General features: G+C 30.5%; 4 protein-coding genes across 4 annotated transcripts; all 4 read left to right on the top strand.

Annotated features, from left to right (window-relative positions):
* The first annotated feature begins 16,584 nt into the window (after nucleotides 1-16,584).
* LOC113374899 (titin) lies at nucleotides 16,585-57,168 on the top strand. The gene is given in 16 exon segments (XM_026614857.1): nucleotides 16,585-19,066; nucleotides 27,317-27,486; nucleotides 29,009-29,388; nucleotides 29,458-30,450; nucleotides 30,538-30,740; nucleotides 30,825-31,871; nucleotides 31,965-32,393; nucleotides 32,478-32,741; nucleotides 32,826-33,353; nucleotides 33,444-33,862; nucleotides 33,944-35,022; nucleotides 35,183-35,929; nucleotides 36,365-37,871; nucleotides 37,944-38,399; nucleotides 38,453-42,760; nucleotides 57,151-57,168. Coding segments are annotated over 15 exon segments (14,760 nt in total). The 5' UTR covers nucleotides 16,585-16,735; the 3' UTR covers nucleotides 42,660-42,760; nucleotides 57,151-57,168.
* On the top strand, nucleotides 49,552-83,731 carry LOC113376454 (CREB-regulated transcription coactivator 1-like). The gene is made up of 10 exons (XM_026616371.1): nucleotides 49,552-49,996; nucleotides 52,821-52,989; nucleotides 53,522-53,734; nucleotides 57,314-57,398; nucleotides 62,135-62,288; nucleotides 65,337-65,384; nucleotides 66,760-66,918; nucleotides 69,914-70,159; nucleotides 81,434-81,614; nucleotides 83,181-83,731. The coding sequence occupies exons 1-10, from the start codon at nucleotides 49,883-49,885 to the stop codon at nucleotides 83,393-83,395; spliced, it is 1,584 nt and encodes a 527-aa protein (XP_026472156.1). The 5' UTR covers nucleotides 49,552-49,882; the 3' UTR covers nucleotides 83,396-83,731.
* A 6,022-nt stretch (nucleotides 83,732-89,753) lies between these two features.
* LOC113374898 (ephrin-B2a-like) lies at nucleotides 89,754-90,416 on the top strand. The gene is given in 3 exon segments (XM_026614856.1): nucleotides 89,754-90,015; nucleotides 90,018-90,054; nucleotides 90,056-90,416. Coding segments are annotated over 3 exon segments (660 nt in total).
* Nucleotides 90,417-96,688: 6,272 nt separating this feature from the next.
* LOC113377883 (uncharacterized protein C1orf43 homolog) lies at nucleotides 96,689-101,190 on the top strand. The gene is made up of 4 exons (XM_026618330.1): nucleotides 96,689-96,957; nucleotides 97,031-97,187; nucleotides 99,933-100,152; nucleotides 100,884-101,190. The coding sequence occupies exons 1-4, from the start codon at nucleotides 96,799-96,801 to the stop codon at nucleotides 101,137-101,139; spliced, it is 792 nt and encodes a 263-aa protein (XP_026474115.1). The 5' UTR covers nucleotides 96,689-96,798; the 3' UTR covers nucleotides 101,140-101,190.
* The last annotated feature ends 36,879 nt before the right edge of the window (nucleotides 101,191-138,069 follow it).

Below are 138,069 nucleotides of genomic sequence, written 5' to 3'. Positions count from 1 at the left end.
TATAGGGATTAAAATTATGTATTAACCAAATCGTACTTTATAATTTGATGACAAATTTAATAAAAAAAATATTCAAGAATTTATTTTGTATGTATTTATATTATTGCAATATTTGTAGTTTTTGTTACACCATATTTATTGAAGCTATTTGTGTTTAAATTTGTAAATTCTATTTCATAGAAGCGTAATTTTTATGCTTATAAGTTTATTTTTAAGATGGTTTTATTATTAGCATGCAGACTTGAAGGTACCTCTGTGTGTTTGCATGTGCCGCCTTATCATGAGGTAAGTAGATTCTTTAGTTAATAATAAAAGATAAGGTTATATACATATAATTGCATAATAATAATAAATGGTAGTCTGCTCGAAGGCAGGCCCATGGTATGAGAGCACTACAAATCAATAATTCCCTTTCCCACCCTTATCTATTATTACCATTACCATTACTTTTTTTATTCACTCTTATGCATTTTTCTTACCTTCTGTAACTTCTACTTTTATGCTTTCTGGTCCTATGCTTTGGGTAACGTAGTGTAATATAATGTAACTCTGTATTTTCTTTTCTAGCGTAAGTCAACAATCATCTGCATTCTTCTTCTTCCCAATCCTATTTTATTTTTATTTTCGATGACGTCATGTAGAAGGTACTTTTTTGCAGTATGGGTTTCTAGTGTCCTTATCTATTAATGATCGTGCTCAGTAGAGTTCTTTCTTTGTTGACTCTTCTTTGTTAGAGTATTTTTTTCATTTTTTAGCTTACCTGTCCACTTTATTTTTCCCCATTCGTCTCCAGCACCACATTTCAAAACTCTCCCAATAGTTTTTGTCAGCTCTGGGGACGTCTGTTAATCACTTGATCGATGTTTAGGGATTTTTGGACCACCTAACATCACGTGTTTTTTTAGTACCTATGAAAACGTTATAAATTTTTGGAAATTTTTCCAAAAATTTGATCTTTTCTTTAAATTCAGGTAAAAAATAAATACACGCGTGATGCATTACTAGAACTACCCTCCTTACACGTGATATTTCGTGATTTTTTTTTTTTATCAAACCCCTCCCCTCTTTTAAGCCGCACGTGATCAATGGACTCGCTCTTTTTTTAGTCTTTAGACATAACACTTTATACATAACACTTTATACATACACGCACACACACACACACACACACACACACACACACATATATATATATATATATATATATATATATATATATATATATATATATATATATATATAGGGCCGGATTTAGAAATTTGGCGCCCCGGGGAACTGACAAAAATGCCGCCCCATCCCTGAAATTTTGCGAACTTTTGAACTTTTTTGAAGCAATCGCGCTGCTTCACCTGCGTATGGACAAAATACAGAAGCGCGTAAGCGCCGCGTCGCAGTCTAAAGGATAAACAATGTTGCTGAACGCATATAAATGTAAACGAAATTTATACTTATTATTATAATATCTTTAAAATGTCTGATAATTTAACGTCTTATGATCACTTTTGTCCGCCAAATATTTCTTTTTCAATTTTTTTTATTGGATCATCGAAACCGCTAAACCTGCCCTCCACAAATTTAAGCAATTATTTCTTCTGTAAATTTTTTTGAATGATATTGGACGCTTTTTTTCTCAAAAACTGAATTATCATTTTTGGCATTTTGGCCCGTATCTTCAAAACAGTTGGACCTGCCTTGGCCAATTACTAATCAGCACTTGAATTGAATCATTTAAATCGGTTTATCCGTGTTCTTAAAATCGACTTGAGTAATTAAAAAATATTAGATTTGTATTGAAGGGGAGACGTGCTGATTAGCTTTTAGCACAGGCAATTACGAAAAATGGTAATTTTCGTAATTATTGATATTTCTTTTCTGACACAGCTACGCAGCGCGATTGCTTTGCAAAAATTCCTGGATATATGATTTATGCGAGAGTTAAATTAAATACACAAAACGTATATTATGTGATACGTTATGATAAAACCGTATAGAATTTATGCAACCGTTTATAATTTCCTGATTTCGCTACTAAAGTGATAATGATAATGTAATATATCTGAATCGATGTTTTAATGGAAATCTCTCTCACAGATTTGGATCGCCTCGACCACGACTTTTGTTTGGTTCCCGGTCCATATGCGCAACAATTCTCGTGTCGCATTCGAATAAGATACGCCTACGGGCGTCTCCGCTAAAGACGGCGGCTCGGCCAACGCTCGAATTCCTCTTGATCCTGCGGACTACTTGCGCTTGCGATGCGTCACCGGGCGTCGGAGAGGTGAACGGGTCCAATGCAGAGCGCGTGATGTCATTACCAGACGCAAATAAGAAATGCACTACCATATTAGGCATTCAATCTGAAAGTGACTCTGCTCAAAACGGCAAGTTTTATTCATATATATATAAATATATACATCCGCGCGCACCCCCGCAATAAAAGTGACACGATTCAAAATTTCTCAGATGTGACTTTAAGTGCGCATTATATTCCAATTAGATTAATCTAGAACTCTGAAAATTATCATAAGCTAACTTTCCGTAGGGTTATTATAATCGTCCAAAAATTGAAAATGATAATTTTTGCATATCTTTACGTTTCAGTGATTTATGGATATTTTGGCATACCTTACAAAAAATAGATGTATGTGTGTGCATGTATGTGTGGATACAATTTTTCGTTGACGATTTCGGGCGTACGAATAAAACCGATATAAATGGTTCAAAAAGCAATCGATTCCTATTGATAGGGAGACGTGCTGATTAGTTTTTGGGAAACGTCGATTCAACCGTTTTGGAAAATTAAATAGTTTTTGAGGGAACAAAGCATCCAATTTGAATGCTTAAAAAAACATTCTATTCGCGATGATGCGGAGAAGTTATTTTGTTTACATTTATATCTTGATAGTTAATCTGAAGACGGAAAACCATCTAAAATGAACAAATTGTAGGAGAAGGCTTTTCTATATTCACTAGTAATGCCGTAGTTTCCAACCTGGTCGCGTTTACTCAGGAGGGCGAGAGGCTTTTACAGGGGGAGGAATAATACTATTTTCGAATATAAACAAAAAAAATGAAACGACGTAAAAAATGAACGAGAAAATAATTATATTTTATTCATTTGGACAGAAGGCTTGCGTGGAAAAATCATATAATGAAAAAACGTTTCCAGCTTGAAGTGAATTTTAAAAAACTTTACTGGCTGTTGGGTCCGAAGTCCAAACTATCCACCTACAACAAGCTTCTTGTATACAAAGTCGTCTTAAAACCAATCTGGACTTACGGCATTTCACTCTGGGGTAGTGCCAGTAGATCTAATATAAACATCTTACAGAGAGCTCAAAACAAGATCCTTAAAAAAATACTGGAGGCTCCCAGGTATTACCTAATTGGCTCGTTCATCAGGACTGCAATATACAAACAATAGCGGAAGAAATTAGCAGATTTGCTGCGAAATATAAGTCAAGATTGGAGAACCATCCAAATGAACTAGCAAAGGACCTACTTTCTGCGAACACTGTCAAGGGACTAAGAAGATTAGATCCACTAGACTTAGCATAGTTATATATTTAGTATAGTGCTTGTAATTATTCTCACATATTTATATTTATTATCTGCTTGCAACTATTGTCACATATTTATATTTATTATACTAACTTGAAATACTACCAATGGGTAGTATTTTAAAAACTTATTTAATAACTAATCACAACAATTACTGAATGCCTTCTCAGGCAGTTGTAATTTAGATGGAAATAATAATAAAAAAAAAATATTTTATTCATATTGTTACATAATAATGCATATTAATTTGAAGTCTGATAATATCAGTTGTGTATTTAATTTATGAAATAAAATTGTTGAAATTAAGAGAGGCGCAACATTTTTTTTTATTATGACGGAGGGTCATATACAGGGCCGGTCCTGCCTTGCATGCGATGCATGCAAAAAATGCGGGCGCACGCCTTAGGGGGCGCCAAAACGAGATTCGGAAATAGAATTTATAATATAAATATTCACATTTTTTTTAATATAAAATTTAGAATACTTAATAGATTATAATAAACAATCTAACTTAATGGATACGTAGACACAAAAAGCATATTCAGTTTGCAATGTGATATCAGTAGAAACAATTCATAACTCTGCAAATTAGTAAATTATTGTTCTGCTTATTAAATTGTTAAATTATTGTTTTATGTACTTATTAAATTCTTCTCGTTTGAAGTTAATGTGGACTCAAAAAAGAAATTATCTAGTGATCAAACTCGTAAGCACAAACCTACGAAAGTTTAAATTATTGGGCATTATTGACGAAAAACTACGAGCTGATTTAGTTTGAACGAAACTTGTTAAAAAAAATAGATACAAATTATAATATAAAAACATGGAAAATTGGAAGTCAGTGCCATAGAAAATGGCTTATTAAATTAAGGGCGAGAAACTGAATAGTAACTTTTGTTTTTGTTGAAAATGTTTCGCATCTGATGAAATTGGACGTTGAAGACATACGTGGTTAGATTTATGGAAATGGAGCAAATATGAAAAATGGAAGCAAAATGTACTAGAAACAAAAATCTTGAGCTTTTTTTATACCAATTGGTGTCCATACTAATTTTAATTATTAACTAAGCAGAAATAATACACATACAAATATAATTGTGTTTTGTTTTCAATATAGTTAAGGAAATATGTAATTTCTTTGCATCTTTTAATAAAATATGTTAAAAATTTAACTTCAAAACAACAATCTGATATTCTGAATCAGACGGGAAAGTAAATATAAATACAATTCGGTCCTTACGATAACAATAAGGAGAAGTTTACGGTGCAATTTTGGATATTGTAAATAATGAAAAAAAAAAATAATAAAATTTAAAAAATCCAACATGAAAAACAGTGTTCTGTTTAAAAATAAAATAAGTAAATTGTTTCAAAATCCAAATATTAATATTACACATATGTTAAAAATACTTGAAAATGTAAACTATTTGATTATGGTCGACCAGCAAATCGCTTCGATTTTCTAAAAAAAATTAGAATCAATGTATTTTATAAGCTTTTAGATTATATTTAATTTTTTGTGTACTAAATCCAGAATGATTAACCCCTTCGACTCGATAATAAATGTTAGAACAGTTAAAATTATTGGGGGGGGGGGGGGGGCGCTAGAACAAATCTTGCATGCGGGCGCTGAGGACCCCAGGACCGGCCCTGGTCATATATATACATACATATATATATATATATATATATATATATATATAATATATATATATATATATATATATATATATATATATATATTGAATGGTAGAGTCTTGGATTTGTGTATATTTTGTAGAGTTTCGAACAAGAATCCAAAAATAATACAAAATAAAAAACAAGAAAAGTTTTTAAAAAAACAATTTCTTTATTTAATTATTTGTTTATTGTCGACGTTTCGGAACTAGGTACGTTCCATCTTCAGGACATCTGTCAAGAAACATGATCTTGATGAGATTTTAGCAAACAATATGTTTAGGAAAAGAAAATAGATTTTTCTTAAATAATAAATTAAATTGTAAAAAATATAATAATGTACAGAAATATGATAATATGTTCAAAATAAAAATGATAAAAATAAATGAGTGGATTATCAGAACAGGATATTAAACATAATAGAAATTTTTTTTGAAAGTTATGGAAATTTTTTAAGAAAAGGTTAATGACAAAGTTGAATTAATTACCTGTATGTTTGAATATTTGTTAGCACTTTTTCACTAAACAAGCTTTTTTAACAAAAATGATTTTGTGAGTTAATTTTCCGCCGAATAATTAATTCAACTTTGTCATTAACCTTTTCTTAAAAAATTTCCATAACTTTCAAAAAAATTTTCTATTATGTTTAATATCCTGTTCTGATAATCCACTCATTTATTTTTATCATTTTTATTTTGAACATATTATCATATTTCTGTACATTATTATATTTTTTACAATTTAATTCATTATTTAAGAAAAATCTATTTTCTTTTCCTAAACATATTTGTTTGCTAAAATCTCATCAAGATCATGTTTCTTGACAGATGTCCTGAAGATGGAACGTACCTAGTTCCGAAACGTCGACAATAAACAAATAATTAAATAAAGAAATTGTTTTTTTAAAAACTTTTCTTGTTTTTTATTTTGTATTATTTTTGGATTCTTGTTCGAAACTCTACAAAATATATATATATATATATATATATATATATATATACATCCAGTAAATCACAAAAGTTAAATTTTCGCAGCACTTGCGTAGAAAAACAGCTCCTCAGTCAACGTCCAGAAATATTGAGGATAATAAAGACGCTATATTCAATTACAGTTATTTAATTTTGCGGTTTGAATTAATTTTATTTCTGCATATAATCTTATAGTATTTGTGTAGTTTATAAAAAAACAAGCCCACGTTATCATACGAGTACGTAAATGTACATCTGTCGCCATACTCTCGCAATATGACCAATTTGTTGGAAAACGAATGGGTCACGTATGATGATTGACTGACGAATTGATTATTATTGTTATTTGACATATACTATTCAAGCAATTTTAACCTTGGTTTTTATAACAGTTGTAATGTGTCATACTTCAATTTCAGCAAGTCTTCCTTGTAGAGCATTAGAACTTACAACTGAACGAATTTTCATGCGGTATTGTAATAACATTTTGTATAGTAAAAACAAAATGCATATTACTTTTATTATCCATACATATCATTATAAAATTCATATTAGTACATGAGTTGCATCAACTGCTTTATTTTGTAATCTCTAATCGTTAATTGTATTTATTTTTGGAATATTGTACTTATTGCATTTGTTCAATTTAATAAGATATTCATATGCATCATACATCGGCTCAAAGTCGTTATTATTTTGCTTCGACATAGATATTATTCATTTAATTCTTTATTTTGTGATTATTTATAAAAACCTTTTCTGGATTTGATTAATGATTATTAATAAATAATATTTGTGTAGAACTTTTGTAAAATACATCTTACATTTTTGCTGCAAATTTACGGTAATTTTTGCAACCACGCGTTGCTGTGACAAGTTTCTTTTTTTTACGAACAAATATGGAAACAAGTTGCTTTTATACATTGTGCGTGGGTTTGATGTTTCTTTTTTTAAAAAAAATTATTCTTTCTTCCGAGGAAGAGTCAAACTGAGGCTCAGGACGTATGGACATCCATTAAATTCCTTTAGAAAGATAATTTAGTTTTTATTTCTAATATTTATATGTATGCTTTTGAAAAAGCTATTTTATTAATAACAAAGTATTTCATTATATTAAATAATTTAAATTATTTTACCAAATATTAAAATTTCTGCATGAATTTATTACTTATAATTATTATTAATGAAATATTTTATTTTTATATATAAATAAATAATATTCATTAAGCTTATTTCATTAATAATAAATAAATAAATATATATATATATATATATATATATATACAGGGCCGGTCCTGCCTTGCATGCGATGCATGCAAAAAATGCGGGCGCAAGCCTTAGGGGGCGCCAAAACGAGTTTCGGGAATTAAATTTATAATATAATATTTATATTTTTTTATATAAAATCTAGAATTATTTATATAAAATCTAGAATACTTAATAAATTATAATAAACAATCTAACTTAACTAGGGATACAGAGACACAAAAAGCATATTTATTTTGCAATGTGATATCAGTAGAAACAATTGACCAATTAATAACTCTGCAAATTAGTAAATAACAGCTCTGTTTATTGCTTAATCTACTTATTCAATTTTTTCTTCGTTTAAAGTTACCGTGGAATCGAAAAAGAAATTATCTAGTACTAGTGTTCAATTAGATGCGCTCAAACCTGCGAAAGATTAAATTAATTATTGGGCATTATTGATGAAAAATTGTGAGCTGATTTAGTTGAAACTTGTTAAAAAATATAAACAAATTATGATCGGAAAAATAAAAAATGGGGAGTCGCTGTTTAAAAAATGGCATGTTTATTCCGAGAAATTGAATTGTGACTTTTGTTTTTGTTGCAAATGTTTCGCACCTGATGAACTGAATTGAATGTTTCAGACATTCGTGGTTAGGGTTATGGAAATGGAACAAATATGAAAAATGAAAGCAAAATTTACATTGGATAGAAAATCTTAAGGCTTTTTTATACCTAGCGGTATCCATACTCTAAATTTAATAATTATCAACTATGCAGAAATAACACATATCAAATATAATTAGTTTTTTCAATATAGTTCAAGAAATGTGTAATTTCTTTGCATTTTTTACTGATTTTCGGACAATACTTCTAAAATACGTTAACAATTGATCACAATCACAATTGAAACAATCTGATACTCTGAATATGACGGGAAAGCAAGGATAAATACAATTCGGCTCTTACGGTATCAATAAGTAGAAGTTTACGACGCATTTTAGATTATATCTGATTTTTTGTGAACTAAATCCAGAATAATTAAAAATTAATTTAAAAAAAATGTAATTTTTATCTAATTTTAATAATAAACTGTTAAAACAGTTAAAATTAATAGGGTGGGCGCTAGAAAAAAAAGTTGCATGCGGGCGCTAAAGACCCCAGGACCGGGCCTGTATATATATATATATATATATATTAGGGTGGTCCTTAATATGAATATTTTCGAATTTTCTTGCTCGCAGGGGCTTAAATGCTTCCAAATTCTTAAAAAAAATCTCTGAAAGTTTTAGCTCCTAATATTAACTTTGGGATAGTTCGCACTTCAAACAATGAAGTATCTTGGTTCTTCTTCCTAAATAAATACTTATTTTATAAAATATATCAAATTTTTGTTATATTTTTTATTTATGATTAGAATAAGCAAATACATTGTTATTCTAAAAATTTTTATTCACTTATCGCTAAGTTACAAAATTCTAAACGACAAGTGCGGACTATCTTAAAGTTAATATTAGAAGCTAAAACTTTTAAAGAATTTTTTTTTAGAATTGGGAAGCATTTGAGCATCCATATTAAAGAGTCTTTAATTTAATAAAGACCACCCTAATGTAAATCATATATTAGTTTTTTTATTTACGTTTTATATTACGGGTTGGAGTTTTTACCCTTCTCTAAGAAATTTCTAAAAACACTGCATTTTAAAACAAAGGAAGTATTTTTTTTTAATAAAAACTAAAACTTCGTCTAAATTAATGAATTCTAAAGTATATTATTTTTATTCTTATATGATTGTTAACTTCCCGTAGGGTAAGTTATAGTAATCGCAAAAAAATCGAAAATGAAAATTTTTGCATTTCTCGACGTTTCAAAGGTTTCTGAATATTTTGGCATACCTTAGAAAAAATGGATGTATGTGTGTGTGTGTGTGTGTGTGTGTGTGTATGTATGTATGTATGTATGTATGTATGTATGTATGTATGTATGTATGTGTGTGTATGTATGTGCGGATACAAATTTTCGTCGACGATTTCGGGAACACCGATCAACCGATTTGAATAATTCAAAAAACATTCGATTCGTATTGATAAGGAGACGTGCTGATTAGTTTTTGGCGAAGGCAGGTCCAACCGTTCCGAAGATACGGGGCAAAAAGTGCCGAAGACGGTAACTCAGTTTTTAGGAGAACGGAGCGTCCGATTTTAATAATTCAAAAAACATTTTACTTGTATTGACAAGGTGAAGAACCGATCAAATTTTCATAAAGGCAGGTCTAGCGGTTTCGGAGATCTAATGAAAAAAGTAAAAAAAAATGCCATTTGGCGGTCAAAAATGATCATTAGACATATGCACATCAAATTATCAGATATTTTTTAGAGATTTTAACAATAAGTATGAATTTGGTTTACATTCCTATGGGTTCCGTACCAATGTTTACGCGTTAGACGGCGACGCGGCGCTTACGCGCTTTGATATTTCGTCTTTATGCAGTTAAAGCAGTACGATTGCTTTGAAAAAAAGTTTAGATCTTCCAAAATATGTCAAAATAAAAAAAAAAAAAATTTCAAAAAAAAAATTTTTTTTTTCAAAAAAAAGTAATTTTTCGTCCAATTTATAGTTTCTCAAAAATCTTATTTTTTCGAAGTAAAATTTTTTCAAAAATGTTAACTGTTTTTAAAAAATAATAATTTTTGGTACGGGAAGTTTCAGCAATTTGCCTTAAGGCACGATGCCTTAATTGCCTTAAGACTGAATTCCACTTACAGCTAGTTTTTTAGTTGTGTGCACCTTCGATCAATGGCCTTGTGTGTAGGTCGCACCGGTAATTTGTTTCCAAAGTTTGTTTTCGGCACGTTATTTTTTTGTTTCGTTTTTTACATGTAATCAAATAAGATTCGTATCGCACTTTATATTTAAACGTAAATGTATTGTGTATTGTTTTATAAAATTTGTTTGAACAATTTATTAAAAAAACTAGTGGGGTGTATGGCATCGTGCCTTAAGGCAAATTGCTGGAACTTCCCGTACCGTAACGAAATGTTCGAGGAATACTGAATGTTTTCAAATAGATTATTATAAATATTGTAACATTGTCTAATATTTATAAGAATTATATAAACTAAATTACAAATTTAAAATTATTTGTTTAAGTTATATTAGAAATTTAGTCAGAATAAAAATAAAATTTGAATTATTTTCGATATACAAAAAAAAATACATTTTTTTTTCCAAAATCTATTGTTTTGTTAAAACAAGCAGAAAGTTCTTTGAATCATTTAAATCGGACGCTTAGTTCTCTCAAAAACTGCCATTTTTTACATATTTAGCTCCGTATCTTCAAAATGGCTGGGCCTGCCTTTGCCAAAAACTAATAAACACTTCTCCCAATCATTACTAATTGAATGTTTTTTAGATCATTCAAATCGGATACTCCGTTCTCTCAAAAAGTCGATTTCTATATTCTGCACTCTTCGCTCCGTATCTCCGAAACGGCTGGACCTGCCTTTGCCAAAAACTAATCAGCTCTTTTCCCTATCAATAGGAATCGAATGTTTTTTGAACCATTTAAATCGGTTGATCAGTGCGCCCGAAAACGTGACTGGAAATTTGTATCCATGCATACATACACACACACATCAATTTTTTTTGAGGTATGCCAAAACGTTCAGAAACCTTCAAAACGTCGAGAAATGTAAAAATTTTGAATTTCGATTTTCGGCCCATTACAATAACTTACCCTACGGGAAGTTAATTAATGGTGTACAGCATCGTGCCTTGAGGCAAATTGTTGGAACTTCCCGTACCGTAACGAAATGTTCGAGGAATATTAAATGTTTTCAAATAGATTATTATAAATATTGTAACATTGTCTAATATTTATAAGAATTATATAAACTGAATTGCAAAGTTGAAATTATTTGTTTAAAGTATATTAGAACTTTACGCAGAAATAAAATTAAATTTGAATTATTATCAATATACAACAAAAAAAAAATTAAAAAAAAAATTGAAACAATTTTTTTTCCAAAAGTAATTGTTTTGTTGAAACAAGCAGAAAGTCTTTGAATGATTCAAATAGGACGCTTAGTTCTCTCAAAAACTGCTATTTATTGCACATTTAGCTCTGTATTTTTGAAATGGCTCTCCCAATCATTACAAATTGAATGTTTTTTAGATTATTCAAATCAAACACTTCGTTCTCTCAAAACCTCGATTTGTACTTTCTGCACTCTTTGCTCCATATCTCCGTAACGTAACGGCTGGGCCTGCCTTTGCCAAAAACTAATCAGCACATCTCCCTATCAATAGGAATTGAATGTTTTTTGAACTATTCAAATCGGTTGATCCGTGCGCACGAAAACGTGAACGAAAAAATGCGGACACACATCCATTTCTTCTGAGGTATGCCAAAATGTTCAGAAACCTTCAAAACGTGGAGAAATGCAAAAATTTTCATTTTCGATTTTTGGCCCATTACTATAACTTACTCTATGGGAAGTTAATCATGAGAATCGTGTATTGTTTGCGGAATTCTTATTATAAGAATTTCTTCTAATAATAATTTTCTAAATTATCTTTCATAAATTTATTATATCTATTTTTTTGGAATAGTTGTTTTAAATAATTTTTAATTTTGATGAATATTCCAATTTTTCAAAACTATTAAAATTTTCACAATTACTTGAATATTAAAAAATTATAAAAAGCACTAAAATTTCTTAAAATACCAATCAAGTTATCAAAAAAAAAAAAAAAAAATTCCAAAAAAAACAAAAAATAAATTTTGCATGATTTCAAATAATTGCAAAAAATAAACTTTTATATGTACATGTGGCCCAATAATTGAAGAATTTTGAATTCTTGGCTAGTTTCAAATTTGAATTTATAAAAAGGTTAGAAACCACTGATGCAGGCATATTGTTAAAATCTCTGTAAAAACTGTTAATTGGGTGTTTCTATATTTGTATTCTATATATTATTGTATTCTATACAATATCGTTTTAACTATCTTTACTTTGCACCTTATTGTTGTTTGAGAAGCCAAATTAAGTAAAAAACCAACGCTTACTTTTTAAATTTCTCAATGAAATTTGAAAGTAATGAACGCATAGCCTAAATGTGTGATTTTAAAGTGAATCTCCTAAGCCTCTAAAGAGAATCTCATTAGCTTTTAATGTGAATCTTTTAATAAGGATTTTGAAGAATATATATTAAATGGAATTGAAATTATATTTATCGGTAAATTCAGTGAAAAATATATGCATGCTTTTAAAATCTTACTTAATTTATTTATATATAGTCCTTGTCTCACTTCTGAAGGACATTTTTGTACGTTTTCCTCTAACTCCAAAACGGCTGGAATGCTTTTACCGAAAACGTGCACATTGACTGTTTTTCTGAATAACTGAAATTGACTCATCCGTTTTCAATACGTGATATATATAGATATCTCATTGATTAAATCTAAAATACTTACAAGATCTTGAAATGTAAAGTTATCAGTTGAGAATCGTGCTGATTGTTTTTCGTTATCGTAATTAATTACAAACATTTTTTTGACGATTGTGATATAACTTCATATAATTATGATTCATGGAACATCCTAAAATATTAGATGCATACGAAAAGTGGTTTAGTTATAAACACTCATCAGAGTTTGAAATATTGGGCCGTAAAAAAAATTAAAAATTTTATTGTCACAATTTCAAAAGTGTCTAAATCTCAGTTATTAACTTCTCGTAGGGTAAGGTGGTGGCGACCATTAATCACGTAAGGTTTTTAGGGGAGGTGAATTTTAAAAAAAATTCAAACATTTCAAAAATGGTCCATTTTTTCTTGTAACTAAAAATACACAAGAAGTTTGGTGAGTGAGGAGGGGGGTATTTTTGAATATCACCAAGGTGGAGGGGGGGTCCAAAAATTCTTAAAAAATCGATCACGTGATTAATGGACGCCCCCTAAGTTATAGTAATCGAAAATGATTTTTTTTATATATCTTTACGTTTGAGAGGTTTCTGAACATTTTGGCATACCTTAGAAAAAATCGATGTATGTGTGTGTGTATGTGTGCTTGTGTGTGTGCGGATACAAATTTTCGTCGACAATTTTGCGAACACGGATCAAACGATTTAAATAATTCAAAAAACATTCGATTCCTACTGACCAGGAGAAGTTCTGAATAGTTTTTGGCAAAGGCAGGTGTGCCGTTTTGGAGATACCGGGCCAAAAGTGCCAAAAATGGTATTTCAGTTTTTGAGATAACAGAGAGTCCGATTTAAATAATTCAAACATTTTACTTGTATAGACGAAATGAACAACTGGTAAACTTTTTGTAAAGACAGGTCTAGCGTCTCCGGAGTTCCAATAAAAAAAGTAAAAAACAATGCCATTTGGCGGTCAAAAATGAACCTTAGACATATGTATGTACATCGTACTATCAGATATTTTATAAAGATTATAAAAACAAGTACAAATTTTGTGTTCATTTATATGGGTTCCGTACCAATATTTACAGGTTAGGCGACTTCGCGGCGCTCACGCGCTTTGATATTTCGACTTCAAATCAGCTATGCAGCGCGATTGCTTAAAAAAATGTTCAAAATTTAAAAAATCGAAATACTAAAGAAAACAAATTTTTCAAAAAAGTCAAATATTTTCAAAAATTTCAAAATTTCTAAAAAATCTAATTTTTCCATAGCTGTGCAAAGTTTTTTTTAATAATTTAATTTTCGGTACGAGAAGTTCCAGCAATTTACCTTAAGGCACGATGCCTTAGTTATTGATTAAATCGATTATTTACTCATTTGGAAGTTTGCAGATTACCTTAAGGCAAAATGCAACTTACATCTAGTTACTTATATTCTTTTATTATCCACTACTTATATCTAGTTATTGTTTCTTCATATCAGCCATATATTTCATCTCAATTAATTTTGTAGTTTATTAACTTTTTGATGCGCACTACTTTTTCAGATTGAGAGAATTGAGTCAGCTTTCACGCATATTTATAAGATTCCATATTCGGCCTTCTCTTTGCACATCCTCAATTTATTTCAAATTTTATATAATTGTACAATTATCATAAAAAGATCGGTCAAGCTTAGGGGCAAAGATTATTAATTACCAATTATGTAATATAAATTTAATATTTGTATGTACACAATACAAAATTCACAAATAAAATACGTGCATGTATATTTCTATATATATAGGGGAGCTAGGGGCTTATCGTAATAGGTGTAAGCGTGTAAGTAATAACCTTTTTCAATAGGATCTTAAACAATATTAAAATATTTCTTGGTTTCGATTGTACATGTAAAACATCCTGCACAATGCTGTTATAGATACTGTCACGCAGGCCGACGCAGTATACTAAAGTGTGAAGCCGCGTCATTTTTGACAAGCAATATAAAATTGTAATATCATTAAATTTCGATTTTCGATATTGTCATCAATTAATTGAAAATTTTATATCTTGTTTTGTTTCAAATTTATAAAGTTTTGATAATGTGAACAATTTTTATGATTGCTAACTTGTTTAAATAGTTATCTGGATCAATGCAAAAAAATCACACATGAGGTTAGTTGTAACAAAACCTTGAGGCTGGTCATAACTTGCAAAAAATATATTCACATTTAAGTGAAAAGATTGGGTGGAATGTATAGTTTGTAAGATATGGTCACATGCAAATAGTGGTACAGGAGGCACTATATATTTTATTTGTATTAATTAACTTCCCATAGGGTAAGTTATAGTAATCGCAAAAAAATCGAAAATAAAAATTTTTATATATCTTTACGTTTGAAAGGTTTCTGAATATTTTGGCATACCTTAGAAAAAATGACTGTAGGTGTGTGTGTGCGTTACAAATTTTCGTCGACGATTTCGGGAACACCGATCAACCGATCTGAATAATTCAAAAAACATTCGATTCGTATTGATAAAGAGACGTGCTGATTAGTTTTTGGCGAAAGCAGGTCTAGCCGTTCCGAAGATACGGGGCAAAAAGTGCCAAAAACGGTAACTCAGTTTTTAAGAGAACGGAGCGTCCGATTTTAATAATTTAAAAAAGATTTTACTTGTATTGACAAGATAAAGAACTGTTTAAATTTTTGGAAAGGCAGGTCCAGCGGTTATGGACTCTCAATAAAAATGAGTTAAAAAAAATGTCATTTTGTGGTCAAAAAAGTTTATTGGACATATGTACATCAAATTATCAGATATTTTATAGAAATTTTAATAATGCATACACATTTTGTGTAAATTTTTTTGGGTTTCCTACCAAGATTTTTAATTACGGTACGGAAAGTTCCAGCAATTTGTCTTAAGGCACGATACCATGCACCCCACTAGTTGTAGTTTACATTGATTTATGAAAAGAATTACTCAGCAACATGTCAATTTTCTTGAAAATAAGCAAAGATTATTTTTTTTTTTACGTTGCTACTTATCCCGGGAGATGTTACAACTAGCCTTGGAAATGGGTTAATTCGTAAAACCGAACTTTCTCTAGAATATGATTAATTGTAAAATTATTTTGTAGAAATAATATTTGTATTTTGTAGAAATGTAATCAGCGAAAAAAACTGTTACAACAAGCCCCTAGCTCCCCTATCTATGTGTGTGCGTATATATATACATATACATACATATATATTGAGTATATGATTAGTTTCATCAAGGCCACGCTTCAATTAAATATGAAAGACTTTTGGGGACATTGTAATGTGTACACGACTGGTCGCCTGGACATAGCAAAGCAAACGTTACAGCGTGTCATTATCAGTGGAATGATCTAAATTAAATAGATTGTTATATCGTGTGTATATGGTTGATTCAGTGTATATTAGATAATAATAATTGGCTTTATCGCCGAAACGGATTTGAGCCGCTAGTGCCTTAGACTGGCGAAGGTGACCGTTGCGCGTGAGAACGCCGGCCGTCGTTTGATCCATGATCAGCAGTCGGCGTTGGAAAGCTGGTGGGGCGAACAACTGTTGTGCGAATAAGTGGGGCTGGGGGGGACAGGCCGTCAGTGGGCCACACTTGTTCGCTTCGATTTGATTATCGGAGGCATCGCGATCACTTCAACTTTACTTCTTAATTCGTCACTAGTCGGTTTGTACGTGTTGCTATTGTTAATGCTGACGTAATCGTGTTATTGAATGTGCTATTTATTTACCTTTGTATTATTATTTATGTGATAGAAAATTATTTTGTTTTGTTTATTTCGATAGATAGTGTCAGTGTTTGTATTTCAAATTAATGTGATCTGTGCAAAATGACGAGTAAAGAAAAGATATCGACGATGGATAATATTACAACTCCGATTGTTGTTTTGGAAAATATTGAGGAAAATTCAAATAGAATAATACAATTTAATTCTTCGACAGAATTAGCCAGTAGTTCTGTATCTAACGAAACGAAGTATGTCGTTGAGAATTCTGCAGAAGTCAAAATACAACGTACTGAGAGTGGGAGCACAGGTGTCGTCATAACGGACGTTAGCGATCTCCGCTTGAGTTCTGCTTCTTTAGACGAGCCGATTATTCATTCAAATTTCATCATTACAGAACCAAGAAATGACGTAGAATCTTTCTCGAAAGAAGCTTTTGGAAGCCATGGTGTAATTAAATTGACGCAAACTAGTGATGGGAAAGCGTTAAATAGCAATTCTAGTTTTTATGAAAAGGTGCTTTCAACTAGCAGTTCAACTTCCGCCCAACAAACTGATCTTTCAAGTTCGTCAAAAAATATTGACGAAACATCAAATAAAACCTTTTATTTACAAATGCGTGATGATAAAAATTCAAAGGCTGGACTAAAAATGGGTACAAATTATAAGAAAGATACATTAGATTTTATTGCTCACGAATGCAAAGATTCTGAAGAACGTGTTCCAAAAAGATTGAGTGATATTACATCGCCCATCGGCATTGAAACTACTTCCACTTCAACAAAATTAGACGGTAAGCGACTTGACCTGAGTGATGTAAAAACAGACAAGAATTTATCTTCAATTCGGACTGAAAGGACCTACATAACAAACAAAAATACTGCGGACAATGTTATTTCTACAAGTGGAAAAAATGTCAGAAAAATTAAAGATTCAAGTAAAAAAGATGATAAATTTAAAATTATTGATAAATCAACAAGGACTGAAGATGACAACTCAGAATTGACCAATCAAGACCGTGCTATATTTCTATCAAAAAATGAAAATCTCCCATCAGACCTAGTCCAAACAATGTTCACTGATTCTAAAACTAAAAAAATGTATGCAATAGTAAAAGGAGAATTGCAGCACGTAAATGATGAAATATTTCAATCAGATGAACCGCATGCGTGGACAGAAACAACGTATACAACGTTGGATGCTCTGGGTAATATTGTCTCTGAAAGCTTTGAAAAAAAGGAGAATACTACGTTCGATTCAAAAACTCTGACAAACGTACGACAGGAGACAAATCAAATTGCAGATAAGCTAAAAACTTTCAAACCGAGTGCTATATTAGATAAGTCGAAAAATAGGATATTGTTAGAATCTAAAATCACAAATACAATTGGCGATGAAGATATAGTAGGGTTTACAGAAACTACATATATTACCACCGATGCCGCTGGTAATATTATTAATGAAATAGTTGAACGCGTTGCTAATAGCAGCGCGCAACCCATGAATGAAACTATGACGAGCACATCGACACCTAGCAAGCAGAAAGATCGACGTTCAGAAAGTATGTATGCCATTAAAGACTCATCTGGTGGCAATATTTTGTATACTAAAGATAGAACCGATGTAAGGGCTACAATTGACCAGTCTGAAGATAGTTCAATTGGTACTTTATCCACTCAAGTTACTGAACGACAAGATTACGAAATTAGCACCAAATCTGAAGAAACATTCAATAAATCAACATACCTTAGTGATATTTCAGAAAAACAATATTCTGCAGATAAAAATATAAAGCACCGCGAACTCACAAAAACGATAGACAATCAAAAAGATATCGAAAATATAAAAAATCCAAAAACTAAAGTTGTTATGATTGATGACCCAATAAGACCAGGAAAAATGATACGTAAGGTTGTACAATTGAAGCAAAAAGATGATTTAATTCATAATAAAACTGTGAAGGTGCATCAAGAAAACACCACGGATAAAAAGATTGAAATTAAGAATGAAATAACAGAACAAGTGAATACATCATTAATAAAATCTTGTGATAGTAGTAATACAGTAACCGACAATGAAGAATCTGTTCGCATATATAGCGGCGTAGGTAATAAGTTTCATGATATTCTTCCTCAAAATATAGTTAGTAATATTGAAAAAGATAATTATAAGGATGGTATCAAAAGCATGCACACAACAATAGAAGACGATAGTCATTCTGAAATAATAGCTAGCACGCAGATCAGTGCATATCATAAGATTTCGAATTTAACGACTTTTGACACGACCGATTCTCATGTTACGAGTTCGAATAATGAAAATTTAGTATTTGAAGGGTCTTCTTCAATTACTGATGTTAGTGTAAATGAGCTTTCATTCGTCGATAATAATGCAAGAAATCTTGACGTTTCATCACTAAAGAGCGATGAATACTCAGTAAGTTCATTTTTATATTTTCAAATATAACTAAATATATTCTAACAAAATAATATTATATATATATATATATATATATATATATATATATATATTTATATATAGTAAAAGGCGAACCATTGTGTTACCTTTTCAAAAGCTATTATAAAATAACAAACTAATTACTCAATGTCTTCCGATAGATTCCCAAATCCTCAAATTAAAATAGGTATAACTATAAAGAAAATTATGATAAATGCATGGGCATAACAATAACATTAAAGATTAATAATCCAGGTTGACCTAATTCTTAGCAACTTATTTTATTTTAATGTTTTTAGAGTTACTTTTTAATTTTCACTAACACGTTTGTTTCACTTAAATCCTAAATGGTTTGACTAAATAATTACAGAAACATTAACACCTAATGTAATTCTAACTCAAATTTTCTGTTTTTTTCGTTTGATTATTACGATAGAATTTTAAGCATCTAATAGAATATATCTTTATTTTAGCAATATATTGTAAAATGACTTGAATGGGCGCGAATGAATTATGAAATTATCAGATTTAATTATTTCAGATTTTTCAAAAAATTGAATATTTTGATAATTTTCGTCAATTTTTTGAGAATCGAATATTTTGAGAAAATAAAAAACTAGAAATCTTATTATTAAATAAAATTTGAAATTCTTTCTATAATAAGAATTTTGCAAATAGTTGTTTCTTGAGCAATGGGTATGGGCGCGTCGCAATAAGAAATCGGCCACACCCGATCGTAACCGTTTATACGTTTTTTGCTTTAAAAATATCCGAAATTGGTCAAAATATAGTGAATATTTGAAGTGGACTCAGTTTTCCAATTACCGTTTTCTCGAAATTGTAAAAGATATCAAAGAAAAATCTGCCTAATTTACAATACTTCTAATTTTTTAATTTTATTTTAATTCGGACTAAAGTTCTAATAATTAAACAACATATTTAAACAAATAATTTCAACTTTGCAATTCAGTTTATATAACTCTAATAAATATTAGACAATGTTACAATATTTATAATAATCTATTTGAAAATATTTAACCCTCCGTCGGTCGGCGTGGTCTGGCCAGGCTTTTTTCGACTTCAATTAATAAAAAAAAATACTTCTAGTAATTCTATCGACTTGAAATTTCTTGACTTTTCCTAAAATTTCATTAGCTGTCGATCAATGAAAAAATCAGGACGAAAAAATGTACAGAAGGATAATTATAAGGATATTAACTTTTTTATACTTCGAACGGTCGGAAAGGTCTGTCTAGACCACCCATACATTTTGTATGAAATATACGCTTTTTAATATGTAAACCAGTATTTTGTCTTTTTTCATGGTATTTTCTATTCAAACTGCTTTGTTTATATTCTTTGCTATGTGTTGTAACATGAATGTTAGTATTTTCATGACGAGAGTTCCTTGAGAACCTACCAAACTTATTGGTAATCGCAAACACTGAAAATCGGATGAGTAATGCACACATTCATTTCAAAGGCGCCGAAAAAGAATAAATATTGTTTTTCATTGATTTAAAACAGAAAAATTAACAAAAAAAACGATTTTTTTTTATATATCTTGATTTTTTTATATAATCGTTAATACATAAGACACCAAAAACTCATTTAACCCATATAGATGCATGTAAAATGAATGGTGGTCTAGCCAGACCTTTCCGACCGTTCGAAGGTGAAAAAATATCCGACCGATGGAGGGTTAATATTCCTCGAACATTTTGTTACGGTACGGGAAGTTTCAGCAATTTGCCTTAAGGCACGATGCCATGCACCCCACTAGTTTTTTTTAACAAAATTGCGTACCACATTGACTTAATTAACTAATAACTATAGCTAATCAACTTAATATTATTTAATTTATTAATTTATATTACACTGAGGATGAGACAAACTTGATCTACAAGCTGTCTTGCTTTTGTACATCTTAACCCAGCATTTTTATAGGCGATAAAAGTGGCGAACGCCGATTTTTACTTGATATTGTATTTGATTAATTACCTCAGTTTACAAATGCTTACTTATAAATATTCAAAAACAATTCATTTTAATGGAAGTGCATCAAGACGGTAGATTTTTTTTAAATTTCCCGACTTTATTATTTTTTATGCATCAAGCTTTGTATTATACGTATATGCAGGGTCGGATTTAAAAATTTGGCACCCTTTGGTACTGACGAAAAAATTTACTTAATTAAATTTTATATTTCATTTTTGTAAAATTAAAATAACTATTTGATTGCAAAAAAATTATTACGCATTACATAGTATAACTAGTGGTGCATGGCATCGTGCCCTAAGGCAAATTGCTGGAACTTTCCGTGTTCGATACGATATCAAAATAAAAAAAAAATTAAAATTCATTGGAATTCTTGAAACAAAGTTTTTGAAAACATTTGACTTTATTGAAAATTTTGTTTTTCTTATATTTTCAAATTTATGGTTTTGGAGATCGAATAAAAAAAATACAATTTGGCGATCAAAAATGATCATTAGACATATACACATCAAATTATCAGATATTTTATAAAGATTTTAATAATGAGTAAAAATTTTGTTCATATTTCTATGGGTTGCGACGCGGCGTCTATGCGCTTCGATGTTTCGTCCCTAGAACAGCTATGAAGCGCGATTGCTTTGAAAAAAGTTCATAATTTTTAAAAAAAATTAACATAAAATATATTTTTTTTTGAAAAAGCCATTTTTTTTCATTTTTCAACAAATTTTAAAACTTTTTTAAAAAATTTAATTATCGGTGCAGAAACTTTCGGCAATATTCCTTAAGGCACGATGCTTAGCTTTCTTTTTTTTCGGCGCAATAAGCTTGGAAGTGATCTGAAGAACATATTTTTCTTAAACTTTCAGCTCGTTTATGAATCTCTCTATTAGCCAAATTGCCAAATTGCCAAATTTGATAATAACTTATTAACCAATTTCATAATTTACGTTGGGAGAGGTAGAGAAGGGATAGAGCAGGGTCGACTCCGCGCTCATAATGAATTCAAATTAATGTCGAAAAATTTGAAATAAAACATAATAAATTTTGATAATCGGTTATTTGAACCGAAACTTTGCACTGTAATAGTATTATGTTTTGTTAATTATATTTCTTGAAATAAAAAATGTTATTAAAAAGAATTAGTTAATTAATTAAAATTTTTGCCGCCCTGGGCACTAGCTTCGACTGCCCTTGCTGTAAATCCAGCACTGCGTATATGTATACATATGAATATACATAAATGTACATGTACACATACTTATGCTTATGTATATATGCATATATTTACATATAATAACTAAGTTAACAATTATCATTTGGCTTCCGCAATGTAATATAGATTAAAACAAAAAATCAACGTTTTATATCGTGTAAGCATTTAGTTTAGGTACTACGGAAAATTAAATTACATATTACATAAATTTATTTATCTAAAATTAAAGTAACAGTCAACTTTCACAACGTGGTTGTTTATTTATCTTTAAAATATGTTTTTGTGGATGAAAATAAGTAAGAGTTATTTTTTATTGATAGATAGGAATTTATAAACTAGTTGCCGAACAGACTTCTTTGTCACACACACACACACACACACACACATATATATATATATATATATATATATATATATACACAATATTTATAATTTTGTCGACGTTGAAACATTTGAGATAATTTGCAGCTCATTCGTCGAAATAAAGAAGGTTAATATTGAAAAATTTCTTTATTATACGTTTTGATACTTGATGTGTGTCACCATTTAGCAGTCTAAATTACATTACAATGAATAACAAAAACATAAAAAATTATGAGAGAACAGGATTTTCAATTTTGCAATAACTAATAATTAAATAATAAATATTTTTTTTGGCTCCACTTTTATGCATGTTCAGTATGCCTCCGTTTTATAAAGTTTTGTAGAGCAGGGTATCATTTTGTCATTTTTTGCTTTAGTAGTTCGGAGCAATTCTTTTCTGTTTGATCGTATTGCTCGACCAAAAAAGTTGTGATGTCGCATAATTTTTTGCAAGTGATAAACTTGTTAAGAAATTATCTGGCGTGATATTTCGTCCACCTCCTGAATATGGCTCAGTCAGTTTACATATAACAAACTCGCCCAAGGAAACATTTGATCTACTGGCTTCATTTTTGCCCCAATAGGGAAAACCGTTTAGAAGATACTTGCTTCTAACATCAAACTAAAATTTGATTCTACCATTTCAACAGGATAGTTTGCAAGAAATACTTTTTATGAAAAGGATTATAAGTTACGTGTCTAAAACGTTGAGACAATTTGACAATTTGGCAAAATAGGTATAGCACATATGAATTATTGGATGTAAGGAAGTAGGGAGGAATATGCATTACTTTTTGTATACCTTTCATTGTTATATGAAAAACAAAAAAAAATGATTTAAAAAAATAATTACCTAAAATTGTTATGTATATCACATTAAAAGTGTAAATGAGTCAAATTGACTTGCTCTGTCAATCTAGTGATATGAATATTTATAAGTATGCCTACAAAAATTAATTAAGCTTAAAATTGCAATATAGATCAGGTCGTACGCTAAAGAGTACTCATTAATATAATTTTGATTATCACTTATATTGATTGATTGATTATGTAATCGCTGTTCAAATAATTTCAAAGTTAATTATTTCTATTATTGTATATTTTTTGTAATTATTTTAGATTTGCTAAATGATGACACACACACACACACACACACACATATATATATATATATATATATATATATATATATATATATATACATATACATATCAAGTGTCGAAACGCAAAAATAATGAATGGTCTACATTATTCATATATCTTATATATAAAATTCTTCTGTAATGATGTATGAATTGATACTTCTTCTACACGGTTATTACGATTTTAATAAATCTTTTTAGAGTTTGTCGAGAAATTTTCGAGTTGTGGGGAATTATAAAACAATAGTAATATTATAGAAATAAATGGAAAAAATGCAAAAACCACATATTATTGTTCGAAATTGAATACATTTCGACACATGAGAACTGTCTGCTAAAAATATCGATTTAATTGAAATTTGAATTTAGTTTAACCGAGCCTGGACAATATTAGAATATAATATCCATATTCATGATTATAACTTAAAAAAATGTAATATCTACAATATTATTTCCGGAAACCAGCTGAGATGTGCCAGAAATTAAAATAATATAAGATACAATATATGTTTGGCAGTAGAAAATATATAATTTAGTTTAATAAATAACACAATACGTCCAAAACTGCATATACATTATTTTTTAAAACTTATGCATGTTGTATTTTGCTTTACTTTACCTATTTAAATACAAAAGAATATTTCTACTTATTGAAAAAATTATTTAGAATTTTGTTTCATGTGTCAAAAATTCATTTGTTTGGCATTGGATATGGAATATTTAGCAAGTTCGTGATCTTAGATTGAACAGTGCCATTTGAACTAGATTTTACAAATTAATTCACCTAAGATTTTAACTAAAGTAATAATGTTTATTAACTTCCCGTAGGGCAAGTTATAGTAATCGCAAAAAAATCGAAAATGAAAATATTTATATATCTTTACGTTTCAGAGGTTTCTGAACATTTTGGCATACCTTAGAAAAAATGGATGTATGTGTGTGTGTGTGTGTGTGTGTATGTATGTATGTATGTATGTATGTATGTATGTATGTGTGTGTATGTATGTGCGGATACAAATTTTCGTCGACGATTTCGGGAACACGGATTAACCGATTTGAATAATTCAAAAAACATTCGATTCGTATTGATAAGGAGACGTGCTGATTAGTTTTTGGCAAGGGCAGGTCCAGCCGTTCCAAAGATACGGGGCAAAAAGTGCCAAAAACGGTACCTCCATTTTTAAGAGAACGGAGCGTCCGATTTGAATAATTCAAAAAACATTTTACTTGTATTGACAAGATGTAGAATTGATCAAATTTTCATGAAGGCAGGTCTAGCGGTTTCGGAGATCTAATGAAAAAAGTAAAAAAAAATGCCATTCGGCGGTTAAAAATGATCATTAGACATATGCACATCAAATTGTCAGATATTTTATAGAGATTTCAACAATAAGTATATTTTTTTTTTACATTTCTGTGGGTTCCGTACCAATGTTTACGCGTTAGACGGCGGCGCGGCACTAGCGAGCTTTGACATTTCGTCTCTATGCAGTTCAAGCAGTGCAGTGCAAGTGAAAAAAAGTTCAGAATTTTCAAAATATGTCAAAATGAAGAAAACATTTTTTTTCAAAATTTTTTTTTGTTTTCAAAAAAAAAATTTTTTCTCAAAAAAAAATTTTTCTTCAAATAATTTTTTTTTTTTTCAAAAAAAAGTATTTTTTTGTCAAATTTATAGTTTCTCAAAAATCTATTTTTTTCGAAGTAAAATTTTTTCAAAAATGTTAATCGGTTTTTAAAAAAAATAATAATTTTTGTACGGGAAGTTCCAGCAATTTGCCTTAAGGCACGATGCCCTAATTGCCTTAAGACAGAATTCCACTTACAGCTAGTTAAATTATTATTAAGAAAAATGTAATCTAGGAATTGTAATTGCCAAAAAGCAACTAATATAGGGTACGTGATATTGCTCTTTTACCGTAGATACTATATTTGTTCTTTATGAATTTCTTATACTGATAAAAAAAACTGCAGTTTCCTATACGTATATAGCTTATGCTAAGACCAAAAATGGAAGGACATTGAATACAATATTAACTAGTGGGGTGGGTGGCATCATGACTTAAGGCAAATTGCTGGAACTTCCCGTACCGGAACGAAATGTTCGAGGAATACTGAATGTTTTCAAATAGATTATTATAAATATTGAAACATTGTCTAATATTTATAAGAAGTATATAAACTGAATTGCAAATTTAAAATTATTTGTTTAAGTTATATTCGAACTTTAGTCAGAATAAAAATAAAATCTGAATTATTTTCGATATACAAGAAAAACTAAAAAAAAAAAAAAACAAAATCAATTATTTTGTTAAGACAAGCAGAAAGTTCTTTGAATCATTTAAATCGGACGCTTAGTTCTCTCAAAAACTGCCATTTTTTACATATTTAGCTCCGTATCTTCGAAATGGCTGGGCCTGCCTTTGCCAAAAACTAATAGACGTTTCTCCAAATCATTACTAATTGAATGTTTTTTAGATCATTCAAATCGGATACTCCGTTCTCTCAATTTTCTGCACTCTTTGCTCCGTATCTCCGAAACAGCTGGACCTGCCTTCGCCAAAAACTAATCAGCTCTTTTACCTATCAATAGGAATCGAATGTTTTTGGAACCATTCAAATCGGTTGATCCGTGCGCCCGAAAACGTGACTGAAACCTTCAAAACGTCGAGAAATGTAAAAATTTTCAATTCCGATTTTCGGTCCATTACAATAACTTACCCTACGGGAAGTTAAAAAGTATAGGATAGGATATTAAAAAAATTGCAACTTAAATTGGGGACGTGGGTATAGGACAACGTCTGTCGGGTCATCTGGCATATATATATATATATATATATATATATATATATATGATTTTTTTATCTTATAGAAAAGTTTGGAATTAAAAATTAATTTATAAATCTTTGTATTTTTAAGAATATATGTATATTTCTGTAGATGTATGTATGTATATGTATATGTATATATGCGTAGGTTTTATGTGTATATATGTACTTATATATTTATTCATATATTCTTTTTCTTTTTTTATCTATTTAATATCTAGTTTCTATTACCTTTCCTATCAGTTATAATTTGTTTGTTGTCAAGTGTTGCTGTTTTGTTAATTCTTTTCTTATATTTATAGTTTCTTTACCAATCCACATATATTATAATTATCTAGTTATACTAATTTTTTATACTGTTTTTAGATCCACTGATGATGACATTAAATTGAATGTCGAAACGTTTAGAATTAAAGATTAATTTATAAATCTTTGATTTTTATTTTTTTTATGTATCGCCCCACAAGAACTTACTCATATATCTCAACATCAAAATTAACAACTAAATCATATATACATATATTAAATCTTAATACACCAAAATTGCAACAGCAACAGCATCAAAATAATAATTTTTTCAACATAATGTTTTGAAAATTGCAAACAAAGAAACCAAACCTAAATACTATTAGGTATCTAGGATTTTAATATGCATGTCTAAAATAATTTTCAAATTATTTTTTGTCAGGAGGATGTTCGGGAAAAGACGTCAATTGTTTCTGGTGACCTATCGTCTCGGCAAGGAATGTTTGAAAAAAAATATATCAAGACAAAGAGCGATAGCAGTACATCGGCAAATGAAGGCACTAAATATAAAAAATACGAAGAACAATGTGTTTGTGAAATATGTACATGCGGGTAAGTTTAAAATATATTTATTGACGCTTGATTACGTACGACTATTTTATATGAGAAATGTGCACTGCAATTGACGTTAAAAAAATGGCGGTCAAAAATGATCATTAAACACATGCGACGTACAACTGAATTTACAACCCAGTTTAAAAATTTATATATTTCATACGCGTTATTCTACTCGTAAGAAATATATCCTCACTATCTAGTATTTTCTGGGGTTTGGTTTGATTATCAACTCTATCATCATGCAAAAATTCACCAAAATCCCAGAAAAATAAACCTGAGGGTTCCCTTGTCAGATAAATTCATTCGTCATCTCTTGTTAAAGTAAAGTGTTTTCTACGTCGCAATATAATATATATAGCGACGATAAAATATATATAGCGACGATAAAATATATAGTATTTATAATTATCTATTTGAAAGTATTCAAAACAATTGTTATCAATTATTGATCAATGTTTATTGATTCTGGCTTTTTTTTTCTCGAATATTTTATTTTGCCACGGGAAGTTCCAGCAATTTGCTTTAAGGTACGATGCCATGCACCACTAGTTCTTCATAAGTTTAAAAATAAGTTTTTTTTTTAATTTTAATTTTCGGTACGGAAAGTTCCAGCAATTTGCCTTATTTTACGATGCCATGCACCACTAGTTTTCTTGATAATATGGTGTTTATTTTCGGTGGAAATCCTTACTTTATATCTCATATCTTGGCTAAATGTCAAGTATGCTTTATTTATCAAGTACTAAATATTAATACCAAATTGAATAATTAGTAAGAAATGGATTATATAAAATAATAAATAGTATGAAATATAGAATGATAGGGTACACATAGAATAACATAGCACTTTTATTAAATTTATTAATTTATATTTTTGCCTGTGATTCAAATTTAAATATTGTTTTTTTAAAAAGTTATTTTAATGTTTTTGTTATTGTGCTTTGTAGTATCTCTTATTGCACTGAATATATTCTATAGACTGAATGGTATCTGCGTTTGTTAATTATTTTTATACTAGTTTAATTTTAAGGTTTAATTCTTTATAAACGAAGCTCTAACATTTTTTCTATGTATACATTAACATATATTACTTTCACATATTATACTTTCTTTTTTCCACCTTACATTGAGAGGAAAAATTTTATTTCTAATTTAAATAAACGCCGATCTTCCTTCACCTTCAGTCTAATAAGAAATGCCACACCAAAAATACAGCCACAAAGACTAACATTTAATAATACATATATTTAAATTGACGTTCATTTTTAAATAAATGAAAAACTGCTCTGAATTTCAGTGCCATTTGCAAATAAAATATTTGTTTGGGTCTTAAATAATATTGCAATTTTTACATTATGTTTATTTTAATACAATCCATTTATCATTTTTATATATATATATATATATATATATATATATATGCATTTTTTTTTCTTTATTTATCAAGACGTTCAACGATTTCTTGAATGATAAACGAAATTATTCATTTATAATTTTATTATACATTGATTTTTAGCCATCATCGATGTCCACATAACCCTGGTTATCAGTATACAGAATGGGATTCGGCTATAGAAGCAACCACTGCTTACCGCAATGATTATGATCAAAAGCACGTTGAAAAAGCAACTGCCATACGTTATTATGATAACTTACGCCTGGAGGGTTCTCTCGATATACCACAAAAGCCAAAATATGAATCTACTCCAAGGTCTAAGCCCTTCCGCCCTCAAGACAATCTTAAACCTGAAGGAGATTTTGAAAGACCTGCAAAAAGTACGTATAATAGTATTTCTGATACAGCCAAAATGTCTAAAGAACATTTGAAATACCATGGTGATCGCGCGGAAATAGTGAAAAGAATGGATAACTTACATATGGAAGGAGAGATTTTCGGTAAGTAAATAATTATACAAATAACTATATAAATATTTATACTCCAAAATGTAACATTTATAAACGTAGATGCAACAAAGACAAAAACGGACTATAGTGGCTTACAAACTCAAATGCTTCAACCCGTAAGACGTAACACGTGGACAAAATCAGAAGAAAATACAATGCAAGAAGAATATGTTAAACATGAGGAAAGTTTTAGCTTTAATCAAAGTTATTTAAAAGCCGAGGAAGAGGTTGATTACGTTAAACTAAATTGTGAGGACTCAGCACTCTCCGTTATAAGCGAGAAGCCTTCCCGAAGAAAAACATGGACTAAGGATGACATCCATAAATATTACTCTGCTTCTGAAACACATGACATCGATTCCCATGTAGAACGAACAAGTGCTGCAAAACAAGTAGATAAGAGAGTAATGCCTGTTAAACACTCTGATAACCTTCGACCTGAAGGCGATTTTGAGAGGCCCGAGCAACCGAAATATATGTCAACCGAGAGGCCTAAAGCAATGAAACCAAAGGATAACTTGCAACCTGAAGGTGATTTTGAGAGACCTGAGCAACATAAAGTTGTGCCGGCTGAAATTAGGACGCCGATTAAACACTTCGATAATCTACGACCTGAAGGCGATTTTGAGAGACCAGAACATCAAAAATATGAGCCGGTTGAAAGGCCGAAAGCGAAGAAACCAAAAGACAACTTGCACCCGGACGGCGATTTTGAAAGACCTGAGCAAAATAAAATTGTGCCGGCTGAAGTTAGGACGCCGATTAAATATTTCGACAATCTTCGACCTGAAGGCGATTTCGAAAGACCAGAACAACAGCGGTATGAGCCGGCTGAAAGGCCCAAAGCGAAAAAACCAAAGGATAACTTACACCCCGAAGGTGATTTTGAAAGACCTGAACAGGAGAAATTTAGGCCAACTGAGAGGCCAAAAGCAAAGAAACCAAAAGACAACTTGCAGCCGGAGGGCGATTTTGAAAGGCCTAAGCAAGAGAAATTTAGGCCAGCTGAGAGGCCCACAGCGAAGAAACCAAAAGACAACTTGCAGCCGGAGGGCGATTTTGAAAAGCCTGAGCAACTTAAAGTTATGCCGGCTGAAGTTAGGACGCCGATTAAACATTTCGACAATCTTCGACCTGAAGGTGATTTTGAAAGACCAGAACAACAGCAGTACGAACCGGCTGAAAGGCCAAAAGCAAAAAAACCAAAAGATAACTTGCATCCGGAAGGCGATTTTGAAAGGCCGGAGCAGGAGAAATTCAGGCCAGCTGAGAGGCCCAAAGCGAAAAAACCAAAAGACAACTTGCAGCCAGAGGGCGATTTTGAAAGGCCTGAGCAACTTAAAGTTATGCCGGCTGAAGTTAGGACGCCGATTAAACATTTCGACAATCTTCGACCTGAAGGTGATTTTGAAAGACCAGAACAACAGCGGTACGAGCCGGCTGAAAGGCCAAAAGCGAAAAAACCAAAAGATAACTTGCAGCCGGAAGGCGATTTTGAAAGGCCTGAGCAGGAGAAATTTAAGCCAGGTGAGAGGCCCAAAGCGAAGAAACCAAGAGACAACTTGCAGCCAGAGGGCGATTTTGAAAGGCCTGAGCAACTTAAAATTGTGCCGTCTGAAGTTAGGACACCGATTAAACATTTCGACAATCTTCGACCGGAGGGTAGTTTTGAGAGACCTGAACAAGAACAATATAGACCCGCAGAAAGGCGCAAAGCGGAAAAACCAACAGACAACCTGCAGCTAGAAGGCGAATTTGAACGATCTGAGTCGTTTAGGTATGAACAAGCAGAGCGAAGAACTCTGATCAAGCATTATGATAACCTTCGACCTGAAGGCGACTTTGAGAGACCGGAGCAGCTCAAATATGAGCCAACTGAAAGACCCAAAGCGAAGAAACCAAAAGACAACTTACAGCCGGAGGGAGATTTTGAAAGACCTGAGCCACCTAAAGTTGGGCCGGCTGAAGTTAGGACGCCGATTAGACATTTCGACAATCTTCGACCTGAAGGTAATTTCGAAAGACCAGAACAACAGCGGTACGAGCCGGCTGAAAGGCCAAAAGCGAAAAAACCAAAAGACAACTTGCAGCCGGAGGGCGATTTTGAAAGGCCAGAGCATCTTAAAGTTGTGCCGGCTGAAGTTCGGACGCCGATTAAACATTTCGACAATCTTCGACCGGAGGGTAGTTTTGAGAGACCTGAACAAGAACAATATAGACCCGCAGAAAGGCGCAAAGCGGAGAAACCAACAGACAACCTGCAGCTAGAAGGCGAATTTGAACGATCTGAGTCGTTTAGGTATGAACAAGCAGAGCGAAGAACTCTGATCAAGCATTATGATAACCTTCGACCTGAAGGCGACTTTGAGAGACCGGAGCAGCTCAAATATGAGCCAACTGAAAGACCCAAAGCGAAGAAACCAAAAGACAACTTACAGCCGGAGGGAGATTTTGAAAGACCTGAGCCACCTAAAGTTGGGCCGGCTGAAGTTAGGACGCCGATTAGACATTTCGACAATCTTCGACCTGAAGGTAATTTCGAAAGACCAGAACAACAGCGGTACGAGCCGGCTGAAAGGCCAAAAGCGAAAAAACCAAAAGACAACTTGCAGCCGGAGGGCGATTTTGAAAGGCCAGAGCATCTTAAAGTTGTGCCGGCTGAAGTTCGGACGCCGATTAAACATTTCGACAATCTTCGACCGGAGGGTAGTTTTGAGAGACCTGAACAAGAACAATATAGACCCGCAGAAAGGCGCAAAGCGGAGAAACCAACAGACAACCTGCAGCTAGAAGGCGAATTTGAACGATCTGAGTCGTTTAGGTATGAACAAGCAGAGCGAAGAACTCTGATCAAACATTATGATAACCTTCGACCTGAAGGCGACTTTGAGAGACCGGAGCAGCTCAAATATGAGCCAACTGAAAGACCCAAAGCGAAGAAACCAAAAGACAACTTACAGCCGGAGGGAGATTTTGAAAGACCTGAACAGCAAAATGTAGTGCCGGCTGAAGTTAGGACGCCGATTAAACATTTCGACAATCTTCGACCTGAGGGTGATTTTGAAAGACCAGAACAACAGCGGTATGAGCCGGCTGAAAGACCCAAAGCGAAAAAACCAAAGGATAACTTACAGCCCGAAGGTGATTTTGAAAGACCCGAACAGGAGAAATTTAAGCCAACTGAGAGGCCCCAAGCTAAGAAACCAAAAGACAACCTACAGCCGGAGGGCGATTTTGAAAGGCCTGAGCAGGAGAAATTTAGGCCAGCTGAGAGGCCCAAAGCAAAGAAACCAAAAGACAACTTGCAGCCTGAGGGCGATTTTGAAAGGCCTGAGCAACTTAAAGTTGTGCCGGCTGAAGTTAGGACGCCGATTAAACATTTCGACAATCTTCGACCTGAGGGTGATTTTGAAAGACCAGAACAACAGCGTTACGAGCCGGCTGAAAGGCCAAAAGCGAAAAAACCAAAAGATAACTTGCAGCCGGAAGGCGATTTTGAAAGGCCTGAGCAGGAGAAATTTAAGTCAGCTGAGAGGCCCAAAGCGAAGAAACCAAAAGACAACTTGCAGCCGGAGGGCGATTTTGAAAGGCCCGAGCAACTTAAAGTTGTGCCGGCTGAAATTAGGACGCCGATTAAACATTTCGACAATCTTCGACCGGAGGGTAGTTTTGAGAGACCTGAACAAGAACAATATAGACCCGCAGAAAGACGCAAAGCGGAGAAACCAACAGACAACCTGCAGCTAGAAGGCGAATTTGAACGATCTGAGTCGTTTAGGTATGAACAAGCAGAGCGAAGAACACTGATCAAACATTATGATAACCTTCGACCTGAAGGCGACTTTGAGAGACCGGAGCAACTCAAATATAAGCCAACTGAAAGACCCAAAGCGAAGAGACCAAAAGACAACTTACAGCCGGAGGGAGATTTTGAAAGACCTGAACAGCAAAAAGTTGTGTCGGCTGAAGTTAGGACGCCGATTAAACATTTTGACAATCTTCGACCTGAAGGTGATTTTGAAAGACCAGAACAACAGCGGTACGAGCCGGCTGAAAGACCCAAAGCGAAAAAACCAAAGGATAACTTACAGCCCGAAGGTGATTTTGAAAGACCCGAACAGGAGAAATTTAAGCCAACTGAGAGGCCCCAAGCTAAGAAACCAAAAGACAACCTACAGCCGGAGGGCGATTTTGAAAGGCCTGAGCAGGAGAAATTTAGGCCAGCTGAGAGGCCCAAAGCAAAGAAACCAAAAGACAACTTGCAGCCTGAGGGCGATTTTGAAAGGCCTGAGCAACGTAAAGTTGTGCCGGCTGAAGTTAGGACGCCGATTAAACATTTCGACAATCTTCGACCTGAGGGTGATTTTGAAAGACCAGAACAACAGCGTTACGAGCCGGCTGAAAGGCCAAAAGCGAAAAAACCAAAAGATAACTTGCAGCCGGAAGGCGATTTTGAAAGGCCTGAGCAGGAGAAATTTAAGTCAGCTGAGAGGCCCAAAGCGAAGAAACCAAAAGACAACTTGCAGCCGGAGGGCGATTTTGAAAGGCCCGAGCAACTTAAAGTTGTTCCGGCTGAAATTAGGACGCCGATTAAACATTTCGACAATCTTCGACCGGAGGGTAGTTTTGAGAGACCTGAACAAGAACAATATAGACCCGCAGAAAGACGCAAAGCGGAGAAACCAACAGACAACCTGCAGCTAGAAGGCGAATTTGAACGATCTGAGTCGTTTAGGTATGAACAAGCAGAGCGAAGAACACTGATCAAACATTATGATAACCTTCGACCTGAAGGCGACTTTGAGAGACCGGAGCAACTCAAATATAAGCCAACTGAAAGACCCAAAGCGAAGAGACCTAAAGACAATTTACAGCCGGAGGGAGATTTTGAAAGACCTGAACAGCAAAAAGTTGTGCCGGCTGAAGTTAGGACGCCGATTAAACATTTCGACAATCTTCGACCTGAGGGTGATTTTGAAAGACCAGAACAACAGCGGTATGAGCCGGCTGAAAGACCCAAAGCGAAAAAACCAAAAGATAACTTACAGCCCGAAGGTGATTTTGAAAGACCCGAACAGGAGAAATTTAAGCCAACTGAGAGGCCCCAAGCAAAGAAACCAAAAGACAACCTACAGCCGGAGGGCGATTTTGAAAGGCCTGAGCAGGAGAAATTTAGGCCAGCTGAGAGGCCCAAAGCGAAGAAACCAAAAGACAACTTGCAGCCTGAGGGCGATTTTGAAAGGCCTGAGCAACTTAAAGTTGTGCCGGCTGAAGTTAGGACGCCGATTAAACATTTCGACAATCTTCGACCTGAGGGTGATTTTGAAAGACCAGAACCACAGCGGTACGAGCCGGCTGAAAGGCCAAAAGCGAAAAAACCAAAAGATAACTTGCAGCCGGAAGGCGATTTTGAAAGGCCTGAGCAGGAGAAATTTAAGTCAGCTGAGAGGCCCAAAGCGAAGAAACCAAAAGACAACTTGCAGCCGGAGGGCGATTTTGAAAGGCCCGAGCAACTTAAAGTTGTTACGGCTGAAATTAGGACGCCGATTAAACATTTCGACAATCTTCGACCGGAGGGTAGTTTTGAGAGACCTGAACAAGAACAATATAGACCCGCAGAAAGACGCAAAGCGGAGAAACCAACAGACAACCTGCAGCTAGAAGGCGAATTTGAACGATCTGAGTCGTTTAGGTATGAACAAGCAGAGCGAAGAACACTGATCAAACATTATGATAACCTTCGACCTGAAGGCGACTTTGAGAGACCGAGCAACTCAAATATAAGCCAACTGAAAGACCCAAGCGAAGAGACCAAAAGACAACTTACAGCCGGAGGGAGATTTTGAAAGACCTGAACAGCAAAAAGTTGTGTCGGCTGAAGTTAGGACGCCGATTAAACATTTTGACAATCTTCGACCTGAAGGTGATTTTGAAAGACCAGAACAACAGCGGTACGAGCCGGCTGAAAGACCCAAAGCGAAAAAACCAAAGGATAACTTACAGCCCGAAGGTGATTTTGAAAGACCCGAACAGGAGAAATTTAAGCCAACTGAGAGGCCCCAAGCAAAGAAACCAAAAGACAACCTACAGCCGGAGGGCGATTTTGAAAGGCCTGAGCAGGAGAAATTTAGGCCAGCTGAGAGGCCCAAAGCGAAGAAACCAAAAGACAACTTGCACCCTGAGGGCGATTTTGAAAGGCCTGAGCAACTTAAAGTTGTGCCGGCTGAAGTTAGGACGCCGATTAAACATTTCGACAATCTTCGACCTGAGGGTGATTTTGAAAGACCAGAACAACAGCGGTACGAGCCGGCTGAAAGGCCAAAAGCGAAAAAACCAAAAGATAACTTGCAGCCGGAAGGCGAATTTGAAAGGCCTGAGCAGGAGAAATTTAAGTCAGCTGAGAGGCCCAAAGCGAAAAAACCAAAAGACAACTTGCAGCCGGAGGGTGATTTTGAAAGGCCCGAGCAACTTAAAGTTGTGCCGGCTGAAATTAGGACGCCGATTAAACATTTCGACAATCTTCGACCGGAGGGTAGTTTTGAGAGACCTGAACAAGAACAATATAGACCCGCAGAAAGACGCAAAGCGGAGAAACCAACAGACAACCTGCAGCTAGAAGGCGAATTTGAACGATCTGAGTCGTTTAGGTATGAACAAGCAGAGCGAAGAACACTGATCAAACATTATGATAACCTTCGACCTGAAGGCGACTTTGAGAGACCGGAGCAACTCAAATATAAGCCAACTGAAAGACCCAAAGCGAAGAGACCAAAAGACAACTTACAGCCGGAGGGAGACTTTGAAAGACCTGAACAGCGAAAAATTGTGCCGGCTGAAGTTAGGACGCCGATTAAACATTTCGACAATCTTCGACCTGAGGGTGATTTTGAAAGACCAGAACAACAGCGGTACGAGCCGGCTGAAAGGCCAAAAGCGAAAAAACCAAAAGATAACTTGCAGCCGGAAGGCGATTTTGAAAGGCCTCAGCAGGAGAAATTTAAGCCAACTAAGAGGCCCCAAGCAAAGAAACCTAAAGACAACCTACAGCCGGAGGGCGATTTTGAAAGGCCTGAGCAGGAGAAATTTAGGCCAGCTGAGAGGCCCAAAGCGAAGAGACCAAAAGATAACTTACAGCCGGAGGGAGATTTTGAAAGACCTGAACAGCAAAAAGTTGTGCCGGCTGAAGTTAGGACGCCAATCAAACATTTCGACAATCTTCGACCTGAAGGCGATTTTGAGAGGCCAGAGCAACAGCGGTATGAGCCGGCTGAAAGACCCAAAGCGAAAAAACCAAAGGATAACTTACAGCCAGAAGGTGATTTTGAAAGACCAGAACCGGAGAAATTTAAGCCAACTGAGAGGCCCCAAGCAAAGAAACCAAAAGACAACCTACAGCCGGAGGGCAATTTTGAAAGGCCTGAGCTGGAGAAATTTAGGCCAGCTGAGAGGCCCAAAGCGAAGAAACCAAAAGACAACTTGCAGCCTGAGGGCGATTTTGAAAGGCCTGAGCAACTTAAAGTTGTGCCGGCTGAAGTTAGGACGCCGATTAAACATTTCGACAATCTTCGACCTGAGGGTGATTTTGAAAGACCAGAACAACAGCGGTACGAGCCGACTGAAAGGCCGAAAGCGAAGAAACCAAAAGACAACTTGCAGCCGGAGGGCGATTTTGAAAGACCTGAACAGCAAAAAGTAGTGCCGGCTGAAGTTAGGACGCCAATCAAACATTTCGACAATCTTCGACCTGAAGGCGATTTCGAGAGGCCAGAGCAACAGCGGTATGAGCCGGCTGAAAGACCCAAAGCGAAAAAACCAAAGGATAACTTACAGCCCGAAGGTGATTTTGAAAGACCCGAACAGGAGAAATTTAAGCCAACTGAGAGGCCCCAAGCAAAGAAACCAAAAGACAACCTACAGCCGGAGGGCGATTTTGAAAGGCCTGAGCAGGAGAAATTTAAGCCAGCTGAGAGGCCTAAAGCAAAGAAACCAAAAGACAACTTGCAGCCGGAGGGCGAATTTGAAAGGCCTGAGCAACTTGAAGTTGTGCCGGCTGAAGTTAGAACGCCGATCAAACATTTCGACAATCTTCGGCCAGAAGGTAGTTTTGAAAGACCTGAACCAGAACAATATACCCCTGCAGAAAGACGAAAAGCAGAGAAACCATTAGACAACTTGCAATTAGAAGGAGAATTTGAAAGATCTGAGTCGTTTAGGTATGAGCAAGCTGAGCGAAGAACTCTGATCAAACATTATGATAACCTTCGACCTGAAGGCGACTTTGAGAGACCGGAGCAACTCAAATATAAGCCAACTGAAAGACCCAAAGCGAAGAGACCAAAAGACAACTTACAGCCGGATGGAGATTTTGAAATGCCTGAACAGCAAAAAGTTGTGCCGGCTGAAGTTAGGACGCCGATCAAACATTTCGACAATCTTCGACCTGAGGGCGAGTTCGAGAGGCCAGAACAACAGCGGTATGAGCCGGCTGAAAGGCCCAAAGCAAAGAAACCAAAAGACAACTTGCAGCCGGAGGGCAATTTTGAAAGGCCTGAGCAAGAGAAATTCAAGCCAGCTGAGAGGCCCATAGCGAAGAAACCAAAAGACAACTTGCTGCCGGAGGGCGATTTTGAAAGACCTGAGCAACTTAAAGTTGTCCCGGCTGAAGTTAGGACACCGATTAAACATTTTGACAATCTTCGACCTGAAGGTAACTTTGAAAGACCAGAACAACAGCGGTACGAGCCGGCTGAAAGGCCCAAAGCGAAAAAACCAAAAGATAACTTACAGCCCGAGGGTGATTTTGAAAGACCTGAACAGGAGAAATTCAAGCCAACTAAGAGGCCCCAAGCAAAGAAACCAAAAGACAACCTACAGCCGGAGGGCGATTTTGAAAGACCTGAGCAAGAGAAATTCAGGCCAGCTGAGAGGCCCACAGCGAGGAAACCAAAAGATAACTTGCAGCCGGAGGGCGATTTTGAAAGACCTGAACAGAAAGCAAAACAGCGAGGAAACCAAAAGATAACCAGCCGGAGGGCGATTTTGAAGACCTGAACAGCAAAACAGTGCCGGCTGAAGAACATTTCGACAATCTTCGACCTGAAGGCGATTTCGAGAGGCCAGAGCAACAGCGGTATGAGCCGGCTGAAAGACCCAAAGCGAAAAAACCAAAGGATAACTTACAGCCCGAAGGTGATTTTGAAAGACCCGAACAGGAGAAATTTAAGCCAACTGAGAGGCCCCAAGCAAAGAAACCAAAAGACAACCTGCATCCGGAGGGCGATTTTGAAAGGCCTGAGCAGGAGAAATTTAAGCCAGCTGATAGGCCCAAAGCTAAGAAACCAAAAGACAATTTGCAGCCGGAGGGCAATTTCGAAAGGCCTGAGCAGGAGAAATTTAAGCCAGCTGAGAGGCCCAAAGCAAAGAAACCAAAAGACAACTTGCAGCCGGAGGGCTATTTTGAAAGGCCTGAGCAAGAGAAATTCAGGCCAGCTGAGAGGCCCACAGCGAAGAAACCAAAAGACAACTTGCAGCCGGAGGGCAGTTTTGAAAGGCCTGAGCAACTTAAAGTTGTGCCGGCTGAAGTTAGAACGCCTATCAAACATTTCGACAATCTTCGACCAGAGGGTAGTTTTGAAAGACCTGAACCAGAACAATATACCCCTGCAGAAAGACGCAAAGCAGAGAAACCATCAGATAACTTGCAATTAGAAGGAGAATTCGAAAGATCTGAATCGTTTAGGTATGAACAAGCAGAGCGAAGAACTCTGATCAAACAATATGATAACCTTCGACCTGAAGGCGACTTTGAAAGGCCCGAGCAACCCAAATATAAACCAACTGAAAGACCCAAAGCAAAAATACCAAAAGACAACTTACGGCCGGAGGGCGATTTTGAAAGACCCGAACAACTTAAAGTTGTGCCGACTGAAGTTAGGAAGCCGATCAAACATTTCGATAATCTTCGACCTGAAGGCGATTTTGAAAGACCAGAACAACAGAGGTATGAACCGGTTGAAAGGCCCAAAGCGAAAAAACCAAAGGATAACTTACAGCCCGAAGGTGATTTTGAAAGGCCTGAACAAGAGAAATTTAAGCCAACTGAGAGGCCCCAAGCAAAGAAGCCAAAAGACAACCTGCAACTAGAAGGTGAGTTTGAAAGATCAGAGTCGTTTAGGTATGAACAAGCAGAGCGAAGAACTCTAATCAAACAATATGATAATCTTCGACCTGAAGGCGACTTTGAAAGGCCCGAGCAACCCAAATATAAACCAACTGAAAGACCCAAAGCAAAGATACCAAAAGACAATTTACAGCCAGAGGGTGATTTTGAAAGACCAGAACAACAGCGGTACGAGCCGGCTGAAAGGCCCAAAGCGAAAAAACCAAAAGATAACTTACAGCCCGAAGGTGATTTTGAAAGACCTGAACAGGAGAAATTTAAGCAAACTGAGAGGCCCAAAGCAAAGAAACCAAAAGATAACTTGCAGCCGGAAGGCGATTTTGAAAGGCCTGAGCAGGAGAAATTTAAGCCAGCTGAGAGGCCCAAAGCGAAGAAACCAAAAGACAACTTGCAGCCGGAGGGCGATTTTGAAAGGCCTGAGCAACTTAAAGTTGTGCCGGCTGAAGTTAGAACGCCGATCAAACATTTCGACAATCTTCGACCAGAGGGTAGTTTTGAAAGACCTGAACCAGAACAATATATCCCTGCAGAAAGACGCAAGGCAGAGAAACCATCAGATAACTTGCAATTAGAAGGCGAATTTGAAAGATCTGAGTCGTTTAGGTATGAACAAGCAGAGCGAAGAACTCTGATCAAACAATATGATAACCTTCGACCTGAAGGCGATTTTGAAAGGCCCGAGCAACCCAAATATAAACGAACTGAAAGACCCAAAGCGAAATTACCAAAAGACAACTTACAGCCGGAGGGCGATTTTGAAAGACCTGACCAACAGAGGTATGAACCGGTTGAAAGGCCAAAAGCGAAAAAACCAAAAGATAACTTACAGCCCGAAGGTGATTTTGAAAGACCTGAACAGAAGAATTTTAAGCCAGCTGAGAGGCCCGAAGCGAAGAAACCAAAGGACAACTTGCAGACGGAGGGCGATTTTGAAAGGCTTGAGCAACATAAAATTGTGCCTGCTGAAGTTAGGACGCCGATTAAACATTTCGACAATCTTCGACCAGAGGGTAGTTTTGAAAGGCCTGAACAAGAACAATATAGACCTGCTGAAAGACGTAAAATAGAGAAACCAACAGATAACTTACAACTTGAAGGCGAGTTTGAACGATCGCACTCAGTTAGGTTTGAACAGGCAGAGAGAAGAACTCTGATCAAACATTGTGATAACCTTCGACCTGAAGGTGATTTTGAACGACCCGAACAACCAAAATATGACGCAACCGAAAGACCTAGGGCTGAGAAACCAAGGGATAATCTTCATCCGGAGGGGGAATTTGTGAGACCAAAATCATATGAAAGTCTGCCTGCAGAGAAGAGAACTCCAATCAGACATCATGATAACCTTCGACCTGAGGGCGATTTTGAAAGGCCCGAGCAACCGAACTATATGCCAGCTGAAAGACCTAAGGCCAAGATACCAAAAGATAATATTCGGTTAGATGGAGAATTTAATGCAAAAAGTATACATAAAATTCAAATGACAGAGCAGAAGGCATTAGATCTGGGCAAACAAACAGTTAATATGAGTGAAGTAAGAAATGAACGTGAAGTATTTAATGGTGGTATAATGAGTAATAATAAACTTGAAACAATTAAGGGTAGAACGACAAATATTGTGAAAAGTGCTGATAATTCAAAAATAGTAGACAACATTGATATGAAGGATAATAGAAGTAAGTCGTCATATTCAGAATGCAGTGTTATGCAGAAAGTCGATGATTTGAAGTTGACAGATAATGACAAATATATTAGGGTAGATAATATTAATACAAATAAAATAACCAAATCGTTAGCTGAAAGGCGTAATATTATCAAACATACAGACAACTTAAAAATATCTGGTGAATTTGTGCGTCATGCTTCATCAGAATGGCAGCCTGCTGAAAAGGTTAAGATTAAGAAGCCTCTGGATAATTTACAATTGGTGGGTGAGATGTATGTCAATAATTCACAAAATTTAAAAAATACAATGGTTCGTGGTGAACGTTTTGCTATTAAGAAACATGAAAGCACGTTAAAAATTGGCACGGATACCATGGATTGCGTTACAACAAATAGCGTAGCTTATCAAAAAATATCTACAAAGAAAATAGTTCCTTCTAACGAAAACAAAACAATAGACAAAAGGTTACATATGAAATCAAGCATTGATTTAAGTGAACAAAATTTGGTAAGCAATAAAAATACTACAAAGCTTTCAAGCGAATCAAGAGTGGCTACAAAGATGCATTCCGATGAACAAGTAAATAGTAGTGTAGGTCACGAACATGACGCTAAAAGTGTGATAGCACGTATCGAAACTAATTTCGTTTCTGATAGAAATACAGCAAAATCAGATCAAAACCACTTTTCAGAAAATGCAATTGAAAGACATGTCGTAAAGCGAATGCCGGTGAGCAATGAGCAAATTATTCAACACGATTTTGCCAACAAAACAAATACTAATGCAAGTAGCAAATCCGGCTACCACAGACATAGTACAATTAGTAGTTCTGTTGGTGTAAGCAATTCTGTGCTATGTCGAAAAGGCTTATCAACTTCAACCGAAGCTTTGCATGCAATTAATCGTGCAGCCGCTTCTCAGAGGCGAAGCATTAGCAATTTGCATGGACAAAGTACACAGTACTCTTCCCACAGTGAGAGAAAAAGTTTAAGTTCTATTCATCGGTCGTCTAAGGAAACCACTCATCAGCAGATTGAAACTCAATCTAATGCACGAAATAAACACCAAGTATCATCATCTAACGCTACCTACGTTATTGAACGCCCGCAGAAAACCGTTCGACGCGATAATCTGTTAACTGGCGGTGAATTTTATGGTCAAAAAGATTCAAGGTATGGTAATTTTTCTAATTGTGAACAAAGTCTAAGAAGTACCAAAGTTGAACATACAAGGCGGTCTTCTAATATTTCTCATATTTCGTTTGGAGAAGGTTCTTTTATATCATCTACAACTTACAATAAGCATAGGGGCCCTTGCCCAGCTGCTTTATTGGAAACTAATAAAGCACCATTTAAATATACACGTCAAGTGAAGGCGCATAAATTTTATGTGCCTAAAGTTGTCACGGAAAAATAGGAAGCCTTTAAAATATCATTCAGAATTTATTTACTTATCAATGTCTTCCATTACTGTATATACTTATATATATATATATATATATATATATATATATATATATGATATTGATGTCAAAAATATTCGGGCATTAATGATAAGGCAATTGCATAATTGTCTTATTAACCATATATTTTGATTTTATAGAAGTTTATTTATTTTTGTTACAGTCTTATATGCTAATTCATCTTAATTCTATGAGAATTGAATACATCTTTCTAATACATACTAGAAATAAATTATTATTTATGTTACAATTTGTTTTATTTTTTAAGGTAAAACATTTGCAATATGTTGATTACGATTTAAACTGCGTATGATACATCATTTTAGCAAACGCATCTTCTTATTTTAGATATATTTTATTTCTTACGGTTTTTAAAATTCACTTCTGCTTCCTTTTTCTTGTTGCCTGGTTTATATTGTCTCTCTTCCGTCATTATATTATAATTAGAGTTTATATTGTTGACGATTTTGTACTTGATTTTATTTATTTATTTTTTTGTTTTATTTTACGTAGCAAACTATACAATATATACATGCAGCTACTTTTACAGATAATTTGATATGACAGCGTGTGAAGGATAGCTATCCTGCGATAGCAGCTTCTGTAAATACTTCATTTTATATTGTGCGAATTTGATATTTATAATTATATTCACCTGGACGGTTTTTTAACACGGATGTTTACTTATACCTTATATTAGCCGTTAACACCAGATTTGTTTTTATTATTATTATATATATGTATATATATATATATATATATATATATATATATATATATATATAGGGTGAAGTGGACAGACGTGGGCCACAGGTTGGAGTGGGCCAGCAGAATAACTCTAAGACTAGTGACATGTATGTCGAACCGCGCACATATTTATCACATTCTGATACTTGCTCAATTTCAAAAAGCACTTGGAGGTTACGCTCTTACGTAATATAATATGCAATATATTATGTAGACTTATAATCTTTGAAATGCAAAGTAATTTTTGCCGATTGTTTACATTGTGTTTTTGTGGGATGCATATGAAAAAAAAAGGCGTTTGTAGATAGAAGTGGGCCACTATTTTTAGACAGACATGGGCCACTTGCGCAATGCCGTTCTTTGCACAGTAAAATATTTTTATTAATTAATCGAACGTCTTATTTACTTATTTTTATATCTTCAGTCATAATGCCTCCTAAGAAAACAGAAAACTCCAAAAAAAGTGGTGATATGAACAGTTGATTATTGCTTTGAATGAAGTGAAAATAAATAAAATATCGGAGAGTGTTGCTTCAGCTGTTACCAACGTTAGCAGATTGTCTTTTCAACGACTCTATACATCCCCTAGAAACAGAAAGGTCGCGGTAGAAGCAGCACATGGTCAAAAATTGCAAGTACCAGCGAAAGTTTCTAAGAAGACCATAACTTCATAACCAGCTGAAAAAAAGGCAAAAAATGAAATTCTACGATTTCTTCAAGTGAAGACAACGATTTTGGCATGATTTGCAATAGATTGATGTTGGCATAGCTGTCAAAAAAAAAACTTCTTCGAGTGCGATAACTACGATAGACTTGAAGCGCGTGATAGACCCTTCCATATGACCAACTGCACCGACTTGACGTGCACCAATTACGCCTAGAATCTGTGATTGTTGCAAAATGGTTTTCTTCCAACCATTTTATCATTTATTACTTCTTTTCAGAATGTAAATTAAAATTTTTACTGAAGTCACTGTTTTTTCAATTTCTACCCTTCATTTCGAGTCAACGATTTTGAATTTTGTAAATTTGACAACAGATTTGTAATCAGCATATTTGAAAACTCTCAGAGTAAGAATTTGAAGCATATAGCAGCATTTTTTCAGATAAAAATTTGTATGGCCAACTTCTCCCTACATTTTCGAAAAACACGTTAAATACACTTTTTTGTCATTCAAAAAAAGGGATACTTTCAAACATAATTGCAAGCATCTGCTTTAATAAAAAGTTGCATTTTGGAGTCCCTTACAACTACAAAAAAAATTAAGAAAATATTTTCATTTTTAACCATTTTATAACCAAAAATAAAAACGTGGCCCACTTCTGTCCTTCTTATATATAATAACTTATATATAAGATATATAATAAATAATATAAAAATATACTTATATATAAGAATTCTGGTGTCAATGCTATTTACCTATAGGTAAGAAAAAGTATACTTTTCCGAAATATTTTTTTTTTCGTACCTCTAAGTGCCTAAGTGAAAAGAATTGTCTACCACTAACATTTATTTAACTTTTGGACTATTTTTGTTTGCGTCGTTCATTTACTTTAATAAAAATCCTAATGAAATACTAATTTAATTCTATATTCAAAATCGGCTTATTTTATTATTAAATGAGCTCGTTGCTGCCAATGCTGAACGATTCATGCCAGGTGCACCGGAAAGTCATTGCCGTTTGTTCGAAAAAATAAGCTATGCAACAAGATAGTTAAACTATGCAAGATCTGGAGAGTACAGCAGGTGCCATCGAAGTGCTTTCCTTGACCAGTTTTGCTTTATGAGATGGCTCGATATTATGTTGCAAAATCACTTTACCGTGCTTTGGGCCCATAACATGTTTTTCTTTATATAAAATAACAGGTTGTGAAGTGTTGAAGGTGTGGTTAAAATTGAACATATGTTCTGAAAGCATCGTTTTGAACTGATTTGGATTCCTTTAGTTATGTTGATTTACTCTCTTTAATATATGGTGGAAACTTTCCTCAATACAGCACATATTACAATCATTGCAGTGAAGCCTGTATAACGTATGTATATTTTTTTCATTATATATCATCACTCACTAATATTTGAATATTTGTATCATTGTAATAATGTATTTCAGATTCGCTGAAAGATGATACACATCAAATGCCGAAATGTATGGTTAACAATGCTTATTTTAGTCATTTATTTAATTCAACGAATGGGCTGCTAATTATTTTAAATGATATAATATAATTATATAGCATCAATTTATTTATTTTTTACAATATACATCTATATTTAGTACAAGTAAATGACAGTTAGGCTACATTATATGTACAAGTAAATGTTTCCTTATATGACGGCCAGTCTATACACCCAGGCCTCGCTATACGGCCGCTCCTTATACGGCCTTTCGCTATAACGGCCCTCTTTAATTAAGGTACGTTTTCGATATACGGCCTAAAATGTTTCGCTATAACGGCTTTTTTTCTCTATGTCGATATATTGCGCAATCTCGGTTTTGAAGATTTAAACGAATCTGATGTGCTGGATCTACTTGCAACTGATAGGGAACCCCTTTCATATGAGGAACTCATTCAGTTGCAAGCAGAGCCGGCAATTGATGAAGATACAGAACCTGTTGTATCCAAACAGCTAACATCAAAAATCATGTCGAGCGCTTTTTCATATTTTGAACAAGGTATAAACATCTTCCTTGAAAACGATCCTGACATCGAACGTAGCGCTTATGTGTATCGAGGAATTAACTCAGCCATTAACTGTTATAAATCACTAAAGGAAAAAATAGACAAGAAGGCAAAACAAACAAGACAAATTTTTCAACCCACCAGCGCAAAATGATGGTGACAGTGATCTGTAGGTTTTAGTTGTTTCATTTTTATTTGAAAATTATGTAATGTTTTTGAAGTTTTTTATTTTATGTAAAATTTATGTTCTTGTTAGATATGTTTATAATTTAAACAAAATAAAAAAATAAAATGCATTTTGAATGATAAACCATATTATATATTTATTAAATTTGGAACCGAATCCCATTGAATTTGTATGAATACGTATTAGAATAATTGATTCGTTATACGGCTTTTCGCTTTACGGCCAAGTTTTGCGGAACGTATCTAGGCCGTAAAGCGAGGCCCCAGTGTATTATTACATTCACAACTAAATATACAGCTCTGTGCTATATGAACAGCCATGGTAGTGAAAGCAACCCACTTCGAACAAATAAAGAATGCGTAAATACTACCATATTGCTTGAAGTATACATCTTAATTTGTCATGATAAAAAACTGAAAGTAACAGAAACCATCATAATAAAATGTTTTTTGAACTAAAACTTCTTTAGGCGCGACTAGGGCGTAAAGCAACGGAAATTGCTTTACGCCCGAACTGTACGTCATTCGCTCTCGATGAAATAGCCGTCGTGTCGTGTGAATAGAGATCTGCCGTTGTATGCGTACCGATATTAACAAGCAAATTGGCATAGATAAATAAACATTTTATGTTTGCATCATAGTACAAATCTTGATTTAAAAAAAAAAACTGAATCAAAAGAATATTTTACCCTGTTTCCCGATAATTATAATGAAAATAATAAAATAAATAAAACATTTGTGCCGTGTACTAAACGTAAGTTTATTGAAATAATTTCTATATTATTCACAGCTTCTATAAATCTTTGAAATTATTGAAATGGAAAATATTTTAGGCAAGACAGATTTTATAGCTGCTCCAAGAATGAGATTATATCGCCAGCGAAAAAGTAAAAAAAAAAGATACAACCAGTCAATGAATGTATGTTAATTTTAATTACATGAAGTTTTTCAAACACAATTATTACATGATGAGTGAAAACAATATTTCTTCAGGCGTTGTTTTACATAATCCACTGTGTGAACGAACATTATAGAATTTATTAATCAGCAATTACTTCATTTCTCTAAGGTTCAAGTTCTAAATGCTAATTACAATGACAAACCGATCATGTCATATTTGAAGTATGACTTTAATTACATTATTGTTTTCAAATATTATAAATATTTTTAATGCTATTATAAATATATAATTTATAATTTATAATTATGTGTATAATGGTTCACACTAACTAGTGGGGTGTATGGCATCGTGCCTTAAAGCAAATTGCTGGAACTTCCCGTACCGTAACGAAATGTTCAAGGAATACTGAATATTTTAAATAGATTATTATTAATACCGCAATATTGTATAATATCTATAAGAATTATGTAAACTAAATTGCAAAGTTGAAATTATTTGTTTAAAGTATATTAGAACTATAGTCAGAATTGAAAATAAAATCTGAATTATTTTCGATATACAAAAAAAAATTTAAAAAAAAATTTAAAAAAAAATTGAAAAAAAAAGTTGAAAATTTTTTTTTCCAAAATCAATTATTTTGTTAAAACAAGCAGAAAGTTCTTTGAATCATTCAAACCGGACTATTAGTTCTCTCAAAAACTGCCATTTTTTGCACATTTAGCTCCGTATCTTCGAAATGGCTGGGCCTGCCTTTGCCAAAAACTAATAAACACTTCTCCCAATCATTACTAATCGAATGTTTTTTTAGATCATTCACATCGGATACTCCGTTCTCTCAAAAACTCGATTTCTATTTTCTGCACTCTTTGCTCCATATCTCCGTAACGGCTGGACTTGCCTTTTCCAAAAACTAATCAGCTCTTTTCCCTATTAATATGAACCAAATGTTTTTTGAACTATTCAAATCGGTTGATCCGTGCGCCCGAAAACGTGAGTGAAAATTTGTATCCATACATACATACACACTCACTCACACACACACACATCCATTTTTTCTGAGGTATGCCAGAAAGTTCAGAAACCTTCAAAACGTCGAGAAATGTGAAAATTTTCAATTTCGATTTTCGGCCCATTACAATAACTTACCCTACGGGAAGTTAATAAATAGGTGCATCACAAGAGTTACCGTATTACTAATAAACATTATTCAAAATTATTATATTATGTATTTATTTACAATTGAAATGCCATCCTGTGATAACAAAAAAGTTTTACTTCAATCGCGTATGAACGCGCACTCTTTTTTGCTTATTCGTGAGTTTACCTTTGGCAATAAAAACATCTCCAAGTTAATAATTATAATATATATAAAAAAATATATTTTTAATTTAACTTATTTAAAACACTTGAGAGTACAAGAATTTGTTTTATTAGATTCTGTCTAAATTTCACCTTAAAATGAAATAAGCTACTGGTGTGCAAACCTACAAAGAAATATGATAAATTATATAGAAACTATATTGTTTTCCATATAAAGATTATCGGGATAATATTTTTCACCAGACAATGTTAATCATAAATACTTATTTAACTGCATCTATCAAACCAAAACCATTTTCTTTCCCACTTCTTATGAACTTTTCTGAATATCATTCAATTTATCACTCTTCTGTTTTTTCTTTTTAATGTTCGCATGAATTTACTACAAAAATGCGCCTCGTAATTATCAGAAATATTTCACAAACGATAAACTGCGATAATGAAAAAAGTTAACAGCAAAATTTATAAAATTAAATGAAATCAAATCAAAACTATCAATCTGCCAATTTCTAGATTTCAGTTGAGCAGTTTTTACTTTGTAATTTACTTTCAATCTCACATTTCGATATATTTAATCATTAACGCTTATAATAAATATATTCAAATTTATATTCAGTTATTAACATTAAATTGCGAATATGATGGCATTTGACAACTAAGGAATGTCAGAGATACAAACGATAACTACTAAATAGGCATCTAACTCTGATAGATATAAGTAATACATATTCGTAATTTTTCTTATAAATAAATCATTGAATTGCATTTTGTGAAAGTTTTTTGTGAAATGCGAAAATGCTTCAATGTGAATTTTATCAATTCATGTTTATTATGTCAATGTTTTCGTATGAATTTGTTTTCGTTCGCAAGCAAGTGTCGGATGAGGAAAACGATATCGTGTGCTAATAACCTAAACTATTGTGAGCCGTGAGCCATTATGCGAAGTTCGTCGCAGAAGTTTCTGCGACTCTCCTGTAGTCAATAAGCTTATTGACAAATTTGGGATAAATCACAGGGAGTTTTTAAAATGCAGTTTCGCTAAACATTACGACTAACTTTATAAATATATACTTATGCCGTGAGAAACGTCATTGGCCATTCCGGCGAGGCGATTGCTGCTGTCTGGACAATTATATAGCAATAGTCAAGTCAAGTATGCCGTTCTACTTACGTCGGCAAACCATTTTGTTGGTTGGTTCTAAGTTACTCAGCTCTCTGTATTTTGTTGTTTCGTTCTATGGCTAGTTCGCGCTCGATCTTCATGAAATATAGTCTTAGCAAGAAAAAAAAAACACTGTGAACAATAGTTTGTTTTAATAGTGTTGTTATTACTTTGCCATCATGGCGAATCCTAGAAAGTTTAGTGAAAAAATTGCTTTGCACAATCAAAAGCAGGCTGAAGAAACTGCAGCATTTGAGCAAATCATGAGAGAAGTGTCGGATGTAACTGCTAAGGTATTTATTTGTGGTCTTGTCCCTAACTTTAAAGTCAAGTTATCTTGCGCAATGTAAACACATCATAATTTGACACTATAAAATTGTCAATTTGTAAATAACAGAGGAACACTGCATTTTATTGTGGACTTACTTGTGCACTTAGAAGAAATACATAATAACTTAATGCAAATAATTTTATTTACTGTTTATTGTAATTATTGCAAACTAGACTTTTTACAGTTTTTCTGAGGCCTAATAAAACGTTGAATACTTATCATGATTTAAAATACATAAATTCTAACGTAGTGTGAATGTCTGCTTTGGCAAGGTTTTGGCTAATTAGGCATTTCAGGTGAACACAGCTGCACCAATAACAAGTAAATCTACTGCTAATCGAAAACAATCTATATGTGGGGATACACTGAGGATAACTCAAACATTAGGCTGTTTTCGGGGTGGGTCTCTTCCTAATGTATCAGGCGCACAGACTGTTGGAACAATAATCATAGACTTAAAGGTTCAAAATTCAGAATTGCATTGAATTCGAAACATAATTTTCTTTTATGCATCTTTCATCATTTTTTGCATAATTGTTTATTATGCATACAAATACTGATTGTTTATTAAATATGGCATACTTTTGATATGATATATTGTAGAAGAAGAACTATGTGTATTAGATTTGGTATTCTGACTATTTGTGTTAGTGCACCATGTGAGATAATGGTTTATTCTGTATTAGGCAGGAATAGGCAATGTTGTTGCACTATATTTATGTACATGCATTGTATTAAATCTTGTTAATATAGTGTTGAATATTTTTTAGAAAAAAAAAAAACTATTTACACCGTTGTATTGCCATTGTACATCAGCAGTGTTCAATTCAATTCAAATTTCTGTGTCTGTGAAAAATGTATTCAAAGATGGAAATGATTCAACGATACTGATTTAAAGATATGTGTGCTTTCGGCCATTTAATTTCAATGGATGAATACTAATATTTGTGGTAACTATGTATAAAAAATAAATTTTTTCGTGAAAATGTAATTTCAATCATAAATGCATTAAATTATTGGTATAAAATTTTGATAATATAGTCACGACTTCAATCAAAGATTTTTTGTTAGTCATTGCAATTCAACTTTGTATATTAAAATAATTGTTTTATATTGAAAAAGTATGCAGTAAATAACTGGTTCAGCAAATACGGGAGTTAGAGTAGTTCTTTTTAATATTCCAAATTTGTTTCCAAGTGAGATGTTATTATATATATATATGTTTTGTACATATGGATATGTGATATTTTTGAGTATGTACTGAAAGTTGATAAATATAACTATGCCATACAATAAGACTACCATTTACATATAAAATAGTGATTTTTAGCAATGTGAAATAATTTAGAAATGTACTAATGTGATTGCTTATTTTTTGTTATATGTTTAGCAATTAAAAATGTGTTTATTTTGTTATACCATGCATTGTGTTTATACTGACATAAAATTATATTTTAGTGACTAATCATGAAATATAATTAGGATAAAATAACTGAAATTTAGTATTAAAATTTTTAAATAAAAATTTAAAATCTAAAGTACTATTCTATTTGTTCATTGATTGACTAATTATGAATTCCGTAAGATTACTTGAAAATTTGAGAATTACACTCGAGAACACTGTACTGGGCTTCTGCAGAAGTTTTTTTTTTTCAAGTTTTTTTTTTTCAAAGTTTGATCACTGTCCGTCTTGCTCGACTTCGTAAATATGAAATTATTTGTGTCTTTAGTTTTGACAATTTCAATGTAATGTGTTCTTACATATTTTGTTATAACTATTTTGGTGTAATTAGGAGGAAATCAATATATTTGTGGGTGAAAATTTAATGTTTAAGCAATAAATGTAATACTTCAAATTATCTTATAACACATTTGAATCAAGTTAATGTTTATCATCATTTTTGTTTTTATAATATAGGAGCCTTTGATAATTATATTAGATATTAGTTTGTCGTGATAAATAAAATAATTCATTTGTTGAGATTTTTTATTTTATAACGGTCAGTAATTTTTTTTATGTGGCCGCAATGTTACTTAAGCTGCATTTGAAGTTGTTTATTATTCAATTCCGTGGCTAAATACGAGACTTCTGAATTAACAACTTAAATGAAAAATATTCGATTGGTCATTAAATATCCATGCTTATAAAATTACAAGTTGCTTATGCCTGATATTCAAATAAAATTATGCATGACATGACAAAACTTATTGAAAGTGATAAATGAATAACTTCATTTTGCAATACACTCCTAATGACGTGTAAAAGTTTCAATTCTACTTACAATTAAATGTATTAAACATTAATTTGGGAATTTATAATTAGCCAATGAGCAAAAATCCACCAAGTTTCTAGTTTATTTTTATCTGTAAAATTAAATTCATTATTATTGTAATTGACACTATATGTATTCAGTAGTAACATAAAATATGGATAACTCTTGGATGAAGAAAATATAAGTCAATGCTATTATTACTTGTAATAAGCATGTTCTACAGATTTTTATGCCTCATCGTATAACGCATTGTTGGATTCATCTGTTTGTTATAGGCAGTCTTTAAAATTATTACTGCATGTGCATGCACGTTTTCTTTTTCATTTAGAAATAAGAACATATTATTTTAAAATTTGTGAAATACCTAATGATTTGTATAAGATAATATATTAATTAATATTTCAATAGTATTTCTTGTAAAATATAATGAACAAACTTGTAAGATGTATCTATTTAAAGTAACTTTCGGGTAAAGAACCATAATTTGAGTATTGCATAATTTGTTTTCTGCAGCCCGAGGAATCAGCATACTCGCAGCCTGACGATATAACGCTGGCGCAGTTTGGTCTGGCATCGATACAAACTCATGAATGTCTTACTTCACCTTGCTCTCCGACTTCTACAAAGCATCCACTGCACCAAGCACAACAATATCATCAGCAAAGAGAATCTCGATCTAGAGGTAACACCGCATACATTCTGCTCATTAGCTTCATCTGATAAAATCTGTAATTAGAATCTTTTCCTGTATATTAGATTTAGTCATTATAGTTTTTGATTTTCGGATCTAATCAAAAATTCCATTGCCAGCTCTTAGTATAACTTTGAATGTTACGTTTTCAATGCAAAATAACTTGTAGTAAACTAATATATATTTTTTATTTTTTTTTATTATTTATATATATACATTATTTTCATATCTCAGTCAGGCAGAGTTGCCTGGTATGAGAGATTATGAAAACAGTTTTCATATAATATATACATTTCATTTGACTATAATATGTATTTCATTAATATAATATCTATATATAACTAAAAATATCTTTATATATAACTCTTCAGTCTTCTTTGTCTTCAATTTCCTTTCCAATATGTGTGTATATTTGAGTTTTTTATACATATGATTATTTTAATATTTGATCTATGTTAAAAATATTTACATTTGTGTAGCGTTTGTTTTAATCAGTAATAAAATATAGTTTGTTTTATAACAGGTAATATAGGACCCATGCGAGCACGACCTGCAGAGCGAAAGGTTGATACGTCACCATATGGTGGATCATATTTAAGCCCTCCGCCGGGAGATGGTGCCTGGCGAAGAGCTAGCTCCGATAGCGCCCTGCACCAAAGTGTTGTTCAAGCAGGTTCTCAGGAAAGTTTGGGCTTGCATCACTCTCTATTGACGAATTCTACACAACCCCGTCGTGGTCAGTTGTTATGTTTATTAATTATTACAATTTTTACAGAGAAATTATAAATTATTACACTTCTTTAGCATTTTCCTGAATCTGTCCTATAAATTGCTCTTTTCAATTGCGCTGAAAGGCTAATAGCTTATAATATAGGAGGCAGCAACGTTTTCAAAACAAGCATTTTAGTCAGGCTGATTTTTTGGTATGTGGTCCTTAGGGCTCTCTCGGTTAGGGTATGGGTTGTCTGGCAGCTGGGAGTGGTTGCGTTTATTAGTGCGCAGCCAATTTGTACAGTGCGATTTTGAAATTTTGAAACCATTTTCGTCAGTTCATTTTTCATTAATTTGATTTGGAATAGGTTCATTAGACTCACATTTTTTGTTGCCAGACATTTTGGGCGCTGCTAAATATGTGCCAGACGCCAATTTTTTTTTTTTTTTTTTTAAATTTCAAATTATTTTAGTCTGTCTGAATTTTTTTTAAAATTATGTTTGTTAAGGGTAAAGACACATAAAATAAATTTGCCAGACGTTTCTGCGGTTGTTAAACATGTCTGGCAATCAAAAATGTCTGGCAATATGATACTAGTTAATAGCATTTTAGTCAATCCAATTTTCATTAATTCGATTTCGAATAGGTTCACTAGACTCACATTTTTGTTGCCAGACATTTTGGGCGCTGCCAAATATGTGCCAGACGCCAATTTATTCATTAATTTTTTTTTTTAAATTCAAATCATTTTAGTCCCTCTGTAAATTTAATATTATGTTCATTAAGGGTCAAAAAATATAAAATTAATTTGCCAGACGTTTCTGTGGCTGTTGAGCATGTCTGGCAATGAAAAAAGTCTGGCAATATGATATTAGTATATAGAGTGAGACAATCGCCAAATACATTGGCGCGAATGAAACAAAAAACTATTATACTCGTGAGCACATTACGTGTACTAGCCAGGAAACCATAAGCAAAATCAAGTAACTATGTTAGACAGATGTGTTTATTATAAACTTCTCTGCAAAATTGCGTCTATATACCATTTTTCATTAGAATTGCCGTTCCTGACAATTGAAAAATTCAAATCATCGAAGGTGCATTATGAGTGGAAAATAAGAATCCATTGATTTGTGTTGGATAGATGAGTTCAATGAGTCTTTTGAAATATCACATTGTAGTGTCAGTCTTTAATTAGATTTTTCCCGGAGCAATACTTGTCAGATTTATTGTCCTGGTGTGGGAAGGTTGCATACTTGATTGTTTTGAAGAAATTAAACGAAATAATTATGTATAAATGAATGAGAGGCATGTTATAACCATCCAAAGTGTTTAAACATTTTTATCATATTGAATAAATGTGCCAGTTTCTAGTACCAACATATGAGAAGGAAGATAAACTGTAGCTACATTAGCATATTGTTGTATCATTAAGCCATAAGACAAATAAATATGTATAATAGACGTTTTGATCCGTTGTTAAAAAAAAAAACGATAATCCCAGTTATAATCTTGATTTAAAAGACTTAGGTCGAATAACAATCATTATATAGTGATACATATTGATCTAAAATGATTGCGATTTCCTTTGAATTGTTGAATTATTAAATACACTCCGATTTTTAAAAAAACATTGCTCATTTTACAGCTAAAAGCTGAAAGAAAAAAGAGCGGAGAATGTTTGCTGTACAATATATATTGTATGTATATACTAGAATTTTTAGACTCCATTCTAGGGGTAACTTGAACTGATAAGGTAGCAAAACTGGCATTATTAATATTGTGTAGGTATGAATTACAATTAGTTGCGGCTGAAGCGAAATACCATGTAAAGTGAAGTCATTCGATTCAGTTAACTTAGCGATAAAAAAAATTGCGTACAATAAAAATAATGATCATTGTCAGTTCTCATTGCAAAACGTAAAAGATATGATATTCTTAGGAAATTGACAATGTTACTTAACCCCCGTCGAGTCAAATTTTTAAAAACATTAACAGCAATATTTTAGAATCATTAACATATTTTTTAGATCTAGTAAAATTAAAAAATTGACTAATATGATGCAATTTTTATTCTCTCTTTTCTAATTAGGTCTTTTTTTAACTTTATTTTATTTGTTTTATGAAAATATTATTGAAATTGCACTAACTTTGAATAGTACACGTATTTGGCGATTGTCTCACTGTCTACTAGTATATTGCCAGACTTTTTTCATTGCCAGACGTGCTTAACAGCTACAGAAACGTCTGGCAAATTAATTTTATCTTTTTTGACCCTTAATGAACATAATATTAAAATTTCAGACAGACTAAACTGATTTGAAATTTAAAAAAAAATATATAAATAAATTGGCGTCTGGCACATATTTGGCAGCGCCCAAAATGTCTAGCAACAAAAAATGTGAATTTAGTGAATCTATTCGAAATCGAATTAATGAAAATTGGACTGACTAAAATGCTATTAACTAGTATCATATTGCCAGACATCTTTGATTGCCAGACATGTTTAACAACCGCAGAAACGTCTGGCAAATTTATTTTGTGTTTTTACCCTTAACGAACATAATATTAAAATTTCAGATAGGCTAAAATGATTTGAAATTTAAAAAAAATTAATAAATCAATTGGCGTCTGGCACTTATTTGGCAATGCTACTCCCAGCTGCCAGACGGCCCATACCCTAACCGACAGAGCCCCAAGGACCACATTCCAAAAAATCAGCCTGACTAAAATGCTTTCTCGAAAACGTTGCTAGCTCTTGGACCATTAAGTTTCCTGTTCTTTAAAGAAATTTAAAATGCAAGTTTTTTTTGGACACATTGCAATGAATGCTTTAATTTAGCATAGTAATGATTTTGTGTAGTAATGCTCTTTTCTATTCTTAAACATCACCATTAGATTGAATATATAAATGGTGGATATATAAATGTTCATATATAATGCGATATGATAATTTGAGTCAAAGGATTGAAATCGCCATTAATAATATGATTAGAAACTAATTTTATTCCATTTGAATCAACTTACATCAACTCTTCTATCTGTTTTATTCTTTTTATTATAAGTGTGCGTGTTGTTTTTATATATCAGGATGTAAATACTTAAATTATTGATTTTAAAATGGATGTCGATATTATAAAGTACAGGAACAGAAAAGTTGAATAGACAGACTTATAAAACTGAAAGGAAAGAATGTTTTTTTAATTATTTGCCAAAAAGTGTAAAAAATCTAAATAAGAATCATATAACAGTTTGTGATTTAATCTAAAGTTAACACTATTAGTGTATTTACATCCTGATATATAAATACAACACACACGCATACACACAGATTTTAAGTCAAGTGTTTCTCCTTTAAATACATTTGTTCAATAATCAGTTTGTTACCAAATACAAATATAATCAATCATACAGGTAATTAATTCTGTTTATATACATACATATATATATATATATATATATATATATATTTATATATATATATATATATATATATATATATATATATATTATTGATTATGATGCCTAGTGAATCTTGAATTGATCCATTTTATATGTTTGCTAGCCATTTTACATAGATAGACATTATTTTTTTCTTTTTAGATACCTATTTTGAGCACTCGGTTCAACCACCTATGGACGGCAGGCCTCGATCATCCTGTGAAGTTCCACGAGTTCCAGGAATTAGGTGAGATTTTATAATGTGTTGAAGCTGAGGGTTTGACTGTATATAAATCAAGATCAATAAATTATTTTTAGAAAGAACATTTACATGCTCAACCTGCATTCATGTATTTGCACAAACAAATACATTTTTATGCTAAATTTGCATTCATGTATATTGCCCAAACAAATATATATATATATATATATATATATATATATATATATATGAGTAAGTTCTTCAAGGGCAATACATCAAATAAAAGGCAAAGATTTAAAAGTTAAGCTTTAATTTTTGCCAAACGTTTCGACATAGGATTTTATGTCATCATCAGTGGATCTACAGAATGAACATTGAGAAATTAATATAAACTAGGAAAAAAATGACAGAAATTGGACAAAAAACTATCGATACAAGTATTATAATTATAACAACAATGACAATTATAACTAAACAGATAGACAACATAAGGAATGAAAAATAATAAAAAAATATACAAACATAAAAAAGCGTAATGCATATACATAAATATGCATATAAAATAGTACATATATATACAATATACATGTACAAACACGTATACATATATATATACACATATATAAACATATATATATATATATATATATATATATATATATATACATACACACATACATACACATATATATATATATATATATATATACACACATACACACATATATATATATATATACACACATATATACACACAATACGTATATATACATATATACATCTATATATATAAAAGAGGATCGCTTAAGTAGCAACACTTATAACTCACGAACGGCTGAACCGATTTAGATGAAAATTGGCAGGGAGGTAGTTTAGAGCCAGGAGAAACACATAGAATACTTTTTATCCCGTTTTTCATTCTAATTCATTATATATATATATATATATATATATATATACTAATGAAAATTCTAAATATACCAGCTAGCCCGGCCACGCGTTGCTGTGGCTCAGTAATCTTTTGGTGGCAGGGAGGTAGTTTAAAGCCAGGAGAAACATATGAAATACTTTTTATCCCGTTTTTTATTCTAATTCTGAATTATTTACTTATAAACTATCTATGTGGTTTATTCAATCTATGATACTATCAATGATTTCATCCATGACATTTACCTTCGATTGTCAACTGTCATTCGGTGTTTCTGTCATTGAAATTAACCTCTACTACCTCATGTTAAATATAGTGAATGAATATTAGTTCTTGGTTCTATATATATATATATATATATATATATATATATATATATATATATATATATATATATATATAGAATTTTATGATATGAGTGGAACGAATATTAATTGTTTAATATGAACAAAACAGCACTCAGATTTGTTTAACACAACTTTATTTTATGATTACAGACGTTTCGAGACTATGGTGTGTCTCATCTTCAGTGTAATTTCAAAAACAGTTACTTATATACTACACATTCTTTAATAACTTATTTAAATTTCATTTAATTTTTGATATACAAAAAACACCACCTATTCCTTGCAATGCTTGACACAGTACTGAGGAAACACATAACACTTACAGAAATATTCTAAACAAATTTGAAGTGTCTAGATGGAGACAGAATGGATATCATTATAATGTAAACATTTTATCGATTTTTTGTATGCGATAGCACTCCTTTTGTTTACATTATAATGATATCCATTCTGTCTCCATCTAGACACTTCAAATTTGTTTAGAATATTTCTGTAAGTGTTATGTGTTTCCTCAGTACTGTGTCAAGCATTGCAAGGAATAGGTGGTGTTTTTTGTATATCAAAAATTAAATGAAATTTAAATAAGTTATTAAAGAATGTGTAGTATATAAGTAACTGTTTTTGAAATTACACTGAAGATGAGACACACCATAGTCTCGAAACGTCTGTAATCATAAAATAAAGTTGTGTTAAACAAATCTGAGTGCTGTTTTGTTCATATTAAACAATTAATATATATATATATATATATATATATATATATATAAGGTGAAGTGAAGTTTAATTAATAATGCCGCGACCAAAACGATCGAATCTTTCCCAACAAAGCCATAATGCAAGAAAAATGCGAAATATTGCAAATGCAAGAACTGAAGAAGGGCATTACATACATTTACATTTACATGTACATTTTGTCGAATAACTTATTCCCAGTTATAATTTCCCAGAATTCATCAAAGAATGGTTAGTAATATATGAAGGTACGGGGTTAAAAGTTCTACGACCAAAGTGTCAAAAACCAGTAAAGCTAAAGCATTGTTTGACAACATTATTTGAAAGTGAAGGAAATAAGGTGTATAACCAGCTATAATCTTGATTCTTATGACTTTGATATTGGGAGATAAACGGTCATCTTTGAAAATCCATAGTAAAAGTAATTTCTTCTGTTGGTACTTTTTTAGCATTAGTTAAAAATGTAATTATTTTGTAAAATACCTTTAAAATTAAAATAAGACATCAAACCTGTTTGCCATCTGGCCGTTCCAAGTTACCCCGCCTATAGGGTAAAAAGGTCTAGATAACAAATATTTGAAAGACAGAAAAAAAGCACATTTTTACAATGATGAAGTAGCTGGTAGTTTTACTGAACGTAGTAAGATAATTGTCATTGAAATGTGTCATTTGTTGTGATAAAATTGATTTGATTTTCATAATAAAATTTATATTTGCTCAAACTCAAATTGGACCTTTGTGCCTTGCCCTGCTCTACGTATATACTATTTATTAAATTTACTTCAATTTAAGGTATGTTACTTGAAACTTTTTAAAAAGCAGGTCAAAGCAGTTATATCTAATTCATTTACTATCTCTCCTCGCAGAAATTTGAAAAATTTGTATAAGCTCAGTAGTATTATTTACAATTGTACACAAAATCCAGAATCCAGAAGAATCTGAAAAGCTTAAAACGTAATCAATAAGTTGAAATACCAAAAAAGACTTGGATTGGATTATACCATGATATCTATAGAAAGTGTATAAAGCTTCCAGTTTGATTGTATTGACAAAACATAGACAAACTAATGGGGTTCATTGTTTTGATAAAACCTCATTGTATATAGCATTCACACAACACATCCTTATACACATATAGTATTAATATTTTTGATTCTCTAGAAATTGTTTAGAATATACCTTACTTAGCAAAACAACGTTTGCCGGGTCAGCTAGTATACATATATAAACAAACACATACACATATATAAACAACAAAGGTAACTTACATAAATAAGGTCTTACATCAGTAACTAGCACATGGCACATAATTTTGCACTATCATATATACACTAACTTGTTTTTTTGTTTTTGTTGAACAGAGTATAATATAATATAAAATATTTGTGAAATATAATATATTTTGTACGGAGAAAGTAGTTTATGCGTACGTTTCCGAGGCAATAATGAAACATGTGTTTAAAAATTATTTGAAGAGACCGTTTGAAGGATAGTTGGCGGGTCTTTTTACAATCAGTGTTTCGAAGTATGGGTGAAGAGGTTAAGATTCAAAATTCGGGATCGGACCGCGTAAGGGTAGGTTTACAGGTTCGGAATTACGTTAGTTAAGAAGAAACAAATTTGGAAATATTATTGAGTATCACCTGATAATTTTCACAGAGTAAGGAGGCATTACACCTTTTATTAATGCAAGATTTATTAATACTGATTAGACAAGATTCAGCAAACCTCCTCTGAATAATGTTCCGTTTGTGATAAAGTATACTAGCGTTGTAAAAGTTAAAAGAATGTTTAAAATTTTTTATATGTTCTGTTATCATGGTTTGATTTTGTCGAGGAATTTTTTGAGTTATCATGTTGTTTTAGTCGTTTTATTAAATTATGTCCAGTTTCACCTATGTAAATGGAATCACAATCATTGCATTTTAATTTATAGACAATATTTGATGTGCGTTCTAAACTAGTGGGTGATTTGAGGTTTGAAAATGGGAAAGAGTTCTTTAATAAACGGGAGACAAACATTGCCAATAATGTTATCGTCTTTGGAGATTTTGGTTGAAGAAGAAGAGATATTAATGTTATTATCGAGAATTTTGAGTCTATTGTTCGTGACAGAGTTTATGAGATTAGAAGGATAAGAGTTATTAATATATAAACACTACACTATTACACTGTGATAAACCAGGCTATTAATAATTGGAACATTTAAACTAATTAATTTTTTTTATGGCAATTTTTTTAATAGCCTGGTTTATCACAGTGTAATAGTGTAGTGTTTTTTTGTATAATTAATTTCTGTAAGTACTTATATATATATATAAGTTCTATAACTTCATATTATTTTCCTCCTACACCATATAAAATCTTTTAGTTTTCTACTGAATGACGGTCTCGATGAAGACCGAAACGTATGGATAAATAAAGTATTTCAAAACTACTTTAGTTTTTTTTACTTGGTGTTACTGCCCGATTCTAAATAACTCATCAAAATATATATCAACACCAAACTCACATATTTCAATATATATATATATATATATATATATATATATATATATATATATTAGATATATATATATATATATATATATTTATAGATATATATATATATATATATATATATATATATATATATATATATATATATAGATATATATATATATATATATATATATATATATATATATATATACAAAATATGTATATGTACATATTTGTAACATGTTGTAATATGTCTTAAACATTTAATGATATTTCATTGGAATTATTTTCAGTATATATCCAACACATGATTCTGGCACACTTCAAATTCCCATTGGAAATAATACAGGTTCTTTACCTGATCTCACAAGTGTTCATTTTCCTTCGCCATTGCATACATCACATGACCAAGAAGAAGTGCAGCATAGTGGCTCTCCATATAATTCGGTAAATTCAAATATATATATATATATATATATATATATATATATATATATTTGTGTGTAAATAATTATATAATCATATACTGCCTTAGTGTTCAACAGAAACAGAATGAATGTAATTAGAAATTGTTTGAAAGTATAGTTTTATTGAAGGGGGATGATATGAATTACAATGATCTAACTTTGCAATTTTGTTAAGTGATGGGTTTATGTCACATTTTAAACTTAGGACACAAATCAGTTAAATGGTTACTGACAACTAGTCACACAACTAATTTATTTGTAATTATAATTGAATTTATTTTTAACACTTAATAAATTTTTGATTAACGAGCACAATTTTTGTAAAACATAAGAGCAATAAAAAAAAAATCAGTTATTGAAATTTGTCACATTTAATATTACAGCAACATGCAATATTTCCTAAAATTAATATTAATCAATGTGATACTTTCAGTTTAAAATATAGTATTGTTCATTTTAGAATACCCGCTTTTATTTTTTAGAAAATTTAATGTAGATGTAGAATTTAATTATGCAAATGTGCATTATTTTATCAATAAAAAGTATGGCAACGCAAACAGTATATTGAAAGTCGATTCAATAAAGATTTTTTTGAATAATTAGAAATAACGTTCACAATTCATCAAAATAAATTTTAATCTTTGTAGTTGAGCGTTATTTCGGACTGATTTATCTTAGACGATTGTTGATATATATATATATATATATATATATATATATATATATATATATACACCTAAGTCTGTTTTTACACGGAGATTGGTTCCAGAAGAATCCGTGTAAAAAAAAAACGTGTAAAAAAAGACATTGACCTTATACAAAAATGGGTGATTCGTTCCTAATCTCTAAAACCTATTAAAATTGGTGAAAAACAAGAATTTTTAAGAACAAGAATTAAATTAGTGCTATTCACATTTGCTTTGACCAGTAAAAATTGTTTGTACGCGCTAAAGGGGAATTCACTTAAATCTTTAAGCTAGTGTTTGCAAACTATCGATACTATCGATGGTTTCAGACTTTTTTCTTTCATAAATACATTTTTGTGAATGAACATACTTCGCAAAAATTTAATTTGACAAAAAAAATTTAGGTACATAAAATTTCAAGTCGTGCTAAATGGAATAAATTCGTGTAAAAAATTTAAAAATATTCAATTTTCAAACCGTGTTATATCAAAACCGTGTACAAAAAGACCGTGTAAAAACAGACTTAGGTGTATATGCAATATTTTTAGTACACATACTAGGAAGTTTGGTAATCGCATGAAGTTGTCTATGTCCTAGGTATTATATGTTGCAATTGAAATTATTTACCTAAAAGTATTTCTTAACCTTCAACGAGCGCATAATTAAAAACTATGCCCAGTAGGTCGACGAATTTTTAAGAAATTTAGGGCTTCTTTTACAAAGCTAGAGAAGTTGCACAATCAACATCGCTTTATTGGATTTGAAAAAGTCTATTCGTCTAATATTGCTTGTAGACCAATAATTAAATTTATTATATAACTTACAATGTCGCGAGTATGGCGGCACTCGTTCGTTAAGGTTTAATTTAAACCGAATTCAATAGCGGCAGCAAGGGAATACATCTCTTTGCTTACGTCCTTTAAGCACGGGTATACTAGCTCTTATCTTTTCTACTTAACAATGTTTCATTTGATTTAATTTGTAGGCAGTAACAAGTAAGAATAGAACTATGTTTATTTTTTAATTTATGTTCATTTTAATTACTGTTTGTAATTTGTAAAGAAAGTTTAAAGAAAGTGGTACACTCTCATGTTCTCAAGGATACTCAGCCACATAGGGTGAAACTTTTTATTTGGTATAATTTTTTAAATAGACCTTTAAAATTGCTTGAATCGTTTAAATACGTGGATGAAACCTATTTTGCATTGCGCCCAGATCCTTGGGTTTGTTTTAAATGGATGAAACATGTCGGTGCATGTTTATATTTTTTATTTTTTCAATCACATTTCTGTTGGCATACGTTCGGGATTGGGTTTGCATTTTCTCAGTCAGTAGTACTAAGAGCTTAGGTTTTACAAATTACAGGGTCTCAAATTTGGTACCCATCGGGGCCATTCTGGACAAGTAGTGATGCCCGTTTCCACTTGAAATAATATACATTTAAATATGTTTCCAAGCAAAAATACTTCTTTTCCGGCGTTGCTGCATGAAATCAACCCATTTCGGTTCTTTGTCCACTCTTAGCCACCATGGCAAGTTACTTACTTGAATTCGAATCGTGTTTTATAATTACAGCATACAGTGATTATAAAACACAACTTTTATTCAAAACCAATACTAGATGAGTGTATTAAATAAAAATGTATTTAAAGTTCACAAAAAAAATTGAATGGGCCGATTCTGCCGCACAACAGACCAATGTTATGACAAAGGCCATGTTACGCTTCAACTTCCATACACTATGCTACCGAATCATACTGAATACTGTCAACATGTCATATCATTCAGACTTTTTACACATAAATTGCAAAGTCACTATGCTATGAAACTGGGTCAGAAAGACCCTGTTATCTAATATAGTTTTTTTTTGACATTTATGCGGGTTCTAGGTTTTCTATCTGACAACTTGATAAAAACTCTTGCCTGTAAAGCAACAACATGACTTTCGTCAATATTTAGAACGAATTAATCTTGTTTACACATCCTAAACTTGCGTGTTGTGCTCATTCGGCGGAAAATAATTCCGAGTAGGGCAACGATACCTATCTCCAAATTAAATTCGACCGAATAGGGTTAAAGAATAAATCATTTGTTTTCGAGAAAATCCAAGAGAAATATATTGATAGGTCAACCATTTTGTTGCCTTAGGAATAATACGTTAAGTTAGTTTTATTTTCCATAATTGGGCAATATTCAATAGTTTCATGTTTGTATAGGTGACAAATAATTTATGTTATCATCCACATTGTTTTATTCCATTTTTATTTGTATTAAGTTCTTATTTTATTATTATTTTTATTTATTAATATTATCAATTTGTATGTAGTGTAAATATTTTTCAGAATCATTTGTCAGTCCCTGTTAACCATAGATACTCGCAACGCACCAAGGTTTGTTATTTATTTTTATTTGTTTTCAAGTTTTTTTTATTTATTACATTTGTTTGTAATTTTTTATATATGTAAGTTTTTCGTTTTATATATATAACAGAATGAGCCATGAATTTACATTCAAAAAGCTATAGAAGAATACAATTAGACTTGTTAGCATATTAGTTATATATTAGATAGTAAAATAGCTGGAATTTAAATTATAACTAGGTGTGAGGGGCTTTTAAAGAAAATTTGCATAAACTTCCCATGTAAATTATCAGCTTAATTAATGAGAAGTGAGATTTAGCTATTTAGATAAAATTTTCAACAGTGTTATTTCGAAAGTAAAGTTTTTCTCTGCACAAGGAACTAGTGAATGCGGTTTCTTATTGATATCCTATAATATCAAACAGAGTTATAATATTTGTAATTATAGTAGTGCACAAACACTCACTTGTAGGTCCTAAAGGGGTACGTGAGGTTTTTAGGGGGAGGGGTTCTTGACAAAAAATTACGAAATATCACGTGCGGGAGGAAGGGTATAGTAAGATATCACGTGTATTTATTTTTCACCTGAAATTTTTAATAAAATCCGAATATTTCGAAAAAATAAAGAATGTTACAATTTTTTCACGTAATTAAACAAACACGTCATGTTTGGTGGGGGAGGCGGGAATTTGAATATCACCAGGGGGAGGGGTGGTCTAAAAATCTTTCAGAATTCGATCTCGTGATTAATGGACGCACCAAAAGCCTATCATTCCAAACTTCAATCAATATTTATAATTCAACCATTTTTCAAATATCAGCTTACATACATACATCCACATACTTTTGGGTCTCAAACGAATCAATATAAACTAAGCAAGTCGGATTTTCTGGCTTTTCTCCTAGTTAAAAATAATGCCGCCTAAATAATTATAGCTGCCATGGTTACTGCTTCCTTGTGAACGAACGCGTAATTTTTCTTTCACATTATTTTTTAACATTTTTTGCATTGTAGGGTAGATATTACTTGCGTTTGTGACTTTATCGTTTATAACGAAGAAATACTTGTTAAGTGTGGCAAGTGGATTCGTATCGCTGGAACCGCTTATTACGACTATAATATGTAATATCATTAATAAATTATCTCTTAATTGATTAAGTAATTACTCCAACCAATTCATAGCACATTCTGTTTATATATAGTTTTTATCATCATCAAATTATTTTTCTAACGGATAGAGAAATTGTCCAAATATTAATATTCTAATTCAATAAATATTTATTGTATAGAGATATGATTACTTGATAGCTTTTGTATTTCCAAACATAACGCATAGCGATACATACAAACTAAGTTTAGCATAGAAATATTATTTTTTGTAGAAATATTATAAATTATTTACAGGCTTCGCACGAGAATTCATTTCAAAGTTGTTCAAGTCCTAATGATATAAACTCAGGGAGACGGCATAATCTTTTTTGCGGGCAAACGAGTCCTAGAAATACATCTCACGTTTTATATGGATCTCATGGGAACTTAAATATGTCGCAACAATCACCAAAGGTATATAATTATAAAATTACTAGATGTATAAAAATTCGGCATAAAAATTATTTTGTTGAATGTTGATTTTTTACATTACGGTCATATACAAGCTTCAAGATCTCCATATGAGGCAAACATTCAAGAATTTTTTAAAATTTTATTGTATATATACTGCGCTTGGCATATTGATATGTCATTATCAAAATCAAGCAAAATTTAAGGACGAAAATATAGAAAATATATAGTAATTTATACAGAAGACGTATTTGTATATTAATAATCTTATTATTAGATACATTATAGCAAACTTCCCATGTAACTAATATTATCAATATCGTATATATCTATCGAAAATTTTACTTTTCGCGTAATGAGGAAGTCGTACAGAATTTTGCGTATTTGTATTTGTATAAACATACATTGATCAGCTTCAGCTATGTGCTGATATACTGACTTTACTGAGATGTTAGTGAAGATTATTTCTGTATACCCGTATACATACATATATATATATATATATATATATATATATATATATATATATCATCCACTCAGAATACATTTGTTATATATATATATATATATATATATATATATATATATATATGGGTCTATAAACAAGACTCTCTGAACATTTCAAGTGAATCGGTCGACTAAAACTCGAGAAATCGTGTCAACAGTACTGAAAAAGTCTGTTCTGAGAAAAACGCTTTTAAAGTTTTGCGTGAAGCCAAATCAGTATGGAGACCGAGTCAGTAAAATGCTTATATCTCCGAAAATAATTCAAATTTTCGAAAACCTTCTCGTATCCATATTCTTAGATAGTTAAACTTTGAAAATATGAAATAAAAATAAAATCGATTTTTTTTAATTTTTACATCAGAATACCCCTTTAAGGCATTTATGCCAGTCAGAAACTTTGTTAACCTAACTTCTGGGTAGTTTTAGTAAATTTGAAAACGAAAGTTTACAATAATTAGTGAAGGGCTATTTGAACCCTAAGAATTTTTGCATTCCTCAACATTATCTTTCATAATGTTTAGTTTTATATAAGCAGTTTATCGCATATATCCTTTTCAGATTATGATGGGTAGTTGTAATTTTATTATAAAGTAACGAGGAGAATTCAAATTCAAGCTAAACTTTTTGAAAAGTCAAGTCAACCCGGACGAAACAACATAACTCCGGCACCAGTTAAGCAACGTTAAAAACTATGACTGTCCTGACCAAACCGGGACACCTTAGCTAGATCTAATAAGCATTTTTTGTTAAATGTTTTATTGATACTATACTTCATTACATTCAAATCACATTTATTTCCAAATAACCCGCCGGTGGGGCGTGCGCCTCACGTTGGGAATTGCTGCTTTACGACAATATAAATTGGCGGCTTCAAAATTTCTTTGTTCTGAAAATCTTTTTGCAACATCAGGTTTTTCACCGAAATAAAAAAAAATGAACTAAAATTAATATATCTCTTCTGCTAGCTATCTTTTCTCGACTAGTTAATAATTTATATTTTACTGCATTCCGTTTCACATAAAGGAAATAAAGATAGATTTTAATAATTAGTATATACTAGTGAATAAATAAAAAATAACACTAATCGTTTGAGAAATCTAGTTTATTAAGAGTTTGATTGTGATTTAACATACATAGAACGCCATTGTCTACATAGAAACAATTCTAAACGTAACTAATAATTTTACTTATTTTTAACTTCCCGTGGGTAGTTATAGCAATGGGCCGAAAATCGAAAATGAAAATTTTTGTATATCTTTACGTTTCAGAGGTTTCTGAACATTTTGGCATACCTTAGAAAAAATGGATGTATGTGTGTGTGTGTGTGTGTGTATGTGTGTGTATGTATGTACGTGTGTGTATGTATGTGCGGATACAAATTTTCGTCGACGATTTCGGGAACACGGATCAACCGATTTGAATAATTCAAAAAACATTCGATTCGTATTGATAAGGAGACGTGCTGATTAGTTTTTGGCGAAGGGAGGTCAAGCCGTTCCGAAGATATGGGGCAAAAAGTGCCGAAAACGGTTACTCAGTTTTTAAGAGAACGGAGCGTCCGATTTGAATAATTCAGAAAACATTTCACTTGTATTGACAAGATGAAAAATCGATAAAATTTTCATGAAGGTAGGTTTAGCGGTTTCGGAGATATGGAGGAAAAAGTAAAAAAATGAGCCATTTGGCGGTCAAAAATGATCATTAGACAAATGCACATCAAATTATCAGATATTTTATAGAGATTTTAACAATAAGTATACATTTTGTTAACATTCCTATGGGTTCCGTACCAATGCTTATGCGTTAGACAGCGACGCGGCGCTTACGCGCTTTATATTTTGTCCCTATGCAGTTAAAGCAGTACGATTGCTTTGAAAGAAAAATTCAGATATTCCACAATATGTCAAAATAAAGAAAAAAAAATTTATTACAAAAAAAAAATTAAAAAAAAAATTTTTTTTCAAAAAAAAGTAATTTTTTGTCCAATTTATAGTTTCTCAAAAATCGTTAATCGTTTTTAAAAAAATAATAATTTTTGGTACGGGAAGTTCCAGCAATATGCCTTAAGGCACGATGCCTTAATTGCCTTAAGACAGAATTCCACTTACAGCTAGTTTTATGATGAATTTGTATTGCTTAAAATCATGTTCAGTTTTGTATTTATTTATTTAGTTACCTTATAAGCCGCCTGTATAATGATATAATAAGTCTTATGTCAATATTTTACAATTTTTTGTATAATTTATTCAATTATTGTTTAATTTTTTTTAATTCAAATAATTATATTATTTATTTAATTAATTATATTACTGAACAATGTTTTAAAATTCTTAGTATGGTGCAAAAATTGATCCGAGTCATATTGCCATTTTTGTAAATCAGGAAACTTGGATATTTCAGAAAAAATATACTGCAATTATTATTTCAGCTTATTCTCATTTATTAGTGAACGCATTAATTAAGGATTTAAATACGAGTTTATTATTCTCAGATGAGTGCTGTAGGTGTCGGAGGTTATCGTAGTCCTGGTTTGCGTCCTAGTCCTGGTTCGAGTCCTGGCGCTACCGGTGGTGATAGTGGTGGCGGTGGAATTTCTACAGACCATAGCGCTCCTTGCAGCCCGCGTGAGGCTGTGCATAGCGCTCCGTATGTTCGCGGTACTTCTTATCATGGGGGTGAAGATGGATTTCTTCTTACACAAATGGCGCTGCAGCAGCATTTTGAGCAGTGTTCCATGGTCAGTAAAATATTATTTTAAAACTATCTATTTTTAGTTTACATATTTTGCTTTTTCATATATATCTTGCGATAACTAATATTGCTAATATTTTTCCATTTTTCAATTTTTAAAGATTAAAACTAAAGAAACAAATAGATTTGAGATCTTGCGTTTTAACATTAATTTTCTTATAATATTGCAACTGTTGCTTGAAAATTTGTCATGAGCACTGCCTGCACATTCATGTTTTGAGATAAAAAATCAAATATGTATATACATATATATATATATATATCTATATATATATATATATATATATATATATATATATATAATAGGAACGTGAATTCGAATTTATTAATAAGAGTATAAAGCTAAAATCTATGCAGGACTTACAGGCAACATATCTACAGTAACGAAGTTTTTCTCAATATTTTTGCTATCATATAAATAAACGTAGGCAAAGACTGTAATATTATGTATATAGGGCATGTGTGTAGTTTAGTAAGCAGACATAAGAATAAACAAAACACACTGCCATATATATATATATATATATATATATATATATATATATATATATTTGTGTGTGTGTTATTGGGCATTACATCAATAAAAGTTTAATTTAGCATTATAAATAAATGTTTATTAAGAATTCATGCGTTTCAGCTAAAGTTTTTGTATTTATTTTGATCAGAAGATTCAATACTTATCGCATAATTTTTTTTCACACAAGTACACACAACATACATATATAATATATATATATATATATATATATGTGTATATATATATGGACTAACAACGGGACATTACATCAATATAAATTCATTAATTATAAAAAATGTGAATTAAAAATTCATACATTTTGGCAAGAGTTATCTTCACTTTTAATCTAAAGTCACAGTTGATTTACACAATTTTTCGATTTTTGTTTTGTTTTTGTTTAATAAAATTGATATATGATTATGCAGTCAAAACGAAGTTAATGACCCTATTTAATTTAAAAAAATATTGATGCAATGCCCAGTCGTTACAATAGTAATATAATGTATCCTACTACTACTACTATATCCTACTACATGACGTGCATTGAAATGATTTTTGGGACATTTATTTTTACTTTCTACCTGAAAATAAGATTTGTGTTGAAAGTATATAAAAAGAACGCGTTTTTTTAAAATACATATATATTTTTCAAAATATTCATTTAATAAACATTGAGCTAAATTAGAAAACAGCTATTGGACTTGCGCTGCTTTTCTATGCCAAAAGGCAGATTACCAAATTAAATTATTAAAAAACAGTGTATAATACTGACGTGACCATACTCTGATAAAGTTCAGAATTCGTGGTATGTGCAAGATACATATTTGTTTTATCTTCCAGGATTGGCTTGATGTTTGTAAACTTATTCAATGAACCCAATTTTCAAACTTTATCATTTATGTGGATTAAACTTGAGTTTACTAATATATTTGGATATTATATGTGTGCATGTATGTAAATGTATGCATAGATGAGATAGCAATTTACAGAATTTTAAAATTGTGATATGTGTGTGTATTTTGCCAAAGTTACTCCCAGGCGCATAGGTCTTTACACATGCCAGACCTGAGACTTAATAATAGTAATATCGACTAAAACCTCGGTTGAGGGCATTGTTTCATGGGGGGCGTTATACTTTCGATTCCTCTAAGGAACATCATTTGCTCTCTTTTTTTCATGGAACGCAAGTCTCTTGCAATTGTTCTAGTGGCGTTTCAAGCAGTCTTTGTCAATATCACTTTTCTAGTAAATCTGGTGTAATTCTTTCGTTACGTCATCACTTTGCGCACTAAAACGTAGACACACAAATGAAACGTGGAATTCTGGAGAGTTGTGCTTGCTGGTGATAGTTGATGATTGTTGACCACTTCATCTACCCTTTACTGTGGCATCAAATGGTGTTATCATTGGTTCAAAACCAATGTATCTTGAAGCTTAGGTTGAGCCTAAGAGTTGATGACTTTTATTTACAAATGTCTGTCTTTTCTTTGCTAACAAAAGATATTCAGAGGCAGAATTTCGGAAGAAGCGCACACTGCTTCTTCTGATATTTTTTGATACGTGTATATATAGTTTGCCTCGAAACCCTTTTTGGAAATTCAATTGATATTATTTTTATCGTTCAAAAAATAGTTGATATGATTTTTTAATCAAGTTGAACCTATTGGTTTTTCGTACATATCTAAAGTATGCTTCCCAATGATATCGCTGACAACGTTATCGAGTTCGGTATTTTTGAAAAAAAAAGAACGTGCGCCCTGACTGTGGAAAATGACGAGCATTAGTGAAATCACGATTTGAACAGATAAAATTGCAAGTAGAAATTTTATATATCTGAAATACAATAATACCCCGCTTAACACTTCACTTAGCGCTATTTCGATTAACGCTCTTTTTCTGTCCAGGAATGCTTCAATTAGCAAAACAAACCGCAGGAGACAAATAATGATAGATATTGATGATTTCAAAGAACGGTAAAAATTAACTTTTAATGGTGTTTGTGAATGTATTTGCGATCACTATGACTGTATGAACCAATTTGTTGAAAATGATAAAAAAATTGACGAGAGTTCAAACGCAAGACTGCGTGCTATAGATGCATTTTTGACTTATCAACAATTTGTAAAAAAACGCAGAAAAAACGCAAATTGCATTAAATGCCCTTTTGACAAAAATCTGATTGAACTAGAGTTTTATTGGTTTTTTAAGTACATTCTTTTACATATAATTGCATCGATATTATTTTGATTGCTATTTGAAATGCTTATTAATTATTTTTTTTTCGATTTTTATTATCTAATTTTTATCGATCTTTCCCTAACCCCATCATTTACATGGATCCGTTTAGCATCAAATACTGCACTGTTACGGTGATTGTTGTAAGCATAAATTAAAAAATTTAAAATTCCAATAGTGACAAATTTACAATATTTTACGATGGTTTGTAGTTACTTTCTGTTCTCGTCTACTGTAGTAATGAAAGTATTAAGGTTTTGGTTAACTGCACATATTTAAAATTAATTCAGTTAGTTATTAAAATGAATTCATTAAAAACGCTTTCATTTTTAATAGCGTTTAATTATTAAGCCGTTTTAACATGGTAATATATTAGTGCTCATAAATATTAGTTAGTACAGATATGTTTCGTAATGCTTTATGTAAAGTGTTGTTTGGTTTTTATTATATAGTTTTTAGACGAAACATTGGCATTTGAAATAAACTTGAAAAAAATTATACAATTTTTATTGATGTACCGCTCGATCCGATATATATATACTCGTATATATATATATATATATATATATATATATATATATAAGGGTGGTCCTTAATATGGACATTTTCGAATTTTCTTGCTCTCAAGGGCTCAAATGGTTCCAAATTGATAAAAAACAATTCTCTGAAAGTTTTAGCTCTCAATACTATCTTTTAGATAGAGCGCAATCTAATCAAAGTTTTGTATGGAAATAGCATGAAAAAATTTTCAAAAATTTTGCAGAGCGTCGAATTTTCAATAAAAAATGACACGAATTTTCACTTTTAATTTACTTGTCGCTGTTATACCTAAAAATTTTTTTTTAATTTTCAAAATTTTTCCATGCTATTTCCATACGAAGTTTGATTGAATTGCGCACTATCTAAAAGTTAATATTAAGAGCTAAAACTTTCAGAGAATTGTTTTTTATCAATTTGGAACCATTTTAGCCCTTGGGAGCAAGGAAATTCGAAAATGTCCATATTAAGGACCACCCTATATATATATATATATATATATATATATATATATATACATATACCTGTATGTATGCGTTTGTATCTATTTTTGTGTATATGAGCATATTTATAAGTGCGCATGTATTTTCGTTGGTGTGTACCTATATGTGTACATGTGCGTGAGCGTATCTTTTACAAGTAAGTTTATATAAATCTTTAAGCATACTACAGTTATTATTAGGGAATTCTGGAAAATAAGGGTTGTTATATATGTATATTTGAAGTACTTGTGCAAAATAATGTGGAAAAAATCTTATGAAAAAAAAATTTCGTCTATCATTCAGGCTCTTGCTATAATAAATAATAATATGGGACTATTATACTCAACCTTATGATATAGTTTGCCCCTCAAGAGTTTTGGAAATAAGAAATCAAACATGATGCATGTTTTTTATTCTAATTAATTATAATAAAGGATTATATGAAAGCTGGTAATTGGTAATGTTTACAAGGTTTTAATACGTCGATCTTTAATTTTCCTTTTCAAGGACTGGGCACAACTGGTTCAATGTCTTCTAGAGTCGGGGTGTACATGGACTTCGCAAGTTCAGGTACACCAGAAACCAGAAGCCTTAGTTTATTTTGTTCTCTATATTGTTAGTCGTAATTGCACACAGTATTCAATCGTTTTCGCCTACTCGATATCATTTTGTCTTGTCTTGATGTGTAGATTATTACATTATTTGCTATGTTGTGTATCTTCTTATATTTATTATATTTAACGAAATGAGCATGGTTTATCTCCTGTGGCTAGCTATAATATTTAATAATAGTTTAAATAAAATGTCAACAAGTTCTGATTGGAAAGTAACATGCCGATTAATGCGCATTATAAGTACATCCATATACACGTATACATATGCAATACGCGCCCTCGAACTTACTTTTGCTCGTACTTAACACACACACACACACACACATACACACATACACACACACACACACATATATATATATATATATATATATATATGTATAGGGTGGCTTCAATATGGATATTTTCGAATTTTTTTGCTTCCAGGGGCTCAAATGCTTTCAAATTGATAAAAAAAATATCTAAAAGTTTTATCTCTTAATATTAACATTAGGACAATCTATATTAAAATATCCATATTAAAGACCACCTTAATTATATATATATATATATATACAGTGCTGGATTTACAGTAGGGGCAATCGGGGCTACTGCCCAGGGCGGCAAATTTTGGGGGGCGGCAAAATTTGGATAGTGAGAAAAAAATTCTATACAATATAATCAACTTTTTTTCAACAACATTTTTTATTTCAAGAAATATAATTAACAAAACATAATACGATTGCAAAATTTGGGTTGAAATAACCGATAACTAAAATTTATTATTTTGCCTTGCCTCCTTCTCCTCTCCGAACGTAAATTATCAAATTGGTTAATAAGTTATCAATTTGGCAATTTGACTAATATAAAGAACCGTAAACAAGCTGAAAGTTTAAGAAAAATATATTCTTCAGTTCTCGAGTTCTCTTAAAATGACGAATTTGTGCAAGCTTATAGCGTTGAAGAAAAATTAACCTGAAACATTCCGTATATAAAATTACATTTTATAAAGAGCTTTAAATTTTTTGAAAAATGAAAAAACAAAGAGACTCAAAAACACATTTTTTGTATTTTGAAATTTTTCGAAAATTATGAACTTTTTGCAAAGCAATCGCGCTGCGTAGCTGTTTCAGCGAGGAAATATCGAAACTTATTTACCATTTTTCGTAATTGCCTGTGTCAAAAGCTAATCAGCACGTCTCCCCATCAATACAAATCTAATATTTTTTCATTATTCAAGTCGATTTCGAGAACACCGATCAACCCATTTAAATGATTCAATTCCTATTGGTAAGGAGACGTGCTGATTAGTTATTGGCCAAGGCAGGTCCAACTGTTTTGAAGATACGGGCCAAGATGCCAAAAATGTAATTCAGTTTTTGAGAAAAAAAAGCGTCCAATACCATTAAAAAAAAATTACAGAATAAATAACTGCTTAAATTTGTGGGGGCAGGTTTAGCGGTTTCGATGATCCAATAAAAAAATTTGAAAAAGAAACATTTGGCGGACGAAAGTGATCATAAGACATATTCTCATTAAAATATCAGATATTTTAAAGATATTTATAATAATAAGTATAAATTTTGTTTACATTTATATGCGTTCTGTATCATTGTTTATCCGTTAGATCGCGACGCGGCGCTTACGCGCTTCTATAATTTGTTACTGAAGCACCGCGATTGCTTTAAAAAAGGTTGAAAGTTTGTAAAATTTCAGGGATGGGGCGGCATTTTTGTCATTGCCCCGGGGCGCCAAATTTCTAAATCCGGCCCTGTATATATATATATATATATATATATATATATATATATATATACATATACATATATATAATTAAGGTGTGTGTGTGAATAAATAATTTAATTTCTATCATATTTTTGTATATTTAAGAGTTTGTAAGTTAAACGTGAGGTGACAGTCGTAAGTTTACAGTTACGTTTTATTAATCAAGAAGAAAATTTATGTATTGATAGGATTGTAAAATGTTAAATTGGAAATCATTAATAATTTCGGGTTTGTGAAGATAATCAATGTTTGAAACATTTATGCCTAAGATATTTAGTCTACATGGAGTTATTTTTATAATTTTGAAGAGTTTACAAACATCAAATATTGCTAAGTTTTTGATAAACTTGTAAAACTATAAATCTGATAAAACTTTCATTGAAACTTCGTATTTCAAAACTATAGCTGAAGTGTAGGTTTCCTTTTCCATTTTTTTTATTTTAAATAGGAATTGCACTTTAACCACTTCGGTACCACGAAATGTCACCCACAGCCGGCAGGCTTTGTCCTTATAGTATACTGCTTTTGTTCATAGACAGACCCTATGATGACACTTCGAAATACTGTCTCCAGTAACTGACGCTCGGCCGTACACGTTCGTATCACCTCCGTCACGTAATGGTGACGCTCGGCTGTGCCATCAGCGGCCGTCAAGTAAATTTGCCGCTCGTGCAGAAGTGGTTAAATGTGCTGCATTTTATTAAACCACAAATTAAATGATATTTAATTTCATCATTTGACATCTGATAAGCACTGCAATGCCAATACAAACTTTTTTATATGGATGTTTAGCTGTAGTTTTAATTACCACAGACTCTTTGACTTTACTGCATACTTCATTTTTTTTAACATTCCGCATATTGCATATTAATATCTTATTGTATTCTATGTCGTTTTTGTACTTAAATACCCTCCGTTTGTTTGTGAAATATGTAAGTCGTATGTGATTTGTCTATTTATTCTGTTATTAAATTTATTTTGTCCAAAAATATATAATATTTGTACTCTTAAAAATATATCTTCAAAAGATTCTAAAGTTCCGTAAAGGTATGTGATAAAAATTTGGGCACAGCGTTGATTTCGGTTACTATTTTACTATTATTTACTATTAGGTTCAATATTACTGTAACATATATTATTATACATTTTATAAGCTATTAATTAAATTTTATAATTTTAGTTGTATGATATTATTGTATATTATGTTGATCGTAAATCATTTCGCGATTTCACTGTGTGGTGTTCAGATGTGCCCAACTGAATTTAATTTAGCTTTTATATTCAAAAGTGGACAGATAGTCGATGCTTTAGAATATTCTATTGTCGAACAATATTAAGTTGTATAAACTGGCGACTAACTTGATATGTTGATGGAAATGTCGAGAAGAGAAGTTATGTTCATATGATAAATGTAATTTTAGAATTATCCCAATAATTTATATGGAAAAAAATGTTGCGTAATTTGGTTTATTACAAAAAATAATAAGTCGAAGTGACCTTCCGTGGAACGTGGATGTCAAAGCTCTGAACACTTCACCTCTTCACATATACCATTCAATAAATGTTGATCTATGGTGCTTTAAAAGGCTTGTAATAATGATTGATGACACTCAATTCATTATATCTCCTCATTCTATTATAAATTTATTGAAAAAAAATATGAGAACAATACGTTGATATTTAACTTATATTTAAAAAAAATATAAGGATGCCCCATACGCTAATTTTTAGATATTTGATGGATATTTGTAATTTTATTAATTGCGAAAATTTAGTTTAAATCTATATTTTTTAAAAACCCGGGACAAAAGAACGAAATCCGGGACAAATATTGCTTTTAGGACAACCCGTGACACAAGGTGGAAATCCGGGACTGTCCCCTTAGTTGTCTCCTTAGGTTTAATTGATTGGTTTTCACAATATAATTGCTCAAAATCGAATCGGACCTTTGTGCCCCGCTCTATACTTTATATATATATATGTATATATATATATATATATATATATATATATATTAAATGGTAGTCTTGGATTTGTGTTTAAAAATTTTTATCATTTTTAATATCCTGTTATATAATCCAGTCATTTATTTTTTATCATTTTCATTTTGATTATATTATCATATTTCTGTACATTATTATTTTTTCAACTAATTTAAAAAATCCATTTTCTTTTCTTAAACATATTGTTTGCTTAAATCTCATCAAGATCATGTTTCTTGACAGATGTCCTGAAGATGGAACGTACCTAGTTCCGAAACGTCGACAGTAAATAAATAAATAAATAAAGAAATAGTTTATTAAAAAACTTTTTTTTTGTTTTTATTACTTTTTGGATTCTTGTTCGAAACTCTACAATGTATATATATATATATATATATATATATATATATATGTGTGTGTGTGTGTAATGTTCGCGGCTATGTTGTATTGTGTTCGGAAATTATAAAATAAATTTATTCATTTAAATAATCAATGTCTATTATAAAAACTTGTTATATGGTGACTTATCTTACATTAAAATGGTGTTGGCGCTTTGCCATACCATATAGGCTGTCTATATCTACCTGTATGATTTTAGAAGGAAAGAATTATTATGCTTATTTCTTCAAAATCGAATTATATAACTACAGCTGCCATCATTTAGATATTTACTATCTATTTTGCTCATTATAAATAAGCTTGGCAAGAATCTGATATAATATTTTATTAATAAAGGTATTAATGTTATTAATATCAGGGCTTGCTTATTATTAATTACATAAACGAAAGTTAAATTATATGCCTGTGTGTATATGTTTGGATATGCGAACATATATATATATATATATATATATATATATATATATATATATGTGTGTGTGTGTGTATATATATGTAAATTTATATGTATGTGTGTATGTGTTTGTGTGTGCGTATACGTGTGTATATGTGTGTTTATATGTAAGAGATAAAGGTGTTCGTTGTAATCACAAGCTACCAAATTGTACGAATTAAATTATGATCGGACGTTACATCATTAAAAGTTTAATAAATTTTTATATATGATTATTTGAAAAATTTTTCAGTGAAAAAGAACTAAAAATAAGTCTCAATAATCTTCATATATTCTTTGTAAACTTCATCGGTTAAAAATTAAAATTATTTTCAGCTTGCTTGTAATCTAATCAAAGTTTATAAATATATATAGTAATTATAAACATTTTCCATAATTGTTCGAAATGAATTATACTTTCGAATTAACATTTAAAGTGAAACATAAGAGAAATATGAATTTCTGTTGTAAACAATTAACTAATTACGTAATTTTGTTCCTAATATTTAAATAATTCATTTGTTTAGGTTTATATTTAGTTTCATTATAATTAATTTTTATCAATGAATGAATGTAAACAACCCTGTCTATGTGTTTTCAAAAAATAATATGCGGGATTTTGCTAAACATGCGGATTTAAAAGTGATATAACCATATACGTCCTTTAAGTTCGAGTCTTGAAACACTATATAGACAACTTAATCCACTAGGGAAATTTGCGATATAAGCAATCAAAATGAGTAAATAATTCAAATGAAAACAAAAACGAGTTGTGAAGTGACGAGCTTAGAGTATATTTTGATGTCGAAGGTATCAAAATAAATGTTAACAAAAAGATACTCATTAAAATTCATGTTGAAATGACGAAATTCGTAACACAGAGTATTCGCTGGTTTTATTATTAAAATCTTTTTGGATTGTAAAGTTATAATTTTCGAACGTGTTATAGTGTTCAAATGTGCTGGCATTTTAGCAAAATTAATGGATAGATCGGTCTTCCAAAGTTAGTGGGGGTCGGTCATACATTTGAACACTATTGGAGCGCTCTAAAGAGACAGTTTCTTCGGCAAAGTATCTTATTTTGTTTTCCCTAGTATCCGAAAATCATATGTGCCTATGGAACTTTTTTTTACCCATACAAATCGACCCTCCTTAATATATATATATATATATATATATATATATATATATATATATATATTTAACTGTTTTGGGATAACACGTTTCAAAGTCACAAAACTTGGAAAACGACGAATCTTTTATACTAAGCGGCGTAAAGTTTGCATGCTAAAACCGCAGACGAAGCTTCTGATAGATATCATAGATGTCTTAAGCCTTTTCTTATCTTATATAAAATTTAACTTTTGAATCTTTGGCTTCCATGCACCTATGGCTTGTGCTTAGAATTTCAATTCTCTTTTTTTTGTTTCTTTTTCGCGTAAGTCGTAGGCATCCGCATTTCTCTTCGTCCGAGCCCTTTTGGTTATTGTATAATTCAAGGCACAACGCAAATCGTATACATTTTCTGCTATACAGGAATTTGTTTTTTCTCGTTTATTTATGATGGTTACAATATTTTATTTATGATTGTGCGTATATTTCAGTGCTCGAAAGCACTTTTTCATACTTACAATTAGAATAGTATATTTACTTGCGTATTACGTGTAATAAGTTTTTAATTAGTTTGATTTTTATTGTTAATAAAAAGTCTACGAACAACACACTATCCAATTGTGATTTTTTAAATTAGTATTTTGTGAAAATATTGCGTAATTACAAGTTTAATGTTTATAATACATAGTGTAGTGCATTACCATATCTTGAAACCATGGATTATTAAAATTTTCCAATTTAACACTAATCTAAGATTAACTAATTGTAAGTACTATTTACTATTTTATTTTTTATTTTCACTCCAATTCAATTGTTTTAGTTTTTAATTTTATTTTTAGTTTCCACTGAATGAAGGCTAGGATTATAGCCGAAACGTATGGATTTAAAATAAATTTTTGAGAGAAATTCATGTTATTTATTGATGTTATGCCCGATTACTAGACTTTGTTAATACATATGTCAACATCAAATTCAGAATCATACAAAATATATATATTTATATGTATGTATGTATAATCTTGAATTTGATGTTGATAATATATAATAGATCGGTTTAAAGATCGTTACATCAATAAAAATTGTATGAATGTTTTTTTTAATTGATTTGTTAATTGTGTGTGTGTTTGGAACAAATACGATCACAGATACGATAAGTTTGGAACTAATCTATGCTTTGTGAACAGTCCGAAGTTAGCGCGGAAGATGTAGCAAGTCTGGTTAATGCAGAGTTGGGTCAGCAGGATAACGGTTATTTCAGCACATCACCTTCTACAATGCCTTACGGAAATCATGACACCACGCCTAGACAAACGACGCCTCAGACTCCAAATACACCCACTAGTATACCGGACATAATCTTAACAGGTAACTAATCGTCGCGTTTTATCTCAGTGCCCGCTCTTCTTTTGTAAGTTTTATTCCGAATTTTGTTTTTTCAAAAGATTCTTAATTTTTAAAGTTTTCGCGCAATTATCAAGCGATCTCCAATTTTGAGATTAAAATTTTAATACAATTTAGATCAGTATCGAGCGCAGTTCATTAGCTTTCTAATATCCTCAAAGTTCATACTTGATTGATATTTTCAAATATTGTTTTTTATTCTTACTTTTTTGCTTCATGACTATTTATTTATCGTTTGTTCTTATTTTTATACCGCCGTTATTATAAATCTTCTTTGATGAATTAGAATATTACACAATGTTTTCCTTTTTTTAAATTCAATGACTTCAATATACATTAAAACCATCCTCATAGCTCACAAACATTTTTTATAAATCTTATATCAACACAAATAATAAGTATTTTACTATAAACTTTCCGTACGGTGTTACAGTAAATTGAAATTGAAAGTTCTTGCATATCTTTACGTTTCAGAGGGTTCTCAACATTGTTCTCAACAGAAAAAATGGTTGTATTTGTTTTTTATATATCGAAGGAAATGCGTTTGTGCATCCCGGACTAGGTCTTTACCAGGGTATGTCGGGCTCGATACCGCCTCGGTATGACACCGACTAAAACCAATTAGTGTTTGGCAAAGGCATGTTCAGCCGTTTTGAAGATGCGAACAAAAAGTACCAAAAAATGGTAATTTATTTTTTGAGAGAACGGAGCGTCCGTTTGGAATTGGATGGATTCAGATTCAGAAAACATTTTACTCCTGTGAACGAAATGAAGAATTGATTAAGTTTTTGGAAGGCAGGTCCACCGCTACAGAGCTACAGAGCAAAATGTGCTAAAAATTACGTTAAGAAACGTTGCATCCGATTCGGAAGATTCAATATTTTGCTTGCGTTGGCAAGGCAACAAAAAGTTTCTTTTTTATTTCAAAATTTCAAAAAAATAATATTATCTAAAATGGTTCGGATTTTAATGTTGATCCTAGCTAAAATTCTAAACCCAACTTACATATTTGAAGTAAATAATGTTAACTTAGCCATTCAGTTTATATAATTCTTAGAAATATGAGATAAGGTTATTCATTCTAACTCCGCTAGCTTGATTAAGTTTTGTTTATTTACTTTTTATGTAAATATACGCCTTTGTCCAATTTACAAGCATTTTTATATTTTGTCTATTTGCTTGACAAGAGCCTGAAATGATATTTATTATCATTGATTATGGCTTGATTATGAAAAAATAAAAAATAAATAAATAGAAAATACGAATAATGTAAGTTACAGCATTTATAATAAGCTATTTGAAAACATTTTAAATCCTCGAATAATTCATTACGGTACGGGAAGTTTCTGCAATTTGCCTTAAGGCACGATGCTATGCATCACTAGTTCTGCATTATTTTAGCAGTACAATATAATTGGAATGTTATCAAATTTTTAACTACTTATTTTGGATTAGGATCCAATCCAATTTTCATAATCTTTTATCTGTTTAATTTCATATACATAATAATTTCAATACTACTTATTGCAGATTTTTCAAATGGTACTAGCGGAACAGAGCTATCGAAGGATTTGAATTCGGCAATTACAGGACATTTTGATCACAACCTGTTCCCTTCGGATGAAAGTCTGAGAGAAGGATTAGATCCCATAGACTTTGACGGCCTGCAGATGTTGACTGATCCTGAAATGAATGTTATAACGGACCCTTCAACAGAAGACACCTTCCGATTAGACAGACTGTAGTTAAAGGACAAGTGCTTTTTAAAAATTAATAAAACATCTCACGTTTCTAAAAGTGTTGTGTTATATAATAAAGTTGTATCCACATGAAACCATTTATTTAGTGGCAGAACTGATTCTATGTCCACCGGTTGTTTTTTAAAGCAATTGTGGTCAAAATGTTTTTGGACTGATAAAAAACATTTGTTACTGTGATTTTTTAAAAATATTATTAATACAATATTATGTATTTAAATGTTTATAATTCGTATGCTGTAGTGAGTGATACATAGTCTCCTATATACTTATTGGTGAGATTTTGTGAAAATGGTGAAGGGTTCAAAGGACAAATACTTCTAATGTCACATATATATATATATATATATATATATATATATATATATATATATATAATTAGGTTAGCAAGAAAGAAACTTCGGTTTTATAGTGTAAAGTAAAACTCAATTTTTTGCAGAAAGAATTTGTCACCTTTATGGCAACTTCATGATTAAACTCTCATAGAACTTCAGCAAAAAACAAACAAGTGTGGTTTCAAGTCATAGTGGGATTTTTACCAGGTTGTCAGGACTGCCAAACCAAGCTTCAAAAAATTTCTGTTACCAAAGAAATGTGGAAGTCCTGCAACATAACTAATTTTTTAATTCTGATATTCTACCTTGAAAGTAACTCAAAAATAATCTTTGTTTTCTTTGATCCAATTGAAATTTGAATCTGATTGGTTTATTACATTTGGATTATGAAAGTTTTCGAATTACTTTACAATACATTTTTTATCTCCAGTGATGATTCACTTTAGGCAATGGTGAATTTTAATAATATATTGATTTATATGTGTTTAGTTTGTGTGTTCAAAAATTGGACTTCTTAAAGGGTCTTAAGTCATTTTCCAATTTGTGAGATATATTTATTCTCTCTACATTCGCACAAATAATTTTATGATCATCCGTTTTATATATGGCTATTATTTGTTTATCAAGTTCAGGTGGTTAATCAGAATATTGGTTTCCTTTGTTTTATCAGAAATGAGCTTTTAAACCACATGCACCACCTGTTAGCAAATATTGCTATAAATTTTTCATATCTCTTTATGAATCTCATCAGATTTCTTTCCTTTACAGAAGAAGTAATACGCCGAAAATGTTAGCTTTTGCACTTCATTATGTAGATTTTAAACTAACATTTACAAAGGAAATCACACACGATTTGCTTGTGACCAAACCAAAATGTAACGGATAACAAATGCCAAAAGGAAAAAAAAAATTAAAAGGACATAAGGCTATTTATATGCGGGAGAACCGAAAACAGTTTCTTGCCTACCAAATATTAGTATGTATGCATAGGTGTATATATATATATATATATATATATATATATATATATATATAACTAATTCTCTTTTTACATAATGAACGCGTTCCCAAACAAATCATATTAAATTAAATTTGTAAAAAGAGAATTAGCTGTAAACAATATTAAAAAAAAAATTGTTTTCTTAACTTATATCATGTTTATATATTTTAATTCATTATATTATTAAAAATAATATTATACTTTGGGAAGAAGGAAATAATATCTGAAATTCTTTTAATATAGACATAAAAAAATTTATGCATTGTTAATTTCTGACAATAAACGCAAATCAGTACGTAAAATCAGGTATAACTGTACCCTCGCCAGAGTTCTTTTGTTTATCATTTTATGAAAATATTTCTGAATTTTTATCTCTAGTCTCCTGTGTTAATAATTTAGAATTTTTATTGATTTTCTGGTCTAGCGGGTGTGTTAAAGTATTGGGAGAAAGAGTGCAAAATTGCTTCAAGACTGGATGACTGGGATGCACTGTATTAAAAGAATTTTAATTTTGCATTCATTTAGTATAGCTTATGGGATGTATATTGTCTCATAATCTAAGCTTCTCTTTTAAATGTTTACTATCGGTTTTAAGTTGCATTCTCTTTTAGCATTGAACCAAAACAATTTCAATTGATCGTTGGTGTAATCCCCATTTTCAACCATTTTTTTTTTCAGTAACCTTTGGCAGCCAATTCTCTGTTGCTCCGTATCTTAATGTATGTATATATTATGGAGAGCAAGTTCAAAAGAATCAGTCATTCAAACTGTAGTTGCGGCTCATGCAAGTTGTTTTGACATCAACTTCTTCAAGTTATTAATAAAGTCTCAATATTAATAAAGTCTCAATACAGCTTGCTTGGTAGCAACTCTACCTGGTGATATTCTTTTTACCGATTTTTTTCAATTGGCACAACTTAAGCTTTTTTCATTTGGTCTTTGTGTAAGACTATGTTTTGGATGATTTTCTTGATCATCATTCTGGTTATTTCTGTTATACCAGCATACCTTCTTGCAGCTGTTGCACTTTCTTTTGAAGCGAGTTTATATAAAATTTTAATTAATGTATCTAAACTGATTGTTTTTCTCTCTTAGCTTCTATTGCAGGTTGATAGTGTGTCTTTTTGTTAAGATTATTATATCTCTCATATTGATGACGCAAAGGATTACATTTTTTTTAAGATATACCTATTATTGAGTTAATAAGTTTTTGCTTCATTTTTATGGTGTTAATATTTAGTATGAACATATTTCTTCTTTAAGTCTCAGATTAAAATATCCATAACATATTTACACTATGCATAATTAAGAACCCATGCTGACTAAGATCCCAAATAAAAAGACTTGATCTTTTTCTGAAGATAGTTTAAACGTTTCAGTGAACCAGTTTTAGTAACTTTTTCTGAAGATCGTTTTAAACGTTTTTTCTCGCTGTATTTGATCTATAAGACTCTGAAACAATTCCCGAATATTAAAAATCATGTTAAAACAAATCAATTCGTGTAAAAAGATTTTTTTAAATTTTTAACTTGTATTTGACAAGAGCCAGAAATAATATTAATTACGGCTTGCTTATGAATTAAAATAGATATTAAATCAAATTTATGTAAAAAGAGAATTGAACGCATACATATATATATATATATATATATATATATATATATATATATATGGTGTGTGTGTGTATGTATATGAAGAGCATATGTGTGCTTGGGTTAAACCATTCAGTGCACAAATCAATTAACTACGTTCAACGAAAAGTTATGATAAATACGTGATAAAAAATTGTGTTACATCATTTAATTATAATTGTTATATAAATGAAAATATGTATCACATAAAGTATAATCGCATATATTTTAAGTGTAACTAAAATAATTGAGAATGTTGTTATTTTATTTCGGATTGGTAATTTAAACATAAAAATGTATATATATATATATATATATATATATATATATATATATATATTGAAAATCAATTTTGTAGTATATTGTTATCATTATAGTGTTTTAGTATTTTATATTTATAATGTAATTGTTTAATTTGTAAGTAAAGACTCAAAACTCAATTTTTTAGTATATTTTAATTATTATAATATTTAACTCTTTTTTATTACCTTATCATAGTTTTTCCTTTAGGACAGCATTTTTCAAATAGCAATACTCTATCTGTTACAGATTTCCTTAAGCTTTTTCCATTCATTTTATGATTTTTTAAGATGAAGTTTAGCATTTTGTAATATTATTTTATTAATCAATACCCTGTGATTGTAAATGCTTTTGAAGCATTTACAATCACAGATTGTAAAATTACATTGATTAGATTAAATGGCTTATACTTTTTATATTTGGTAATAAACGATTTTACTTTCTACGTTTAGCTTAATAATACCATTTACATTAGTTTAAAAAAAATAGAACTATTTTGCTTATTGTTAGTACACACACAGTCGTTGTGTCAAAGATATTACCATGATTGTTACTTTATTAAACATAATCTTATTATTCAGAATTTGCTATGTTGTTTGAATGTTTTTATTCATAGACTTAAATTGATTTGTACACTGAAATGCTTATATGTGTGGATGCATACTACGATCTCTGTGTTTGCACAAGTGTTTATACATTACATATATAAATAACATACACACACATATATATATATATATATATATATATATATTGTGTATATATAAGCATACAACTTGTAATTTTTAATACGTAAATTTTTCTCAAGTAGAAATATATTATAAATTAATATTTGTCAGCAAGCAATTAATAAGTGAAACAAAACAATTTCTTCTTCAAAATAATCTTCATTTAAAATTTTTGGCTTTTCAAATATATTAGCTAAAAGACAGACTAAAAGTATGACATATTGACTGCATGTTTTGTTTGATATTAAGACTTGGAATATTCAAAATGGTTGTAAGTTTTTGAAAGTAAACAAAACGCATAGAAACATTTTTTTTTATTGTGTCTTAGAATTCAAAATTTAGTTGATATTCAACAAAAACACGTTTTTTATATAATGATTAAAGATATTTACGCTTGTACATTAAATTTTGTTTTTTGTATTCTTTAAGAAATTATCACTATTTCTAAATAAAAAATTATATAATATATACTTGTTTATTTACATGTATTTTTCTTAATATATATATATATATATATATATATATATATATTGTGCATTCCTGCTATAATTTATAATTAATTTAATATTACGTTGAACATCAATAAATTCTAGTACATTCTGTCGCAAGATTATTAAACTTCATGGCAATATATTTCGTTCCCAGTACATCGCAAAATTTACTCATACAAATGCATCTAGTTAATTCAGCATTATTATGCATGTGAACAATCCTTGTTCTGTGCAACTATGCTTAACTGAGCATTTTTAGATTAATTTAGAATATTAATACATAAAACAGAGCAGTCTGCTGTCGAGCCGGCAGTATCTTCAAATGTAATCTCTAAAATGTAAAAGTTTATGAATCCTTTCAACTCATTTGCTAGTTTTCTACGAACTTCATGCAATTCTGAATATTTTATGTAATAAATGAATTTTCAAGTTAATGTGTAAAATGTGTTCAATATCGACATTTTATTTTCGTAACATTATATATTCAACAAAAACACGTTTTTTATATAATGATTAAAGATATTTACGCTTTACATTAAATTTTGTTTTTTTTGTATTTCTTTAAGAAAATTATCACTATTTCTAAATAAAAAAATTATATAATATATACTTGTTTATTTACATGTATTTTTTTAATATATATATATATATATATATATATATATTGTGCATTCCTGCTATAATTATAATTAATTTAAATTACGTTGAACATCAATAAATTCTAGTACATTCTGTCGCAAGATTATTAAACTTCATGGCAATATTATATTCGTTCCAGTACATCGAAAAATTTACTCATACAAATGCATCTAGTTATTCAGCATTATTATGCATGTGAACAATCCTTGTTCTGTGCAACTATGCTTAACTGAGCATTTTTAGATTAATTTAGAATATTAATACTAAAACAGAGCAGTCTGCTGTCGAGCCGGCAGTATCTTCAAATGTAATCTCTAAAATGTAAAAGTTTATGAATCATCTTTCAACTCATTTGCTAGTTTTCTACGAACATTCATGCAATTTTGAATTTTTATGTAATAAAAGTGAATTTCAAGTTAATGTGTAAAATGTGTTCAATATCGACAATTTTATTTTCGTAACATTATATATATTTGAAATAAAATGTATTTTAAAAATGGCGGTTGTCTACATCAGGTGTGTTAAACATTCATTCAATAAACAAATCAACATAAGACTTTTCCAGGTGTAACAATATTGTAAGCACACTAAAACTTCTCAGATCTATCGTACATATTTGTTTTCGTGCATGAATAAAATAAGATAGCTAAAGTACAATTGTACTTAAATTAACTGGAGGATTAAAATATGTTTTACAGTGGGGTGTTCTCATTTAATTGCAACAGAATTTATTTTCTTGAAGTGGTTTGTTCAGCGATTTAGAGTGAGCAGGGTTGTCATATTGCATTCAACCTTTAGCGTTCCTCCATTGTGTTTTTACATTATTTAACTAATGGTCGTCCGTAAGCGTTTCGTATATTGACACTTGATTGGACAAATTTCCTGTCAGTGCATATCACAACGATATTTAATTAATAAAGCTAAGCTGAAGTAAATTGTTGAAGGAACATTACAGTTTTGCAAAATGCTCTTTCTTTCAAAAAGTATTATGACGTGAATTGATGGAAAAGGGGTATTGAAAAATCGACGTTTTTATTATAAATTGTTTACTATATTAATTTTAGTTAAACAAAAGTTATAGTGTATATTTAATGTGATTTAAAAAAGTGCTGAATTAAAATATGTTTTACAAATTCGATTATTTTTACGAAGCGATTGCTTTTTTCCAATTTGATGTATATTTAGTATTGGTTTGAAAGATGTGAATTATTAACGAAAAGGTATGGCGAGTGCGCTCGCAGCAATGAGTGCCATGAAATGCAGTGGCTATGCCGAAAAAATTAACATCTTGCTTGACAGTGATTTTTTAGTATGTTTAGAGACAGTCCTTCTTTCCACCGTTTCAAACTGTGCTAAAACGTTTTATGTACACTGGAACACAACGAATAGTATCTTCAGAATTGATAACACTGATCACATAATTGACGTTAATAAGGGAAATATAAATTTTGAGTATGATCAGGTTAATATTATCTGCCCACTGTACTCCCAGGAGAGCATGACGAAGATGCTGAAAAGTACATAATATAATGTATCGAAGGAGGAGTATGACACTTGTCGCATTACAAACCCAAATCCTCGAATAATAGCAATCTGTGATAAGCCACACAAATTGATGTACTTTACTATAACCTTTCGTCCATTTACACCACAACCAGGTGGTTTGGAATTTCTAGCTGGTAATGATTATTATTTCATTTCTACTTCATCCAAAGATGATTTGCATCGGCGAATAGGTGGGCGGTGTTCATCTCACAATATGAAGATGGTTTTCAAAGTTTGTTGTTCTACAAGTGCCACGCCAATTTCAGCTGAATCTCCAACCATTTTGCCAAATGGGGTTGTTGCAATGCTGCCCTCATCAGTTATAAATCATAGCATATAGTATGCCCAATTGGGCACCTGCAGTTTATGGGGTCCTGTAATTGAATTTTTACTATTACAATTCATAGTTTTGCAGACTGTGAAATGAAAAGTTTTTTGGCCCATTAGAGCTGTGAAGTTATTCATTTTGGAGACGCATGAAAGGATTTTTTATATGTTCTACTTTTCTTAACTAGTGATAATTTTCAGTTCTATAAATACACACAAATAAATAAATGAATAAATAAATATACAGTAGAACCTTGATTAATCGGACTAATTGTGTTGTCGATAGGCATCCGGATAATCCAAAATCCGGATAATCCAATCCATTATTTTCAACATTATTTGAAGTTGAAACTAATTTGTATTAAATAATGATTGCTAACGTTCAAATTTTTTTTAAGAACAATTTATTTGACAAAATTATGTAAAAATTGATAGGGATATTTAATATATTATAATTTTATTTTATTATTTTAAATAAGAGTTATTGGTGGAATTTGGTATCTAATATAAAAATATATTATTGCAGGACCCATATACTGCAATGGTCTAGTGCCCCTATTTTACTCAGTACCCTACCATATATATGTACATACATTGTATATATATAATATCTATATATAATAATATATATATATCTATAGATCTATATATGATATGATAGTTTTATCGGCGTTGATACATATTTGAAGTATTTTGCAGCCCAATCGTCAAATTAAAAAAAGGATTAAAATAGAAAACTTTTTTATTCCATTAAACAATTGATATTAAATATCAAATTGTAAAAAGGAGAAAATTATATACATACCAAACCAAGAAAAACACAAATTTTTATTTTTGTTTTTTTTCTAGACGTTTTATTATTTTTTTTGTGTTTTTCCTGGTTTGGTATGTATATATTTTTGTCCCTTTTTATAATTTTATATTTAATATCAATTTTGTTATTTATTGTAAGATGTTTTTCGATTATATTATTGAATGATGACACACATTAAGTGTCGAAACGTTTAATGGAATAAAAAAGTTTTCTATATTAATCCTTTTTTTTATTTGACCATTGGGCTGCCAAATATTTCATATATATATATATATATATATATATAACATTTTAAACAAAATGTTTAGGGTTAATTATTTCAATTGATTTTGGTTCATATGTTTATCGCGTAATCACATATTTTTGAAGATTGAAATGGACCAAGATAATGTGTCAGTATGTGGTATATATAGAAATAGAATACATGAGTATTAGAGCAAAGCTATTGATTAGCAGTATTAACAAAATTTCATATGCATGTAAATCTATTGTATATGAAACTGTGACTCAAAATTTATCTCAAATTTGAGTAATGTTTGTAGTTGACTGATTTGATTTAATGAAACACGAAAAATATTGTGACATACGTTTGCATTTATCTTATTATTTATTATCATAAACTAAACTAATTTGAATCATTTATTCAAACTGATAAGTGTTAAATTTAAACAAGGATCACAGTTATGAACATTTGTAACTGAAAAAAAAATAGATAGTGTTATATGTAAATGTGTTATCTAAATGATCTGAACAAAGTTTGGTGTTACCTAATATGTACTTGATTGAACAAGCTTTAGAGATCGAAAATGATGAATGTAATAACTCTAAAATATAGAAATAACTAATTTCTATTGCAAGGAAATGTATGTAAGGTAAGGTAAAATTAAAGTACCTATAATAAGTCCATATATTTTGTAAATTATTTAAAAATGCCATTATAGTATAATTATTTTTATATGATTCACTAAAATTTATATTTTGTTATTTGTGAATAATTGTTCATAATATCTGTGGTTGCCCATACTTCTGTAGGCCATTTAAAAACAAAAATCTTTAAATTAACCATTTCATCTGAATACAAATTTTCTAGCTCCGAACACTGGCGCTCATATCAATGTTCTCAATAACTACAGTTGCAACATTTAAAATTTGTTGATTTTTATAAATGATTTTTTTTCTTACTGTTTTAAATGGTCTTGAAGGGTATGCTACTATATTTAACATTGTTGTATATAATATTCTTTTGTACCAATAATTTACAAATTGTCGCTTTGTTTTCATAAGCTTTGTCAGTTAAGATGCTAAAATGAATTTAACTTAACAAATGTTATTTTACATGTGGAATAACTTTTTTTCGAGGCAGCTCTATTATGATGGTTAATTGTTCTAACATTAAAACTTTTATATTATACCGATGGCCTCTTTGACTGGCAATGCCTTGTGGCACATACTTTGTGTAATTTGTAAGAAGTTGGTAAATTAAAGATTTTAGTTAAAAATTTACAATTGAACATATAATTCTCAATTTTTAGTGCTTATACTTGAATGAATAAAACATTTATATATAAATTATATATTAATATATAGATATTTAAAATATATTATATATATATATATATATATATATATATATTTAAACATTTTCAATATAATATATATATATATATATATATATATATATATATATATACACACACATGCAAATAAATAATTTAATATTTCTGTGTGTCTGTGTGTGCATGTGTTGAATGCAGCATATTAAAGGGTGATTGAAAAAATTTATAAAAGTTTTCAGAAGGATATTTGATAGAAATCAGTAAATTTTGTAAAGAAAAATATATTTTACAAAATTGAAATTATTTTGTGATTCATGATTATTATTGTACCATGTTCAATTGAAAATAATTGACGATTAGTTGGGAATATTATTTAAATAACTATGATATCTTGAAGAATGTAGATTTAGGAAATTGAACATGAAAGTGTCAGGATGGTATCCTAAACCAACTTTCTTAAGACATTGTTCAACATTGAAATATGTATTCACATGATTGATCTGTGTGTTTTTATATATTGAGTGCAAGTTTATATATATTATATTTATTATATATATATATATATATATATATATAATGTGTATGCACTGTTTTGAGCCGCATGACATTTAGTTTATAATAATAACTGTTTATACCACAAATTGACAGTACAACTATCCATGTCAAGTGATAAATAGATCACTATCGATATCTGTTCAGATATTAATTCATGTTAACTATTTATGGTACCTATGGAGTTTCAGTCATAATTAATAAAGATTAGATGGAATTATTTGTTTTCTGTATAAATGAAGCAACACGTTTGAAATAAGACTTTATATTGCCATACTTGTACTTTTCATATTTGAATATTGTTTGATTATCAAAGTGATTACACTTGGTAATCAAAATTACTGAAGTTTTTATTTAAATATTATCATTGTGTATATAATATAGAAAAATTGTCTTTACTTTTGTTAAAATTTTGTATTTTGCTACAATTCGTTTTCAGTATAAATAAGAGCCTAATTTATATATATATACTCGTATATATATATATATATATATATATATACGAGTATATATATATATATATATATATATATATATATACGAGTATATATATATATATATATATATGTGTGTGTGTGTGTGTTTGAATATATGATGTATGAATGTGTACGCACACACGCACATACATACTATATATATATATATATATATATATAATATATTATATATATATATATATATATATATTTATATATATATATATTTATATATATATATATATATATATATAAACAATTGTGTGTTACATCAATAAAACAGTGTATGTGTGTCTGCATGTGTTGGTTTGGTCTGGTCTGTTTGAGCATATACATATATATATGTATGTATACATATGTGTACACATATGCATATATATTATACGTACATATATGTATATAGTATAGTATAATTTATAGTTATGTACAGGTATACTTAAGTATATACTATATTTAATAAGGAACATACCGCATATTATAACAGCACTCTGCTTAATATTAATATATGGATAAATAAATGGATAAACAGGAAGGTTATGTATTAGTTTTTATTTTGAAGTTGATACCTCAATTTTACTTGAAACCTGGAACATGTTCATGTTTGCAGTATCTTGACCCCATATTTAATCTTTATATGTCAATTAGAGCATTATTTAAAATACAAAATTTCAACTATGAATTGCAGGCACATAGTTAATTAATATAATCTTAATTTTTTCATTTACAGTCTCCACGGAGGATGTTTATGAGATTATACTTTTGCAAATTTAATTTGCTTGATCAGTTTTGCACACATTGAATTGGTTCATATTGAGTCAAAAATGACCTTATGCAATGGTCGTTATTATTAAGGTTGTTTTTAATTGAGTAGGAAGATTAAAATGTGAAATAAAATTGATAGAACTTTCAGCCAACCTGTTCGTTTTAACGGCTGTTCAATTCAAATTTTGGTTCAAATGTTTTTTGATTTCTTTAAATCGGATGCTCTCTTCACTCAAACATAATTTCCATTTTTTTACTCTTTGTTTAGTATCTCAGAAACGGCTGGACCTACCTTTTCCAAAAATTAATAAGAATTGCATACCTTAGAAAAAATGATGTATGTGTGCGTGTGTATGTATGGGTGGATAGAATTTTTCACCGACAATTTCGAGAACACACGAATTAAGAATCATTTGAATGATTCAAAAAATATTTGATTCCTATTAATGAGTAGAGGTGCTGATTAGTTATTGGCAAAGGCCGGTCCACCCGTTTCGAAGACACGGGGCAAAAAGTGCCTAAAATGGTAATCCACTTTTTGGGAGAATGTAGCGACCGATCCAAATAATTCATGAAACATGTTACTTATAACCGATCAAATTCTTGGGAAGGCAGATCTAGCGGTTTCGGACGTATTAAAAAAAATAAAAAAAGGCATTTGGCGGTAAAAAATAATCGTTAGACATACGTGCAACAATTTTTAAAATAATAAGTACATTTTTTTACATTACTAGGGGTTCCTTATAGGGTTTTTCGGTTTTCAAAAACCGTTTTTTGTCGAAAATCACAGAATTCAAAAACCGGCTTTTTTGGAAAAAATCGGTTTTTAATATACGAATGGGAAATGACAAGCCAAATGGTTTCAGACGGATGCAAGCGCTTTGGTTCTCAGAATCATATCAGTTCTAAAAGATTTGGAAAAATATCAATTTCTTCTGATTCCAAGAAACGCTGTGTATTTTATAAATTGACTACTGCTTTTCAATGTTTAGTTTATATGTTCATTATGAATATAAAAAGTCATATGTCATTAAAAATAAAAATAAATTAAATATTTAAACGTGTATTAATATTGCTCGAAATTGAAAATATTCGGTCTATTGCTTAATTTTTTTTAATACTAAAATTGACTTAAATAAGTATGTATCTATAGATGCGTAATAAATGCATTTTTGATTTTATTTTTTTTTTTTTTAATTTTGTAATTGTATTATTTTTTTATTTGAACTCTCTGCTGAATAACTCGCCTCAATATCATAAATTAAGTTGCATCCTTTATGTGACGATTATAAATAACGATAAATGTTTCTATTTTTTTTATTCTGTTTGACTATTATTTCTGTTCTAATAATTAGAATAAAAAATTTACCAATAAAATTAAACAGTAAATAATTTCAGTCAAACCCTGCTTTAATCATTTTGAATATTTTGTTAATTTTTTTTTGTTTATGCGAACAAAAAATGTTTATATATATAAAATTCGAAATAGGTTAAAACCAGTTTTCAGAAGAAATTAGAATTCGAAAACAGGATTTCTGAAATGTCGGTTTTTGTATCAACCCTAGTTCCGTACCAATGTTTAACGGTTAGACTATGGCGTAGCGCGATTAATTTGAAAAAAATTAAATTTTCAAAAAAATTAAGATATAAAAAAAACTTTTTTTAAAAAAGCTATTATTTAAGAAAAACTATATTCTTAAATATGTATCAAAGTTTTAAAAATATTTCAGTTACGCTACGGGAATTTCCAGCAATTTGCCTTAAGGCACAATGCCATGCACCACTAATTTGAACACAATTAATTATCGACAACATGCGTTTACAAACTTATAGATAGGCTTATAGATATACAAAACAAATTGCGATTAAATCTTTGAAAATCTGACGGGTTACCTGGTTACCTGATTTTGAAAATCTTAGCGACATCTGTTGATGGACCAATACCGTAATCCTTATCAAAACTGTGTGATGTTAATTTGTTCTGATCATAGATAAATAAATATGGTTCTGAATGTGAGATAACTTCCCTCCGTTGTTTGTTTCTCTAATTTAAGAGTTTTATTTTATTATGTTGGCTGCGAGGCTTCGACGCTTGTCAAAAATTATCATGCCGAATTACATCAATTACCAGAAAATGGATTTGATTTTTATTATTATATATATTTTCAATAATTTTGATCATGCAATTTGAATCCACAAAATTGATATATTCATCGTGAAATATTACTAAGAATAATGTCTGAACAGCTGTCGGGTGTTACGATAGTTTTAATAATTGGAGGTGGTGTTATATTAGCGGTTATATTGTTTATTTTTGCCAAAAGGCAAATTATGCGTTTTAGTCTTCGCTCTCGAAGAGGCCCTCATATTGCAATTGGACACGATGCTAAGAAGGTTTATTCATGTTTGTTATTAAATTTATCCTGAACCTGTGATGAGCGAATTGATATGATTATTTTTGATTTAGTCATTGAGGAAGGAAGTTGAACGTAAAATTGAGGCTATTCCAAAAATTTATTGTGAGCCACAACTCATTTCTGATCATGACATTAGAAATGAACAAGAGGAAATGGCTTTACCTTATTATTGCAGATTTAAAGCTGTAGATGATGTTAAACTTTTAGGTAAGGTTATAATAATAAGTTATATATACAGTAGAACCTCCATTAACCGGACTAATTGTTGTCGATGTGTATTCGGTTAATCAAAAATTCGGATAATAGAATGTATGAAGAATAATGTTGTGTATTTATTAAAAAGAACAATTACATACATAGATATCAACAAAAATTAATGTTTATTAAGAAATTAACACTTACCTATGTTTGCACATACATATTTTCTTCGATTACATTACATACTAAATAGCAGCATTAATCATACTAAAATTTGAATTGTAGGTATATACATACATATAAATTGGTTGTGGTTGTCAGTCCGCATAATCGCGAATCAGTATAACCGAGGTCCGGATGATTGAGGTTTTACTGCATATATATATATATATATATACATAGCCGGGCATTAACTCGTTAATCCGTTAATCGTTAATTAACGAAGTTAACATTTTGATTAACGGATTAACTTTTAAGTTAACTTTTAAAAATGTTAACGGACACGTTAACTTCCGTTAAAATGCGAGAAGTCCGTTAATCGTTAATCCAATGCCTACTATTTACCGCACGGCACAGCTTTAGCCATAGGCTTTAGCCAATGCCTTATTAAACGGCATAGAGAAAATATTTGGACTACTCCTGAATGATGAACAGTGCCAACTTGCCGCGGCATATCACCCAAAGTTTCGGTTAATGTGGCTGGAAACGTATGACAGCAGTAGAGAGGAATGCAGTAAGAAAATGCACGGAAAAAAAGGTAGAAGATGCCTTATGGCAAGAAGCAGCGAAAAATTCGAAGGACGGAGATAGTTTAAGTGGCGGAGGGAGCAATGCGAGTAACAACGATGATGACGAGAAGGAAGACTTTTTCAATTCTGTCACTCAGTCTATAGAAAAACCAAAGAGCTACAAACTCTTTAAAGAACTAGCTATAAGTGGAATTCTGTCTTAAGGCAATTAAGGCATTGTGTCTTAAGGCAAATTGCTGGAACTTTCCGTACCAAAAATTATTATTTTTTTAAAAACGATTAACATTTTTGAAAAAAAATTACTTCAAAGAAATAAGATTTTTGACAAACAATTAGACAAAAAATTACTTTTTTTTGAAAAAAAAAAAAATTTTTTTTTTTTTTTAATTTTTTTTTGAAAAAAAAAAGGTTTTCTTTAGAAAGATCTAAACTTTTTTTCAAAGCAATCGTACTGCTTTAACTGCATAAAGACGAGATATCAAACCGCGTAAGCGCCGCGTCGACGTATAACGCGTAAACATTGGTACGGAACCCATAGGAATGTAAACCAAAATTATACTTATTGTTAAAATCTCTATAAAATATCTGATAATTTGATGTGCATATGTCTAATGATCATTTTTGACCGCCAAATGGCTTATTTTTTTACTTTTTTCTCCATATCTCCGAAACCGCTAGACCTACCTTCATGAAAATTTTATCGATTCCTCATCTTGTCAATACAAGTGAAATGTTTTTTGAATTATTCAAATCGGACGCTCCGTTCTCTTAAAAACTGAGTTACCGTTTTCGGCACTTTTTGTCCCGTATCTTCGGAACGGCTAGACCTGCCTTCGCCAAAAACTAATCAGCACGTCTCCTTATCAATACAAATCGAATGTTTTTTGAATTATTCAAATCGGTTGATCCGTGTTCCCGAAATCGTCGACGAAAATTTGTATCCGCACATGCATACACACACGTACGTACATACATACACACACGTACGTACATACATACATACACACACACAGACACACACACAGACACACACACATACATCCATTTTTTCTAAGGTATGCCAAAATGTTCAGGAACCTTTGAAACGTAAAGATATATAAAAATTTTCATTTTCGATTTTTTTGCGATTACTATAACTTGCCCTACGGGAAGTTAATAAGTTTTTTAAGTTCACTAACGCAACGATATAAAAATGTAATTTTACACATATTAACGGATTAACGATTAACGTTAACTTGCGTTAATTCTTCCGAAATGTAACGCTTTAACGTTTAACGAAGTTAACTTTTTTTGTAGCGGATTAACGATTAACGAAGTTAACTATTTGATTAACGGTGCCCAGCTATGTATATATATATATATATATATATATATATGATAAAATTGTTTCTTGGGCATCCATTCAGTAATTAAAAAACAGTTTTATTGAAAAATGTTTTTATTTAGAGAAACATACGTTTCGGGTCTTGATGTGACCCATCTTCAGTGCATTCAAATAAGTTTTAAAAAATAACACAAAAAACACAAAATTGCACTAATAAAAAATAATTAAATATGAAATAAAAAATTGATAAGACGTCAAGTTATGAAATTTTTTTAAAAAAATAGTAAAATTAAAATAATATATTTTATCATAAAAAAGGTTTTTCCAAATGAACATGTTGTCAGTTTGGAGACCGTGTTACGTGTGAAAAATTTTCATAACTTGACATCTTATCAATTTTTTATTTCATATTTAATTATTTTTTAGTGCAATTTTGTGTGTTTTTGTGTTATTTTTTAAAACTTATTTGTATGCACTGAAGATGGGTCAAATCAAGACCCGAATTGTATGTTTCTCTAAATAAAAACATTTTTCAATAAAACTGTTTTTTATTTACTGGATGGATGCGCAAGAAACAATTATTATTTCACCATCTGAAGAAAAACCTCTCGCTTTATATATATATATATATATATATATATATATATATATATACTAAATTTACCTTTTTAATCATTTTAGAATCTGAAATATCAAAACAAGATGCTCATTTGTGCAGGCATCCCAGTGAAAGTTTAAGGGGTTATTTATTGACGGCTTTAGCACCTGTTTTAACTGAATGTAGTCAAAAGATGATACATAAATTTTGTGATATGTATGAACATGCCCGACACGATCCTAATGATTTTCAAGAAAAAGAGTATCAAGTGTATCAAAAGCTGCTTTTAAAATTATTGGAAACGTAAGATTTATTTTATTTATATTTTGATGTTTTGTTATTAATGATTAATGATATTTTTAGTGCATTAAATATTGTGAGTTTTTTAACCCTGAAAACGTTCTAATAGCTCTCAAGCTTTTATTTCTTGTAAAAATTAAAAAAAAAAACAAATGAAATTTTCGAAAACCTGCCTGACAATAGGGCGTTTATACTTTTGGGTGGCTGGACTAAAGGACTTCTACTGTAGTACAAATGCGTGTTTGTTCAGAACCTTTATAGTAGGTACTCGTATCATTACAAAGTGTTAACTTTGTCTAATTATACTACAAGAAAATAATATAAATAAAAAATAAAAAATACTACAAGATATTATTGAAATATTATCTTTATTCATATATTAGTTATTTTTTTCAAAATAATTTTATAATTATATTAGTTTTTTTTAGTTTGTTAAAGGATTGTATCATGTGAATGTATGTTTTAAGTGACAAATTTTTTGCTATTTTCGTGAATTTACTGATTTTTATTTCGAGATATATTGTGCTATTTGCAAATTTGCAGAAAAAGTGTATTGTTTGTAGTCAACCTCATACATTAACTGACCTCCTTGGACGGGCCGAGTACATCTACGTTCATACGTTTGTATAAAGTTGAATGTTTTATTTAACAACTTGGAAAATACTGAACGCATTATTGAGTACTATTATAGAATTTTAAATTTAATTAAGTTTAAGCGAATGTATCTTTTTCAGGACTAGCCAGATTAAGTCATCTGTAAACAGTCAAAAAATATCACCTAGTAGAACTTTAAGAAAGCAACACGAGGAACAAATATTAAGACCTGTACTTGATGCATCTCGTCTGCGAGTACCAACCTCACAATCACAATCAATATTTAAGTTATCGTTTAGTGCTGAGAGCAATTCTTTAAATGTTGAAAATAGACCTTCCAAGAATTTATGTTCTTCGTCCGACACTAAAATCAATGATAATGAGACATCAGTTTGATTAAAAATAAATAGACGCAAAAGGAAATAATATATTAAATAAAACTAAAAGTTATTTGCAAAATGTTCGACTTGGGTGATAATATGTCTGTAATTATTTAGGGTAATTTATTTGTTTTATATTTTTTTTAGATATTAAATACGTACAATATCTTTTTACATTTTTAATTCATAATGTTTTACTTATTTGTGTTCTTTTTCTTAATCTAAATTTTATTTTAGCAGTCTTTACAACAGTATTTGCAATATGACAGTGAGTGTAAAATGTTTTCACTCTTATTAAAAAATATGTTTTATCTGAGGGCTTGTTTATAATCAACCTCTTTATATAAATGGCAATTATTAAATGCTTACAATAGTTATTGGGGCAACAGAAAATTTTTATTATTGAAATGTTATAAAACAAAATTATATCTGAAAATTACAGTACTTTAAAATGTTATTTAAATCCGAGTCTCAAAAAGTTGTGATTACTTCTTATTTTTTAAAAAATAATTTAATATTTAAGAAAACAAATTCTTAATTTTTTTTTTCTATCTTATCAAAAACATGTTGAAACAAAGTGGTTGTCACAGTTTTTTGATTATAAAAAACATGAAGCATTTTACTATGGATATTTCTAATTTTAGTTCAAACTGGTTAAGAATAATTAAGATATCCCAGTTTATTCAATTCAATTTCAATACATATTCTATTTTTTCAATTATTTTTAACCATTTAATATTAACTAATGTCTTTTATTGTTGATTGATTTTTTTTTTCTTACCAGAAATTTGTGTCTGCAATTTCTTTGGCATAATGCAACACTCCCCATCAGTTAAATTTTATATTTGGTTTACATTGCATGTTAAACTTGCTTTATTCTACTGTCTACTGTTATCTGTTGATAAACATTTCTTGAATTGTGATTAACATCGAGATTTTTTTTATTTTTTTCATAAAATTCATGTTTATAACTATTTCTTATTGTAACTGGATTATTTGAATAAACCTTTTTTTTTTTATTAATTTTGTTAGGTAGAAAACAATTATCGGCTACCACAGGGTTTAGAGTTGAAAAAAATATTTCTTGGGAAACAAATCAACATAACATCGGGCATATAATGACAATATCCACAATGGTGTAAAAACCAGTAAGTATTTCTGTTGAATATGCTATATACTTGGTTGTATAAAGAAAATTAATTAAAATTTTGGTGGTTACAAGAACTTTTAATTTATAATAGATCTGGTTAAATCTGTTTTGTTTTTGACCGTATTAAAAGTTTCAAATGAAATTTATAGGTTTAAGATTTCCTAAATTACTACTTACGTAATTCGGATAATTTAATTTATTTCCATATTTCTTTTTTTTTTACTTTACTTTTTTTTACAGAAAAATTGAAATTTGTATATATCTTTACGTTGTAAAAGTTTCTGATCACTTTGGCATACCTTTAAAAAAATGGATGGATGTATGTATGTGTGTGCGTGCATGCGTGCGTGCGTGCTTCGGGAACACCAATCGAAAAATTTCGAACAAAACTGATCAGTTTTTGCCGAAGGCAGGTCTAGCCGTTTCGAAGATATGGGGGTATGTTATAGTAATGGGCCGAAAATCGAAAATATTTTTTAGCATATCTTCACGTTTTAGAGGTTTCTGAACATATTGGCATACATTAGAAACAATTGATGTGTATGTGTGTTTTGTGTGTCCGCAATTTTTCGTCTATGTTTTCGGGCTCACGGATCAACCGATTTGAATGGTTCAAAAAACATTAGACTCCTGTTGATAGGGAGATGTGCTGATTACTTTTTGGCAAAGGCAGGTCTACCCGTTGCGGAGATACAAGGTTAAGTGGTAGTTTTTGAGAGAACTAAGCATCTGATTCGAATGATTCAAAAAACATTCTGCTTGTGTTGACAAAAGAATTGCTTTTGAATTGTTTTTTTTTATTTCAAAATAATTTTTTTGTTCAAAAAAAATTTAAAAAAATATCTTTAATTTTAATTCTGGCCAAAGTTCTAAAGTTCACTTATTTACTTTAAATAAATAATTTTAACTTTATAATTCAGTTTATATAATTCTTACAAATATTAGACAATGCTATACAATATTTTTAATAATCTATTTGAAAACATTTAATATTCCTTGAACATTTTGTTACTGCACCGCGTTTTGCTTTAAGGCACCATGCCATACACCCCTAGTTATTATTATAATTACCGAGAATTAGTAATAGCGATGAATTTTTTTTATTGATAATGCAATGCCGGGTATGGGCTATTTTCACTTGGAAACGTATTGCTATCTATATTTTCAAGTGAAAACTGGTGTCACTTCTGCTCTGATTCAAATCCCATAGCTCTAACCACTTATCCACGAACGAGCTTGCATAATATAGTGACTCATTTTAATATCCTTTGAATTTCATGCTGCCTTTTACTAAAAAGTCGTTTTATTTACATGACCATGCTTTTTATCTTTTAGAAAAATCTTATATCTTTTGGTAGAGTAATTATCATCGCTTATGTTGCTATTAAATATTCTTTTCGTCGAATATTGAAAAGAAATTATATAATTGTCTTTTTTTTTAGTTATCAAAGTCTGCAATTTACCTTCTAGTCAGTCGGGGCTAGTGTACAGTGCGGCCAAATTTGGAAATTGAGTAAAAATTCTATATAATATAATTAACGATTTTTTTTTCTTAATATTTTTTATTTCAAGAAATATAATTAAAAAAACTTAATACGATTGTGATGCAGAATTTGGGTTCAAATAACCGATTATTGAAGCCATCATTTTTCATTTCGAATTTTGCGCTATTAATTTGAATGCATTATGAGGTCGGGGTTGCCTAAAGATATTTGAATGCCTGACCCCTTTCCTTCCTCTCTGAACGTAAATTATCAAATTGGTTAAGAAGTTATCATTGAATTTGCCAATTTGGCTAATAGAGAGATTCGTAAATAAGCTGAAAATTTAAGAAAAATATATTCTTCAGATCTTATACTAAGGGAAGTTAAAAAGTTTGTTGAAAGTGCCTGTGAAGAAAGTCCTTAGGGCAAAATATATAATTCTTATTTTTAGAACAAATATGAATATTTTACTATATTATTAACTTTCCGCAGAGTATGTTCTAGTAATTGCAAAAAATCGAAAATGAAAAATTTTGCATATCTTCACGTTTCAGAAGTTTCTAATCATTTTGGTATACCACCTTAGAACAAATTTATGTATGTGTGTGTGTATGTGTTTGGATAAAAATTTTTGTCGACGATTTCGGGAACCGATTTGAATGATTCTGAAATCACTCGATTTGTATTAATATGGAGACGTGCTGATTAGTTTCTGACAAAGGCAGGGCCAGCCGTTTCGAAGATACGAGACAATAAGTACCAAAATGGTAATTTAGTTTTTGAGATAACGGAGCGTCCGATTTGAATTCAAAAAACATTTCATTTGTGTTAATGAAAGGAAGAACTAATTATAGGCATTTTTAGGAAGGCGGGTCTAGTGGTTTCGGAGACTCCATAAAAAATGTTAAAAAATGCCATTTGGCAGTCAAAAATGATCATGTAGTAGGTACATTTTTATGTAGGTACAAAAAAGTTAAAAATTTTCAAAAAAATTGAAAATATAAATAATCACATTTTTCAAAAATTTAAAAATGATCAATAATCAAATTTTTTCAGTTTTCAAAAACTTTTAAAGCTTCTTCAAAAAATATAATTTTCGATACGGGAAGTTTCAGCAATTTGCCTTAAGGCACGATGCCATGCACCACTAGTTCTAGTATGTAATGCGTAATAATTTTTTTTGCAATCAAATAGTTATTTTAATTTTAGACAAATGAGTCATAAAAACTACTATATATATATATATATATATATATATATATATATATATATATATATATATATATATAACAGCGATGTGTAATCTTATGTATAACAAATTTTTGTACATATTTGAGGAATTACTTATACAGTAGAAACTCGATTTACCGGACTAATTGTTGTCAATAGGCATTTGGCTAATCAAAAATCTGGATAATCGAATGTATTAAGAATTATGTTGTGAATTTATTAAAAATAACAATTACATACATAGACAACAACAAAAATAGTGTTTATTAAGAAACACTTTCTTACGAATGTACATATATATTTTCTTAGGTTGTATTTGTACAATTGTATACATCTGTACCTACATTTCGACAAAAACAACTCCTCACATAATATTATTTTTCACCGGCCAATTTGACCGACCGCGGTAGTTTTAGGCCACATAATTTTGTTTTCGGAAAATAGAAAAAATAAATGAAAACAAAGAGTGAAGAAAATATTAATAATAATATTATATATAGTTCTAAATTCGAATTGACATATAGTTTGATAATGATATTTTAACTTTTAAAAAGGTCTAACAATAAGTTATATAGAAAGTTTGAAACGGTCATTTTGACCGGCGTTTGTTTATTGTTAAAAGGTAAAATTTGTATAGGTCATGTCATAAGTTTTAATTTCAAATATCGAATACTTTGCGGTACCTGCTATATTGCTTACTCGTGCCGGTTTGATAAAGAGTTTTATAACTTTTTTTTTTTTGTTAAATACATTATTCCAAAGTTTCCACTCAAATTGGAAAACAGCAAGCGATTGTAACCAACAACGGCTGTCAGGTCTCTTTATCAAACGAACATTTCCATCTACCTCTCTTATGACTGATAGACTTCTATTAATTTCATAAGTAGGTACGTTCGTCACTTTTTGAGATTTTTCTTTTCTTTTAAATAATGTTTTAATAATAATGTTCGACTTAGTGACTAATAACTAAAGAAACGTTGAACTCAGACTGAATTATATATAGGTAGTACGACTGATGAGGCAAGTGGCCGCATTTCGTAATGAAAGCACATTTTTGAAAAACGTAAAAATATTTATTTTAATACAAAATATCAGAGATTGCTAATCAAAAGCCAACTAAATATAGATTTAATAAATGCCAAAGTATTTATTTTAATTTAAATGATCAATTTAATATAGCATCTTTTTAGGGAGTACGGCTTGAGCAACATATGTTTTGTGATAATGGAAATCTTCAAAAATTAAAAATATATTATATCATATTTTTACGACTAACAACCAGGGTGCGTAGCGTGTCTTGGCGGGGCACCGTATCAAAATTTGTTTGGGGTCCCCCTTTAAAAAGCTAACGATTTTTCAAAAAATATAAAAAATGCATAAAATCAAAAGAATATTTATTCATTCTCATACATACGTAAATTTTCTGAAATTTATCAAAAAACTGATTTCATCATGATATTATTTGATGTTTTTGCCTTTAGGGACGATAGTGACAGGTCTGATAGACTTTCTCTCTTAAAGTTCTTAGGTAATTTTTGATTAGTTTTAATTTCGAAAAGTTTGTTATTTATGAAGATTACCTAAGATATCTTTACAGTACCTATTTAGTGTACAGTTTTCCAGAAGCTTCTATTATTTCTTGATTTGAAAAAAAAAGTTTCCGGTTGTAATTTTTTAAACATGCTAATCGTAGAATACTAACGTCTCAAAGGTCTAACTCTAAAATTAACCCATCACACAAATATTTTATAAATTTATAAAAACAGCGACCTTTTTTAGATTCAGAAACTAAAATAAAATTCAATACCTTTCGATAGTAAACGGAAATGCCAATTATGCCGAAATTATTAACTTCCCGTAGGGCAAGTTATAGTAATCGCAAAAAAATCGAAAATGAAAATTTTTATATATCTTTACGTTTCAGAGGTTTCTGAACATTTTGGCATACCTTAGAAAAAATGGATGTATGTGTGTGTGTGTGTGTATGTGTGTGTGTATGTATGTATGTATGTGTGTGTATGTATGTGCGGATACAAATTTTCGTCGACGATTTCGGGAACACGGATCAACCGATTTGAATAATTCAAAAAACATTCGATCCGTATTGATAAGGAGACGTGCTGATTAGTTTTTGGCTAAGGCAGGTCAAGCCGTTCCAAAGATACGGGGCAAAAAGTTCCGAAAACGGTAACTCAGTTTTTAAGAGAACGGAGCGTCCGATTTTAATAATTCAAAAAACATTTTATTTGTATTGACAAGATGAAGAATCGATACAACTTTCATGAAGGTAGGTCCAGCGGTTTCGGAGATATAGAGGAAAAAGTAAAAAAATGAGCCATTTGGCGGTCAAAAATGATCATTAGACATATGCACATCAAATTATCAGACATTTTATAGAGATTTTAACAATAAGTATACATTTTGTTAACATTCCTATCCGTTCCGTACCAATGCTTATGCGTTAGACAGCGACGCGGCGCTTACGCGCTTTATATTTTGTCCCTATGTAGTTAAAGCAGTACGATTGCTTTGAAAAAAAAGTTCAGATCTTCCACAATATGTCAAAATAAAGAAAAAAAATTTTTTTTTCAAAAAAAAAAAATTTTTTTAAAAAAAAAATTTTTTTTTTTAAATTTTTTTTTTCAAAAAAAAACTAATTTTTTGTTCAATTTATAATTTCTCAAAAATCTTATTTTTTCAAAGTAATTTTTTTTTCAAAAATGTTAATCGTTTTAAAAAAAATAATTTTTGGTACGGGAAGTTCCAGCAATTTGCCTTAAGGCACGATGCCCTAATTGCCTTAAGACAGAATTCCACTTACAGCTAGTTTAATTTCTTTCTATGTAAATTGTTGTTTGGCTTTAAAGTTTTTATCCGTTCTTGCTTTCGCCCCCCTGGCTTGGGGCCCCATTGATACGGCTGATACGGCGGTAGCTAACAACTTTATTATTTTATTACGATTTTAATTTTGCAATAGTTTTTAGAAAATTGACATAAGATTTCAAACATTGAATTATGATGACAGTTTCAGTTAGAAATCGGAATATTTGCGCAATTAGCCATAAGGGATGATGCAAAACACCACTAGTTATTCACCTGTATATTTCCTGACTATAAGACGAGAATGTGATTATGAATCGACCAATGAAGACCGAGCCCTTTAAACCGCAATATCACGAAAGAGTGGGATTGGATAGGGCTGTGGTAGACCGCAAAGAAAATAAATCCCTTCGTCGTCAGTTGCGCAGTGCTCCGCTGACGTGCGCAGTGTATATGTGACCGCAGATACACGATTACGAAAACCGCAAATACAAAATGGTGTCCCGATTCCCTTACAGATCAAATCTCCGGTCACAATTAAAAATTGAATTCCCAATTTCTAGTCAAATCTATCAACGGATATCTATTCAATCGAATCAACTATCTATTCAGTCAATATTTGCATTTTGCGAAACGTTGATTTAATCGCAAATTCTTTGTGATATTCCTACAAATGTCATTACAGTTGATAATGAAACTGTGCTGAACGTCAAATTAACTAGGGGTGCATGGCATTGTGCAGTAAGGCAAATTACTCGGAAGTTTCAGTACCATCAATTTTTAAAACTCTAAAGCTGCGCCTGTTTTAGAGACGAAATATTAATATTATATTCATACACCTCAGTCTGTTTTTACACGGTAGATTGGTTCCAGAAGAAGCCGTGTAAAAAAAACGTGTAAAAAGACATTGATCTTATACAAAAATGGGTGATTTGTTCCTAATCTCTAAAACCTATTGAAATTAGTGAAAAACAAGAATTTTTAAGAACAAGAATTCATGTTTATTTTATTAAATCAAATATATAATGCTTATTTTCACAAGCATAGTAATTAATGATAAAAAAGATATGCACTCTAATCTTAAAAGTAATATAATAATATAATAATAATAATAATAATTGTTTGTACGCGCTAAAGGGGAATTCACTTAAATCTTTAAGCTAGTGTTCGCAAACTATCGATACTATCGATGGTTTCAGACTTTTTTATTTCATAAATACTTTTTTGTGATATGAACATACATCGCAGAAAATTAAATTTGACAAAAAAATTTAAGTACATAAAATTTCAAATCGTGCTAAATGGAATAAAATCGTGTAAAAAAATTAAAAATATTGAATTTTCAAACAGTGTTATATCAAAACCGTGTACAAAAAGACCGTGTAATAACAGACTTAGGTGTATTATTATATTTATATATTAATAAATAGGCGCATGAGCTCTTCGTCGCTTTTTAAAGGTTAACATTATAAATATTGATAAGGAACCCATAGAAAATGTAAACAAACTTTGTACTTATTATTAAACTCTCTTTACAATATCTGATAATTGGATGTCCATATGTGTAATTGAATTTTTGATATAGCTTGACCTGTCTTCCCAAAAATTTAATCTTCCGTCAATACAAGTAATATGTTTTTTGAATAATTCAATTCGGATGCTTTGTTTTCTTAAGAACTCTGTTGCCATTTTTTACACCAAAAACTTTAGTCTCACATTTCCTCATCAATACGAATCAAATGTTTTTTGAATAATTGAAATCAAAACATTTCATTTTCGATTTTCTACGATTAGTATAACTTACCATACGAAAAGTTAATAAAAAATAAAAAAGATCGATCATTATTAACAATTGTTTGAAATATTTTCTTTACTATTTACTCCGTATCACCGAAACTGCTGGATCTGTCTTTGCTAAAAGTTATACAGCAAACCGTTGACGAAAAATTGTATCGAAATATATTGTACACATGCACATAAACTTTTTCTAAGGTGTGCCCAAATGTTCAGGAACCATTGAAGCAAAAATGTTCAGAAATCCTGAACTGCAAAAATTTTTATTTTCGATTTTTAAAGCGATTACTATAATTTGCCCTACTGTAAGTTAATAAATATAAGGTGACCATATTTTTCTAGGTCAAAACCGGGACAGAAATTTTTAGTTATGATAATCCGGGACGGGGGATATATAATAACAGTTTTTTTTATATAAATTTTTGTTTAATAAGAATTTCGGACTTCTAGTAAGAACTTTATTATTCAATTATATGTGATTCTTTTTTATCTATGATAATATATCTTATATCGATCTATATGTGTTTCATGCTTTTGAGTCTTGTATAGTATTCTATTCAATTTTATTTATAAATAATTTGAAAAAAAAAAAAGCATTTGTTTGTTTGTTTTCATAATTTTTGTTAATTCATCTATCCATTTTTGAAAAACCGAGACAATCCGGAACAAAAGATTTAAATTCGGCACAAATCATGCTTTTAATCATGCCGGGACGTATGGTCACCTCAATAAATACCAATTGGATACACAATATTTATTTATTGAATGTTGTGTGTGTGATCTATTCTCTGACGATCGGCCGAGCTGTTTCTTTCTATTAGCTGATAAGTGAAAATTTTCTCGTTCACGTTTAGGCGGGCCCCGCTTAAATAAATGTTTGGACGCCCTTAAAAAAGGTCTTATGAACTAAAAACGATTCATAAAATATTTTATCATTGCATTTATCCAAATATCACTTTTTCTAAAAAAAAAAAAACAATTCAAAATGAGATGAGTATACATTTTCCTTGCGTTTTTTGGCAAACTAATTTATTGAATTGAAAATTAAGGTAATGCGACAGATATGGTGCACTTCCACCTGAAATTTAAAAGATACGTACATAAAGTTAATTGATTTAACTTTAATTAAATTAAATTTTATTTTTTACTAATCTAAAATTTCTAACAAGTAGTTTAGAGGCATAATTCTTAGTCTTTTGATTTTTTGACAGTAAATGTTTTAATGTCTCATTAATATATTAATAAAACTGAGTTACAAAAAAAAAAAAAAAAAATTAATATTTTGCCCAGAACAAATGCAAATCCTAAATAATGTTTCATCTACTACAAGATCGGGTCTTTGCTTCTTTGCCGAAAATATTACGGGACATCAGTTTGATTTTAGAATTTCATTATATATTCGACGGCAAATTCTTTCGATGAATTGATCCTTTATTGCATTTTAAGGAATTGTGTCTCGTAAGTGGGGCGTGAACAAAACATTCAATTACGTAGCGTAACAAAATATTTTATACGAGAATGGCAAGATTTTGTCTTCACCCTGGTAATGGAATGAGGATATTCTTATTTCTGGAAGGTTTTTGTAAGTTGGATCGAATGTTCAGAATCATTTTTATTGAACCGTTTTGTTCGATGTTTGCGCGATTAACAATTTGTAAAACGACAAAACTATTTAAATATATATATATATATATATATATATATATATATATATTAGGGTGGTCCTCAATATGGACATTTTCGAATTTCCTTGCTCCTAGGGGCTCAAATGCTTCCAAATTGATAAAAAAAAATCCTTTATAAGTTTTAGCTTTTAATATTGTCTTTTAGATAGAGCGCAATTTAATCAAAGATTTGTATGGAAATAGCATGAAAAAAATTTCAAAAATTTTGCAGAGCGTCGAATTTTCAATAAAAAAATGACGAATTTTCACTTTTAATTCATTTGTTGCTAAGTTACACTTAAATTTTTTTTTTAATTTTCAAAATTTTTTCCATGCTATTTCCATACGAAGTTCGATTGAATTGCGCACTATCTAAAAGTTAATATTAAAAGCTAGAACTTTTAGAGAATTGTTTTTATCAATTTGGAACCATTTGAGCCCTTGGGAGCAAGGAAATTCGAAAATGTCCATATTAAGGACCACCCTAATATATATATATATATATATATATATAATGTTTAAAAATATTTGTGTCTAACACGATTTCTCGCATAATAAATCATTTTACAATTGACCTGCTTCTTGCAACATATTGTCCCCATTCACTATAATACGGGGTCTAGTTTGAGACTTTTTTGGTCCGATTTGGGGAAAGTAGTTTCAAAGAGGTTTGACTGTATGTATAACATTTGCTTACAGCATTTGTTAGTTTGTACAATTTTTGTAGAAGACAAAGCATTTTTTAAACTAACGTGAAATTTTTTCCAATATTAAATATGCTTTGTTATTTTACATTCTGCACTATCTATCTATATCATGTTTTCCTATTATATAACATATTGCTTTAGACATATTTCTCAAGAGATAATATTTATATTCTAATCAGATTTATATTTCATCAGAATCTATGGAATGATTTATCTATACTGTAGAATTCGGCCTTCTGGTTGAGCACTTATTATTAAAAATATGTATATATATACATACTCGTAGTATGATTTTTTTTACATATTATAAATATACGGGGTGCCCCAGACTTTGAAGTCAAGCTGAAACGGCGTGATAGTATTGACCTAACTGCCCTGGAAAAAAAATTAGAAAAAAATATCTCAAGTTGTTTGAAAATTATGAACTTTTAAGTGCAGCCTAGAGCTTTGGTGATATTGTGGTCATTGTTTGGTTATTGCGTTTAATTAACTTCCCGTAGGGTAAGTTATAGTAATCGCAAAAAAATCGAAAATGAAAATTTTTATATATCTTTACGTTTCAGAGGTTTCTGAACATTTTGGCATACCTTAGAAAAAATGGATGTATGTGTGTGTGTGTGTGTATGTGTGTGTGTGTGTGTGTATGTATGTATGTGTGTGTATGTATGTGCGGATACAAATTTTCGTCGACGATTTTGGGAACACGGATCAACCGATTTGAATAATTCAAAAAACATTCGATCCGTATTGATAAGGAGACGTGCTGATTAGTTTTTGGCAAAGACAGGTCAAGCCGTTCCGAAGATACGGGGCAAAAAGTTCCGAAAACGGTAACTCAGTTTTTAAGAGAACGGAGCGTCCGATTTGAATAATTCAAAAAACATTTTATTTGTATTGACAAGATGAAGAATCGATACAACTTTCATGAAGGTAGGTCCAGCGGTTTCGGAGATATAGAGAAAAAAGTAAAAAAATGAGCCATTTGGCGGTCAAAAATGATCATTAGACATATGCACATCAAATTATCAGATATTTTGTAGAGATTTTAACAATAAGTATACATTTTGTTAACATTCCTATGGGTTCCGTACCAATGCTTATGCGTTAGACAGCGACGCGGCGCTTACGCGCTTTATATTTTGTCCCTATGTAGTTAAAGCAGTACGATTGCTTTGAAAAAAAAGTTCAGATCTTCCACAATATGTCAAAATAAAGAAAAAAAAAATTTTTTTTCAAAAAAAAAATTTTTTTTTAAAAAATTTTTTTTTTCAAAAAAAACTAATTTTTTGTCCAATTTATAGTTTCTCAAAAATCTTATTTTTTCAAAGTAATTTTTTTTCAAAAATGTTAATCGTTTTTAAAAAAATAATAATTTTTGGTACGGGAAGTTCCAGCAATTTGCCTTAAGGCACAATGCCCTAATTGCCTTAAGACAGAATTCCACTTACAGCTAGTTTGTATTAATTTTTTTCAATAAAACTTTAGAGCCGTAAGCATGAATAACATTTCTAGGATCACAGTCGAAAATAACAACACATATGACCCAAGTTTATAAGAATTAAAAGTATTTGTTGAGATATTAATTTAAAATTTTTAAAATCGATCGACTTTGAGAGGCCGTCTTTTAAAAATAATGTTTTAGTCTGTTAGCAATTTTTATCAAAAGTTGGCGCATTTGAGCTGGATTTTAAGGAATGATTTCCTTGATAATTTACTATTGAAAAATTTCAAGTAAAAAAATAAAAACAAAAATTACGTGATTTTTCCTTGTGCATTTTACTCACAATTAGTTCAAATGTTTGTTATACGCGTAACTTAAATGTACGAGAGAGAAACATTTGAACTGAATGTGCATTAACAAAAATTATGTCATTTTAGGTTTTTATATTATTTACTTGAAATTTTTCAAAAATAAAGTCATCACCATTTTACAAATGTGTTTAAATGCGCTAACGTTTTATGAAATTTGCCAATCCAATTTGGTACATTTACGCTTGCGGCTCTAAAGTTTAAATAAAAAAACACACAATAACCGAAAAATGGTCATAATTTTATCAAAAAAACTTACCAAATAAAGCGAGATATTTTTTTTCTATTTTTTCAGGGCAGTTAAGGTCAGTTTTATCACCTTGTTTCAGCTTGACGTCAAGGCTTGGGACACCCTGTACGTATACACACATACACACACACACACACACACACACACACATATATATATATATATATATATATATATATATATATATATAAATATATAACATGTTCTTTATATCTTATTTTTTCTCCAAGAGCATGAACCAATCCATCTCTGGTCAATTCAGTTTTATAATCAGTTATATATAAAAGGGAAAAGAAAAGTGATACAAGCAAAGAAAATGAAACGAGAGTTGAGAAGCTACGATATTCGTTTCGGGGACGACAGAAAAAATATATTAGCATGCGAAAACCATCAGTGAAAATTTCTAAATGCCGAATCAGATTCGTTAGTATGACAGCGTCTCTGCTTCTGTCTACATCAATCAGTTCTTGCGCCAAAAAAAAGAAACTCCAAGAAAAAGTGTCATTTGATTAAACGTACTAGGGGTTGCAGAGCTCAATTTAAATTCGAACGCTAGTCGAAATTGGAGTCTAGTCTTTGCGGTTTTAACTATTATATATATAAATATATAATCTTATATAAAAATGTAATGCTGACTAGGGGTTGTAAATTTTTCAATATACGTTATTGCGTTGGCTTAAGGCGAATTGTCGACTGAAATTGCGAATTTTTTATTCAATAAAATTGACACGTTCTAAAGAAATTGATGACGTTGAAAGAATTTGATAACTACTATTGAACAACATTAAAATTTGTGGAGTTTTTTTTTTAACATTGTAAAGTTTTTAAAATAATTTCGTCGGAGTTTTTATTTACATTTCTATGGGTCGGTAATAATGTTTATCCGTTAGATTGCAACGCGGCGCTTACGCGCTTTGACATTTTGTCTCGAAAACAGAGACTTGTATCATAGAGTAAAAATGCCGTTGCGTTTATTTGTTGATTTTTCATTATAGATCTGGATGAAGTTTTCTTCCGAAAAACATTTTTCAAATATTTTTGTTTCAAAATGTTTAGAAGGGTTGAACCAATATATATTGTGTTTGGATGTGTTCATTAACAATAAGCATTTTAAATAGTTTGGGATTTTTGCAATTGTTTGTAAACATTTAATACGCCGATCAATACAGTTAAATTTGTTTATTTTTATTATTTTGATTGTAAAATATTGGTTTATTGATAATTGAACAGATTCTAATGTTATATTAAGAACTTACGGTGGAGTCGCCTTGATATAGATAATGTTTATTACAGTAATTGAAACGTTTAATAAAAATTAGTTTAATCATAAATTATAAAATTTACTAATCAAATTATTTTCTCTTTGTCTCTAAAACAGATACGCATTGCGATTGCTTCAAAAAAAAGTTTAAAATTTTCAAAAAATTTCAATATATGTATTTAAATTGTAATTTTTCAAAAAAGTCGTTTTTCATTCAAAATTTTCAAAATTCACAAAAATCAATTTTTTTAAAGATTTCAAAAAATTTAAGCTTTTTTTGAAAAATTTAATTTTCGGTACGAAAAGTTCCAACAATTTGCCTTAAGGCACGATGCCATGCATTACTAGTTTTATGTTACTTTTGAACTTTTTTGAATTTTATAGAATGAGTAATGTTAAAAATAAAATATAAATGTTTAAAAATGTAAAATGAACAATGCATCAGAATCTCGATGAACATATGTAGTTTTTTCATTGTCCACACTTACAACTTAATTCTGAACTTTTTGATGGAGAAAGTTTTCGCCCGGAAATAAGAAGCGCTAACTGTATGTTTCCTCGACGTTTCAAATCACTCTGAATTATTTGGTATCAAAATTGTTGTTTTTTGTGTGAGTGTGTATGTGAGCTTGAATTTGATCTTTCGTTGGCATTTTCTCGAGAATGGCTGCACCGGTTTTAAAAATTGTTTGATAAAACTCGATGAGGACTCCCGTTAATTAATTTTGCGAGATGATCGGCTAAGTCGTTTTTATAGATTGAGCATTAAAGGGCGGAAGTTTTTGTCCACGTTTTCGTGTAAAACTCTGAACTGATTTTGGAAATTTAACAACTGTTTGAAATTTATCCGTTGGGAATTGTACTTATTAGTTGTTTGGTAAAGATCAGTGTGGCTGTTTCATCGTAATTAATTCTTTTAAATATTTTTTGTTGACAATTTTCATAAAATTTTATATAGCGATAGTGCTTATGTACATAATCAATATGCTGAAATATCAACCTCAAGTTAAGTTAAATTAAAAATTCAAGTTTGGAATAATGGGCCGCGCTTACAGGACATTTCCCGGATAGAGCGGATAAGTTTAAGCTTTTCTATAAAAAAAAGCTTAATCGAAATGTAAGACCTTCAGCTCATATTTCTATAAATTATATAAACTGAATTGCAAAGTTAAAATTATTTATTTAAACATTATAAGTGAGGTTTAGAATATTATATTATCATTAGATCTCATTGGAGCTTTTCTTAGGCATCGCTCTCAAATATTGTCATTTTAGCTCATAGGAATCTTTATGTATTTCTGATTGCTAAATAAAACGAGTTAAAAAAAAATTGACATTAAAAAAGTTATTTGAAAAATATTTAAATTAAATTTTGAATTAGAAATAGTTGCATTCCCCAAAAACTAACCTTTTCTTCACACTCACAATACAAGCAAAGTGTTTTATAAATCATTCGAAACGGAGCATTAATAATTGAGATTCGTATTAATTAATTTTTAGTAAGAGCAACAATTTTATTTTCGAAATAAGCAATTTTATCTACGGAGCTAAATATGATTTTTTTTATTATGTCGATTATTTACATTAAAGCAATTTACCTTAAAGGCAATTGACCTTAAAGCAAAATGCCACTTAAAACTAGTTGTTTCTATATTTTTAGGAACCAAAAAAAGTTTCTTTTAATGACGTCCATCCATTACTCCTAAAATAGCAGCGTTGAAGCGCAAACAGCCTTGAAGGTAAAATTTGTTGTTAAGTAATATTTTAACTAACTTTAACAGTAACTTTTTACTGTTTATATCACTAACAGTAACGGAATCGTAGTTTTACTTGTCCGGTGCTTTATAGTAATTACGAGAGACATTAGTACGTAATTCTCAGGAGTCAGGTCACATCTTTGCAACATGATTACCATTATAGATGAGTTTGAAAATTTTCACTCATGAATTTCAGAGTTTTTGTACCCGTTTATAATTTATTTATGTGTCTGAAGACTAATAAAATTGCTTGCATCTGAGCTGCCGCCCCATCCCTACAATGAATCTCCGTTTCCTTAATATTGACTTCGCAATGCGAATGGAAAATAAAAGTTCATAACTTGACACGCTTTATGTGTTAGCTCATGAAATCTTTCATCTGACTCGGTCAGGGCGGCAAAACGTTTTTCGGATGATAATACAGTTTTCGGCGACATTTTTCAAATGATTAATAATTCTATTATATGAATTCGAATAGAATCTAATTTAATGTAACAGTTGAATTTTTATCTGTTTTTTTTTTTCAAATGTTATATAAAAGTTAGAAAAGTGCATATTTATACATTTGAACAACAGTTTGTTATTAAAATTGTAAGAGCAACTAGTGTTGTATGGCATCGTACTTTAAAGTAAATTGCTGGAACTTTCCGTACCGCAACGAAATGTTCCAGGAATATTAAATGGTTTCAAATAGATTATTATAAATACTGTAACATTGTCTAATATTTACAAGAATTATATAATCTGACTTACAAAGTTAAACTTATTTATTTAAAGTATAAAAGTGAGCTTTAGGACTTTCGCCAGAATTAAAATTAAAATCTGAATTATTTTCGATATACAAAAAAAATTTAATAATTTTTTTTTAAAAAGCAATTGTTTTGTCAACACAAGCGGAAAGTTTTTTGAATCATTCAAATCGGATGCTTAGTTCTTTCAAAATCGGCCATTTTTTGAACTGCTTTTGCCAAAAACTAATCAACACTTCTCCCACATCAGTACAAATTGAATATTTTTTGGATTATTCAAATCGGATACTCCGTTCTCTTAAAAAATCGATTTCTATATTTATTCTAGAAATGTATATGCTATAGTGGGATCTCTCTACACGATGTATTAAGAATTGTAAAATTGTTATAATTATATGTCTTTCACAGTTTAACGGGACAACTTTTTACAAAAGTATATATGCAATTGTGAGCGATTTTCGGACTAACTAAATTGATTAATTCATATATTTTTAAAAAGCATATTCTTAACAAGATTAAAAGTATTGTATGTGCAACGAATTGTGATTTTATCGACACATTTTTTACTTAATAAATTTTGAAATTCAATTCAAAAAACATATTGTTCGTGATGATAGAATAAAAATGCCGTTTCGGTTATTTATTGATTTTTCATTATAGACCTGGATAAAACTTTCTTCCGAAAAACACTTTTTAAATAAGTTTTCTTCAAAATATTTAAAAACGTTGTATATTGTGTTTGGATGTGTTCATTAAAAATAAGCATAGTTTTAAATTGTTTGGGATTTTTGCAATTGTTTGCAAGCATTTAATACGCTGATCAATACAGTCAAATTTGTTTATTTTTAACTTTCTTTAGGGTAAGTTGTAGCAATCGCAAAAAATAGAAAATGAAATTTTATAAAAAGAAGTAAAAGAAAATGGCATTTGGCGGTCAAAAATGATCATTAGACCTAGTCTACTAGGTTCAAATTATCAGATATTTTAGGGAGATTTTAACAATACGTATTAATTTTGTTTACATTTTTATGAGTTCCGTAACATTGTTTGTCCGTTAGACGGCGCTGTAGCGCTTATGCGCTTCGATATTTCGTCTCAAAAAAAAAGTTCAAAATTTCCAAAATATTTCAAAATAAAGAAAAAGTCATTTTTTCTCAAAAATTCAAAATTCCTCAAAAATCTTATTTTTTCAAAGTTTAATAAAAGTTTTAATCTTAAAAAAAATATTTTTTGGTACTGGAAGTTTCAGTAATTTGCCTTAAGGCACGATGCCATGCACCGCTAGTTATTATTTTGATTATAAAATATTGGTTTATTGAACATTGAACCTGAACATATTCTAATATTATATATATTAAGAACTTACGGTGGAGCCGCCGTGATATAGGTATATATTGTATAGGGATGTAGGTATATGATGACATGGTGTTTGTTTTTTTTAAAAAATATTTATTTATATAATGATATTATAACCGGTTTCAATTGTTCATACTTATTTTTGGTTCATTGATTATCAGTAAAATAGTATTTTAAATAAGTAGAAACTATAATAACATATTTATTAAGGAAAAATGCAATCTATTGCCAAAACCATCATTTTCTTCATATAGTGCGGTCAACATGACATGTGGGGTAAGGACATACAGAGATGCTAATTTTTAAGAAAGGTTAATTACTTTTGTCCTTTTTACATTAGCACATGAAGCATAAAAAACCCAAAGGGTAAAATCATGCATCGTAACCAATTTTCGCAGGGTTCAGAACGGTAAAAGAGGGTTTTGCTACAAACGCATATCTCTTCTTTTTATGGATAGATCTTTTAGTCTGTTTTTAGCCATTATTTCTTGCATGATTGGAGTAGAAGTTAATTAGTCTTATAATGATTGCGAAATATTATTGTCATTTTGTCTATTGTATAAGTATGTGATTATCACCAAACACTTGATTATTGCAATAAAATTGATCGAAGTCAATAGTACTGGCATAAGTTCATTGATTTTAATTAAAATTATTACGAATATAGATAAATGTGTCTCCATATGATATGAGAAACTAACACTCCAAATAAACTTGAACTGATTACTGCGACTAACAATGACGCTCAACATCTGACACGATTCTTATCATAGCTTTCTTTATGTTATACAGTCGCGGAAACGTTAATCAAATTAGTCTTTATTTTTGATTAAGGACACTGTGTTATTTTGTCCATATATACAATTTTGGTATTTCCTCTATATCATAATCATCTAAAATTTCCTCTAAATCATAAATTTTATAAAAAAAGGCAGAACAATTTAAAAATAAATTTGAATGTTTTATTAAAATATTGTCAAAGAACAAGAATTATTTTTACCTATTAATATTGTATTGATGAATTAATTAAAAAAACGTTACTTGTGCACTTGCTATACAAAAATTAGTCTAATTTATAATATAAAGTTATATCAGTATTTTCACTTTATAATTGGTTTATTTTCAAAAAGTACTTATTTTTTATGCATTTAAAATAGTATTTAAATGTAGAAATTTGTCGAATTAATTTTTCATCATGAAATATAGTTCGACGTCCCTGAAATTTCAACCCCAACATAGAATCATGTATATATATATATATATATATATATATATATATATATATATATATATATATATATATATATATATATCGTTTCTTTTTGTGTATGAATGCTCATAAAATCAAACCCTCAAGCTATTCCGTTTGAGGGCTGGGGCAAGACATTGTGCCAAATGCAGATCCGAATGCCCTCGCGCATATTCTATTAGTGATACCGAAATATGGAGACTATAAAATTTGTACATTGTTGGAAATTGAGAAATACATTTGTAAGGGTTTGTGCTGGTGGTATTTTCCATTCTTATTTGTAGTTTGCTGACACAAAGTAAAAAAATAGCTATTTAATGATTAATAGTGCTTTCTGTTAGGTAAATTGTATGATTTTATTAACAACTTCCTATAGAGTAATTTATTGACATGTTAAGTTCTGGTAGATCATAATTATTGAATTATATGATTAGTAAAAAATGACGTGTTTATAAAATAAAATAATCAACCGATTTTGTTGAAGTTGAAAGATATTTCTATCTGAAGTTGAATAAACTTAAAAATAATTAGAGGGCGCCCATTAACCATGTGAGGTTTTTAGGGGAAGGGGCGGTTTGACATAAAATCACGAAATATCACGTGGTGAAGGGTATAGTAATATAACACATGTATTTATTTTTTACCTGAATTAAAAAAAACATGTTCAAAAAAAAAAAATTAAAAAAACATAGTTTTTTTGTAACTAAAAATACACGTGATGTCTGGTGAGTGAGGGGGGAGGGGTAATTTAGAATAACACCACGAATCACCAAGGGCGAGGAGAGCCCAAAAATCTTAAAAAAAATCGATCACGTGATTAATAGACGCCCCTTAGGTGTAAGTGGAATTTTGTCTTAAGACGTTCGATGCGGTGTCGAAATATATATCGAATAACAAACTGTCCCCTGGTGACACATGTTTCATGTATCAAGTAGAATAGTAAGTTTAATAACATCAAATTGCGTCACCGAGGTCACATCAAAATCGCACTGAACGTGTTAAAGCAAACTGCAAAAACTTTCCGATTTGTTTAAATAACAGACTTATTCGATAAGAATTTAGATTTTAAATTTGTTACAATAGGATTTTTTATTTCAAAGTCCAATGATTTTTTATAATTCTACAATTTTATAGACCTATAATATTTCAGGTTGTTTCTGAAGAATTTTATCACACAAAAAGATTCATGAACATCGAAAATGAACAGCAATTCATACCATTTGCCAAAATTTAAATAAAACTTAGTGTAATTATTTTTATCCTGCAAAGTGGATATGGAACTGTGCCTACGTAAAAGAATTTTTTTTTTATTTTATAAACAAATATTAGACGAATAAAATTAATAAAAACTTACAAAAATAAAAGAAATAAAATGAGTTATTTATTAAAACACACATTCGTATTGGAAAAAAATACATTTTCTATTTTCTGAGGTTTCAATTAGTCGTTCTGTAAGAAAATTCGATTTTATATGATATTATTGTAACAAATTTAAATTTGGATTTAAATTTAAACTGATATTATAAATAGCATATAAATACAAAATACAGTTTCTGAAGAGGATCGGGTTTACGTTAGGACTGATACGGATTTGAATATAAAGTTTGTGATTTTGTATTTATATCCCTTTACGTTGTAAGAAGTTTTATGTTACGAATTATAATGAGAGTAGTTTTCAGAGACGGTCTAGTTTTGAATATACGAGTATATCATCATTCGAATCGTCATACATTATACATATTTTCTGTTATTATTAGGGAAAGTTTTTTTTCGGTTGGAATTTTTGTAATTAATCTTGTTATTATTTTTTTGAAAACTTTTGAATTTATATTTGCTACTGTTAACAAAACTAATGATGTATGGCATCCTATATCCAAATATCCTTCCGTACATACTACACACACGCATCATTTTTTAAAATGAGTCATAATGATATAGGTTAAATATTATAACAAATGTTTGTAACCTAGTGTAGGTTATTTGCTATTTTAGTATATGTAAATTATTATCTTAATACATGATAATTCACGTTCTTGATTATGTTGTAATTTTGATAAACTCGTTGATAAACTCAGTTTCTTTTGTTTGCTCACGACCAAAAAGTAATAAACCGTTTTATACTAATTGTAAGTGGGGAGAGCATACTTATTATGATTATATTATATAATTCTCCACAGATGGCATGGAGTGCTAAAGGAGCCCTGCGAGGAAATACATACGCACAGAACGGTGTTCATCCCTTCGAGACTTCACAAGGGTGAGTGATTTTATTTTATATACCTAAATATATATATATATATATATATATATATTCTTGAAATGTTTATTTCCAGCCAAATAGTCGAAATAAAAACCTTAATTTTAAATTTAAATTAAAAAGACGTAATTATATTTATTTTGTACGTTTTGACATTGTGTGTGTCATCCTGAATGATGATGTTAACAAATTCAAACCAGTAAGAAACTCCCACAAAATTTTAAAATTTAAAGCTAAATAATAAAATTATGCACTTAGTTAGTCACATGATTAACAAATTGTGAAATCAATTTTACTATTTTTACTTTTTATTGGGCTGCAAATAAACATAAAGAATATGTTTCAAAGTCGAACAATATATATATATATATATATATATATATATTTATATTTATTTATTTATCCAATGAAAAAAGTAAATTGATTTTTATTTCTTCATTTATTTATACGTTTCGACCTTTGATGCGTGTCACCATTCAGTAGATCAAACCAGGAAAAAATCAAAATACAATTTTTGCAAGACAATTATTTTCAGGAAAGTAAATTTTTATTAACATAAAACACATAACTCCTATTTTATAACAAAATCTGACATACAAACTTGAATAATTGAAAAAACGAGAGTGCTTAATCCTTCAATATCACAACTGAACTCAATTTAATTTTAAGGGACAAATATTGACAAATCAACAAAGATTTGAAAATCAATTCACCTTTTTAATTCAAGTAATTGGCTGTTATATATAAATAAATAAATAAATATATATATATATATATATATATATATATATATATATATATATAAACTTCAAATTTATTTTCATCATTTCATTTACTATGTTTCTATGCTGCATGTATCGCAAGGCTAATAACAAGGAAAAATGAAAAATCTTCGAAAAATTGTTCCGTTATGGATTAATTTGTTTAACCGTGGTTTTTGTAACTATAACATGTAACATGTAACTATAAAAAATAATTAACTTTGAAACAAACCCCGTGGGGCTGTAGACAAACGACATCCGCGCCGCCTGCCCTGGGTTGGTAGATGTCTTAGCAATTGCCAAAAGATTTCTTGTCGTTAGTAAATATACATACATATATCTTAAGTATGAATGTTCTTATACATCTTTGCAGTATGTTTCATAATGACTATTCTTAGATATCTTAATTTTTTCCTTTCTTTAAAATCAGAAAATTCAGAATCACAGTTCTGTACTTTTCTTTCTACATCCAATTAAAATACTTGTATACTTATCCTATACACGTCTTTGTTTGCATAATTATGTGCTTGATTGAGTTTAGGAGATATGGACTTCAATTCTACAATTTTGTTTGGTCATATCAATCGGAAACCTTCTTCTCTGTCAACAACTTTTATTCTGTTCAAACCGCTAGACCTGCCTTCCCAAAAATTTCATTTTGTCAATACAAATAAAATGTTTTTTGAATCATACAAATCGGGCGCTCCGTTCTCTCGAAAAAATTAGTTACCGGTTTTGGCACCAGCAAAAACTAACCAGCATGTCTCCTTATTAATACGAATCGAATATTTTATGAATTATTAAAATCGGTTGACTCGTGTTCTCGAAATCGTCGACAAAAATTTGTATCCGCACACACACACAAACACATATATCCATTTTTTCTAAGGTATGCCAAAATATTCAGAAACCTTTGAAACGTAAAGATATATAAAAATTTTCATTTTCGATTTTTTTGCGATTACTGTAACTTACTCAAAGGGAAGTTAAAAATAACTTTTCTGCCAAAATTCCTGGGAAAATACTATTTTTTATGTCACACATATATGACTAACATGACCTTATATTAGTTTTTTTTGTCACAAGTTTGTAGTTAGCAAAGAAATTTTCAGGTTTTGTTCTTGATAGGCCAAGTCTTCGAAACATATTGCAAATGTATCGTTTGCATCGGACTTTAGTGCTTTTACCAAATTGCGCATGTCAGACACTTATGACTGACACAACAATGAACTTGTTATGATTTTTCAATAAATATTCGTGTCTTTGATTAAGATGAAATTGCGAATAGTCGGAATCGACGTGTATCGTCCATCGATTCGATGTCGTTTGTCAGCCCTATTAGGCCAAGGTTTTAAGTGAGTAACGCTAATTAATGCTGCAGTCAAACTGTAAAAGGGTACGCGAATGCGTCGGGTTTAAAGGAGAATAAAAGATGTATGCATCGCGAGCGAAGGTCTTTCGCAAAGACTTGGGGGAGTTAAGAATGTCTTATATAAATCCTTAAAAGGGTTAAATAAGGGGTGGATTTTGCCTTTTGTTAACGCGTTTTATGCGAACACATCATTCTTGAGACGCTAAACACTTCCCTACCATGATGATCAACACAATGGATTATAATTAAAATCGCGATGGGGAATACGTAACAAGACTGAGACGTTTAGCCAACAAGGTTTTTTGTAAAGTCTGCGACAAAAATTATAACGCCTACAAATTTTGTACTATAATATTATATAAATTAGAGGCCTTAAGGCAAATTGCTGGAATTTTCCACACCAAATTTTTATTTTTAAAAAGATAAACATTTTTGAAAAAATTTTACTTTGAAAAGATTTGATTTTTACTTTGGAAAAAAGACATTTTGAAAAAAAAATATTTTCTTTATTTTGAAATATTTTGGAAGTTAAACTGCATAGAGACGAAATATCGAAGCGCATAAGCGCCGCGTCGCCGTCTAAGGGATAAACATTGGTACGGAACCCATAGGAATGTAAACAAAATTTATGCTTATTGTTAAAATCTCTATAAAATATCTGATAATTTTATGTGCATATGTTTAATGATTATTGTTGACCGCCAAATAGCATTTTTTTACTTTTTTTACTAGATCTCCGAAACCGCTAGACCTGCCTTCTTGAAAGTTTAATCAGTTGTCCATCTTATCAATACAAGTAAAATTCTCTTAAAAACTGAGTTATCGTTTGTGGCACTTTTCGCCCCGTATCTTCGAAACGGCTAGACCTGCCTATGCCAAAAACTAATCAGCACGCCTCCTTATCAACAGCAATCGAATCGGTTGAACCGTGCTCCCGAAGTCGTCGACGAAAATTTGTATCTGCACATAAACACACACACATACATCCATTTTTTCTAAGGTATGCCAAAATGTTCAGAAACCTCTGAAACGTAAAGATATATCAAAATTTTCAGTTTCGATTTTTTTGCGATTACTATAATTTACCCTACGGGAAGTTAATTATTTCTAATTTAGGTGAAATAAGATACTTGTCATTATGTGTTTATGGCAAATTTCAATAGGTAATTTATAGGTCAAATGAAGTTTTCAAAAATACTTCTTTTTGAAAACTTCAAAAACGCAGTTTTTATGTATATGTGTATATGTCTATATATGTTCAGTAAACCCTGTTTTGCCATCCTTTTTTATGCTTTTTTGTTTTTGTGCGATTTAAATTGAAACTGGTTTTGTGCGAAGTTAAGAATTTTTTAACAACAATGTTTGAAAGTAGAGAGAAAAAGATATATAACCAGCCATTATCTTGTTTTTTACGACGTTGCTATCGAAAAAAACGACAATGTTTAAAAATTCATAACAAAAGTTTTTTTTGTTTCTTGTTTTTTTGGTCATGAGCACTGTTTTTTAGTTTACGAGATTTTATTAGAATTTTTAAGTACCTATATATTATTTATTTATTGCTAATTTTAAGTTAATGTTGAATCATTGCTGTTGAACAATTCCTAACTTTACTTGTTTTTGAGATAGGGTAGAGCACAAAGGTCCAATTTGACTTTCAGCAATTATATTCTGAAAATCAAACCAATTATATAACAACAAATAATACATTAAACAATCAACTATCTGACTATATTCAGCAAAACTCCCAGATAATTGTAACCTGGTCTGTTTTTCCCCATAAGCGCGGCAAAATGAGACGGCCACGTGGCAAATAGATCCAATATTTATTTTCAAATTTAAAGGAATTTTACGAAATAATAGCTTTATTATTCAACCAATGCAAAGTATAAATTTCACGGGTACATTTATTTCAGATATAATACTGTTTATAACCTTGATGTGGTATTTCAAAAAAACATCAGCAGAGTTGGAATAAATATATATGTAACTTCTCTCTTTGTAAAATAGCTTTTTCTAACTTAATTTACTTTACTTTTCCAAGATAAAGGTTGAGTTGGCCCTTCTTACCCTACCCACGTGTGAGCTTTTATTAAGGCTAAATAATTAAAATGGTTGAATATAATTCAAAATTAATAATACATCTTATATAACAATTAAATAACGTATACTTAAAAATTATATTGAGGTCTCGTAAACTAAACAACAGTGCTCACAACCAAATTTTATGGAAATTCAAACATTGTCGTTTATATCCCGATAGCAGCGTTGTAAGAATCAAGGTGATGGCTGGTTATACATATTTTCCCTCTACTTTGAAATATTGATGTTAAAAAACTCTTAACTTGTATTTGAGATATTGGTGGTGGACGTTTTTACCCGCGGATCTTTAAGCCCATTCTATCCTATTCCAAGCAAAGGGCTTCAGTTTAAGCTAAATATCTTGCATTCACACTTTGGCAAAAATATCTAGTTTTATTGGTTAATATTTAACTCTTCACATTTTTGTAAACGTATTATTTATATATTAACACACAAATATATTAATATAAATATAAATATATATATATATATATATATATATATATATATATATATAAACGGTGTGGATAAACTTAAAGTAAAATCAATAAATCTGTATGTTAAAAACATATGATAAATATTTACGAACCCAGCACAAAGTCCTATTTACAATTCTATAGGGGTTATTACTTGCATACCGCGGGGAATAAGATATGAACACATAAAAAGTTGCACCTAAGGAAAAACACTGTTCCATAAAATAAACATCTCTGATAGCTTAATGTATTGTTCAATGTACGGAAGCCCTTATGAATATCAAATCGGGTCCCTGACAGAAAAAGGTACAGCGAATCTTTGGGCAAATACGTATATCGTAGATCATACCTGCCACTGGGCTTGAATTCGAGAAAGGACTGTAAAGAGTAGAAACATTGATTTGAATGTCTAGATATTTTTAAGATGACCAGCAGGGTGGTTGAATTTCAACAATTGATTTTTTCATTATCCTCTAACTCGTAATCAAGAAATTATTTTCCGTTTCAGGCCTGTTTCCACGATAATTAGTAATCACGTCGATCCGTATCATCTTATTTTGGCAACTTTGGCTATAATCAACGTTCGTTTTTAGAGTTGAGGATTTTTTAATTTTTTTTTTCATATATTCCAGATAGCTCTGAAAAGTTCAAAATATTTTCTATGATGATGTTTTTATCTATTATTCATAATTACTTTTAAATATTTTCTTTTTAACTTTCCGAAGGAGAAGTATATGTTTTCATAAAAAAATCCGATTTGTTAATTTTATGTTTTTTCGACTTTTCAAGCCATTCTGAATCGAATGAGACCAAATTGGAAAAAGTATGTGTGTGTGTGAACAGATTTTTTACCTTAAATGGACGTTTTCTCAAAAATTTAGGTCATTCGATGTATTTCGATGAGGACTATCGTTTGTCAGTTGTCAGCGCGACGATCGGTCGAGTCGTTTCTTTGTAAATCGCAGAGAAGTGAAAAATTGTTCGTCCACGTTGGTACAATTTTTTGTAATTAACTGTTGAAAAAAATTGTTTTGACGATGTTTTTCAATTTTTTTTTGGCGATATATATCATGGTCTTTTAGATCATACTAAAATATTACGGCACTATGATAAGTCGTTTACTTTTAAAAATTCATCGAAGTTTGAAAAAATTAATCGCATTTTTTCGCGTTTGTCAAAATTAGCCTTTCATCGACGTTTGCTCAAAAACGCCTGAACCGATTTCAAAAATTTAAAGCCATTTAATGTAACTCTATAAAGTTTTGCATTTTTTGAGTCAAAATCGTGTTTTCAACATCAATTTTGATTTTGGAAATTTAAAATTTTAAATCAATTGATTTTGGAAATTTAAAATTTCAAATCAATTGATTTTGGAAATTCAAAAACTATTTAAAAATAATAATTTAGAATTGTGCGGATTATTGGCATTAACTACATTTTTAATTTTTATTATATATTATAAAATTTATTGAACTATGGTCACATATTAATCAAAACCGAAAAAAAGAACTCTACTGAGCAAAATTCTGAAAAGGAAAGGAAACTGGATCGAACGCGTTCTGCAAAAAGTGTCTGATAAAGATAAAATAGCAGTACTAAAAAGATTAGAAAGAAAAAGAATGCAGATGATTGATGACATACGCAAGAAGAGAAAATACAAAGAATTTTTAGTCGAAGCATAGGACTAGGAAGCATGGAAGCAGGAGTTTGGAAAGGAAAATGCATAAAAGTATATAAAAAAGTGTTTAACGGTAATGGGAATGATAAACAAAAGTGGGGAAGGGAATCATGGACTTGTGGTACTTTTCACACTATGGACCTGCCTTCGGGCAGACTATCATTTATTATTATTATACATAATACAAAAATACTAATTGCTGTTCAGAAACAAAAAGGATAGAAAAAGAAGAATGCAGATGATTGATAACTTACGCGAGAAGATAAAATACAAAGAACTGATAGTCGAAGCATTGACCAGGAAGCATGGAAGGGAAAATGCATGAAAGTGCATAAAAAAGTTATTAATTTTTATAAAATGGTAACAGGAGTAATAAGCAAGAGATGAAAAGAGAATCATTGATTTGTAATGCTCTTATGCCATGGACCTGCCTTCGGGCGGACTAATATTTATTATTATTATTATTACTCAAATAATCGTAAACAACAGTCGTATACCTCACACATATATTATAAGCGCACACACACACACACATATATATATATATATATATATATATACATGTAATTGGTTCAATTCGCACTTGGTTAACTAACTTCGATGAATAACATAGTTTGGACATCGACTTATTATTTCGCAATGTTACACACATAGAATATTGAATTCGACTCTGAGCGGATGAAGTTGAAGCATTTTCAGGAAGCGACAATAATAAATCAAGGGTCTTGGAGATTTAATTAAACCCCAACAAATACTCCGGAGCAGGACGTAACAAGATCAACCCGATATTACATTCCATGCGCAGAATATCTTGTAGCCTTCTTATAACGCATTTTAACAACTGAACAACATCGGGAATCGGGATGATGTGCTAATTTATCAGCAAATTATTGATTGTACATCAGATTGTAGTCATTGACGGTGACCTATATTCACATATATATATATATATATATATATATATATATATATATGAATAAATGAAAGGGGGCGAATGAAGAAGATAAAGTGGACAAACAAAGAAAGGACTTTATTGAGCGCAATCCTGAAAAGAAAAGAAAACTGGTTTGGATTTGCTTGGCGAAACGCGTGTTTACTACACGACGTAGTCGAAGGTAAAATAGAAAGTAGGAAGAAGAAGAATGCAGATGATTGACGACTTACTCGAGAAGAGAAAATACAGGGAACTGCAAGCCGAGGCGCAGAATCAGAAAGCATAAAAATTGTGTAAAAAAGAAGTGCGGAAATAGTCTTAATGGAAATGATAGACGACGAAGGCCAATGGAATTATTTATTTATGGTGGCTCTCACACCATGGACCTGCCTTCGAGCAGACTACCATTTATTATTATTGTATATCTATGTGTGTGTATGTTTCGAGTCCTAATTGGACTCTTCTTCGGTGGATAAAATATACAAATTATTTGGAAAACTCAAACAAATTTAACGAAAAAAAAACTCAATATCGGTCGTGTTGATAAAAAAGAATATATGATTTTAATTAAAATTGATGCATAAATGACGTTAAATCTGACCAAAAGTTTATGATCAAAAACCGTTTTGATATTGTATGAATGTCTGTTCAAAAATGCTTTTCTGTGTTTAAAGAGGGCTTAAAGGTTTGCGGGTAAAAAGGTCCACCTCTGATATCTCAAAAACAAGTAAAGTTAGGAATTTTAACAACAATACTTGAAAGTAGAGGGAAAAAGATGTTTAGCCAGCCATTGCCTTAACTCTTACGACTTTGCTAACGGGAGATAATCAGAAATGTTTGAAAATCCACAAAAATGTTCGTTTGTTAGTTATATAATGTATTGTTAATTTTAAGTTAGGTTCAATCGCTTGTTTTTATATAGCCGTTATAAAAACTAACACGTGGGTAAGGTAAGAAAGACCAACTAAATCTTTACCCTGGCAAAGTAGTTGAAAATAATAAATAGTAAATTAAGATAAAAACAATTTTACAAGAGGTAATTTATATAAATATTTTTTCCTGAAAATGTTTTTATGAAATACCACATCAAGGTTATATCCAGTATTATTCCTGAAAAAAATGTACCCGTGAAATTTATATTTTTGCATAAGTTGTATAATGTAGCTATTATTTCGTAAAATCCCTTCAAAATTCAAAATAAACATTGAACCTGTTTGTCTCGTGGTCGTCTCATTTTAACCCGCTTATGGGGTAACAAAAAATTTTTGGAAAAACAGCAAAAATAACTTGTTTCTAAAATGATGAATTACCTGGGAGTTTTACTGAACATAGTTAGATAGTTGTTTGTTTGATATGTTTGTGTTATTTGTTGTGGTATAATCGATTTCGATTTTGATTCACAATATAATATAACCTATGTGCCTCGCCTTATTAAAATCTTCGAAGGCACATTATGAAATAAAAATCTAAAAGTCTTTGAAGAATCTTAATTTTTCTGCGGGTTTAGAAATATCATATTAATACAAAATGTAAATGACTAATCAAGAAAAATACTAATGAATATAGTTTAAACGATTTTTAAACAAAATTTTAGTTATAATAAGTATTTTTCGTATTTTTGTTTGTTGGTACGGTACAAATTTGGCGAAAAGATGTATGATATTCTTGAAAATTCTACTAAACATATGAGTTTGTGAAATTAATATGCATATGTAAACTACTCATTGTTTGTTGGCAGCGAAATAGCCGTTTGTTGCACCCGACATTGTAATGATTTTTAATAAATGTCGCTAGTGCCTAATTTATTTTTTAAATTCAGAAATTTTATAACACATCAGTAGGATCTGTTGGATTCTTATAATTAGGAACATTTTTTATGTTCTAAAATGTGATTAAAAATGTGGATTATAAGTGCGATACAATTCGGGTCCAAAGACTTGCGGGCACATTTTTCGGGATGAATTAATTTATGACATTTATTCAGAGTTTTAAACCCCATCAATTAACACTTTTTGTGTAAGTAAGAATATTATAGATTAACTGGACGAATTTTACACATTTTCACATTTCACTTGTAGCATAGAGTATTGATTTTCTAGCTACGATGCAACAGCGAGCAATCGACGTCTCTTTTTAGCAAATGCATTTGCAGCTGAATTTTTGTGTTTTCTTCTTGACAAACGTACTTTGGTAAATTCAAATGTACTTCTTAAAGAACTTTATCTAAATATGCAAATAAAAAATGAGTGACATTATTTTTAATCTCGTTTCATAGTCGCCTTTGCATAATTTTAAAAAGTATGGTGTAGTATAATAGTTGACTGTTGATGCCTTATGAAATAAATATACAAACTGAAAAAATATTTACAAAAATCTCACGATGTTTGGAAAGTTTGAGCTTTCAAGTGCAACCTAGAGTTTTGGTAAAATTATGTTCATTTTTCGGCTGCTGTGGTTAACTTTTATTAATTTTGTTTATTTAAACTATTGAACCGTAACCGTAAATAACATTTCTAAGACCACAATAAAAAATAACACAAACACAATTGCCCCAAGCTTTCATGAATTAAGACTTTTTGTTGAACTATAATTTGATTTTTTTTTAAATCGGTCGACTTTTCCCTCCTTTGACAAGTTTTATAGAAAGTTATTAGCATAAACATTTGAACAAAATTAAGTTAAATGTACTAACAAAAATCGTGCCATTTTTGGGTTTTTATTTTTATCTTTTTAAAGCTTAGGGCAATTGTGGTATTAATTTGAGAGGATATTCAAACTCTAGTTGTTGATACTGATACTTATCTTGTTATATTCACAGCAAAATTCTAGAATTATTGACTTAGTTTTCGGTGCAAGTAAATTAAAAAAATCGATGATTCAAAGTAGATAATTTGAAATTAATATATACCACATTAAGACACTGTATAATGAGTGCTGTTCGGCCTAGGTTTTTCAAATCAAGATTGCAATTTGAATTAATTTTTATATCGATATTTTATATCAAAATGTCTTATACAGATTTTTCGACTTTTGGCTTATCTGCATCATATATCAATAATGTATGAGGCTGTGTTAGTTCATCTTCCATCTCATGCTGACACCAGAACTGGCACATGTATTTAATATGATGACATATATATACATATTTTGAACGGTCATAATACGCCTCGCATTCATGTACACTTAATTATTTCGTTTACTCTATTTAAAACAATAAATTCTGTGGCCCTCCACACTAGAAAAAGACATAGCTGGCAGGTGCTGCTCAAGGTAGAAGGTAGTAAAGGTCCAACACTATAGTTTGATACTTCAAATGATTCATTAAATTTGTACTATCTAAACACAAACCAATAAATTATTATTTTTTATTTATATTACACGTTTGATGAAGTATAAAAGCTGCATATCATGAAGAATATAAATTTTTCAACTTTTCAAACGGCTATAACTTAGGAACGGTGATTCTAGTAAAAAAGTATAACAACAATTTTGTTGCGATTTCTATAATAAATAAATATGTCTAACACACTTTTCGATAGTTTTTACGGTTTCACCAGAAAATGGGGGAAAATAGAATTTTGTAACTTTGATTTTAAATAAAAAAAATTTGCAGATGTCGAATCGATGGGGACCTTTGACATTTTACTTGAAGTGACTTATTTAACAAAAGTACCTAATATCAGCTCTGTGCGAATTACTCCGAAGTTACAACTTTTTTGGCTTTATTTTGACTGGGCTAGAACTCAACATGCTGTATGACACAAATATTCTTTATCTAGATAGCATTCCATTTTTTTTTTTAAAAGACATTAAAAATGTGCAAAAAATCACAATTAATTTATAATCAATTATTAAGTAAGTCATAGTAATCGCAAATAAATCAAAAATGAAAATCTCTATATATTTTTACGATTTCTGAACATTTTGTCATTCTTTAGTAAAATGGATGTATGTGTGTGTGTGTATGCATGTGCAGAAACAATTTTTCTTCGACGATTTTACGAACACAGATCCATTGATTTGAATAATTCGATTTCTATTGGTAAGCAGACGTGCTGATTAGTTTTTGGAAAAAGCAGGTTTAGCTGTTTTGAAGATACGGCAAAAAGTGCCAAATATGGTACTTCAGTTTTTGAGGAAACGTAGCGCCCGAATTAAATAATTCAAAAAACATTTTTTTTCTGTTTTTGTGAAGGCACTTCAGCGATTTCAGAAATCTAATAAAAAAAGTAAAAATTAATGCCATTTGAAGGTCAAAAATGATCATTAGACATATGCACATTATATTATCAGATACTTTATAAAGATTATAATTAAAAGTATAAATTTTGTTTACATTTCTATGGGTTTTGTACCATTTTTTTTATTGGGGTCAAAATCAAAGTCAGCGGGTCATTTTTTTAACTTACCGTAGGGCAAGTTATAGTAATCGCAAAAAAATCAAAAATGAAAATTTTCATATATCTTTACGTTTCAAAACCTTCTGAACATTTTGGCATACCTTAGAAAAAATGGATGTATGTGTGTCTATCCGTGTATGTGTGTGTGTGCGGATGCAAATTTTCGTCGACGATTTTGGGAACACGGATGAAGCGATTTGAATAATTCAAAAAGCATTCGATTCGTATTGATAAGGAGAGACGTGCTGATTAGTTTTTGGCATAGGCAGGTGTAGCCGTTCCAAAGATACGGGGCAAAAAGTGCCAAAACGGTAATTCAGTTTTTAAGAGAACGGAGCGTCCGATTTGAATAATTCAAAAAACATTTTACTTGTATTAAAAAGATGAAGAACTGATCAAATTTTCATTAAGGCAGGTCTAGCCGTTTTGGAGATCCAGTAAAAAAAAGTAAAAAAAAATGCCATTTGGCGGTCAAAAAAATCATTAGACATATGCACATGAAATAATCAGATATTTTATAAAGATTTTAACAACAAGTATAAATTTTGTTTACATTCCTATGGGTTCCGTACCAATATTTATCCGTTAGACAGCGACGCGGCGCTTACGCGCTTTGATATATTGTCTCTATGCAGTTAAAGCAGTTTGATTGCTTTGAAAAAAAGTTCAGAATTTCCAAAATATTTCAAAATAAATTTTTCTTCAAAAAGTCTTTTTTTTTTTAAAAAAAAGTAAATTTTTGTCAAAAATTTATAGTTTCTCAAAAATCTAATTTTTTCAGAGTAAATTTTTTTCAAAATTGTCAATCTTTAAAAAAAAATAATTTTTGCTACGGGAAGTTCCAGCTTGCATGACTAGTTTTCATATATGTTAGAATCTTGGTAAAAATATTTTTTTTTAAATTGTAAAAATTGACTATGTCTTTAACTATGTAGTTAAATAACGTTTAACTTAAAAATTATGTTAAGATATACTCAGCAACACAACCGAAAAAAACTAACAACGAAAGAAAATACTTTTGTTATGAATTTTTAAACATCGCCGTTTATCTCCCGATATAAACTTCGTAAGAATCAAGGTGATGGCTGGTTATACATTTTTTGCCCCTACTTATAAAGATTGTTGTTAAAAAAATCTTAACATTATTGGTTTTTAAGATATCGGTGGTGAACCTTTTTACCCGCGGACCTTTAAGCCCCGCTCTACCCTAATATGTGTATCCTATAAGAATGAAAAAATATATTATTCGTACGAAAATATATAATACCTTTAGTGTAAGAGTCTGTTACGAGACTGACTCATCTAATACCTCGGGAGAGTGGGATTGACTTCGGGCAGTCGTGCGCTTCTGCGACCATTTGACCGGAACAGATTATAGAATGGAACATAAAGTTAGTAAGAGGCCGGACGAACGGGACACAAGTGGACACTAGAAATAGACTTTGGGGAGACATTTGATGCCAATCGTGTTAGCAATAGTCATAAAACGTATATATGTGCAAAGTGAATACATGTTATACATAAATGCTTCCGTTGCTGTTTTATCAAATTCGAACCTAATACGTATCGATATTGATTTACGGAAATTTGTGCTTTTCATATTAACTAGTTGTAAGTGGCATTTTGCCTTAAGGCAAGTTACATGAACTTCTCGAAATGTGTAAATAATCGGTTTAATCAATATGTTAATTTTTGAGTGATTTATAACTATACTCGAGTTAATGTAGGGCTTCATAGTGTGAGAAACTATTCTAGATTATTCAATTTTGCGCAGTTTTTTTTATTCCACATGATTGAAAATCGAACGCGTGCCTAATAGGTAATGCAATACCAATAAAAAATTTCAATACCAGTATTTCGGTAATTTTTAACTTCCCGTAGGGTAAGTTATTGTAATGGGCCGAAAATCGGAATTGAAAATTTTTACATTTCTCGACGTTTTGAAGGTTTTTGAACGTTTTGGCATACCTCAGAAAAAATGGATGTGTGTGTGTGTGTGTATGTATGTGTGGATACAAATTTCCAGTCACGTTTTAGGGCGCACGGATCAACCGATTTGAATGGTTCAAAAAACATCCGATTTCTATTGATAGGGAAAAGAGCTGATTAGTTTTTGGCAAAGGCAGGTCCAGCCGTTTCGGAGATACGGAGCAAAGAGTGCAGAAAATAGAAATCGTATTTTTGAGAGAACGGAGTATCCGATTTGAATGATCTAAAAAACATTCAATTAGTAATGATTGGGAGAAGTGTTTATTAGCTTTTGGCAAAGGCAGGCCCAGCCATTTTGAAGATACGGAGATAAATATGTAAAAAATGGCAGTTTTTGAGAGAACTAAGCGTCCGATTTAAATGATTCAAAGAACTTTCTGCTTGTCTTAACAAAATAATTGATTTTGGAAAAAAAAAATTGTCAATTTTTTTTTTTTTTTAGTTTTTTGTATATCAAAAATATTTCAGATTTGATTTTTAATTCTGAATATAGTTCTAATATACTTCACAAATAATTTCAACTCTGCAATTTAGTTTATATAATATTTATAAATATTAGACAATGTTACAATATTTATAATAATCTATTTGAAATCATTCAGTAATCCTCGAACATTTCGTTACGATACGGGAAGTTCCAGCAATTTGCCTTCAGGCACGATGCCACCCACCCCACTAGTTCATTTTAAAACCGGAACCGGTACAAATACCGGTAATTTGTATTATCTTAAACAAATGTAAACAAAATTGAAAGTTACTAGATTATATATAAATATTCAGTTTAATGACTAGTTGAGATAATATTATGACATTTATTTATCCTAAAGAATCGATTGAAGATATAGCTGTTTATGCCATTATGGAATATTGAATTTGTTCCGAGAAATTTAAACTTGAGCGTAATATGAATCAAATAGGTATACCGGTATACCGGTATTGTATTCCCTAGTGCCTAATACAACGGAGTATTTACTAATAGTGCTGACGATTAATCCAAATGTTAATAATTTTTTATGATCAAAACACTTTCTGTAGGACTATAATATTTTAGTGTGTTCATTAAGACCAGGTTATCTATTTATATATTAATTTCGAGATTTTTTTTTAATAATCAATTACTAAGCAACGGCTTGGCGGATCTTTGTTAAGAACTAATCAGCACGATTTCCAAATAATATCTTTCGAATTGTATTTAAATTTTTAAAATAGGTTCAGTATATTCGTCTAAAACGCGGCCGAATAATTTTGCACTTTTCAAATAATTTTAAGAAAACGGCTCAGCCGATTTTATAAAAAACTAGCCAGCGCGAATATACCAAGTTTTATCGAATGGATTTAAAATTTTTGAAATTGGATCAGTTGCTTTTGAGAAAACATCGACGAAAGGTCTAATTTAAAAAAATTGCGATTTTTCAAACTTTGATGGATTTTTAGAATTAAACGACTTAGCGTAGGGTCATAATATTTTAGTATGTTCTATAAGGCCATGATACCTATCATCAAAGAAAGTTTCATAAATTTTTTTTTAACAGGTTGTGCGCTAAAACGTGTGCGAACAAACTTTTACACTTTTTTTGCTAATTAAAAAATAACGATCGTAGCGCAAAACTGCTAAACGCTAGTCCTCATCTAAATACATCCAATGGCTTTTAAATGTTTGAAATCGGTTCAGTCGTTTTAGAGAAAACTTCAACGATAGATCGAAAATCGACTCACATAC

Source organism: Ctenocephalides felis, unplaced genomic scaffold (genome assembly GCF_003426905.1).
Source record: "Ctenocephalides felis isolate EL2017-DRISC unplaced genomic scaffold, ASM342690v1 CF-g0.4_SCAFFOLD_01886, whole genome shotgun sequence".
Taxonomy (NCBI): domain Eukaryota; kingdom Metazoa; phylum Arthropoda; class Insecta; order Siphonaptera; family Pulicidae; genus Ctenocephalides; species Ctenocephalides felis.
Note: the sequence above shows the minus strand (reverse complement) of the source record. Positions and strands in the feature narration are given on the sequence as shown.

Excerpts from the sequence above, each read along its gene's own strand:
- LOC113377883 (XM_026618330.1), top strand. The coding sequence starts at position 96,799 with ATGTCTGAACAGCTGTCGGGTGTTACGATAGTTTTAATAATTGGAGGT. Across the intron at positions 97,188-99,932 it reads AGATGATGTTAAACTTTTAG|AATCTGAAATATCAAAACAA; the intron begins GTAAGGTTATAA and ends TAATCATTTTAG. Across the intron at positions 100,153-100,883 it reads CTTTTAAAATTATTGGAAAC|GACTAGCCAGATTAAGTCAT; the intron begins GTAAGATTTATT and ends TATCTTTTTCAG.
- LOC113376454 (XM_026616371.1), top strand. The coding sequence starts at position 49,883 with ATGGCGAATCCTAGAAAGTTTAGTGAAAAAATTGCTTTGCACAATCAA. Across the intron at positions 66,919-69,913 it reads TGTCGCAACAATCACCAAAG|ATGAGTGCTGTAGGTGTCGG; the intron begins GTATATAATTAT and ends TATTATTCTCAG. Across the intron at positions 70,160-81,433 it reads ATTTTGAGCAGTGTTCCATG|TCCGAAGTTAGCGCGGAAGA; the intron begins GTCAGTAAAATA and ends CTTTGTGAACAG.